This window comes from Lampetra planeri, chromosome 57 (assembly GCF_965212315.1).
Source record: "Lampetra planeri chromosome 57, kcLamPlan1.2.h2, whole genome shotgun sequence".
NCBI lineage: Eukaryota > Metazoa > Chordata > Hyperoartia > Petromyzontiformes > Petromyzontidae > Lampetra > Lampetra planeri.
In genome coordinates, this window is record NC_136163.1 from 881,997 (window position 1) to 1,026,175 (window position 144,179).

At 54.5% G+C, this 144,179-nt stretch overlaps 3 protein-coding genes across 3 annotated transcripts; 1 reads left to right on the forward strand and 2 right to left on the reverse strand.

The window, feature by feature from the left end:
- Positions 1-5,359: 5,359 nt before the first annotated feature.
- FDX1 (ferredoxin 1) lies at positions 5,360-24,121 on the reverse strand. The gene is made up of 4 exons (XM_078618458.1): positions 23,820-24,121; positions 13,381-13,496; positions 8,513-8,642; positions 5,360-5,639 (listed from the first exon to the last, which is right to left on the reverse strand). The coding sequence occupies exons 1-4, from the start codon at positions 23,915-23,917 to the stop codon at positions 5,531-5,533; spliced, it is 453 nt and encodes a 150-aa protein (XP_078474584.1). The 5' UTR covers positions 23,918-24,121; the 3' UTR covers positions 5,360-5,530.
- A 7,693-nt stretch (positions 24,122-31,814) lies between these two features.
- Positions 31,815-53,511, forward strand: LOC144735793 (uncharacterized). The gene is made up of 9 exons (XM_078618314.1): positions 31,815-31,943; positions 33,066-33,255; positions 37,275-37,440; positions 45,754-45,950; positions 49,136-49,326; positions 49,780-49,972; positions 50,202-50,317; positions 52,686-52,849; positions 53,073-53,511. Exons 2-9 carry the CDS (start codon positions 33,174-33,176, stop codon positions 53,509-53,511), a joined length of 1,548 nt encoding a protein of 515 aa, XP_078474440.1. The 5' UTR covers positions 31,815-31,943; positions 33,066-33,173.
- A 3,156-nt stretch (positions 53,512-56,667) lies between these two features.
- Positions 56,668-67,704, reverse strand: ATP5IF1 (ATP synthase inhibitory factor subunit 1). The gene is made up of 3 exons (XM_078618306.1): positions 67,486-67,704; positions 61,147-61,241; positions 56,668-57,320 (listed from the first exon to the last, which is right to left on the reverse strand). The coding sequence occupies exons 1-3, from the start codon at positions 67,585-67,587 to the stop codon at positions 57,170-57,172; spliced, it is 348 nt and encodes a 115-aa protein (XP_078474432.1). The 5' UTR covers positions 67,588-67,704; the 3' UTR covers positions 56,668-57,169.
- Between the last annotated feature and the right edge of the window lie 76,475 nt (positions 67,705-144,179).

The following is a 144,179-nucleotide window of genomic DNA, read 5'->3' on the forward strand; positions in this document are numbered from 1 at the left end:
AGAAGCGACGGCTCACCCAGAGGACCTCCAAACGGCGTCAGCGGAAGGCATCGCAACCAATCGAAGGACACCAAAGTGACGGGGCACGTGGTCACATCTCGAGAGACACGAGGCACCACAGCGCCCGCAGCTCGTTGCAGCAGTAGTCACGTGTGCGTCGGGTGGTGGTGAGCGGTGGGCTCACGACACATTTATATTGACGCCATCTCACCCAACGTGACCTCTATTGTGAATGATATTGGTCGCGAAAGCCGACCGCGTGTTTAACTTGTAGAATTCGTCCAACACAGAGGAAGGGGGGTGATCATTTCGGACCCAGGAACGCAACCCTATTCTCCCCATGAGGTGTATTATTTGTCGAACGCGGTTTTGCTCAACATACGGTATTTTCCAGGAACGTAACCCCCCCCCCCGCATTGGGCGAGGTCTGCCTGTATATATAGAGAGATTGTTCTTTGTCAAATCCCATGTGTCAACAGTGTGTGTGTACAGTGTGTGTGTTGTGCGTCAATAGCTGTGTGTGTGTTTGTGTGTGTACATGGCGTGTGTGTGTGTACAGAGTGAGTGTTGTGAGTCAATAGCTGTGTGTGTGTGTACATAGCGTGTGTGTGTGTACAGAGTGTGTGTTGTGCGTCAATAGCTGTGTGTGTGTGTACATAGCGTGTGTGTGTGTACAGAGTGTGTGTTGTGCGTCAATAGCTGTGTGTGTGTGTATACATGGCGTGTGTGTGTGTACATGGCGTGTGTGTATAGAGTGTGTGTGTACAGAGTGTGTGTTTGTGTGTACATAGCGTGTGTGTGTGTACAGAGTGTGTGTTGTGCGTCAATAGCTGTGTGTGTGTGTACATAGCGTGTGTGTGTGTACAGAGTGTGTGTTGTGAGTCAATAGCTGGGTGTGTGTTTGTGTGTACATAGCGTGTGTGTGTGTACAGAGTGTGTGTTGTGAGTCAATATCTGTGTGTGTGTGTACAGAGTGTGTGTTGTGAGTCAATATCTGTGTGTGTGTGTACATGGCGTGTGTGTGTGTGTACATGGCGTGTGTGTGTGTACAGAGTGAATGTTGTGAGTCAATATCTGTGTGTGTGTGTGCATGGCGTGTGTGTGTGTGCATGGCGTGTGTGTGTACAGAGTGAGTCAGTGGCCCTGCGTGTGCACGGGGCATGCGAGGAGGTGGGGAGGGGGGGTCAGCGCCCCAGCCTCCCGTACAGCGGCAGGGGCTGCTGCTGCTGCTGCTGCGGGCTGACCCCTGCGGAATGCGGGAATGTGGTCCCTCGGGGGGGCCCGGGCTCGGAGAGAGAGAGCGAGAGAGCTGCCCGCCAAACTGCAGCACGCATCAAGGACAAAGATAAAGACACAGATGCCCCGAATAGCCTTAACAGACTGTTGGGGCAAGTGCTGTTAGCGGGCACCTATTAAGGCCGGAACGGCGCACGAGGGGGTGGGTGGCCTGCACCACGCCCGACCGCCTTTGTCTCCCCAGTGGCGATGTTTACACACAACACCAGTTATGTATGTTGAACTTCTTTCGCACCGTTCGTGCTAATAGGAGGTGCTCGCTTGAGACCGAGTCGACGTACGGGAAGTCCCAGGGTCGCTGTCGACAATCGCCACCGCTCTCGGTGGCCGCGGGCGACGGATCGAACTCGGGTCGCCGGGTTCGCAGGCGCGTTGCCAGAGATAGCGACGGACGCAAAGACGAAAGTGGGGGTGGAGGAAGTTGCCGAGGGCTCCTCTGTTAGGTCTGTGCCCAGGGGGGGGGGGGGGGCTCTCTGGCGAGAGCGATCGGCGTCAATCTCCCCACTCGCCGTGCTGAGCCGCGGTGTTGGCGCACCGGGCGCGCGTGGCACTCGTCCCGACTCACGGCGGAAAAGGCGAAGATCGCCTCGTGTCCATGAGAGACGTTTCCTGGGCTGGATCGCGTCAACGGAAATGCGTCGTCAAGCCCGACACCACCCGACGCAGCCAATGAGCGAGGTCGTGTCACGTCAACAGAACGTGCCAATTCGTTACGAGTTCGGCACACCGCGTGTGTGTTGGAGAGTAAAACGCACGTAATTTACAATTCGAGTGCGACGTTTCGCCGGTAACTACAACCAGCCTCATCAGGCGGACGGCCAGAGTTGTGTCGGGTGGTGGCGGGTTTAACGACACATTTAGATATTTATGCGATCTTGCCCAAAAACCTCGATCATGGATATTGGTCGCGACAGCCTACCACGTGTCACATGACTGCAGGCAGGGGTCATTGCTGCTGCCAGCGAGCACTCGAGGTCGGCACACGGGGGGGGGGGGGGGGGGTTAGCCAGCAACACGCACGGGAGGCCTTTGGGGTGCCACGGTGGCTAGGAGATGTTAACTACCTCGCCTGGTATACAGGAGGTCGTGGGTTCGATATCCACCCTGACGCCTGCTGCTGTACACTTGGAGTCTGCGTGTCTCTCTCCCTGTGGTCGCGTGGATATTTCTCCGGATCCTACGTTTTTTCCCTCCGCATTTAGAATGAACAGCACGTGTTTAGAGTATTTCACTGATATAAATTACCACGTGATAAGCCACTTTGTTGAGCTATCATTTGTGGCCAAGTCACTTCGGAAAAGAGCTACACGGCTCAGTGGGCCTTTCCTTGCAAAATTAAAACAATATAGTTTAGTTTGCCTCCCCAGTGGCGATGTTTACACATCTCACCGGGTACCCATTTTTAGGCTAAGTCAACTGAGCGGAAGCCCAGGACCGGTTCAAATAATAGTCCCTGGTGTTGACCGTGAGCGGGACTTGAACCCGGCTCACCGGTTCGTAGAGAGAGCACGCTCAGCGCTGCACTACCGCTCCCCACCCAACTAGCGACGCGCGCTAATTCACGGGCAACTCGCAGAACGTGTTAACACGCAGGAGGCTTTCGCGAACAATACCACCCATCATAGAGGTGTTTTGGGTTAGATCGCGTAAATATATAAATGTGTCGTTAAACCCGCCACCAGCCAACTAGTAAGGGTTGTCACGTAAACAGAACGTGCCAATTCGTCACTAGTACAGCACTAGTGTATAGTGTAGTGTATAGTGTAGTGTATAGTGTAGTGTACTAGTACAGCACTAACCGGTGTGTTGGAGAGCCAAGCCACAACATTTACAATCTGAATACTTAGCGGCGATATGCGCAACTACGGTCCAGCCGGGTAAACCCAGGACGGACCCCATTGGATGAGCCAGCCTGAATGTTTCAAACCGGCAGGGATGTTCCACGTGTCGCAAGCATAGAGAAGGGAAGTCATAACTGTTGCCGAGAAGACCCGGAGTTTCGTGTGGAGTGACAGACCGGGTAACTTAATCACGGCGTTACATAGCTGACGACAATATTTGTGTTTCGATGATTTACCTTCTAAAAAAATCTGACGATGTCTCGCACCTCCAGAGAGGGCGATGCAAAGAAAATGCCGCTCGACTGAATCGGAGTGAGACCTCTGCTGCCGAATCTGAGCTGGTTATAAACACGCTGCCCAGGTACGGACACGTCTCCACTCTCTCCACAACTGCCCCAATGCTGACACATTAACGTACTCACACACACGTACTGCATTCAGAAACGCAGAGGCAAAACAAACCCACCAACGCGAAGGAAAATGTATAGAGAAACATATGAGCACAAATGTTGATTGCAGTCATCGGTTCTTTAATGTCGAACAGATCTAGAGATTCACGGGTGTTTAATAGCACGCCATGTGACTGCAGAGTTAACATGTTTATTTAATGAGGGCTCCCTGACAAACCCCTTCCACCAGCGTCATCCGGTGATTGGCCCCAGTGGTCTCTGGTTGGGTCTGATGGTCTCTGGTTGGGTCTGGTGGTCTCTGGTTGGGTCTGGTGGTCTCTGGTTGAGTCTGATGGTCTCTGGTTGGGTCTGGTGGTCTCTGGTTGAGTCTGGTGGTCTCTGGTTGAGTCTGGTGGTCTCTGGTTGGGTCTGGTGGTCTCTGGTTGGGTCTGGTGGTCTCTGGTTGAGTCTGATGGTCTCTGGTTGGGTCTGGTGGTCTCTGGTTGAGTCTGATGGTCTCTGGTTGAGTCTGATGGTCTCTGGTTGGGTTTGATGGTCTCTGGTTGAGTCTGATGGTCTCTGGTTGGGTCTGGTGGTCTCTGGTTGGGTCTGATGGTCTCTGGTTGGGTCTGATGGTCTCTGGTTGGGTCTGGTGGTCTCTGGTTGGGTCTGATAGTCTCTGGTTGGGTCTGATGGTCTCTGGTTGGGTCTGATGGTCTCTGGTTGGGTCTGGTGGTCTCTGGTTGGGTCTGATGGTCTCTGGTTGGGTCTGATGGTCTTTGGTTGGGTCTGGTGGTCTCTGGTTGAGTCTGATGGTCTCTGGTTGGGTCTGATGGTCTCTGGTTGGGTCTGGTGGTCTCTGGTTGGGTCTGGTGGTCTCTGGTTGGGTCTGATGGTCTCTGGTTGGGTCTGATGGTCTCTGGTTGAGTCTGGTGGTCTCTGGTTGGGTCTGATGGTCTCTGGTTGGGTCTGATGGTCTCTGGTTGAGTCTGATGGTCTCTGGTTGGGTCTGATGGTCTCTGGTTGGGTCTGATGGTCTCTGGTTGGGTCTGATGGTCTCTGGTTGAGTCTGATGGTCTCTGGTTGGGTCTGATGGTCTCTGGTTGGGTCTGGTGGTCTCTGGTTGGGTCTGGTGGTCTTTGGTTGGGTCTGGTGGTCTCTGGTTGGGTCTGGTGGTCTCTGGTTGGGTCTGATGGTCTCTGGTTGGGTCTGATGGTTTCTGGTTGGGTCTGGTGGTCTCTGGTTGGGTCTGATGGTCTCTGGTTGGGTCTGATGGTCTCTGGTTGAGTCTGGTGGTCTCTGGTTGGGTCTGATGGTCTCTGGTTGAGTCTGGTGGTCTCTGGTTGGGTCTGGTGGTCTCTGGTTGGGTCTGATGGTCTCTGGTTGAGTCTGGTGGTCTCTGGTTGGGTCTGGTGGTCTCTGGTTGGGTCTGATGGTCTCTGGTTGAGTCTGGTGGTCTCTGGTTGGGTTTGGTGGTCTCTGGTTGGGTTGGTGGTCTCTGGTTGGGTCTGATGGTCTCTGGTTGAGTCTGGTGGTCTCTGGTTGGGTCTGGTGGTCTCTGGTTGGGTCTGATGGTCTCTGGTTGGGTCTGGTGGTCTCTGGTTGAGTCTGATGGTCTCTGGTTGGGTCTGGTGGTCTCTGGTTGGGTCTGATGGTCTCTGGTTGGGTCTGATGGTCTCTGGTTGGGTCTGATGGTCTCTGGTTGGGTCTGATGGTCTCTGGTTGAGTCTGGTGGTCTCTGGTTGGGTCTGGTGGTCTCTGGTTGGGTCTGGTGGTCTCTGGTTGGGTCTGATGGTCTCTGGTTGAGTCTGGTGGTCTCTGGTTGGGTCTGGTGGTCTCTGGTTGGGTCTGGTGGTCTCTGGTTGGGTCTGGTGGTCTCTGGTTGGGTCTGGTGGTCTCTGGTTGGGTCTGATGGTCTCTGGTTGAGTCTGATGGTCTCTGGTTGAGTCTGGTGGTCTCTGGTTGTGTCTGATGGACCCCTGGACTGGTTGAGTTACGAGCCCCTCAGTCCTGCTTGGGGCCCTGGTTTCGTGCGTCCACGCTCCCATTGGCGATTGTGAAGGTCGCGTCCTGGAGGTCGCGCGTCAGCGTCACCTGACAGCCGAGACGAGATCTGGGAGGCGGGGGGTGGGGGAGAGGCACCATCACTGCACGTGTCGGAGGTCACGTGTCAACATTGGCGTGTTTGGAGAGTGGGGGCAAGGGGTCTCTAGTCGTCCATAAGGGGTCATGTTCAGGAGCTAAATGTCGGCGTGGATATCTGCTGGTAACCCACAGCGGTCTCCAGGCGAGAGAGCGAGAGACAGAGAGAGAGAGAGTGTCGTGTTTCTGTTACTCCTCCATTGAAGGAGCGCAGACCACACCGCGGCGCTTCACTCTGCGCTCCACCGCTTGGGTTGCTTGGCCACCAGCGCGCGACTCTGGCTCGTGCGTGTTTCACGTTCCACTCACGAAGCAGATGTACACACGAATGTTGGACTTCTTTCGCACCGTACGTAGCCAGCCGTGCTAATCGGAGGTGCAAGATGTCGCGCATTGGCTTGCTGGTGATGCTTTGGTGCGGTTCACGGTTCCAGCAGCAGCAGTAGCAGCGGTGTCTTCAAGGAGGAGGAGGGGGAGGAAGAGGGGGGAGGGGGGGAGGAGGGGGAGAGGGGGGTGGAGGAGGAGGGGAGGTGGAGGGGCTCAGGGGCTACGGGCTATGTGTGCGTCTGGAGCGAGGAGTATGCTCTGGGTTTGCTCCCCTCGGCTCCGCCAGCGTTCTCCGGGATCTGTGTGGGAGTGGAGGCGGTGGCAGCGGCGAGCGCACGGGGTGGAGCGGGTTCGGTGGCTGTGGGAGTCAGGGCGACGTTTCGGCTCCTCGCGTTGCTTGGCGACCCTCTGCCCAGTCGGCCACTGGGCCCGTGGGACCAACACGACGTGGAGACTTCAGTTGTCTCGCCCTGCCACCCACTCGGGACACCAGGTCCGGGTGCAGATTGATGACGGGTCAACAGTGAGGCCTTGGGTGGGTGAGTGGTGAGGGGGTGAGTGGTGAGGGGGTGAGGGGGTGAGTGGTGAGTGGTGCTACCCACGTGCTCTGGACCCCGGTGGCGTGGTCCATCAGGTCGAGTTCGTCCTCGCTGGGGGTGAGTGGTGAGTGGTAAGTGGGTGAGTGGTGAGTAATGAGTGGTGAGGGTGAGAGAGTGAGTGGTGAGTGGTGGGTGGGTGAGGGGGTGAGTGGTGAGTGGTGAGTGAGTGGTAAGTGGGTAAGTGGGTGAGTGGTGAGTGGTGAGTGAGTGGTGAGTGGTGAGTGGTGCTACCAACGTGTTCTGGACGCCGGTGGCGTGGTCCATCAGGTCGAGTTCGTCGTCGCCGGGGGTGAGTGGGTGAGTGGTGAGTGGTGAGTGGGTGAGTGGTGAGTGGGTGAGTGGGTGAGTGGTGAGTGGGTGAGTGGTGAATGGTAAGTGGGTGAGTGGTGAGTGGTAAGTGGGTGAGTGGTGAGTGGTGAGTGGGTGAGTGGTGAGTGGGTGAGTGGTGAATGGTGAGTGGGTGAGTGGTGAGTGGTGACTGGTGAGTGGTGAGTGAGTGAGGGTGAGTGGTGAGTGGTGAGAGGGTGAGTGGGTGAGGGGGTGAGTGGATGAATGGTGAGTGGTGGGTGAGTGGGTGAGTGGTGGGTGAGTGGGTGAGTTGTGAGTGGGTGAGAGAGTGAGTGGTGAGTGGTGAGGGGGTGAGTGGTGAGTGGTGAGGGGGTGAGGGGGTGAGTGGTGAGTGGTGAGTGGGTGAGTGGTGAGTGAGTGGTGAGTGGTGAGTGGGTGAGTGGTGAGTGAGTGGTGAGTGGTGAGTGGGTGAGTGGTGAGTGAGTGGTGAGTGAGTGGTGAGTGGTGAGTGGTGAGTGGTGAGTGAGTGGTGAGTGAGTGGTGAGTGGTGAGTGGTGAGTGAGTGGTGAGTGAGTGAGTGGTGAGTGGGTGAGTGGTGAGTGAGTGGTGAGTGAGTGGTGAGTGGTGAGTGAGTGGTGAGTGAGTGGTGAGTGGTGAGTGAGTGGTGAGTGGTGAGTGGGTGAGTGGTGAGTGGGTGAGTGGTGAGTGGGTGAGTGGTTAGTGAGTGGGTGAGTGGTGAGGGATTAGTGGTGAGTGGGTGAGTGGGTGAGTGGTTAGTGAGTGAGTGAGTGAGTGGTGAGTGGGTGAGTGGTGAGTGGGTGAGTGGTTAGTGAGTGGGCGAGTGGTGAGGGGGTGAGTGGTGAGTGAGTGGTGAGTGGTGAGTGAGTGGTGAGTGGTGAGTGGGTGAGTGGTGAGTGGGTGAGTGGTGAGGGGGTGAGTGGTGAGTGGGTGAGTGGTTAGTGAGTGGGTGAGTGGTGAGGGATTAGTGGTGAGTGGGTGAGTGGGTGAGTGGTTAGTGAGTGAGTGAGTGAGTGGTGAGTGGGTGAGTGGTGAGTGGGTGAGTGGTTAGTGAGTGGGCGAGTGGTGAGGGGGTGAGTGGTGAGTGAGTGGTGAGTGGTGAGTGAGTGGTAAGTGGGTGAGTGGTGAGTGGTGAGTGGTAAGTGGTGAGGGGGTGAGTGGTGAGTGGTGAGTGGTGAGTGAGTGGTAAGTGGGTGAGTGGTGAGTGGTGAGTGGTAAGTGGTGAGGGGGTGAGTGGTGAGTGGTGAGTGAGTGGTAAGTGGGTGAGTGGTGAGTGGTGAGTGGTAAGTGGTGAGGGGGTGAGTGGTGAGTGGTGAGTGGTGAGGGGGTGAGTGGTGAGTGGTGAGTGAGTGGTAAGTGGGTGAGTGGTGAGTGGTAAGTGGTGAGGGGGTGAGTGGTGAGTGGTAAGTGGTGAGGGGGTGAGTGGTGAGTGGGTGAGGGTGAGTGTTGAGTGAGTGGTGAGTGGGTGAGTGGTGAGTGGGTGAGTGGTGAGTGGGTGAGTGAGTGGTGAGTGGTGAGTGGGTGAGTGGTGAGTGAGTGGTGAGTGGTGAGTGGATGAGTGGTGAGTAGTGAGTGGGTGAGTGGTGAGTGAGTGGTGAGTGGCGCTACCCACGTGCTCTGGACCCCCGTGGCGAGGTCGAGCAGGTCGAGTTCGTCGTCGCCGGGCGGCTCCAACTTGTGGAAGGTGTCGCGGGGCAGCAGCACGTGGCACGTGGAGCACGCCAGCGTGCCCTCGCACGCGCCTACAGCAACAACAACAACAACACCACCATCAACAACAACACCACCAACATCAACAACATCAACAACACCACCACCAACACCACCACCACCATCAACAACAACAACAACACCAACAGGACCAACAACATCAACACCACCACCAACATCACCAACAACATACCACCAACAACACCACCACCAACACCACCACCATCAACACCGCCAACACCATCAACACGACCAACACCAGCAGCACCAACAGCACCACCACCAACAGCAGCATCAACACCAGCACCACCACCAACAGCACCACCACCAACACCACCACCACCAACAGCACCACCACCAGCAGCACCACCACCAGCAGCACCACCACCAACAGCAGCACCACCAACAGCACCACCACCAGCAGCAGCATCAACACCAGCACCACCACCAACAGCACCACCACCAACACCACCACCACCAACAGCACCACCACCAGCAGCACCACCACCAGCAGCACCACCACCAGCAGCACCAACACCAACACCACCACCACCAACAGCACCACCACCAGCAGCACCACCAACACCACCACCACCAGCAGCAGCACCACCAGCAGCACCACCACCAACAGCACCAACACCACCACCACCAACAGCACCACCACCAGCAGCACCACCAACACCACCACCACCAGCAGCAGCACCACCAGCAGCACCACCACCAACACCACCACCAACAGCACCACCACCAACAGCACCACCACCAGCAGCACCACCACCAACAGCAGCAACACCAACACCACCATCAACAGCACCACCAACAGCAGCAGCGTGAACAATGGCAGCAGCACCGAGCACGCGCGCGTGGCTGATGCTGCCCTCTGGTGGCTATCACGAGAATCGGCCGCCTTTGTCTCCCAAGTGATGATGTCAATGCATCGCACCATAAATACACACACATACACACACACATACACACACACATACACACACACATACACACACACATACACACACACATACACACACACATACACACAACAACAACAACAACAACCGCCATTCGCCACTAAGTGGCGGTGACGTCACCACGACGCTTGTGCCAGGCCATGTGCACCCTGAGGCCACGTGAAGTGTCGAACGCCCGCTGGCAGGAAGTCACGGGGCAGACCCAGGTGCCACGGGTCGACTGACCGAGATGACCGAGATGACTGGCTGATCCACCACCTGTGCCCCCTACTGTGCCAACTTGCTGTGCTTTAGCCACCCGGCGCTCCGCTCGTTGTTGTGAGCGTCGCTCCTCCGCCCTCCGTTGTTGTTGGAGGGCGACTGCCTCCAACTGCCCAGTAGCGTCCTTCACGAGCCTCCTCCACTGAGGCCGATCTTGACACCGCTGGTACCAGTCATCGGCAAGTCCACTCAGCTCCACGTCCTCCTGTACCACATCACTCCATCTCTTCTCTAGCCCGTGCCGCGCCCGTTTAGCCCCCTCGATCCGGCCGAACAAAAGCTGTTTAGGCATGCGGTGGCTGGGCATGCGGGCTACATGACCCAGCCAACGCAGCCTTGCCTGCCGGAGGAGCTCACTGATGGGACTTTGCCCAGATCTTTCAAGGACTTGTGAGCTCCTCACACAATCCAGCCTGGTTAAACCCAGGATGGATCGTAGGCAGGCCAGCCTAAATGTTTCCAACCGGCGAAGATGCTCCACTAGGGGGGTCCACGTTTCGCAAGCGTAGAGAAGGGAGGGAATGACCGTGGCCGAGAAGACCTGAAGCTTCGTGCGGAGCGACAGACCAGGTAGCTTCCACACAGCGTTACGCAACCGATGAAAAGATATTGCCGCTCGACTGATTCGGAGTGAGACCTCTGCTGATAAACTGGAGCCGGTCATAAGCACACTGCCCAGGTATGGGAAACTCTCCACTCTCTCCACATACACACACACATACCGACACACGCATACACACACGCATACACACATATACACACATACACACACACATACACACACACATACACACTCATACACACACACATACCGACACACGCATACACACACGCATACACACATATACACACATACACACACACATACACACACACATACACACTCATACACACACACATACCGACACACGCATACACACACGCATACACACATATACACACATACACACACACATACACACACACATACACACTCATACACACACACATACCGACACACGCATACACACACGCATACACACATATACACACATACACACACACATACACACACACATACACACTCATACACACACACATACCGACACACGCATACACACACGCATACACACATACACACACATACACACACACACATACACACACACATACACACATACACACACACTCATACACACACACATACAGACACACGCATACACACACGCATACACACATATACACACACACATACACACATACATACACACATACACATACACACAAAGACAAAGATCCCTCGTATAGCCTTAACAGACTGTAGGGGCAAGTGCTGTTAGCGAGCACCTATGAAGGCCGGCACGGCACACGAGGAGGTGGGTGGCCAAAACCACGCCCGGCCGCCTTTGTCTCCCGAGTGACGGTGTTTACACATCGCACCAGGTACTCATTTGAGGCTGAGTCGACCAAGGGAAAGGCCCGGGACCGGTTCAGATAATCGTCACTGGTGTTCGCCGTGAGCGGGTTCATAGCGCAGCAGGCTAACCGCTACACTACGGCTCCCCACCACAGCACTTGTGCCAGGCTAGGTGCACTTGGAAGGCCACGTGAAGTGTCGAAGGCTCACTGAGCGACGGTCACTGGGCAAACCCAGGTGCCGTGAGTTGGACTGCACGAGATGACCGGCAGATGCACCACCAAGAACATCCATTACCACCACCACCACCACCACGAACATCCATTACCACCACCACCACCACGAACATCCATTACCACCACCACCACCACGAACATCCATTACCACCACCACAACCACGAACATCCATTACCACCACCACCACCACCACCACGAACATCCATTACCACCACCACCACCACCACGAACATCCATTACCACCACCACCACCACCACCACGAACATCCATTACCACCACCACCACCACCACGAACATCCATTACCACCACCACCACCACGAACATCCATTACCACCACCACCACCACCACCACGAACATCCATTACCACCACCACCACGAACATCCATTACCACCACCACCACCACCACGAACATCCATTACCACCACCACCACCACCACCACCACGAACATCCATTACCACCACCACCACCACCACCAAGAACATCCATTACCACCACCACCACCACGAACATCCATTACCACCACCACCACCACGAACATCCATTACCACCACCACCACCACCACCACCACGAACATCCATTACCACCACCACCACCACCACGAACATCCATTACCACCACCACCACCACCACGAACATCCATTACCACCACCACCACCACGAACATCCATTACCACCACCACCACCACCAAGAACATCCATTACCACCACCACCACCACCACCACGAACATCCATTACCACCACCACCACCACGAACATCCATTACCACCACCACCACGAACATCCATTACCACCACCACCACCACCACCAACATCCATTACCACCACCACCACCACCACCAAGAACATCCATTACCACCACCACCACCAACATCCATTACCACCACCACCACCACCACCAAGAACATCCATTACCACCACCACCACCACGAACATCCATTACCACCATCACCACCACCAACATCCATTACCACCACCATCACCACGAACATCCATTACCACCACCACCACCACGAACATCCATTACCACCATCACCACCACCAACATCCATTACCACCATCACCACCACGAACATCCATTACCACCACCACCACGAACATCCATTACCACCATCACCACCACCAACATCCATTACCACCACCACCACCACCACCAAGAACATCCATTACCACCACCACCACCACGAACATCCATTACCACCACCACCACGAACATCCATTACCACCACCACCACCAACATCCATTACCACCATCACCACCACCACGAACATCCATTACCACCACCACCACGAACATCCATTACCACCATCACCACCACCAACATCCATTACCACCATCACCACCACCAACATCCATTACCACCATCACCACCACGAACATCCATTACCACCACCACCACGAACATCCATTACCACCATCACCTCCACCAACATCCATTACCACCACCACCACCACCAAGAACATCCATTACCACCACCACCACCACCAACATCCATTACCACCACCACCACCACCAACATCCATTACCACCACCACCACCACCAACATCCATTACCACCATCACCACCACCACGAACATCCATTACCACCACCACCACCACCAACATCCATTACCACCATCACCACCACGAACATCCATGACCACCATCACCACCACCACGAACATCCATTACCACCACCACCACCACGAACATCCATTACCACCATCACCACCACTAACATCCATTACCACCACCACCACCACGAACATCCATTACCACCACCACCACCACGAACATCTACCACCACCACCACGAACATCCATTACCACCACCACCACCACCACCACCACGAACATCCATTACCACCACCACCACCACCACCACGAACATCTACCACCACCCACGCTGCCCACCCGGCTCACCGTAGCCGTCGACGTGGATCTGGTTCTGGGTGACCACCTCCAGCAGGGAGTCGCCCTCGCGACCACGCGCGGGCAGCACGCGCCCATCGCGATCCACGAAGCGCACAGAGATTACCCTACACCACCACCATCATAACACCATCACCATACAACCACCATCATCATAACACCATCACCATACAACCACCGCCATCATCATCATACGACCACCACCATCATACAAACACCATCGTCATACCAGTATCATACAACCACCACCATCATACCATCACCTTACAACTACCATCATACCACCACCATCATGCCAACACCATCACAATACCACTATTATCATCACACCAGCACCATCATACAGCCACCATCACCGCCATACTACCACCATCATCAGAGACCGGCAGGCTCACACAGAAACCCATAGACTCACAGACTCACACAGAGACCCATAGACTCACACAGAGACCCATAGACTCACAGACTCACACAGAAACCCATAGACTCACACAGAGACCCATAGACTCACAGACTCACACAGAGACCCATAGACTCACACAGAGACCCATAGACTCACAGACTCACACAGAGACCCATAGACTCACACAGAGACCCATAGACTCACACAGAGACCCATAGACTCACAGACTCACACAGAGACCCACAGACTCACCCAGAGACCCATATACTCACACAGAGACCCATAGACTCACAGACTCACACAGAAACACATAGACTCATACAGAGACCCATAGACTCACAGACTCACACAGAGACCCATAGACTCACACAGAGACCCATAGACTCACAGACTCACACAGAAACCCATAGACTCACACAGAGACCCATAGACTCACAGACTCACACAGAGACCCATAGACTCACACAGAGACCCATAGACTCACAGACTCACACAGAGACCCATAGACTCACACAGAGACCCATAGACTCACAGACTCACACAGAGACCCATAGACTCACAGACTCACACAGAGACCCATAGACTCACAGACTCACACAGAGACCCATAGACTCACAGACTCAGACAAAGACCCTTAGACCCACAGACTCACACAGAGACTCACAGGCTCACACAGAGACCCACAGACTCACACAGAGACCCACAGACTCACACAGAGACCCACAGACTCACACAGAGATCCACAAACTCACACAGAGTCCCATAGACTCACACAGAGACCCATAGACCCACAGACTTAAACAGAGACCCATAGATTCACACATAGACCCACAGACTCACACAGAGACCCATAGACTCACAGACTCACACAGAAACCCATAGACTCACACAGAGACCCATAGACCCACAGACTTAAACAGAGCCCCATAGATTCACACAGAGACTCACATACTTACACAGAGACCCATAGACTCACAGACTCACACAGAGACCCATAGACTCACAGACTCACACAGAGACCCACAGACTCACACAGAGACCCATAGACTCACACAGAGACCCATAGACCCACAGACTAACCGAGACATTACCACCACATCACCATCACGATCGTCATAACATCACCAATAATTTATTTATGTTCACGTGGCGTTTTCAATTTCTCACGTGACGCAGTTGTTTATTTGCGCTGACTTCTATTTTCGTAATAGCTGTTTTTTTTTTACGTAATCGTATTAGTTTATTAGTTTAGATTTTGCTATTCTGGTGAGGCGGGCCACTCTTGCGAACGCGACCCGCGCTCGTCTCTTCAGTTCGAACTCAACTTGGCCCTCCTGAGGCCTCTCACATCACCACCGGAGCACCGGCACTGTGGGCCACGTGACACCGGCTGGGGGGTCGCACGAATGTTGCGGTTCTAGCGACAGAGGCTGCTTCCCAGCGCATCCTGCAACGTGACGACAGCCGGGGGGGGATTGTGCTCTATCTGTCACGCAGTGTTATCCTCTCGCACGCGCAGGACTTGAGGACTCCCTCCCACGCGTGTGTGTCCACTCCACGTTACTTGGCCGGTGACGCCTTATTATTATTATTATTATACACTCGTTCACGAAGCCCGTGTTCGCCGGGCAAATGGTTGCAATGAATATAATAATTTATAATAATTAAAAATTATTAATAATTATTAATAATAATTAGCCTGATGTGGTTTTGTAGAATTTGTATCTACGATCAGACACGCGAACAACTACTCCAAACAATTGTATTATTCCACAAAAAAACCCCCACGAAAATTGTTGACGACTTGATTCAACTTGTTATGTTTGAAGACGCACCCGTCGGAAACCGCGCGATTGAAAGATTCCGTTCTGTTTTTGTATTATTAGAAATAACAAAAACCTATTAACTTAATACTCTATGAGGGGCAGTTCTCCTATCTTTTACCGTTTTCGAATTATTCAGATTTGAACATCATGAAATGCGATTTTATTTCGTTCAAAACCGCTTTAATCCGAAATATCAAAAATAAATAAAAGACAGAACAATTGTTCTCGATTTAGTTGTAGTTGCTGTTCAACGCTCTATCAAATGAAAAAACCACAATCTTATATTTTGAACGATCTCTGAATGACTCACACAAACATGTTATTGGCACTTAAAATCGAGATTTGTGGGCCTTAAAATAAAAAAAAGATCTCGGATTTTCTGATTTCCCCTGCTGTTTGCCTCCTAAAAGCTACCTAATGTAGCAAATGTCAGCTTCCTGCCTTGTCGAAAAGTACTCTCGAGGTGTTTGACACGCACAGATTAAGGTCTTTCTTTATATAGATCGAGGAGCGCAGAGCTTGGGCAGTTTGCTGCTGCCGCCGGCTCATCAACGCGTGGCTCCTCCTCCTCCTCCTCGGGAGACGCCTCTCCCCCTCGCCACGCTCCGAGTCGTCGTTGTCGTCGTTGTTGTTGTTGAGTCCCCCCCCCGCCTCTACCCCACAGTTCCCCGTAGCCCTGAGGCCGAGAGGCCGCGTCCTTCACTCGTGGCCGTGAGAGGGGGGGTCGTGGTGGTGGTGGTGGTGATGGTGGTCGTGGTGGTCGTGGTGGTGGTGGTCGTGGTGGTGGTGGTGGTGGTCGTGGTGGTGGTGGTCGTGGTGGTGGTGGTGGTCGTGGTGGTGGTCGTGGTGGTGGTCGTGGTGGTGGTCGTGGTGGTGGTCGTGGTGGCGGTGGTGGTGGTCGTGATCGTGGTGGTGGTGGTCGTGGTCGTGGTGGTGGTGGTGGTCGTGGTGGTGGTGGTCGTGGTGGTGGTGGTCGTGGTGGTGGTCGTGGTGGTGGTGATCGTGGTGGTGGTGGTCGTGGTGGTGGTGGTGGTGGTGGTGGTCGTGGTGGTCGTGGTGGTGGTCGTGGTGGTGGTCGTGGTGGTGGTCGTGGTGGTGGTGGTCGTGGTGGTGGTGGTCGTGGTCGTGGTCGTGGTCGTGGTCGTGGTGGTGGTCGTGGTGGTCGTGGTGGTGGTGGTCGTGGTGGTGGTGGTCGTGGTGGTGGTGGAGGTGGTGGTGGAGGAGGGGGGGGGGGTCACAGGGAGGACACCAAGGTCTGTTCTCGCGTCACAACGAGAAGTGTTCCCAACTTTGCGAGCCGGCGTCCATTCCCGCTCACGGCCAACACCCAGTGACGATTATCTAAACCGGTGCTGAGCCTCCCCTAGGTCGACTCAGCCTCAAATGCGTACCTGGTGCGGTGAGTAAACATCGCCACTGGAGAGACAAAGGCGACCGGGCGTGGTGCTGGCCACCCACCCCTTCGTGTGCCGTGCCGGCCTTCATAAGTGCTCGCTAACAGCACTTGCCCCGACAGTCTGTCACAGGCTGTACGGGTGATCTTTGCCTTTGTTTCCGACAACATCGTTGGCCTCGTGGGGACCTTCGGTGTTGGATGCGTATCGCGTCCGGGGCCATCCAGTGCCGGATTATCCTCGTAGCAACAGTAGCTACATGTGCAGCTACTGTTGCTACTACACATATGTAGTAGCTACATATGTATTAGCTACATACGTGTAGCTCCTAGTGAAGGTTTAGAACCACTGCTCTAATGGAACATACACGCCGGTTTCAGACATTCAGGCTGGCCTGCCTACGATCCATCCTGAGTTTAATCAAACCGCGGTTCAGTACTTCACATATGTAGCTACTACACAAAGGTAGCTACTACATATGTAGCAGCCACTACACATGTAGCAGCTACTACACATGTAGCAGCTACTACACATGTAGCTGCTACATGCGTGTAGTAGCTACTACATATGTAGCAGCCACTACACATGTAGCAGCTACTACACATGTATCAGTTACTACACATGTAGCAGCTACTACACATGTAGCAGCTACTACACATGTAGCAGCTACTACACATGTAGCAGCTACTACACATGTAGCAGTTACTACACATGTATCAGTTACTACATATGCAGCAGCTACATATGTAGCAGCTACGGGCCCCACACTTTCAAGGGCCCCGCGCTAAATGCTTTCAAGCTATCAACTCCGGTTCAGTGATTCTGCACTTGCTCTATTACTATAGTACTATACAGCCTTCAACTTTACGAACGACTGGGTGTTTAAGGTTAGCGATTTGTCATTATCTGGCTGTGTAGCAAATAAAAACCTACAATTACTTCACTATGCAAGTTAAACGTGTGTTTTAATATTTACGTGAGTTTTTTTCTATTTAGGGCCCCTTTATAACATATTCTACAGCCCCGCACTCGCTTCATGCGGCACTGGGGCCATCGAATCAGAGCCATCGCGGGCAGTGACACACAGACACACAACGACAACGATCCCCCGTACAGAACCACACAGGCTGCCGGCGCTGTAGCGAGCAGCGATGAAGACCAAAGCATGGAGTGTTACCAGAACCACGCTTGCTCCGAGGACGTATTTAAGGCCGAGTTGATCTAGAGGAGGAGCTCGCGACCAGAGGAGCTGCAGTAACAATGGGGACTGTGTCCGGATCTTGCAGACATCTTGTGAGCTCCTTGCACTTTTACGCGGTCTGATTAAACCCAGGATGGATCGTAGGCAGGCCAGGCGGAATGTCTCAAAGCGGCGGAGATGTCCCATGAGAGCAGTGGTTCTAAACCTTCACTGCTGCTGCCTCACTCACCTCTGGTTCCCAATCGTAAACAAGACGTACAATGTTGCTGATGCGTAGGGTTTGATGTTGTGACTTACCTGCCCTTGCTAAATTTGTGTTTCCATGATTTACCTTCTAAACACAAATCTGTCCGTGTCTCGCTACCCCCAGAGAGGGCACCAGGCACGTGCAGGGGGTGCGTGGTGCACTCCGAGCTAAGAAACCGCTGCCTTCGATGGCTCCATGTGTCGCAAGCAGAGAGAAGGGCGGCAATGAGTGTGGCCGAGACGACCCGAAGCGTTGCGTGGAGCGACAGGCCCCAGGTCGCTTCCACGCAGCAGCGGTTCGCGGCCGATGCAAAGATAATGCCGCTCGACTGAGTCGGAGTGAGACCTCTGCTGCCGAATCTGAGCTGGTCATACGCACACTGTCCAGGTAATCTCTACACAGCTGCCACATAACTCATGGGGAGTTGAGGTGGTGGAGTGTTTGATGACATAGAATACCCAGGCAGGTGCTTTGTGTTTTGTGTGTGAGGCTGATGGTAAGGCCCCATCTCTTAGTAGCACGCTCCGGGTTCAGCGGTAGCGTCTACAACTAATTCTCAGAGTGAGCAGCAATCATCGGCAGACTCAGCATGGTTGACCAATAGGGAGCCGTCACTTGACCGCACCCGGGCATCCCATTGTCTCTACCAGATGTAAATGTCCCCGGCACGGCTGTGGACAACTTCTCGGGCTAGGTGGCCACAGAGGATGTGAAGGTCGTGCAGGGGCCGGGCGACATCGCCGCCGCGCCCCGACGTGGACAGGGAATGGCTCCGACTCTTGGCCACGCAACTTTCACCCGGGGCCTGCCCGCCATCACGACTGTGAGCGGAGGGCCGGTGAATCTCCATCGACCCTGGCCAGGCCAATAACGCAGAGGCGTAGTCGGCAGGTCCTGTTGAGATGCCCCACAGCCTCTGCTGTAGCACACGGGCCGAGACTGTGGTGTCCGTGAAACACCGCTCCGATCTGACACCAAATTTGAACTCCGGCAGCCTCTCCTCGGTGCGCTATGGGCCACAGTGATGTTGGATGATCCTCGCCAGAGCCTTCCTCAGCACGTGGTTTGGCCAGAAGACGTCACAGACGCCTGCTCGCCTCGAGGCCTCCGGCACACGTCAAGATATTTTTCACATACACACAAAGGCAAAGACAAAAATCCCCTGTATAACCTTAACAGGCTGTTGGGGCAAGTGCTGTTAGCGAGCACCTATGAAGGCCGGCACGACAAACGAGGGGGTGGGTGGCCAGCACCACGCCGGATCGCCTTTGTCTCCCTAGTGGCGATGTTTACACATCGCACCAGGTACTCATTTGAGGCTGAGTCGACCTAGGGGAATCCCAGGGACCGGTTCAGATAATCGTCACTGGGGTTGGCCGTGAGCGGTAATCGAACCCGGGTCGCCGGGTTCGTAGCGCAGCGTAGCGCTAACCACTACACCACCGCTCCCCACACGCACGCGCTCACACACGTACACACACGTACACACACACACGTACACACACGTACACACACACGTACAACAACAACAACCGCCATTCGCCACTAAGTGGCGGTGACGTCACCACGACGCTTGTGCCAGGCCATGTGCACCTTGAGGCCACGTGAAGTGTCGAACGCCCGCTGGCAGGAGGTCACGGGGCAGACCCAGGTGCCACGGGTCGACTGACCGAGATGACCGAGATGACTGGCTGATGCACCACCTGTGCCCCCTACTGTACCAACTTGCTGTGCTTTAGCCACCCGGCGCTCCGCTCGTTGTTGTGAGCGTCGCTCCTCCGCCCTCCGTTGTTGTTGGAGGGCGACTGCCTCCAACTGCCCAGTAGCGTCCTTCACGAGCCTCCTCCACTGAGGCCGATCTTGACACCGCTGGTACCAGTCATCGGCAAGTCCACTCAGCTCCACGTCCTCCTGTACCACATCACTCCATCTCTTCTCTAGCCCGTGCCGCACCCGTTTAGCCCCCTCGATCCGGCCGAACAAAAGCTGTCTAGGCATGCGGTGGCTGGGCATGCGGGCTACATGACCCAGCCAACGCAGCCTTGCCTGCCGGAGGAGCTCACTGATGGGACTTTGCCCAGATCTTTCAAGGACTTGTGAGCTCCTCACACAATCCAGCCTGGTTAAACCCAGGATGGATCGTAGGCAGGCCAGCCTAAATGTTTCCAACCGGCGAAGATGCTCCACTAGGGGGGTCCACGTTTCGCAAGCGTAGAGAAGGGAGGGAATGACCGTGGCCGAAAAGACCTGAAGCTTCGTGCGGAGCGACAGACCAGGTAGCTTCCACACAGCGTTACGCAACCGATGAAAAGATATTGCCGCTCGACTGATTCGGAGTGAGACCTCTGCTGATAAACTGGAGCCGGTCATAAGCACACTGCCCAGGTATGGGAAACTCTCCACTCTCTCCACAACTGCCCCATCACCAATTGGGAGTTGTGGGGGTGGAGTGTCCGATGGTACAAAATACCCAGGCAGGTGCTTAGTTTTGGTGGGGCTGATGGTAAGGCCCCACCTCTTAGTGGCACGCTCCAGTCTCAGCAGCAGCGTCTCCAACTCCTGTTCTGAATGAGCAGCTATTACCAAATCATCGGCATACATAACGTGGTTGACCAATAGGGAGCCATCCCTTGATCGCACCCGGGCGTCGATCAGCCTCCCATTATATCTGTACCAAATGGAAATTCCCCCGGTACAGCTATTGAAGGCTTCACGAACTACGCAGTCGAAAAAGATGTTAAATAATGTGGGAGCCAGAGGACATCCCTGTCGCACCCCAAGGTGTACAGGGAAAGGCTCCGACTCCCGGCCACGTAGTTTTACCCGGGCCCGCTCACCATCATGAAGGTCCTTAATGATCGTGAGCAGATGGTCAGGGACTCCGAAAGCACGAAGAACAACCCAGAGCCCAGTCCTACTGATGGTATCATAGGCCTTGACCAGGTCAATAAAGCAGAGATGTAGGTCTTTTTGGAATTCCCTACACCTCTGCTGTAGCAGACGGACAGAAAATATGGCATCTGTGCAGGACCGCCCTTTCCTGAAACCGCATTGGGGCTCCGCAAGCCTCTCCTCAGCGTGCCTAGCAAGGCGATGTTGAATAATCCTTGCCAGAACCTTACCCGGCACACTGAGGAGTGAGATGCCCCTGTAGTTGTTACAGTCGGTACGGTCCCCCTTCTTAAAGAGGGGGACCACCAGGGCATCCTTCCAGTCCTGCGGAACCCGTCCAGTGGTCCAGACTGTTGTTATGATGTCATATAGGGCAGTCTGTGCACAAACGCCACCCTCCCTCAGCATTTCGCTTGGGAGATCATCTCTGCCCGGTGCCTTCCCTGGTCTCAGACTCCGGATCGCCCTCAGTACTTCCTCAACAGCTGGTACCTCAGCCAGCCACTCACAGGGGGTGACCTCTTCCAATATTTGAGGCACCGCAGCCTCAGCAGGGTTATCCCCACTTTGTGCCATGATGTTTTCCTGGCTGAGAGATTTTCCCTCCCCCAGGACCTCACAGAAATGCTCAGCAAATCTGCAAACCTGTTCCTGGGGGTCGGAGATTGGATCAACGTTTTTTCCTCTTATGATGGTAATAGGTGTGGCGCTGCAGGTTACTTTTTTGATGGAGTTAAATAGTGATTTGTGATCGCGGGCCACTGAGGCAGACTCCATCTCCTCAGCAACCCGCGACCACCACCCATCCTTACAGCGCCTTACGGCTCTCCGAACCTCCGAGCGAAGGCTGCTGTAAACCTCCTCATTCTCTGACGTGGGATGCTGTAGGCGATGAGAGTGGGCCTGTCGCTTTTTCTCAATTAACCTGAACACCTCCTCCGTCAGCCAGGGTTTCTGGGGAGGTCTGAACCGCGTACCCAAAGCAGCCATTGCAGCTGCATGAGTCACAGTCTTAAACCTCGCCCATTTACCCTCGACATCAGGTGGAGTGGGGGACGATGCCAACCCCAGCTGCAAGCAATGATGAAATTCTCGCTTGCAACTTTCATCAGCTAACTGAGACCAGGCCACTTTTGGTTGGAATGGGATCCTGGGTGTACACCCACCACCGGAGTGGAAGAATGGCAGGCGCATCTTACAGATGACTAGTCGATGGTCAGAGGGCAGATCAGCTCCACGGTAGGTCCTGGTGTCAAGGACATGGGCTCGCATCCGCTGGTCCGTCACTATGTAGTCCAGCAGATGTTCTTGCTTGGACCCGGCATGTATACATGATGTTGTGTGGATGCGCCGATGCCGGAAGAGCGTGTTGGTAATTACAAGCCCATGGGCTGCACAAAAATCTAGCAGCCTCCTACCGTTATTATTGAGCTGATCTGGCCCATGCCTTCCAATCACTCCAGACCAGGTGCCAGCATCATGACCAACTCGGGCATTGAAGTCACCCAACAAGATGACTCTGTCCCGAGTGGCCACTTTAGCCAGCACCTGTGACAGGAGGTCATAGAAAGCGTCTGAGTCATCGGCTTTGCCTGCATCCCTCCACGGATGTTCGTCTTCGGTGGGGGCATAAGTAACCACGACCACCACTCCTCGCCTCTGGTTGATGGGAAGGCGAGCCCAAAGTATCCTGGGGCTTACAGCTTCCCACACCTCACCGCCACGCTCCCACGCCCCCTTCATTCTTTTGTTCAGAAGAAGAGCCACACCCTGTTGTTTGGCAGTCTCCTGCCCCGAGTAGAGGACTGTCCACCCCTCATGGTGGCAGGAGCCAGAACCGGTCCACCGGACCTCCTGAATGCCACAGAGATCCAGGCGGTACCGGTCCAGCTCCCGACAGAGGAGTGGCAGCCTCTCCTCCGCAGTGAGCGTTCGAACATTCCACGTGGCCATCCGTAATGGTTTTTCGTTGTTTTCACACACGTACACACACACGTACACACGCACGTACACACACACGTACACACACACACGCACACACACGTACACACACGTACACACACACACGTACACACACACACGTACACACACACACACGTACACACACACGTACACACGTACACACACACGTACACACACGTACACACACACGTACACACACACGTACACACACACGCACACACACACGCACGTACACACACACACATTCGCACGCTCAGGCCGTGTGGGAGATCAAAGTGCACGCTCAGTTCACCGCTCATCTCCACTCAAGAGCGTTCCATTTGCATTGACAAAGGTCCCCAGGTAGCCTACACGGGCTGCCGGGCCAAGTGCACAAACCAGCAAACTGATCATCACCATTCGTCTCGAACACTGTGTGGCCTTTAAAATGAAGAAACAAACATAACCGGCGACGTTTCATTGATGCGCCACGAAGCAGTGCATTGACCGAAACGTCGTTACTCACCCGGGCGCATCGCTCTCGCTCGGCGCGGTGGAGCTGAAGAGACGCGGGGAGAGCGCGGGGAGACGCCGGGAGAGCGTCACCCTCAGCAGCACGGCCATGGAGAGGGTGCAGTGGCCCGGGGTAGCGGGAACACGGAGAGACGGGAGGCGAGAGAGAGAGAAGAGAGTTTGGGGAGTCTGGAGAGAGCCAGCCGAGAGCGAGAGACGGGAGAATCAATCGCTGGGACTCTCTGTGAAAGTCGCGTCTCTCTTATCAGCTCCCACGTGACGGGAGGGGCGCAGGGAGGATGGAACATCAGACTTTGGAGCATCAAAAGGGACGTTGACATGGCGAGGCCAAGGTCATCCAGTGAGCCCCCCTCCCTCACTCCTCAAGGACGACCCCCCCCCCGCACTCACCACCTCTCACTTCTGCGGAACTCACCACACTGCAGGTTACAACAACACACCCACTCACTCATCCACCCACTCACCCACCCACTCACCCACCCACTCATTCACTCACGCATTCACTCACCCACCCACTCACACACCCACTCATTCACTCACTCACCCACCCACTCACTCACCCACTCACTCACACAGTCACCCACTCACTTACCCACTCACTCACTCACCCACCCACTCACACACCCACTCATTCACTCACCCACTCACTCACCCACCCACTCACTCACCCACCCACTCACTCACTCACACACTCACTCACACACTCACTCACACACTCACTCACTCACTCACCCACCCACTCATTCACTCACTCACTCACTCACCCACCCACTCACACACCCACCCACTCACCCACCCACCCACCCACCTACTCAACCACCCACCCACTAATTCACACACCCACTCACTTACCCACTCACTCACACACTCATCCACTCACTCACCCACTCACCCACTCACTCACCCACCCACTCACCCACCCACCTACTCATTCACTCACTCACTCACTCACCCACTCATTCACTCACCCACTCACTCACCCATCCACTCACTCACCCACCCACTCACACACCCACTCATTCACTCACCCACTCATTCACTCACCCACTCACTCACCCATCCACTCACTCACCCACCCACTCACACACCCACTCATTCACTCACCCACTCACTCACTCACCCACCCACTCACTCACCCACTCACTCACCCACCCACTCATTCACTCACCCTCTCACTCACCCACTCACTCATCCACTCACTCACTCATTACTCACTCACCCACCCACTTAGCTACTCACCCACTCACTCACTACACTGCGGGTCACAACAACACACCCACTCACTCTCTCATTCATGCACTCACTTACCCACTCACTTACCCATCCACTCATCCTCTCACTCACCCACTCACTCACTCACCCACCAACCTACTCACCCACCCACTCACCCACTCGCTCACTCACTCACCTACCCACTCACTCACCCACTCACTCACCCACTCACCCACCAACCCACTCGCCCACCAACCCACTGGCCCACCAACCCACTCGCTCACTCACTCACTAACCCACCCACTCACTCACCCACCCACCCACCCACTCACTCACCCAGTAGCTGAGTAGCTGAGTGGCTGAGTGGCTGAGTGGTTGAGTGGTTGAGTGGTTGGCTGAGTGGCTGAGTAGCTGAGTGGCTGAATAGCTGAGTAGCTGAGTGGCTGAGTCGCTGAGTAGCTGAGTGGATGAGTAGCTGAGTGGCTGAGTGGCTGAGTGGCTGAGTAGCTGAGTGGTTGTGTGGTTGACTGTCTGTGTGGTTGAGTGGCTGAGTGGTTGAGTGGCTGAGTGGTTGAGGGGTTGAGTAGCTGAGTAGCTGATTAGCTGAGTGGCTGAGTAGCTGAGTAGCTGAGTGGGTGAGTAGCTGAGTGGCTGAGTAGCTGAGTGGCTGAGTGGTTGGCTGAGTGGCTGAGTAGCTGAGTGGCTGAATAGCTGAGTGGCTGAGTAGCTGAGTAGCTGAGTGGGTGAGTAGCTGAGTGGCTGAGTAGCTGAGTGGATGAGTGGTTGTGTGGTTGTGTGGTTGAGTAGCTGAGTGGCTGAGTAGCTGAGTGGCTGAGTAGCTGAGTAGCTGAGTAGCTGAGTGGTTTAGTAGCTGAGTGGCTGAATGGTTGGCTGAGTGGCTGAGTGGCTGAGTGGTTGGCTGAATAGCTGAGTCGCTGAGTAGCTGAGTAGCTGAGTGGCTGAGTAGCTGAGGGGCTTAGTAGCTGAGTGGCTGAGTGGCTGAGTCGCTGAGTAGCTGAGTGGATGAGTAGCTGAGTGGTTGAGGGGTTGAGTAGCTGAGTAGCTGATTAGCTGAGTGGCTGAGTAGCTGAGTAGCTGAGTGGGTGAGTAGCTGAGTGGCTGAGTAGCTGAGTTAACTGAGTGACTGAGTGACTGAGTGGCTGAGTAGCTGAGTGGCTGAGTAGCTGAGTGGCTGAGTGACCGAGTGGCTTACTAGCTGAGTAGCTGAGTGGCTGAGTAGCTGAGTGGCTGAGTGGATGAGTAGCTGAGTAGCTGAGTGACTGAGTGGCTGAGTAGCTGAGTAGCTGAGTGGCTGAGTGGATGAGTAGCTGAGTGGCTGGGTAACTAAGTAGCTGAGTGACTGAGTGGCTGAGTAGCTGAGTAGCTGAGTAGCTGAGTGGCTGAGTAGCTGAGTTAGCTGAGTGACTGAGTGACTGAGTGGCTGAGTGGCTGAGTAGCTGAGTGGCTGAGTAGCTGAGTGGCTGAGTGACCGAGTGGCTGAGTAGCTGAGTGACCGAGTGGCCGAGTAGCTGAGTAGCTGAGTGGCTGAGTGGCTGAGTAGCTGAGTGGCTGAGTGGATGAGTGGCTGAGTAGCTGAGTGGCTGAGTGGCTGAGTAGCTGAGTAGCTGAGTGGCTGAGTAGCTGAGTAGCTGAGTAGCTGAGTGGCTGAGTGGCTGAGTAGCTGAGTAGCTGAGTGGCTGAGTGGCTGAGTAGCTGAGTGGCTGAGTGGATGAGTGGATGAGTGGCTGAGTAGCTGAGTAGCTGAGTGGCTGAGTGGATGAGTGGCTGAGTAGCTGAGTGGCTGAGTGGCTGAGTGGCTGAGTAGCTGAGTGGCTGAGTGGATGAGTGGCTGAGTAGCTGAGTGGCTGAGTGGCTGAGTAGCTGAGTAGCTGAGTAGCTGAGTGGCTGAGTGGCTGAGTAGCTGAGTAGCTGAGTGGCTGAGTGGCTGAGTAGCTGAGTGGCTGAGTGGATGAGTAGCTGAGTAGCTGAGTAGCTGAGTGGCTGAGTAGCTGAGTAGCTGAGTGGCTGAGTAGCTGAGTAGCTGAGTGGATGAGTGGATGAGTAGCTGAGTAGCTGAGTGGCTGAGTAGCTGAGTAGCTGAGTGGCTGAGTAGCTGAGTAGCTGAGTAGCTGAGTGGCTGAGTGGCTGAGTAGCTGAGTAGCTGAGTGGCTGAGTGGCTGAGTAGCTGAGTGGCTGAGTGGATGAGTAGCTGAGTAGCTGAGTAGCTGAGTGGCTGAGTAACTGAGTAGCTGAGTGGCTGAGTAGCTGAGTGGCTGAGTGGATGAGTGGATGAGTAGCTGAGTAGCTGAGTGGCTGAGTAGCTGAGTAGCTGAGTGGCTGAGTGGATGAGTGGCTGAGTAGCTGAGTAGCTGAGTAGCTGAGTGGATGAGTGGCTGAGTAGCTGAGTAGCTGAGTAGCTGAGTAGCTGAGTGGCTGAGTAGCTGAGTAGCTGAGTGGCTGAGTAGCTGAGTGGCTGAGTGGATGAGTGGATGAGTAGCTGAGTAGCTGAGTGGCTGAGTAGCTGAGTAGCTGAGTGGCTGAGTGGATGAGTGGCTGAGTAGCTGAGTAGCTGAGTAGCTGAGTGGATGAGTGGCTGAGTAGCTGAGTAGCTGAGTAGCTGAGTAGCTGAGTGGCTGAGTAGCTGAGTAGCTGAGTGGCTGAGTAGCTGAGTAGCTGAGTAGCTGAGTGGATGAGTGGCTGAGTAGCTGAGTAGCTGAGTAGCTGAGTGGATGAGTGGCTGAGTAGCTGAGTAGCTGAGTAGCTGAGTAGCTGAGTGGCTGAGTAGCTGAGTAGCTGAGTAGCTGAGTAGCTGAGTTAGCTGAGTCGCCGTGTTGACTGCGCTTGTCCACTACCGCTGCCAACGCAGCAGCAGCAGTGGCTGCTGCTGCAGGAGCAGCATCAGCAACTAGAATTTGTTTAATTTGTATAAATGTTTAAATGTTTTTTTATGAACTTTACATTTGGGGGGGGGGGTGGGTACGGGACTTACCCCCCTTCTCCCTCCCCCCGTAAAAATTCCCGGAAAGCGGGGGGGAGGGGGGGGGGTCGCTGCGGTCTGTGGGCGTGACGTCACCGCGATCCCGCATCACTCCGGGCCCGCGACGCGCCCTCGTTAAACCCATTACGCAGCAACATTACGCGACCAATCATACCACAACCACAACAACCACAACAACAACCACAACCACAACAACTATTACTATTATTATTATTATCTTAATGTCAACTCGTAAAACCGCCGCCGCCGCTCTCGTAGAGAGAGCGAGAGGGGGGGGGGGGGCTCAAGAGGAGCCAGGAGGAGCCAGGAGGAGCCACAGGCGGTGAGCACGAAGGGGACAGCAGCAGAGGAGACGGCGGCGCTTACCAACTGTTGCCCAAGCTCTGCGATCCTCTATATATTCAGGCAGTGGTTCTTCTTAATCTGGGGTGCCTTCGTAGGTGCTCGCTAACAGCACTTGCCCCAACAGTATGTTAAGGTTATAAGGGGGATCTTTGTCTTTGCCTTTGTGTGCGTGTGAGAAATATCTTGACGTGTGCCGGAGGCCTCGAGGCGAGCAGGCGTCTGTGACGTCTCCTGGCCAAACCACGTGCTGAGGAAGGCTCTGGCGAGGATCATCCAACATCACTGTGGCCCATAGCGCACCGAGGAGAGGCTGCCGGAGTTCAAATTTGGTGTCAGATCGGAGCGGTGTTTCACGGACACCACAGTCTCGGCCCGTGAGCTACAGCAGAGGCTGTGGGGCATCTCAAGAGGACCTGCCGACTACGCCTCTGCCTGGCCAGGGTCGATGGAGATTCACCGGCCCTCCGCTCACAGTCGTGATGGCGGGCAGGCCCCGGGTGAAAGTTGCGTGGCCAAGAGTCGGAGCCATTCCCTGTCCACGTCGGGGCGCGGCGGCGATGTCGCCCGGCCCCTGCACGACCTTCACATCCTCTGTGGCCACCTTTCCCGAGAAGTTGTCCACAGCCGTGCCGGGGACATTTACATCTGGTAGAGACAATGGGATGCCCGGGTGCGGTCAAGTGACGGCTCCCTATTGGTCAACCATGCTGAGTCTGCCGATGATTGCTGCTCACTCTGAGAATTAGTTGTAGACGCTACCGCTGAACCCGGAGCGTGCTACTAAGAGATGGGGCCTTACCATCAGCCTCACACACAAAACACAAAGCACCTGCCTGGGTATTCTATGTCATCAAACACTCCACCACCTCAACTCCCCATGAGTGATGTGGCAGCTGTGTAGAGATTACCTGGACAGTGTGCGTATGACCAGCTCAGATTCGGCAGCAGAGGTCTCACTCCGACTCAGTCGAGCGGCATTATCTTTGCATCGGCCGCGAACCGCTGCTGCGTGGAAGCGACCTGGGGCCTGTCGCTCCACGCAACGCTTCGGGTCATCTCGGCCACACTCATTGCCGCCCTTCTCTCTGCTTGCGACACATGGAGCCATCGAAGGCAGCGGTTTCTTAACTCGGAGTGCACCTCGCACCGCCTGGGCGTGCCTGGTACCCTCTCTGAGGGTAGCGAGACACGGACAGATTTGTGTTTAGAGGGTAAATCATCGATACACGAATTAAGCACGGGCACGTAGGTTACAACTTACTTTGTTTCATCAATTTCTTTCTCGGTTCTTTAACATTATACATCTTTTTTAACGACTGAAAACCAAGGCTGCAGTAAGAATCAAGAACCGCTGCTTCCAGGCGCTCCTGGGCGTGTTTATTATACACGTGCGTGTGAAGAACCCGGAGCACGCAGAGAAGATCCACGCGCGCGAGGGGACAACACTCGATCCCACGCAGCCGGAACCGGCGGATCTCACGCTTTGCTTTAGCGGCGTCTCGTGGCGAGCCAGAGGACGACGGCTCCTCCGCAAAGCCCACGGGAGGGGAGTTCGTTTCGCGCCGTCTGCGTTCAGGGCCCTCCGTGGAGCAGGGGGCCTCAGCGCCTTCGAACTGAACCTGAAGCATTACACCTGACACCCCGCCCCCCTCCCTCCCAAGGCGCGGGGCCCGGGGCGATCGTCTCGATTCGCCGTAGCCAAAGGGACGCTTCTGGGCACAGCGGACTCCGCGGGGCAGCGTTACTTACGCAGCTGATGCAGAGAGAATGGGCACCCGACGGAAGCGGAGTTGAGGCCTCTGCTGCTCACACAGTGTAGACGACGCACGTGCACCCCTACACGGACACACAGGTAAACGCACACGTACCACCTACACGTTCATATACACAGAGAGACACACGCACACACTTGCACACCAAAGACAGCGGTCCTCCATAGAGTCTTAATGGACCTTTGAGGCAAGTGCTGCAAGCTACACGAGGAGGTGGGTGGCCAGCACCACGCCCGGCCGCCTTTGTCTCCCCAGTGGGGATGTTAACAAACGACATAGCCACATGGACGACAACTACAGTCGCCCTTCGCCGCAGGAGTTGCGCTTGCGCCAGGCTCGTGAGGGCAGTCGGAGCGTCGTGGGAGGCTCGCTGCTGGCAGGGGTCACGGGACAGACCCAGGTGCCATGGCTTGACTGACCGAGACGACCGGCAGATCCACCACCCGTGCCCCCTAGGGCTGACGATTTGGGGAAAATGTCTAATTGCGATTTTTCTGACAGATATTGTGATTGATTTGCGATTCTTATTTTTAAAAGTCAAGCTTCAGTTCAATAGTCACTGTGTAATAGCATTACCACATGATGCCATCAAAATATGAACTGCTCTATATATTCTAATGCAAGGATGAGAACTTAAAATGTATTAATTGCTTCCAACATGTATTTATTAATTGAAATAAAACAATAAAACATAAAAAAACATACAGTTATAATAAAAAATATTAAACAATTCCAATAATAAAGTAATTGGACTTTTAAAATCGCAGCCTTTGCGATTTGCTAATCGCATTTATTTCAAATTGCGATTTCGATTTGAAATCGATTAATCGTTCAGCCCTAGTGCCCCCCACTGCGCCAATGTGTGGCGTTTCAGCCGCTCGTTGTTGTGAGCGTCGCTCCTTTGTCTCCCGTTGTGGTTGGAGGGCGACTGCCTCCAACTGCCCAAGGAGCGGCGTCCTTCACGAGCCTCCCTCATCCGCAGAGGACGACCACCACCCCTCTGCGTTCCAGCCGCCCAGCGGCGCTGTCCGCAGGACGTTGACGCTGCGGCCAGCTGACTTCAACTCCTAACCACACGCCTCTCACACCAGTGGCGAGCGATGTCTGATTCTGGGCACCCCCTCGGTTGAGTGCACAAAGACAAAGATCCCCCGTATAGCCTTTGACATACTGTTGGGGCAAGTGCTGTTAGCGAGTAGCACCGATGAAGGCCGGTACGGCACACACTAGGAGGTGGTTGGCGAGCACCACGCCCGGCCGCCTTTGTCTCCAAAGGGGAATGTTTACACACCAGGTACTCATTTGAGGCTGAGTCGACCTAGAGAAGATCCAGGACCGGTTCAGATAATCGTCACTGGTGCTGGCTGTGAGCGGGAATCGTAGTCGGGTCGCCGGGTTCGCACCGCAGCGCGCTAACCACAACACTACCGCTCCCCATACACATACAAAAGTCCCCCGTGTAGCCTCCACAGACTGTCGGGGCAAGCGCTGATTGTACACACACAGAGACACGCACGCAACTCGTTCAGTCTGTCGACTCACGCCCTCACATTCTCACTCCTCCTGCCGGGAGCTGCTCCGGGTGGCGCTGGGAATTTTCTTACTCAAATGTCGCGTGGCCGAGCCCTCGAGGGCAGCGGGGGTTAAGTGGGGGGGGGGCTTAGTCATCAGCCTCAAGAGTCGATGACTATTGGGGCTCCGTCGAGCTCGCTTGCTCAGTCGGGTGAGGCGAGCGGAGCGAGGCGTCCACTCGAGACGACGCGCGTGCACGCGGTACACGCACACGCAGGTAAACGCGCACGCGCCACCTACACGCCCATGCACACAGAGGCACGCGCACACACAGAGGCACGCGCACACACAGAGGCACGCGCACACACAGAGGCACGCGCACACACAGAGGCACGCGCACACACAGAGGCACGCGCACACACAGAGGCACGCGCACACACAGAGGCACGCGCACACACTGGCACACGAAACACACAGAGGCACGCGCACACACAGAGGCACGCGCACACACAGAGGCACGCGCACACACTGGCACACGAAACACACAGAGGCACGCGCACACACAGAGGCACGCGCACACACAGAGGCACGCGCACACACAGAGGCACGCGCACACACAGAGGTCACCCATAGAGTCTTAATGGACCGTTAAGGCAAGTGCTAAGAAGCTACACGTGGGGTGGGTGGCCAGCACCACGCCCGGCCGCCTTTGTCTCCAAAGGGGGGATGTTTACACACCGCACCAGGTACTCATTTGAGGCTGAGTCGACCTAGGGGGGGGTGTAAGGACTGGTTCAGAAAAGCGTCACTGGCGTTGGCCGAGAGCGAGAATCGAAGTCGGTTCGCCGGGTGAGTCGCGCAGCGCGCTAACCACTGCGCCACCGCTCCCCACTCGCATGTATACACCAAGACACACATACACGTGAATACACACACCACACACACACACCTACACACACACACCTACACACACACCTACACACACACACACCTACACACACACCTACACACACACCTACACGCACACACATACATACACACACACCTACACACACACACACCTACACACACACACCTACACACACACCACACACCTACACACACACACACACCTACACACACCTACACACACCTACACACACCTACACACACCTACACACACACACCTACACACACCTACACACACACCTACACGCACACACACACACACCTACACACACACCTACACACCTACACACACCTACATACCTACACACCACACACACACACACCTACACACACACACACCTACACACACACCTACACATACCTACACACACACACCGACACACACACCTACACGCACACACAACTACACACACACCCACACACACACCTACACGCGCTATTTTACGGGAAGGGAAGGAACTGCGCTGGAGACGAGGAGAGGAAGACGCTCCCCCGCCGAGTTGGGACGAGCCTGGAGACATCGCGGGAGGGGCAGGAGGAGGAACACGCCCGCAGATCCATGGCTCGCCTCGCGATCTCCCTCCACGCCATCATCGTCGTCGCCATGAGCCGCTCCGTCGCCACGGCAGCTGTGCACCCAGGTGAGACGGCCCACGACTCGCGCACACAAAGACGCCCGTGCAGCCTGCGACAGGCTGCTGGGGCAAGTGCTCTTAGCGAGCAGCACCTGTGAAGGCCGGCACGGCACACGGGGGGGAGGGTGGCCAGCACCACGCCCGGCCGCCTTTGTCTCCCCACACCCCGCACCAGGTACAGCTGTACTCATTTTAGGCTGGGTCGACCTAGGGGGGAGACAAGACCACGCAGCGGTTAGCGCGCTGCGCTCCGAACCTGGCGGCCCGGGTTCGATTCCCGCTCACGGCCCTCAACGGTGACGATTATCTGAACCGGTCCTGGGCCTCCCCTAGGTCGACTCAGCCTCAAATGAGTACCCGGTAAGTGTGTAAACATCGCCACTGGGGAGACAAAGGCGGCCGGGGAATGGTGTTGGCCACCCACCCCCTCGTGTGCCGTGCCAGCCTTCATAGGTGCTCGCTAACAGCACTTGCCCCTGCAGTCTGTTAAGGCTATACGGGGGATATTTGTCTTTGTGTACGCGCGTGTGTGTATGTGTGTACACGCGTGTGTATGTGTGTACACGCGTGTGTGTGTGTGTGTACACGTGTGTGTGTGTACACGCGTGTGTGTGTGTACGTGTACACGTGTGTTTGTGCCGCCCCTGCGAGTTGCTGACGGGGAATGCGTCATTCGCGCCGTGACATCACCAGCACGGGCCCCGCCTCCTGCTGCTGCTGCTGCTGCTGTTCCGAGAAACACAGCGAGCACCCCCTCCCCCGCAGCCCCGCCCCTCCCCCACAGCTCCCCCGCAGCCCCGCCCCTCCCCCACAGCCCCTCCCCTCCCCCTCAGCCCCTCACCTCAGCCCCTCCCCTCGCCCACCCCTCGCCCACCCCTCCCTCATTGCCCCCCTCCGCAACTGCCCCTCTCCTTCCCGACCCCCCCCTCTCCACCCCCCCCCTTTCCACCCCCCCCCCCACAAACTTCTCGGCAAAGCGCGGCCTCCCACGTGGAACGCTGATGCCACATCTGCGGTGACGTGAAGCAGGGTCATTGCCCGAAACGTCGCGGCGTTCATTGATGAACGCGTTGAGTCACTGTCGGCTGTGCCGTGCACCACCACTGCCAACCCAGCAGCAGCAGCCAGCGGCATTTAAATCGTGAGCTCCGTGGTGCGTTCATATCCCATCCCTACAACGATTCTCGTTATTTGACTGTCATTGTTATTTGACCAGCAGGGTAAGGCCCACACCGGGGCTACGTGAACTCGCTTTCAGGAGCGGCCTGGCGCTCACTCATGATAGCCCAAAGAAGTGGCTCGTCATCATTAAACCTCCTTTGCCAGTACCAAAATATAATGAGGTTTTTCCCCCTTTTTTCTGGCAACAAAACTGAAACCTTTTTACGAGGATTCATGTCTGCATTAACCACAATACTTGCAGTCAAAATGCAAACAAAAAACACACTCTGATAATCTATGCATTGTCTTCTTGATTCTTTCTGTAAAGTCACGTAGACGGGAAATAATAAAAAATAAAACAATATAAAATACAATTCTCACGACGTTTCGGCCACAACACAAGCAGCCGTCCTCAGGTGAAAAAAAAATATGCATTGTCCTTGAAACTGATTGGTCCACACCAGAGACGGCTTTCTTTTGAGCCTCCTCTCAATTGGTGCTCGACCAGAGGACGCTAAAAGGCGCACAGCTCACAGACAATGCTGCACTATCAAAGTAATGAGGGCTCGGGGTGAGCATATCTTGGTACTGGCAAAGGAGGTCTAATGATGTAGATGCTCAGTGCATTGTCTTTGAGCTGTGGACGCCTTTTGGAGTCCTCTGGCCGAGCACCAATTGGGTCAAGGCTCAAAAGAAAGCTGTCTCTGGTGTGGACCAATCAGTTTCAAGGACAATGCATATATTATCAGAGTGTTTTTTGTTAACATTTGACCGCAAGTATTGTGGTGAATGCAGACGTGAATCCTTGTAAAATGTTTCAGTTTTGTTTCCCGAAAAAAAGGGAAAAACCCATTTTATTATTATAAGTGGCTCGTCGTCGTTATCGTCGTCGTCGCGTGGAAATGTATTGTCGCAGCTAAATAAGGGAGTGCGCTTCAAAAGAATGTTCACACTTCTGAGAATTGGCAACAATTACCGCAGGAAATGTGCCGCCTCCGGGCTCTGGAGACCACCTGGAGACGATTCCAGGCCACGCGTTGACAATGATGGCGAACGAGTGGAGACTTTTTGAAGCTACTAACATTACATTTGTTATCACATTATCAGTGTATTATCCGTTCTTTTTCCATAAAAAAGCGATAGTCCCATGTTTAAAAAAAATTGAAGCACCCTGTGCTCTAAACACGTGGTGTTGATTCTAAATGTTGGAGGGGGAAAAACCGGAGGACCCGGAGAAAAATCCACGCACGCGACCACGGGGAGAGAGACACTCAAACTCCAAATTCACAGCAGCAGGCGTCAAAGTCGGGATCCAACCCACGACCTCCTGTAGACCAGGCGAGGTAGTTAACATCTCCTAGCCACCGTGATGATGATGAGAGAGACACGCAAACTCCAAATATACAGCAGCAGGCGTCAGGGTTGTGATCGAACCCACGACCTCCTGTAGACCAGGCGAGGTAGTTAACATATCCTAGCCACCGTGATGATGATGAGAGAGACATGCAAACTCCAAATATACAGCAGCAGGAGTCAGGGTTGGGATCGAACCCACGACCTCCTGTATACCAGGCGAGGTAGTTAACATCTCCTCGCCACCGTGGCGGCAGTAGGAGTTGATGGCCGATCCGGCACTCACCGAGTCACCAGCTCACTCGCTCGCTCACCGGCGGTCAGACGCCTCCCTGTCGCCCTTCTCTCGCTACTACCACTGCGACTACCACTACTACCACTACTACTACCACTGCTACCACTACTACCACTACTACTACCACTACTACTACCACTACTACCACTACTACTACCACTGCTACCACTACTACCACTACTACTACCACTGCTACTACCACTGCTACTACCACTACTACTACCACTGCTACTACCACTACTACTACCACTACTACTACCACTACTACTACTACAACTACCACTACTACTACCACTACTACTACCGCTACTACCACTACTACTACCACTATTACTACCACTGCTACTACCACTACTACTACAACTACTACCACTACTACCACTACTACCACTACTACTACCGCTGCTACTACCACCACTACTACTACCACTACTACTACCACTATTACTACCACTACTACTACCACTACTACTACCACTACTACCACTACCACTGCTACTCCCACTGCTACTACCACTACTACTACCACTACCCCTGCTACTACCACTACTACTACCACTACCACTGCTACTACCACAACTACTACCACTACCACTGCTACTACCACTACTACTACCACTGCTACTACCACTACTACTACCACTACCACTGCTACTACCACTACTACTACCACTACCACTGCTACTACCACTGCTACTACCACTACTACTACCACTGCTACTACCACTACTACTACCACTACTACTACCACTGCTACTACCACTACTACTACCACTACCACTGCTACTACCACTGCCACTGCTACTACCACTGCTACTACCACTGCTACTACCACTACCACTGCTACTGCTACTACCACTGTGGATACAGGCTGCGGCATGGACGCCGTGCAGGAGAAACGTCGAATGCGCGAAGGGGCGTGGGGGGCGGTGAGAGGGGGATGTCAGCTTTTAACACAACACGTGCCTCACTATCACACTACACACTGACACCACGCAACACGCTGTGCCGCAATAAGGCTGCTGATGAGACACCCGAATGCCGAAACCGGTCAAGAGGTTGCATTCAAACGAAAGAAAACGCCGCCCCTTCTAATTGTGGTCAAAGCACAGACGGTTCGGGCTGTGCCCTCCTCGTGCTATGCAGGTCAACTGTCCCCTCTCTAACCCACCTGTCCCCCTCTCTCCCATGCGTACCCCACCCCCCCCCCCAAAAGTGTCCCCCACTCCGGGACCCCTGACCCCCAGCCAGGGGGGCTCCGTGACTAAGTGCGCTCCCCCGCGTCACGTGACCATCAGCTCGCGGGACTTCAACCACGTGCTCAGCTGGGAGCCCCCCGAAGGGGGCGGGGCCGACACCACGTACAGGGTGCAGCTCCTCAGGTGAGGTGACCCACCCCCACCCACACCCACACCCCCACCCACACCCCCACCCCCACCCACACCCACACCCCCACCCACACCACCACCCACACCACCACCCACACCATCACCCACACCCCCACCATCACCCACACCCCCACCCACACCACCACCCACACCCCCACCCCAACCCACACCCCCACCACCACCCACACCACCACCCACACCACCACCCACACCACCACCCACACCCACACCACTACCCACACCCCCACCCACCACCCACACCCCCACCCACACCCCCACCCCCACCCACCACCCACACCCCCACCCACACCCCCACCCACACCCCCACCCACACCCCCACCCCCACCCACACCCCCACCCACACCACCACCCACACCCACACCACTACCCACACCCCCACCCACCACCCACACCCCCACCCACATCCAAACCCCCACCCACACCACCACCCACACCCCCACCAACACCACCACCCCCACCCACACCCCCATCCACACCCCCACCCACACCCCCACCCACACCCCCACCCACACCCCCACCCACACCCCCATCCACACCCCCACCCACACCCCCACCCACACCGCCATCCCCACCCCCACCCACACCCCCACCCACACCACCACCCACCCACACCCCCACTCACACCGCCACCACCACCCACCCACACCCCCACCCACACCACCACCCACCCACACCCCCACCCACACCACCACCCACCCACACCCCCACTCACACCCCCACCCACACCCCCACCCACACCCCCACTCACACCCCCACCCCCACCCACACCCCCACCACCACCCACCCCCACTCACACCCCCACCCACGCCCCCACTCACACCCCCACCCACACCCCCACCTACACCCCCACCCACACCGTGCAGATTCCAGATCAACAAAGACGACAGAAACGCCGGATGGGCGCGTCTCTGGGCAGTCTGTCCAAGCTCTGTGGTCCTATGTTGGAAGGGTGGGCCAACTCCACGAACGAGCCGGTTGTATACACGGGGCGAGGCGACCGGAGCGCGTGGGGAGCACCCACGGCGCAATGCGAGCGGCAGGCAACACTCAAACCCCCGTACAGAAGATGCAGGGCAACCCGCTTGCTCACTCACACGGAGATCAAATCAAGGCTGAACCCGCTTCCTCACTCACATGGAGATCAAGTGAAGACTGAACACCGCTTCCTCACTCACACGGAGATCAAGTGAAGACTGAACACCGCTTCCTCACTCACATGGAGATCAAGTGAAGACTGAACACCGCTTGCTCACTCACATGGAGATCAAGTGAAGACTGAACACCGCTTCCTCACTCACACGGAGATCAAGTGAAGACTGAACACTGCTTCCTCACTCACATGGAGATCAAGTGAAGACTGAACACCGCTTCCTCACTCACACGGAGATCAAGTGAAGACTGAACACTGCTTCCTCACTCACATGGAGATCAAGTGAAGACTGAACACCGCTTCCTCACTCACACGGAGATCAAGTGAAGACTGAACACTGCTTCCTCACTCACATGGAGATCAAGTGAAGACTGAACACCGCTTCCTCACTCACACGGAGATCAAGTGAAGACTGAACACCGCTTCCTCACTCACATGGAGATCAAGTGAAGACTGAACACTGCTTGCTCACTCACACGGAGATCAAGTGAAGACTGAACACTGCTTCCTCACTCACACGGAGATCAAGTGAAGACTGAACACCGCTTCCTCACTCACACGGAGATCAAGTGAAGACTGAACACTGCTTCCTCACTCACATGGAGATCAAGTGAAGACTGAACACCGCTTCCTCACTCACACGGAGATCAAGTGAAGACTGAACACTGCTTCCTCACTCACATGGAGATCAAGTGAAGACTGAACACCGCTTCCTCACTCACACGGAGATCAAGTGAAGACTGAACACCGCTTCCTCACTCACACGGAGATCAAGTGAAGACTGAACACTGCTTCCTCACTCACACGGAGATCAAGTGAAGACTAAACACTGCTTCCTCACTCACATGGAGATCAAGTGAAGACTGAACACCGCTTCCTCACTCACATGGAGATCAAGTGAAGACTGAACACCGCTTGCTCACTCACATGGAGATCAAGTGAAGACTGAACACCGCTTCCTCACTCACACGGAGATCAAGTGAAGACTGAACACCGCTTGCTCACTCACATGGAGATCAAGTGAAGACTGAACACCGCTTCCTCACTCACATGGAGATCAAGTGAAGACTGAACACCGCTTGCTCACTCACACGGAGATCAAGTGAAGACTGAACACCGCTTCCTCACTCACATGGAGATCAAGTGAAGACTGAACACCGCTTGCTCACTCACATAGAGATCAAGTGAAGACTGAACACCGCTTCCTCACTCACACGGAGATCAAGTGAAGACTGAACACTGCTTCCTCACTCACATGGAGATCAAGTGAAGACTGAACACCGCTTCCTCACTCACACGGAGATCAAGTGAAGACTGAACACTGCTTCCTCACTCACACGGAGATCAAGTGAAGACTGAACACTGCTTCCTCACTCACACGGAGATCAAGTGAAGACTGAACACCGCTTGCTCACTCACATGGAGATCAAGTGAAGACTGAACACCGCTTCCTCACTCACACGGAGATCAAGTGAAGACTGAACACCGCTTCCTCACTCACATGGAGATCAAGTGAAGACTGAACACCGCTTGCTCACTCACATGGAGATCAAGTGAAGACTGAACACCGCTTCCTGACTCACACGGAGATCAAGTGAAGACTGAACACCGCTTCCTCACTCACATGGAGATCAAGTGAAGACTGAACACCGCTTCCTCACTCACACGGAGATCAAGTGAAGACTGAACACCGCTTCCTCACTCACATGGAGATCAAGTGAAGACTGAACACCGCTTGCTCACTCACACGGAGATCAAGTGAAGACTGAACACCGCTTCCTCACTCACATGGAGATCAAGTGAAGACTGAACACCGCTTCCTCACTCACATGGAGATCAAGTGAAGACTGAACACCGCTTCCTCACTCACATGGAGATCAAGTGAAGACTGAACACCGCTTCCTCACTCACATGGAGATCAAGTGAAGACTGAACACTGCTTGCTCACTCACACGGAGATCAAGTGAAGACTGAACACCGCTTCCTCACTCACATGGAGATCAAGTGAAGACTGAACACCGCTTGCTCACTCACACGGAGATCAAGTGAAGACTGAACACCGCTTGCTCACTCACATGGAGATCAAGTGAAGACTGAACACCGCTTGCTCACTCACACGGAGATCAAGTGAAGACTGAACACTGCTTCCTCACTCACACGGAGATCAAGTGAAGACTGAACACTGCTTCCTCACTCACATGGAGATCAAGTGAAGACTGAACACCGCTTCCTCACTCACATGGAGATCAAGTGAAGACTGAACACCGCTTGCTCACTCACACGGAGATCAAGTGAAGACTGAACACCGCTTCCTCACTCACATGGAGATCAAGTGAAGACTGAACACCGCTTGCTCACTCACACGGAGATCAAGTGAAGACTGAACACCGCTTGCTCACTCACATGGAGATCAAGTGAAGACTGAACACCGCTTCCTCACTCACACGGAGATCAAGTGAAGACTGAACACTGCTTCCTCACTCACACGGAGATCAAGTGAAGACTGAACACTGCTTCCTCACTCACATGGAGATCAAGTGAAGACTGAACACCGCTTCCTCACTCACATGGAGATCAAGTGAAGACTGAACACCGCTTGCTCACTCACATGGAGATCAAGTGAAGACTGAACACCGCTTCCTCACTCACATGGAGATCAAGTGAAGACTGAACACCGCTTCCTCACTCACACGGAGATCAAGTGAAGACTGAACACCGCTTGCTCACTCACATGGAGATCAAGTGAAGACTGAACACCGCTTCCTCACTCACATGGAGATCAAGTGAAGACTGAACACCGCTTGCTCACTCACATGGAGATCAAGTGAAGACTGAACACCGCTTCCTCACTCACATGGAGATCAAGTGAAGACTGAACACCGCTTGCTCACTCACATAGAGATCAAGTGAAGACTGAACACCGCTTCCTCACTCACACGGAGATCAAGTGAAGACTGAACACTGCTTCCTCACTCACATGGAGATCAAGTGAAGACTGAACACCGCTTCCTCACTCACACGGAGATCAAGTGAAGACTGAACACTGCTTCCTCACTCACACGGAGATCAAGTGAAGACTGAACACTGCTTCCTCACTCACACGGAGATCAAGTGAAGACTGAACACCGCTTGCTCACTCACATGGAGATCAAGTGAAGACTGAACACCGCTTCCTCACTCACACGGAGATCAAGTGAAGACTGAACACCGCTTCCTCACTCACATGGAGATCAAGTGAAGACTGAACACCGCTTGCTCACTCACATGGAGATCAAGTGAAGACTGAACACCGCTTCCTGACTCACACGGAGATCAAGTGAAGACTGAACACCGCTTCCTCACTCACATGGAGATCAAGTGAAGACTGAACACCGCTTCCTCACTCACACGGAGATCAAGTGAAGACTGAACACCGCTTCCTCACTCACATGGAGATCAAGTGAAGACTGAACACCGCTTGCTCACTCACACGGAGATCAAGTGAAGACTGAACACCGCTTCCTCACTCACATGGAGATCAAGTGAAGACTGAACACCGCTTCCTCACTCACATGGAGATCAAGTGAAGACTGAACACCGCTTCCTCACTCACATGGAGATCAAGTGAAGACTGAACACCGCTTCCTCACTCACATGGAGATCAAGTGAAGACTGAACACTGCTTGCTCACTCACACGGAGATCAAGTGAAGACTGAACACCGCTTCCTCACTCACATGGAGATCAAGTGAAGACTGAACACCGCTTGCTCACTCACACGGAGATCAAGTGAAGACTGAACACCGCTTGCTCACTCACATGGAGATCAAGTGAAGACTGAACACCGCTTGCTCACTCACACGGAGATCAAGTGAAGACTGAACACCGCTTCCTCACTCACACGGAGATCAAGTGAAGACTGAACACCGCTTGCTCACTCACATGGAGATCAAGTGAAGACTGAACACCGCTTCCTCACTCACATGGAGATCAAGTGAAGACTGAACACCGCTTCCTCACTCACACGGAGATCAAGTGAAGACTGAACACCGCTTCCTCACTCACATGGAGATCAAGTGAAGACTGAACACCGCTTGCTCACTCACATGGAGATCAAGTGAAGACTGAACACCGCTTGCTCACTCACACGGAGATCAAGTGAAGACTGAACACCGCTTCCTCACTCACATGGAGATCAAGTGAAGACTGAACACTGCTTGCTCACTCACACGGAGATCAAGTGAAGACTGAACACCGCTTCCTCACTCACATGGAGATCAAGTGAAGACTGAACACCGCTTGCTCAATCACATGGAGATCAAGTGAAGACTGAACACCACTTGCTCACTCACACGGAGATCAAGTGAAGACTGAACACCGCTTCCTCACTCACATGGAGATCAAGTGAAGACTGAACACCGCTTGCTCACTCACATGGAGATCAAGTGAAGACTGAACACCGCTTCCTCACTCACATGGAGATCAAGTGAAGACTGAACACCGCTTCCTCACTCACACGGAGATCAAGTGAAGACTGAACACCGCTTCCTCACTCACATGGAGATCAAGTGAAGACTGAACACCGCTTGCTCACTCACATGGAGATCAAGTGAAGACTGAACACCGCTTGCTCACTCACACGGAGATCAAGTGAAGACTGAACACCGCTTGCTCACTCACATGGAGATCAAGTGAAGACTGAACACCGCTTCCTCACTCACACGGAGATCAAGTGAAGACTGAACACCGCTTCCTCACTCACATGGAGATCAAGTGAAGACTGAACACCGCTTGCTCACTCACATGGAGATCAAGTGAAGACTGAACACCGCTTCCTCACTCACACGGAGATCAAGTGAAGACTGAACACTGCTTCCTCACTCACGTGGAGATCAAGTGAAGACTGAACACCGCTTCCTCACTCACATGGAGATCAAGTGAAGACTGAACACCGCTTGCTCACTCACATGGAGATCAAGTGAAGACTGAACACCGCTTTCTCATTCACATGGAGATCAAGTGAAGACTGAACACCGCTTGCTCACTCACATGGAGATCAAGTGAAGACTGAACACCGCTTCCTCACTCACACGGAGATCAAGTGAAGACTGAACACCGCTTCCTCACTCACACGGAGATCAAGTGAAGACTGAACACCGCTTCCTCACTCACATGGAGATCAAGTGAAGACTGAACACCGCTTCCTCACTCACACGGAGATCAAGTGAAGACTGAACACCGCTTCCTCACTCACACGGAGATCAAGTGAAGACTGAACACCGCTTCCTCACTCACACGGAGATCAAGTGAAGACTGAACACCACTTCCTCACTCACACGGAGATCAAGTGAAGACTGAACATCGTGGCCCCGGCCACAGATCAGGAGATGGCGATGTGGACGCTAACACCGGTGATGATCATTTGAGCCGGTCCTGGGCCTCCCCTAGGTGGACTCAACCTCAAATGAGTACCTGGTGCGGTGTGTAAACATCGCCACTGGGTAGACAAAGGCGGCCGAGCGTGGTGTTGGCCACCCACCTCAATAGGTGCGCCGTGCCGGCCTTTGTAGGTTCCACTCGCTTATCAGCACGACCACGAACACGAGTGACGACTATTTGTCTGTGTGCGTGTTGTGTGTGTTGTGTGCGTGTTGTGTGTGTTGTGTGTGTGTTGTGTGTGTTGTGTGCGTATTGTGTGTGTGTTGTGTGTGTTGTGTGCGTGTTGTGTGTGTTGTGTGTGTGTTGTGTGTGTTGTGTGCGTGTTGTGTGTGTTGTGTGTGCGTGTTGTCTGTGTGCATGTTGTGTGCGTGTTGTGTGTGTTGTGTGTGTGTTGTGTGCGTGTTGTGTGTGTGTTGTGTGTGTTGTGTGCGTGTTGTGTGTGCGTGTTGTATGTGTGTTGTGTGCATGTTGTGTGTGTTGTGTGTGTGTTGTGTGTGTGTTGTGTGTGTTGTGTGCGTGTTGTGTGTGTTGTGTGTGCGTGTTGTATGTGTGTTGTGTGCGTGTTGTGTGTGTTGTGTGCGTGTTGTGTGTGTTGTGTGTGTGTTGTGTGTGTTGTGTGCGTGTTGTGTGTGTGTTGTGTGTGTTGTGTGCGTGTTGTGTGTGTTGTGTGTGCGTGTTGTATGTGTGCGTGTTGTGTGTGTTGTGTGCGTGTTGTGTGTGTTGTGTGTGTGTTGTGTGTGTTGTGTGCGTGTTGTGTGTGTTGTGTGTGCGTGTTGTCTGTGTGCATGTTGTGTGTGTTGTGTGCGTGTTGTGTGTGTTGTGTGTGTGTTGTGTGTGTTGTGTGCGTGTTGTGTGTGTGTTGTGTGTGTTGTGTGCGTGTTGTGTGTGTTGTGTGTGTGTTGTGTGTGTTGTGTGCGTGTTGTGTGTGTGTTGTGTGTGTTGTGTGCGTGTTGTGTGTGCGTGTTGTATGTGTGTTGTGTGCATGTTGTGTGTGTTGTGTGCGTGTTGTGTGTGTTGTGTGTGTGTTGTGTGTGTTGTGTGCGTGTTGTGTGTGTTGTGTGTGCGTGTTGTATGTGTGTTGTGTGCGTGTTGTGTGCGTGTTGTGTGTGTTGTGTGCGTGTTGTGTGTGTTGTGTGTGTGTTGTGTGCGTGTTGTGTGTGTTGTGTGTGCGTGTTGTATGTGTGTTGTGTGCGTGTTGTGTGTGTTGTGTGCGTGTTGTGTGTGTTGTGTGTGTGTTGTTGTGTGCATGTTGTGTGTGTTGTGTGTGTGCGTGTTGTGTGTGTGTTGTGTGCGTGTTGTGTGTGTTGTGTGTGCGTGTTGTGTGTGTGGTGTGTGCGTGTTGTGTGTGTTGTGTGTGTGCGTGTTGTGTGTGTTATGTGTGTGCGTGTTGTGTGTGTGTTGTGTATGCGTGTTGTGTGTGTGTTGTGTGCTTGTTGTGTGTGTTGTGTGCGTGTCGTATGTGTTGTGTGTGTGCGTGTTGTGTGTTGTGTGTGTTGTGTGCGTGTTGTGTGTGTTGTGTGTGTGCATGTTGTGCGTTGTGTGCGTGTTGTGTGTGTGTTGTGTGCGTGTTATGTGTGTGTTGTGTGTGTGCGTGTTGTGTGTGTTATGTGTGTGTTGTGTGTGTGCGTGTTGTGTGTTGTGCGTGTTGTGTGTGTGTTGTGTGTGTGTGTGCGTGATGTGTGTGTGCGTGTTGTGTGCATGTTGTGTGCGTGTTGTCAGGAACGGGCAATCGTGGACGGAGGTGGCGCGCTGCGGGGGCCAGGGGGTGCTGCGCTGCCCCCTGGAACTGCACCACCCCGCCGAGCGCTACCGCGCCCGCGTGCAGGGGGGGGCCCCCACTGGGGGCGGGGGGCCCCCCACTGGGGGCGGGGCGCATTGCTGGGGGCTTTCCAAGTTCTTCAGACCGCTCGATGACAGTACGAGACACACGCACACCGCGTCACACACCGCGTCACACAACAACAACAACCGCCATTCGCCACTAAGTGGCGGTGATGTCACCACGACGCTTGTGCCAGGCTATGTGCACCTTGAGGCCACGTGAAGTGTCGAACGCCCGCTAGCAGGAGGTCACGGGGCAGACCCAGGTGCCACGGGTCGACTGATGTTCCATTAGGGGGGTCCACGTTTCGCAAGCGTAGAAGAGGGAATGACCGTGGCCGAGAAGACCTGAAGCTTCGTACGAAGTGATAGACCAGGTAGCTTCACACAGCGTTACGCAACCGATGAAAAGATAATGCCACTCGACTGATTCGGAGTGAGACCTCTGCTGTTAAACAGGAGCCGGTCATGAGCAGACTGCCAAGGTATGGGAAACTCTCCACTCTCTCCGCAACTGTCCTATCATCAATTGGGAGTTGTGGGAGAGGAGTGTCCGATGGTACAAAATATCCAGGTGGATGCTTAGTTTTGGTGGGGCTGATGGTAAGGCCCCACCTCTTGGTGGCAAGCTCCAGGTTCAGCAGCAGCGCCTCCAACTCCTCCTCTGAGTGAGCAGCAATTACCAGATCATCGGCATACATAACGTGGTTGAGCAATAGGGAGCCATCCCTTGACCGCACCCGGGCATCGATCAGCCTCCCATTGTATCTGTACCAAATGGAAATTCCTCCGGTACAGCTATTTAAGGCTTCACGAACAACGCGGTCAAAATAGATGTTAAATAATGTGGGAGCCAGAGGACATCCCTGTCACACCCCAAAGTGAACAGGGACTGGCTCTGACTCCCGGCCACGTAGTTTTACCCGGGCCCGCTCACCATCATGAAGGTCCTTAATGAGCGTGAGCAGAGGGTCAGGGACTCAGAAAGCACAAAGAACAACCCAGAGCCCAGGCCTACTGATGGTATCATAGGCCTTGACCAGGTCTATAAAGCAGAGATGTAGGTCTTGTTGGAATTCCCTATACCTCTGCTGTAGCAGACGGACAGAAAATATGGCATCTGCGCAGGACCGCCCTTTCTTGAACCCGCATTGGGGCTCCGCAAGCCTCTCCTCAGCGTGCCTAGGAAGGCGATGTTGAATAATCCTTGCCAGGACCTTTCCTGGCACACTGAGGAGTGAGATGCCCCTGTAGTTGTTACAGTCTGTGCGGTCCCCCTTCTTAAAGAGGGAGACCACCAGGGCATCCTTCCAATCCTGCTTAACCCGTCCAGTGGTCCAGACTGTTCCTTCCAATCCTGCTTAACCCGTCCAGTGGTCCAGACTGTTGTTATGATGTCATGTAGGGCAGTCTGCGCACAAACGCCACCCTCCCTCAGCATTTCACTTGGGAGATCATCTCTGCCCGGTGCCTTTCCTGGTCTCAGACTCTGGATCGCCTTCATTACTTCCTCAACAGATGGCTATTTGAGGCACCGCAGCCTCAGCAGGGTCATCCCCACTTTGTCCCATGATGTTTCCAGGCTGAGGGATTTTCCCTCCCCCAGGACCTCATAGAAATGCTCAGCAAATCTGCAAACCTTGGATCACCGTTCTTTCCCCTATTGATGGTAATAGGTGTGGCGCTGCAGGTTACTTTTTTGATGGAATTAAAGAGCGATTTGTGATCGTGGGCCACTGAGGCAGACTCCATCTCCTCATAATTGATAATAAAGTGTTTGGGTTAGATCGCGATATTTATTAATGTGTCTTAACCCTCCACCACCCGACACGGCCAATCAGCAAAAAAGTGTCACGTTGACTAAAGACAAATAGTTCACTACTTTAGCCCACTGGTGTGTTGAAGCGTGAAACCACAACATTTACAATTTTTGAGTACGACGTTTCGCTGGGAATTGCATCCAGCATCATCTAACCCAAAAACGTTATTATGAATAATATTGGTCGCGAAAGTCCATCTCCTCAGCAACCCGCGACCACCACCCATCCTTGCAGCGCCTCACGGCTCTCCGAACCTCCAAGCGAAGGCTGTGGTAAGCCTCCTCATTCTTCCAACGTGGGATGCTGTAGCCGATGGGAGTGGGCCTGTCGCTTTTTCTCAGCCAGGCTGAATACCTTCTCTGTCAGCCAGGGTCTCTGAGGAAGTCTGGACCGTGGACCCAAAGCAGCCATTGCAGCTGTATGAGCCAGTTCTAAACCTCGCCCATTTCCCCTCGACATCAGGAGTGGGGGACAATGCCAACCCCAGCTGCAAGTGATGATGAAATTCTCGCTTGCAACTTTCATCAGCTAGCTGAGACCATGCCACTAAGGGTTTGAATGGGGTCCTGGGTGTACACCCACCACCGGAGTGGAAGAATGGCAGGCGCATCTTACAGATGACAAGTCGATGGTCAGTGGGCAGATCAGCTCCACGGTAGGTCCTGGTATCAAGGACATGGGCCCGCATCCGCTGTTCCATCACTATGTAGTCCAGCAGATGTTCTTGCTTGGAACCGGGATGCATCCATGATGTGGTGTGGATGCCGGAACAGCGTGTCGGTAATCAAGGCCGTGGGCTGCACACAAATCTAGCAGCCTCCTGCCATTGTTATTGAGCTGATCTGGCCCATGCCTTCCAATTACTCCAGACCAGGTGCCAGCATCATGACCAACTCGGGCATTGAAGTCACCCAACAAGATGACTCTATCCCGAGGGGCCACTTAAGCCAGAACCTGTGACAGGAGGTCATAGAAGGCATCTGACTCATCGGCCTTGCCCGCATCCCTCCACGGATGTTCGTCTTCAGTGGGGGCATAAGTAACCACGACCACCACTCCCGCACACCTTGTCACACGCACCTCGTCACACACCTCGTCACAAACCTCAACACACACACCTCGTCACACACACACCTCGTCACACACACACATCTCAACACACACACCTCAACACACACATCGTCACACACACACATCGTCACACACCACGTCACACACACACCTCAACACACACACACATCGTCACACGCCTCGTCACACACACACCTCAACACACACACACATCGTCACACGCCTCGTCACACACACACCTCGTCACACACACACCTCGTCACACACACACCTCAACACACACACACATCGTCACACGCCTCGTCACACACACGCCTCTTCACACATCTCGTCACACGCACCGCGTCACACGCACGCATCTCACCAGACACGCCTCTTCGCTGCCCCAGCCCAGTGGAGTGCCCCCGAGGTGAGGGTTCGCGTGGAGGTAGACGAGGAGGTGGACGACGACGAGGTGGAGGCGAGGGTGCCGCGGGTGGTGGTGGCCCTGCGGGCCCCGGGGGCCCGGCCCGAGCTGTACCGCGGCGCCCGCTGGGACCTGCACGTGTGCCAGCTGCTGCCGCCCGCGGGTGGCACGTGGGTAACCCTCGCACACCCTCACCCCCTCGCACACCCTCACCATCACCAGCCTCACCAGCCTCACCATAAACCCCTCACCAGCCTCACCAGCCTCACCATCACACCCTCACCATCACCAGCCTCACCAGCCTCACCAGCCTCACCATCACACCCCGATACCCTCACCATCACACCCTCACCATCACCAGCCTCACCACCCTCACCAGCCTCACCATCACACCCCGACACCCTCACACCAACACTCTCACCATCACACCCCGACACCCTCACCATCACACCCTCACCCCCTCACACCGCTAGGGCAAGTCCCATTAGCGAGTAGCACCTACGAAGGCCGACACGGCGCTCACACATCTCCTGTGACCCCCACACCTTACCACCTGGGTCATCGTTCGTGACCCTTGCCTGGGTCATCACTCGTGACCTCCCGTGACCCCGCCCCTCCCCACGACAGAAGTGCCACCAGCAGCCGGACCAGCCGCTGGTGGAGGAGCTGGCGCTGCGGAAGGTGCTGGCCGGAGCGGAGCTGTGCGTGGAGGCCCGGCTCAAGTTGCAGTTCCCCCGCAAGTGGAGCGACCACTCGCGCCGCGCGTGCCTACAGATCCCGCCGCGGGCCACGGCGCGCTGGACGGGCCGCCACGCCGCCAGTAGGGACCCAGCCCCGCCCTCCCCGGCCACACCACACGACACGCACTGCACCACGTCGCACGCCACACCACTCCACTCCAGATGCCACGCCACGCGCCACCAGCACCTCCGATTAGCGCAGTTGGCTACGTGCGGGTGCGATGGTTCAACACCCACATGTGCACGACACGCCACCACAACACAGCACTCGCCACACCGCACGCCACTCCGTGTGTGTGTTGCGTGTAGACGCGTGGCTGGTGGTGGGGATGGTGGTGCTCTCGGTGCTGCTGCTGGCGCTGCTGCTGGGGGCGTGGGCCCTGCACTACGTGACAGAGGCTCCCGGCACCCTGCCACGCGTGCTGGTGAGCACACACACACACAAAGATCCCCCGTATAGCCTTAACAGACTGTTGGGGTAAGTGGTAATAGTGAGCACCTACAAAGGCCGGTACAGCACTCGGAGTGGGTGGTCAATACCATGCCTGGCTGCCTTTGTCTCCCCAGTGGCGATGTTTGCACATTGCCCCAGGTACTCCTAGAGGAGGCCCAGCACCGGTTCAGATCATTCTCATCACTGTTGTTGGCCGTGAGCGGGAATCAAACTCGGGTCGCCGGGTTCATAGAGCTAACCGCTACATCACCGCTCCCCCCCACACCACGCACGTACACACACACATACACACACCACACGTACACACACGTGCAAATAAACCACACGTACACATACCACGCACGTACACACACCACACACGTACACCACACACACGTACACACCACACACGTACACCACACACACATACATCACACACGTACACACCACACACCACACAACAACAACAACCGCCATTCGCCACTAAGTGGCGGTGACGTCACCACGACGCTTGTGCCAGGCCATGTGCACCCTGAGGCCACGTGAAGTGTAGAACGCCCGCTGGCAGGAGGTCACGGGGCAGACCCAGGTGCCACGGGTCGACTGACCGAGATGACCGAGACGACTGGCTGATGCACCACCTGTGCCCCCTACTGTGCCAACTTGCTGTGCTTTAGCCACCCGGCGCTCCGCTCGTTGTTGTGAGCGTCGCTCCTCCGCCCTCCGTTGTTGTTGGAGGGCGACTGCCTCCAACTGCCCAGTAGCGTCCTTCACGAGCCTCCTCCACTGAGGCCGATCTTGACACCGCTGGTACCAGTCATCGGCAAGTCCACTCAGCTCCACGTCCTCCTGTACCACATCACTCCATCTCTTCTCTAGCCCGTGCCGCGCCCGTTTAGCCCCCTCGATCCGGCCGAACAAAAGCTGTTTAGGCATGCGGTGGCCGGGCATGCGGGCTACATGACCCAGCCAACGCAGCCTTGCCTGCCGGAGGAGCTCACTGATGGGACTTTGCCCAGATCTTTCAAGGACTTGTGAGCTCCTCACACAATCCAGCCTGGTTAAACCCAGGATGGATCGTAGGCAGGCCAGCCTAAATGTTTCCAACCGGCGAAGATGCTCCACTAGGGGGGTCCACGTTTCGCAAGCGTAGAGAAGGGAGGGAATGACCGTGGCCGAGAAGACCTGAAGCTTCGTGCGGAGCGACAGACCAGGTAGCTTCCACACAGCGTTACGCAACCGATGAAAAGATATTGCCGCTCGACTGATTCGGAGTGAGACCTCTGCTGATAAACTGGAGCCGGTCATAAGCACACTGCCCAGGTATGGGAAACTCTCCACTCTCTCCACAACTGCCCCATCACCGATTGGGAGTTGTGGGAGTGGAGTGCCCGATGGTACAAAATACCCAGGCAGGTGCTTAGTTTTGGTGGGGCTGATGGTAAGGGTGCTTAGTTTTGGTGGGGCTGATGGTAAGGCCCCACCTCTTAGTGGCACGCTCCAGTCTCAGCAGCAGCGTCTCCAACTCCTCTTCTGAATGAGCAGCTATTACCAAATCATCGGCATACATAACGTGGTTGACCAATAGGGAGCCATCCCTTGATCGCACCCGGGCGTCGATCAGCCTCCCATTATATCTGTACCAAATGGTAATTCCCCCGGTACAGCTATTGAAGGCTTCACGAACTACGCAGTCGAAATAGATGTTAAATAATGTGGGAGCCAGAGGACATCCCTGTCGCACCCCAAGGTGTACAGGGAAAGGCTCCGACTCCCGGCCACGTAGTTTTACCCGGGCCCGCTCACCATCATGAAGGTCCTTAATGATCGTGAGCAGAGGGTCAGGGACTCCGAAAGCACGAAGAACAACCCAGAGCCCAGTCCTACTGATGGTATCATAGGCCTTGACCAGGTCAATAAAGCAGAGATGTAGGTCTTTTTGGAATTCCCTACACCTCTGCTGTAGCAGACGGACAGAAAATATGGCATCTGTGCAGGACCGCCCTTTCCTGAAACCGCATTGGGGCTCCGCAAGCCTCTCCTCAGCGTGCCTAGCAAGGCGATGTTGAATAATCCTTGCCAGGACCTTACCCGGCACACTGAGGAGTGAGATGCCCCTGTAGTTGTTACAGTCGGTACGGTCCCCCTTCCCACATACACCACACACGTACACCACACACGTACACCACACACACATACATCACACACGTACACACCACACACACACCACACACGTACACATCACACACACACCACACACACACCACACACACATCACACACGTACACACGTACACACACACTAACACGCCGTCCCCCACGTGTGACCCGTGCCGGTTCCCGCTGCTGGCGACGCTGCAGGCGACGCTGCTGGAGGCCGAGGTGAGACCCGGCAAGAGGCGGCCGCTTCACAGCGACAGCCGCCCTCTTCACCCGCAGCACGGCGGCGGCGACGAGAGGGAGGACGAGCGGGGGGGCGACGAGGGGGGCGACGGCGACGAGGGGGGCGATGACGAGGGGGGAGGGCGACGAGGGGGAGGGCGACGAGGGCGGCGATGACGAGGGGGAGGGCGACGAGGGGGAGGGCGACGAGGGGGAGGGCGACGAGGGGGAGGGTTACGTGGGGGGCGATGCCGAGGGCGTGGACGACGACGAGGGGGACGATGGGTACGCAAGCGTCGTGTGCGGGTTCCCCGCCCCCCCGGTCTCATGGCAGGCGCACGGCGCGCGCTGCCCCTCATCCGACAGCGGCTACACCTCTCAGCTCCCGTACTCCTCCTCGTCCTCCTCTTCGTCCTCCTCGTCCTCCTCCTCGCGCTACGTCAACGTGGCCGCCATCCTGGGCCTCCGCGGCGGCCGCGAGGCCGACGGCGCGACCCCGGGCTACGTCGCCGTGGGGCTGGCGAGCGGCGTGCCCGGCCGGCCGCCGTGCGGAGACGCGGGGCCGCCGGGCACCGAGGCATTGTGGGAAGACTGCGGCCGCCCCCCTGGACTTGCGGAACGAGGCACGGAGGGATTGTGGGAAAATTACGGCGGCCCCCCGAGAGTCGGAACAGAGGAATTCTGGGAGAATTATGGGGCCGTCGAAGATTATCGGCCCGGTCTCCCCTCCAGCACGACGGCCGGCGAGGACGAGGCAGCCAATCACAGCCAGGACGAGGATGGAGTGGCCCGGAAAATGGGCTGAAACACAGTAGGTGACGTCGTTCTGGGCAACAGCCTCCTGCAGGGACTCGCAGAATCAATAAGCAGACAACACACGCCTGCGTCCCATATCTCTCGCCCTGCCAACTAAAAATATAAAAGTACGTTTCACACATTCCGTCAGCCACACGGCCTGCCTTCATTTCAGAGTCGTTGGCAACGCAGAAGCAAAACTCTAGATGAGTGTCGACATCCAGTGTCTCATCAGTCATGCCAGGCTCGCTTGAATCGATGCAGGTGAACTACCACATGTTATAGGCAAGGCCCTGTGTTTCAGATAAGGGGGTCCTCGATCAACGCAAAAACAACACACAAGCGGAAAACTCGCCTCCTCTATTTATCCCTCCCCCAAGCGAGCCCGATGCCAAGTCTGGAAAACTGGCCCAGAATGTGATCTTGTGTTGAACAAATGTTGCCGAAATCCCAGAAAGCCAGCAGGGCTGATGGGATGTGGCAAAAAAAAAAACTTCATTTGTTATTTTACAGATGTGTTAATGAGACAGAGTGTCTGCTTATGTCTTCTTGGTTCTTTCGGCAAAGTCACGTAGAAGGGAAATAATACAATAATAAAACTAAAACATAATAAAATACAATTCTCACGACGTTTCGGCCACAACGCAAGCAGCCGTCCTCAGGTGAAGAACAGGGCTGTCGGAAAGACAGCGTCTTATTTAATTATGTTTTATTTTTTATTATTTTATTATTTCCCTTCTACGTGACTTTACCGAGAGAACCAAGAAGATGAATCCCAACAGTCACGAAAGCTTTAAATCGAAATTTGTCTGCGTATGCTCGAGTGAGACCCGGCCAGTCTCCTGTGCGAGGGTTAAAATATAAACCCGCGGTTCGCGCACCACGACACTAACCCGGCGCGCCCGAGTTTCATTCCCGCTCACGGCCAACGTCAGTGGCGAGCGACATTCGAAGCCGTGCAATACCCCGGGGTCACCCCCTCTTCAACGACCCCCGCGGCGGTCAGCGCGGGGCCTGGCTAAACGACACCGGATGACCGACATTGGGGAGGGCCTTCATCCAGCAGTGGATGAATTTAGGCCGTTAGTGCTCAACAATCACAAGGCGGCGAGTTCAAATCCTGGCAGGGTTGGGTGTTGACTCAGCCCATCCATCCCTCTGGGGTCGATACAATTACTACTTCATGGGGAAGGTTGTTATTATTATTATTATAAAGTCGTCTGATGCGGAACCTCTACCTCACCATAGGAATGTGGAATTTCCACCACTGGCTCTGCAGGGGCTGCAAACGGGAGATGAGCACCGAAGCAATACATCACTCTTGAGGTGCGAATCGATTTTTTTCTGAAATCGATTCTTATTCACGATTACACTCGTTCACCCAGGAGAGCCCTGCGAGTCTCAAGACTCGTTTGGGGGAGGGTCCTGCCACTTGCTGCGAGTGATCCCAAGTGACCTTTCACTACAGGGATGTTAATGGCCAACATTGGTGATACTTTCCGTGGGTTTAGCGGACCCAGGTCTCTTACCATCCAGGAACGTCCAGATAACGTCGGCCTGCTCTGCTGTTGCTACACGTTGCGGTTTGTGTGCGGAACCAGTACGACGACGCGTGTGCGCGCGTGTAGCGGGGGAGTGGTGGCGCAGCGGTAAGCACACCTGCACTACAAATCTAACGGACCTGGGTTCAATTGCCGGTCACGGTTAACATCAGTGGTGCGCGACGCATCTCAAGTGGTGTAGGGCCTCCTGCGAGGTCGGTTCAGGTTGTTTAAACGAGTACCCGGCGTGGTGTGCACACGTCAACACGCTTGGGAAGACAACGGTGGCCGGCAGTGGTTCTGGCAACATCACCCTCCTGTGTGCCATGCCGGCCTTCATCGGTGCTCGCGAGTAGCACTTTAACCAACAGCCTCTGGGACTCTATGGAGTTTGTCATTTGATATAATTGTGTGGTATAGGCCAGTTAACTTAGTAAACCCATCGCACCTGGGTCTGTCCCGTGACCTCCTGCCGGCGGGCGTTCGACACTTCACGTGGCCTTAACATGCACACAGACTGGCACAAGCGCCGTAGTGACGTCACCCCCACTTATTAGTGAATGGCGGTTGTTCTGTTTGCGTGTGGCGAGACAGTTGGTGAGAGTGGAGCTCCCTGGGCGGTATGTTTATAACCAGCTCCAGTTTGGCAGCTGGGGTCTGAATTAGTCGGGCGGCATTATCTTGTCATCATCTGCGTTAAGCTGTATGGAAGCTACCTGGTCTGTCATTTCATACGAAGCTCCTGGTCTTCTCGGCCAGTTGTCCTCTCTTCTCTATTCTTGTGAAATGTGGAGTCCTTTAAAGGGAACATGTTCCAGTTTGACACATTCAGGCTGGCCTGAATTACAATCCATCCTGGGTTTAACCACATGCCCAAGCAGTTTATATTTGGGGATAAATAGGCACGGGCTGGAGAAGAGATGGGCTGATGCGGTTCAGCAAGATGTGGTGCCAATTGGACTTGCCGATGACTGGAGCCAGTGGTATCAAGATCGGCCTTGATGGAGGAGGCTCGTGAAGGACGCTACTGGGCAGTTGGAGGCAGTCACTCTCCAACAACGGAGGACAGATCGATGCTCACAATAACGAGCGGAGCACTGGGTGGATAAAACGCAACAAATTGGTACAGTGGTGAGCACGTGACACATCTGCCAGCCATCTCAGTCAACCCATGGCACCTGGGTGTCTCGTGCACCCGACCTGGAACGAGCGCCGTGGTGACGTCACCGGCACTTAGTGGCGAATGTCGCGTAGTGGTATTGGTGGTGTGTGGTTGCTCTTAAGCGTTTGGTATACGTGCGAGTGGTATGTGCGCACAGCCCGTATCCCTTATGTCTGGCAGGGATAAGTGGGATAGTTAAAATTTTAACCCGGACATATCATAGCAACTTTTTAGTCAACATGTAACCGAATAACCATGATAATAATTATTAAAACTATCCTGTATCCAACATTCCTGCCTCGGAACGCGTTCTCTTGCAGCGGCAGAATAAAACCCGTCCTGAAAAAAAACCAATTATTACACATGCCGCATGGTGGTGCTGGTGGTGGCGGTGGTTGTGGTGGTGGAATTCAAGCAACGGAAACACCTGCACACGCACCTCACTCACTCGATGACGCGGCTCCACGTTTGAATTCCATTTATTTGAAATCTGAAAGCCTCCCCAGAGTTTCCATGGCGGTTATCCCCGCGCGCGCTCTGCTCCTTAGCGGAAAGAAATGTAACCACGATCGCCGAGGGAGGGAGCGATGACGGAGGGAGAGAGGCGATGGGAAACAGGTTAGTGGTGGGAAACGAGAGCTGGGTGGAGGAGGAGGGAGGATGAGGAGAGGGGAAGAACGGCCATCGCAAATGTGACTCGAGGACTAACTCGTGGCACGACAGTCCCGCTCACAGCCAGACGAGCCAGGGCTGGTCGGGGCTGCCCGTGAGTGGGTGCCGTGGAGCTCGGGGTGCGTTACACGGCCAGAGCACAACGAGCAACGGGGAGCTGGAAGTAAAAGGACCCAAGATCAGGGAATCTCGCGATCGGGCAGACCTGCTCTCCAAGGGGTATCTGGGAACTCAGCTGGTAACCATAGCGATGGCGGTGCCCCCCTCCCGCCCCCTGCCACCGAACGTCTCCCTTAGTCGTCTTCCTGGATCTTGCGCAGACCCTTCACCTTCTCCTTGTGTCTCTCGATCTCCTTCTTCAGACGCTGGATCTCGGCCTCCGAGTGCTTGATCTCCTCCTCGTGGTGGTTGGACAGAGACTTCAGCTGATCCGTGTTCATCTTCCTACGCAAGACAAAGATCTCGCTTATAGCCTGAAGATATTTTGGGGCCAGTGCTGTTAGCGAGCAGCACCTATGAAAGCCGGTACAGCACACGAGGGGGTAGGTGGCCAGCACCACGCCCAGCCACCTTTGTCTCCTGAGTGGCGATGTTTACAAACCGCAACAGGTACTCATTTAAGGCCGAGTCGACCTGGTGTTGGCTGGAATCAAATCCACACACTACACAAGACAAAAACCCCCCATTTAGCCTACACACTCACGGGGTCACACGCACGGAGCCAGCAACTTCATATGCAGCTTCCTCCACTCATGCCGAGGCCTCGGTTGATACCATCCACACTCTGTTCAACCACCCCAACATTGCAGGTCACAACACAAAGATCCCCCATATAGCCTTTAGCAGACTGTTGGGGCAAGTGGAACTATGAAGGCCGGCATGGTACACGAGGGGGTGGATCGCCAACACCATGCAAGTCTCCCTAGTGGCGATGTTAACGCATCGCAAACTACATTTAAGGCTGAGTCGACCTAGGGGAAAGCCCCAGGACTGGTTCAGATCATTGTTCCTGCTATTGGTCACGAGCGGGAATCGGGTCGCCAGAACTCGGGTCGCCAGGTTCGAAGCACAATGAGCTAACCGCTGCACCACTGCTCCCCACAACAACACACACGTGGATGCTCTCCCACCCACTCAACTTATCCACCCCATTTCCTTACACTCAAAGACCCTCTTGTAAAGCCTACACATGCTGCTGGGGCAAGTGCAACTATGAAGGCCAGCGTGGTACATGACGGGGTGAGTCGCCAAACACCATGCGTTTGTCTCCCTAGTGGCGATATTGACGCATTGCATCAGGTATTTATGTTAGCGAGCAGTACTTACGAAGGCCAAACATTGCAAACGAGGCGGGGGGGGGGGGTAGCAGCATGCCAGGCCGCCTTTGTCTCCCCACAGCTGATGTTTACAGACTGCACTAGCTGCTCACACATGGACAGGTTTTGCTGCAGCAATCACCCAGTTTCCTTCACGCTGCTGGTGACGCAGCTGCTCCCTGGCAAGTTTGGCTGTGAGAATTGTTCTCCAAGTCACCCGGGGAACTGAAGCTGAGACAATCAGGTTGCCCGTCGCTAAACGCTCATACCCAGCGTGAGAATTTAATTCGTTTGGCCGTGTCGGGTGGTGGGAGGGCCTCAACGACACAAATTTGGGTGGGATCATCACTTAGGCCAAAGCCAAAAACATCTGCTGCGCTGGCAGTGGTGCACGATCAACAAAAACTAAACACACGCGTCAATAACACCACCGTGTGGCCGCAAAAGGAATAAACTTCATAAAGTTGGTGACGTTTGTGGCAAAGGCCCTTCTTCATGCCACATGAAACAATCATCTTCACGAACCTGCTTCCATTCCTCCCTTAAAATAACCCCCGTCTGTTCTCCCCTCGCCCAATCCTGCTACTCCTACGCTCTGCCCACCGCCCTTCAGCTACGACCAGGCCGACCCCAAACCCCATCACTACCCCTTTCACTACCCCTACCCTAAACCCAATCACTACCCCTTTCACTACCCCTACCACTATCACTCCCCTAAACCCGATCACTACCCCAACCACTATCACTAGCTTAAACACTTTCTTAACCACTCCCGCCTGTTCTCCTGTCACCATAACTACACCACCACGTTTAATAACAACCCCCACTCTTCATCTCCACCATCAAGTGTACAATTGTATAATTGTTGTAAAGCGCCTCAGAATCGGGCGCTATTTATAAACTCTACAAGATAAGTATCTAGTAAAGAAGTGAGGAAGGGTAATTGCCCAAAACGTCGCCAATTATATAATTGTCCTTTTAATAATAAATAATAATTTACACTTAAAGCGCATTTCACCCAGAGGTCACTAGGCGCTACACAGAGCTAAAAGCAAGTCAGTACCTCACGCAATTCTCAAACCTAATAGAAGCACGCAGGCTTACGATTTAACCACGGATACGAATACCCCCGCCCCACACTCCCAAAACACACAGCAAAATTAACAAGGAGAAAAAGCCTGTGAGAAAAAAATGTTTTAAGGCGGGGATTTAAATAAACCGAGGGACTCGGCAGATCTAATATCGGACAGGGAGTGGAGAATTCCACAGCTTGGGGGCCACACGGGAGAAAGCCCCGGGGGGGGTCACCCATCGAGTGGAGGTGCGCCCTCGGCACGCACAATAGCCCACACTCAAGGCGAGCGCGAGAGGCCTGCACCAGGAGGGTGGTGGGAGTCTGCGCGGTGGTGAATGCTGCCCCCAACGGGTGGCTCAGCGACAAGAGGGAGTCGTTCCGGCCAGGTGAGTCTGGGGGGCGAGCGAGGACACGGCCATTGTGGCCTGGGGGCTTTGGTGGGAGGGCGTTTGAGGTGCAGCGAGCGAGCGAGGAGGTTCAGGTTCACGCCAAGTTGCCGTTGTGTGACCAAAAGGGAACTCAGGAGAGACCAGGGCAGAGTCTCGTTTGCAGGAGAGACCTTGGGTCACGGAAATGACCATGGAACAACAATGTCAAATAAAGTACAGCAAAGAAGCAAATTGTCAATCACACCAAAAACAAGCGTGGGATGAGCGGGGTGGCGTGCGAGTGGGGTGGTGAGTGGGGTGGTGAGTGGGGTGGCGAACGAGCGGGGTGGTGAGTGGGGTGGTGAGTGGGGTGGTGAGAGGGGTGGTGAGTGGGGTGGTGAGAGGGGTGGTGAGAGGGGTGGCGAGAGGGGTGGCGAGAGGGGTGGCGAGTGGGGTGGCGAGATGGGTGGTGAGTGGGGTGGCGAGAGGGGTGGCGAGAGGGGTGGCGAGTGGGGTGGCGAGTGGGGTGGTGAGTGGGGTGGTGAGTGGGGTAGAGAACGTGGTGGTGAGTGGGGTGGTGAGAGGGGTGGTGCGTGGGGTGGTGAGTGGGGTGGTGAGAGGGGTGGTGAGTGGGGTGGTGAGTGGGGTGGTGAGAGGGGTGGTGAGTGGGGAGGTGAGTGGAGTGGTGAGAGGGGTGGTGAGAGGGGTGGTGAGCGGGGTGGTGAGTGGGGTAGAGAACGTGGTGGTGAGAGGGGTGGTGAGTGGGGTGGTGAGAGGGGTGGTGAGTGGGGTGGTGAGAGGGGTGGTGAGAGGGGTGGTGAGTGGGGTAGAGAACGTGGTGGTGAGAGGGGTGGTGAGTGGGGTGGTGAGAGGGGTGGTGAGTGGGGTGGTGAGAGGGGTGGTGAGATGGGTGGTGAGAGGGGTGGCGAGAGGGGTGGCGAGAGGGGTGGCGAGTGGGGTGGCGAGATGGGTGGTGAGTGGGGTGGCGAGAGGGGTGGCGAGAGGGGTGGCGAGTGGGGTGGCGAGTGGGGTGGTGAGTGGGGTGGTGAGTGGGGTAGAGAACGTGGTGGTGAGTGGGGTGGTGAGAGGGGTGGTGCGTGGGGTGGTGAGTGGGGTGGTGAGAGGGGTGGTGAGTGGGGTGGTGAGTGGGGTGGTGAGAGGGGTGGTGAGTGGGGAGGTGAGTGGAGTGGTGAGAGGGGTGGTGAGAGGGGTGGTGAGCAGGGTGGTGAGTGGGGTAGAGAACGTGGTGGTGAGAGGGGTGGTGAGTGGGGTGGTGAGAGGGGTGGTGAGTGGGGTGGTGAGAGGGGTGGTGAGAGGGGTGGTGAGTGGGGTAGAGAACGTGGTGGTGAGAGGGGTGGTGAGTGGGGTGGTGAGTGGGGTGGTGAGTGGGGTGGTGAGAGGGGTGGTGAGCGGGGTGGTGAGTGGGGTAGAGAACGTGGTGGTGAGAGGGGTGGTGAGTGGGGTGGTGAGAGGGGTGGTGAGTGGGGTGGTGAGTGGGGTGGTGAGCTCACTTAAAGTAGCGCTCCTCCTCAGCCTTCTCGCGTTTGGCGAAGGCCCCACCGGCCTCGCGCACCGAGCCGGCACGGTCACCGGACTTGCCTCCCGACTGCGGGACAACCCACCACCATCACAACAATAAATATCACCACAACCACCATCGCCGCAACAACAATTACCAATTCCACAACCAACATCACCACCACAACAACCACCACTTTTACCACCATCACCAATTCAAACACCAAAACTACAAAGACTATCACCATAACCACCAACAACCACATCACCACCATCATTACCAATACAACTACCATCAGCAACACCAAGAACACAACCAACACCACAATGGCCACCACCATCATCACTAATACCACAACCACCAACAAGCATTAACAGAAGCAGCTTGTGATTACGATAACACAATTGTTGAGGAATCTGAAGCCATCACATTAATCACAGTAAGCGATCAGCATTGAATATAAAAGGAGTTTCCCGCCCGTTAGTATCTGTGGAATTTGGAATCCGCATAAACACGTGGAGACACAACAATTCTAACCAGGACACACCACGCGACACGCTGCGACACAACTGGGCACAGTTGCTGAGCCTCGGGGCTGGGATGGGCTGGGCTGGGTTGCAGTGACACCACCACCACCAGCAGCAGCAACGCCCCAAGAGTCTCCTGCCCCCACTTTGGCCTTGACATTTCCAAGCGGTGGCAGTTCGCGGTTCGAATCTGGTAGGCCACCCCAGTTATTACTGCAGTGAATATTAAAGTGTGAAAGTACTCCAATGTGCCACTCGCTTCAATCACAGGGAACATTCAAGATCCTGCGACGTCATTGTGTGCTGGCATCACGGTCCAAATTTGTAACATTACTACCGTAAATACCACGATTGGGATCACACACAGCAACTACTGCAGGCTGTGTCTGCGAGACACGGCAGTGCGGTCCGTCGCGATGATCGCTATGCGCACCACAGCGCGAACATCAAACCTAATCAATTATTAATTATTATCTGCAGGCCAGTGCTGCGTCACCTTGCTCCGCACATTGACAGCTGCCACCAGGTGGGGAAATCCCCTAGGCTAAAAGAAGATCAACTACAGCTGGGCAGTAGAATGGCTCAAATGAGACTCATGGCGAATTGAGATCCTGGGGCATGTAAACAGGCGCCTAACTCCACACACAAACCCTTCGCGTATCATCATTACCATCACAATTACTAACTAGCAAGTGATAGTAGCAGTGGTGATGGAGGGATGATGGTGGTAAAGATTTAGATGTGTTTGGCGCTTGCTTCAATTCCACAGCATCTCAAAGCGCCTTACGCCTAGACACCCATGTCACTGGCTCAGCTGGAGTTGATCTTTTTTTAGCTTCGGGGGAGACTCACCCTTGATGGCAACTGTCCCCCTGTAATGGCAACACTGGTCCTGCGAGTACATTTAGTGCATCTCCATGTGGTATCCGCGCTATTATACTTATACCATAGGGCAAGGAGACCATCACTAAAGGAAGGTGCTGCGGTCTTCCACAGACAGAGTGCAGCAGTTTCACATCAGGGCGCACGCGATGCTGCTGCGGCTCAATCCTAACCGGATCGTTAGTGGTGCAATCATATTTTGGCACATTTGGATCATGACGCCGTCACACGTGACGCCTAACTCGTTTCTGAAGACGTCACTGCATCTTTTACGTCCACTGTGTGGCAGACGGCGAGTATTCTACCGTTAATGTGCAGCAGCGCAGCGGCATTAACCAGGGCGGCAATCCGAATTTGAGCCGCCAAACTCTGCAACATCAAGCAGCGATGGCGCACCAGGTACTCATTTGAGACTGAGTCGACCGAGGGGAGGCCCAGGACCGATTCAGATAATCGTCACTAGTGGTGGCCGTGAGCCGGAATCGAACTCGGGTCGCCGGGTTCGTAGCGCAGCGTAGCGCTAACCGCTGCACCACCGCTCCCCATCACACATCACTCACGAAATAAGGCAAAGACCTCCCCGTGTAGCCTTAACAGACTGTTGGGGCAAGTGCTGTTAGCGAGCACCTATGAAGGCCGGCACGGCACACGAGGGGGTGGGTGGCCAACACCACGGCAGGCCGCCTGTCCCCCTAGTGGCGATGTTCACACACTGGCACCAGGTACTCATTTGAGCCCGAGTCGACGTAGGGGAGGCCCAGATCGGGTTCAGTAAATCGTCACTGTTGTTGGCCGTGAGTGGAAATCGAAATCGAGTCGCCAGGTTCGTATCGCAGCGCGCTAACCTCTACACTCCCACTCCCCTACGCACAAACACCCCTCTCTAACACACTCTCTCTGGCACACCACACACATACATCACTCACACACTCCACACACATACATCACTCACACACCACACACACATCACTAACACGCTCACACACACATCACTCACACTACTCACACCACTCCACACACACCACACTCACACACCACACATCACTCACACACACCACTCACACATATCACTAACACGCTCACACACACACACCACACATCACTCACACACACTACACATCTTATTCATATTCTTAGGTTTATTCCGGTAAAGTCACGTAGGTAAAACATCAAAATTAATAAAAATAAAATAAAGATCACGACGTTTCGGAGGCAACACAAGTCTCCGTCATCAGGTGGGACCGTCACAGCCAGATTAGCTGCATCAAGTGAGGCAATGATTCAAGATGTAATCCCTTATAAGCAAGTTGAAGGGGGGAGGAGAGGGGGGGGGGAGCTCATCAGAATGTGGTAGCCAATGAATGGAACGTATCGGGAGGGAGGGGGGCGGGGCCAAAAAAGTGGGCGACGGCGTGGAAGCGATTGTGCGCAAGCGACAAACTGCTGCACACGCCAACGCATTGGACAGAGAGGGGGGGAGGGGGAGGCCTGATACACATGATAGAAAAGAACGGAAATGCCCATGTTTATACCAATGCTGGCTGAACAATGAAGAGATTACTGTTAAACACTGGGGATGTTAACACTTGGTAAAGTAAAGTAAGATAGTGCCTGTCAGATAAGATGGTCCAAAAAAGTGTAATTAAGTCTTTTTTGCGTGGTTGATAACATCTTTCCAATGATTACTAAGTTTGTACCCATCATCACGGTTGAAATTATGTCTGTGTTTGTATATTTGTATGGCTTCGTGTACAAACCTTTGATGGTAGCCAGGAGGTTTGCAGAGAACCTTGGTCTCGGAAAAGTTAATTTCATGAGAGCCCACCGAGTTGTAGCAATGATCGGCAACGGCCGAAGAATCAGTTCTGCCGTGTTTCAGATCTGACTTGTGCCCGCGGACACGATCAGCAACATGACGTTTCGTTTCTCCAATGTAGCAATCACCACAAATGCAACTCAATTTGTAGACTCCAGGATACTGTAAGTCAGGAACGACATCCTTCACAGATGGAATCAGATCACGGATTTTATGCACTGTACTGAATCGGACTTGGATCTTATGTTTGTTTAGAATTTTGGAGATCTTTTTGGTCACGCCTGCTATGTATGGTAACATGATAGTTTTGGTCGGAGTTTCATGTGGCTGTTTCTGTGTGGTGGGAGAGACAGCTTGGCGGATAGTACGGTCAGAGTATCCGTTCATCCTGAGGGCCCGATGTACATGTCTCAATTCACTGGTCAGGTGGTGTTGGTCAGAAATGCCATGGGCTCTGTGGTATAGCGTTTTGATGAGAGAATTCTTTTGAGATGGGTGGTGGTGGGAATCCGGTTTCAAGTAGGAATCTGTGTGGGTGGCTTTCCTGTAGACAGAATGTCCCAAGGATCCGTCAGGCCTCCTCTCAAACAGAATATCCAAGAATGGTAGTTTACCGTCTTTCTCCACTTCCATGGTGAATCTGATGGATGGGTGTCTAGAATTGATGTGGTCCAAGAAGTGGTTCAGTGCTGGGAGGCCATGTGGCCAGATGACGAAAGTGTCATCCACATACCTCTTCCACAAGGAAGGACGTAGGGTGGATGTCTGGATGGCGTCTGATTCAAACTTTTCCATGAACATGTTGGCTATAACTGGTGACAAGGGGGAGCCCATAGGGGTACCCTCATTCTGTTTGTAGAAGGTGCCATTCCAGGTAAAATAGGTGTTGGTGAGGCAATGCCTAACCAGCGCAGGTACATCAGAATTCAATCCATGTTGGACTAAGTCCTCAATTATTGTTAGGGTGTCCGGTACTGGGACTTTGGTAAACAAAGATACTACATCAAAGCTGACGAGGATGTCATCAGGAGATAGTACCATGTCCTTAACCATAGAGACTAATTGGGTTGAGTTGAGTACTGCCGAAGAGGTCTTGCCTGTGAAGGGGAGCAGAGTATCTACACATCACTCACACATATCACTAACACGCTCACACACACATGCTCACACACACACCACTAACACGCTCACACAATGCTCACACACACCACACACACATTACTCACACCACACACACATCATTCACAAACCACACATCACTCACACATCACTAACACGCTCACACACACCACGCACACACATCACTCACACATCACTAACACGCTCACACCACACTCACACCACGCACACACATCACTCACACATCACTAACACGCTCACACACACCACACTCTCATCACGCACACACATTACTCACACATCACTAACACGCTCACACACACCACTCACACCACGCACACACATCACTAACACGCTCACACACACCACACTCACACCACGCACACACATCACTAACACGCTCACACACACCACACTCACACCACGCACACACATCACTCACACGCTCACACACACCACACTCACACCACGCACACACATCACTCACACGCTCACACACACCACACTCACACCACGCACACACATCACTCACACGCTCACACACACCACACTCACACCACGCACACACATCACTCACACGCTCACACACACCACACTCACACCACGCACACACATCACTCACACGCTCACACACACCACACTCACACCACGCACACACATCACTCACACGCTCACACACACCACACTCACACCACGCACACACATCACTCACACGCTCACACACACCACACTCACACCACGCACACACATCACTCACACCACGCACACACGCTCACACACACCACACTCACACCACGCACACACACACCACACTCACACCACGCACACACATCACTCACACACACCACACTCACACCACGCACACACATCACTCACACCTACCGCTGGCCGTCAGCAGGGGGCGAATCTGCGGATTGGTTGTTGGTGAAATCCCCGCGACCCAGCCTGACCCAGCCCATGCCTTGTGCCCAAAGGCTTAATAATTCCACCTAATAGTGTAGTGGACGTGTGGTGCGTGATGTGATGATCGTGGTGGTGGTCACGGGTAATAATGATACTATTTATAGTATAACCATCCCCACCCTCCCATCACAATGACCATGCTCAGCTGTTGCTGTGGCGACACGCACTGTCCTGGTCAATGACTGCGAGTGAATAGATCACGCGTCGTCATGCATCGGGGCCTTCGGCCCATTGTGGCGGTCCAACGTTGAAAAAAAACAAAAATTAACACCGCAAAATGTTTTACTCGATTTGAATCAATACGGCAGTCACCCACCCCCTTACTGCTAAAGCTTGGCACAGGACCCTGCTGAGTTTCGACAGTCGGCGTAAACAATCGGAATAACAATAACGATAAGCAACCCTTACCGTCGTGATCGTATAAATACCACCGCCAAAACCTCCAGCACCAGCACCCATAAAGTGGCTACCGTGAATGTTTGTGATGGCGTCGATGATGATGGCAATGATAATCATTGATGAAAGTGATGTTCATGTTGAACCCGAGGTTATCGGACGCTCAATAAAAAGTTAATATTGTTTGCCGATGATGTTAATAATCGTGATGTTACCGCTGAGGTGAAGGCATAAATGCCACACCGATAACATCGTTAGCAATGGCGATGTAGCCGATATGAACGTTGCTCATTCAGTCCCGATGATCGTCAATGATGTTCCAAGTTTTACCCCGGTCACCCACGGCGAATGGGGCGAATGGCGCCTCCGACTTCACGACGCCTCTGACGACGTTTACAACGCGGCCGCTATTGCCGACGGCATCGCAGCCCACGGTTGTAACGAGGAGCCCACGACGATGACAACGACGAGCAAGTGAATGGCGAGCTCCACAGCCTCGCTTGGCGAGCCACCGCCGAGGTGAATGACCACGCTGCCGTCAAGGACGTTGCCAATGACGCAGCTGCTACTGCCGCTGCTGCAGCTGCCGAACGCTGCCCGCGACGAGACACCGCCGCCTGTCGCCTACCTCGCCGCTCATGGCTCTGCTGCTGCTGCTGCAGAGCACCGCACGGACTCCCCGCGTCGCGCTCCGCCACACGGCTCCGCTCATCACAACCGCAGCCGCCATGCTCGATAGCTCCTCTGTCTCTCTCGCTCTTCCGCGGCCCCCACCCCAACGCGGGCACGCGGCGCAGCGCGCAGCCCCATTGGCTAAAGCCGCGCGCGTGGGGTCTGGCGGCGCCTCGCGATTGGTCACACACCGCTCCCCCCCCCCCCATCACCACCCCCTCCCCAACGACAACCTCGTCTCGACCTATCGTGGACGCGCGCCGTCTCGTGCGCGGCAAGGTCGCGCGCGGCCTCGCCGGACGTGACGTCATACCCGCCCGCCATCTTTGTGAAGGTTGAAGAGGTACCAAAGCAGCGCCGCCATCTTAGTAAGGTATTGATCTGAGAGGGGTTTTTTGTTTGTTGGGGTGAGACCTCGTCAATATAAATGAGTCGTTAAAACCGCCATCACCTGACACAGCCAATTAGTGAGCTTTGTTTAACATCGGTCGCGAAAGCCTACTTGGGATGTCCAGATGATGTCCCAAAAACAACCAATCGTCGCCGTTCGCCACTCACCGGCGTTGACGTCACAACGGCACCTGTGCCGGGCCACGTGCAACTTTGAGGCCACGTGCTAAGTGTCGAAGGCTCGCTGCTGGCAAGAGCCCACGGCACAGACCCAGGGTGCCATAGGTCGACTGACCGAGACGACTGGCAGATGCACCAACTGTGCTCCCCACTGTGCGTTCCGCTCGTTGTTGTGAGCGTCGCTCTGACCCCCCGTTGTTGTTGGAGGGCGGCTGCCTCCAAAAGACCAGCAAGGTCCTTCACGAGCCTCCTTCATAAAGGCCGATCTTGGAAGCAGTCTTCGGAAAGCAGGGGCGGTTTCTTCATTATGGCGATTGGGCGACGCACCACCAATGTCATTCAACCACAGAGTCACGCTAGCCGTCACTGTGCCTCTGGATATAGTCCAATCAGCGTCATGCTACGTTCTGTGGAGTACCGCCTCTTTTTGGGCGATTTCCCTCCGGCTGAGAATCGCCCCGAGTGGTCCCATAGACTTACATTCAAAGATGTTTTTTTTCGAACGGGGGCGCTGCAATGCATTCTCTATGGCTTCCGGGAGGGCTCGCCCTAACGTGCTTACGTCATCATACGTGCTTACGTCATCATACGTAAGCACGTTTCATACAACAATATAATTTGTCGCCACCTAGTGGAATCTTTAATAAAAGAAACTTGAGTGGTTTGTTTTAATAGAGAGTATAGAAACAAACAAGATGTATTGTAAGAGTCACTTTATTTTTCATTAATATTAAAGAAGTGAAGTTGCCTTTACATGCTTAAGCTGTTAATTTATCCATTGCATGGGTGGACCTTATCCTTATCAATCATCCAGACATTTTCCCCCCCTGAGAGATTTTGCAGGAGCCGCCACTGTCGGAAAGTCCACTCCGCTCCACATCCTCCAGTACCACATCAGCCCATCTCTTCCCTAGCCCATGCCATTCACGAACTCACTCATCCAGCAGTCCAACTCTTCTCCAGCCCATGCCGCGCCCGTTTAGCCCCCTTCTATCCGGCCAAACAGAAACTGATTGGGTATACGGTGGTTAGGCATGCGGGCTACATGACCCAGCTGACACATAAAGGCAAAAATTCCCTCGTATAGCCTTAACAGACTGTTGGGGCAAGTGTTGTTAGCGAGCACCTATTAAGGCAGGTACAATACGCATGGGGGTGGGTGGCCAGCACCACGTCTGACCGCCTTTGTCTCCCCAGTGGCGATGTTTACACCGCACCAGATACTCTTTTCAGGCTGAGTCGACCTCGGGGAGACCCAGGACCGGTTCAGATAATCGTCACTGGTGTTGGCCGTGAGCGAGAATCGAACTCGTGTCGCCGGGCTCGTAGCGTGGTACGCTACCCGCTACACTACTGCTCCCCACTGCACACATACGAGCAACGGGGAGGCAGGAGCAGCCACACGCTGGTGAGAAGCCAGAGCCAACCCCCCCCCCCCACCCCAAGCTCTGCAGTCCTCTATAGATGAAGTTGTTATCGGCCAATCAATGAGAGTGTATACGTGGGAGGAAATCGGGGCACTCAGAGAAAACCCACGCGTGCGAAGGGGCAACACTCGATCCCGCACAGATGGTAGAACAGGTCGTGTCCAAATTTGTGCTGTCCCAACTTCTGGCGATCCCAGGGTACAAGTTCTTTCTCGACGCCCACCCACGGGAAGAACAAATGAAGTTTAGTTTAACACGTAAGCTTTCGCGACCAATATTATTCATAATACATTATTTTTTGGGTTAGATAAATGTGTTGTAACCCTCCATCACCCGACACGGCCAGTAAGGTTTGTCACGTAAATAAAACGTGCCGATTAGTTACGACTTCAGCCCACCGGTGTGTTGGAGAGCACATCCACAACATTTGCAATTTGAGTACGACGTTTCAAGTTTCAAGTTTATGTATTAGGCATAGCCCTGTAAGCCATTCGGCTCTTGAATCGGGTGCAACTGCAACAAAAAAAGAACATGAACAAGAAAACATCTTAAAGTGACTATGTGCAAACAGAAAATCCAAGAAAAGACAGCTAAATATTGCAGAAAAAGCACCGTACACCAACACTGTGTGCAAAAATCCCAGTGGGATGCAAGTCAAACAACAACAACCACAAGATAACTTAGATTAAGGCTATCGGTCTAGCTCTGTACTACAACAAACAAACATGGCCAAACCAAAAAACTTTTTGAAAATCACCAAAATAAAGCCATAAAAGCAATGAAACAGTGATCATAGGAACTGTCGCTGGTAATTACGTTCAGATGGGGTTTAGTCCACATGCCGCTGTAGCGCCTTCTCCGCGCGAGCCAGGGTACGGCTCCCCCCAGCCCCTCGACGCCCACGCACGGGAATGGAGTTGCACGCCATCCGCGCGTGGTCCACCAACCCTTCGCGGCAGCGTCCACAGCGCCGGGTGCCAGGCCGGCCCCAGCGCATCGCAGCCACCAGCGCCTCCCGGCTCCAGCAGAGGGCAGCCCGTCCCTTCCGTTCACTGGACTCTAGCGTTGTTGTTGTTCAACAAGAACCGGTAACCGGCTTCCATAAGAGTTTTTTTTCGGGGGGGGGGGGAGTTAGATCGCGTAAATAGAAATGTTTCTAGATTTGAAGCTTTCGTGACTGCAAGGATTCATACTCTTAGGTGTTTTCGGTAAAGTCACGTAGGTAGAAAATAAAATAAAAAAATAATAAAAATAATAGTAGAAATAAAATAATAAATCACGACGTTTCGGAGGCAACACAAGTCTCAGTCATCAGGTGGGACCGTCACAGCCAGATTTACTGTGTCAGTCATCAGGTGGGACCGTCACAGCCAGATTTACTGTGTCAAGGTAAATTTAGCTGTGACGGTCCCACCTGATGACGGAGACTTGTGTTGCCTCCGAAACGTCGTGATTTATTATTTTATTTCTATTATTACTTTTATAAAAAATTTCTTTTATTTTTTACCTACGTGACTTTACCGAAAAAACCTAAGAGTAGAAATGTTTCGTTAAACCTGCCACCACCACCACTCGACACAGCCAATTAGTAAGGGTTGTCACGGAAACAAAACGTGTCAATTAGTGACTGGAGAGTAAAAACATTTTGACAATTCGACGTTTCACCGGTAATTACGACCAGCCTCATCAGGCGGCAGCCAGAATTGTGGAGAAATGCTCCTGTTTCCGTCTTAATCAGAGGCGGTAAATGCGATGTCACCACCTGTGAGCCAATCAGGTGGTCGCGAAAGATTTGCGAACCGGTTACCAGTTTCGACGAGTCCAGAACCGGTAACCGTTTGCAGTGGAATGTTTTCTAAATGAGGGGCGGCCCGTCCATAGAGGCGAAGGAGGCGGTCGCCTCGGGCGCCAAGTTAAGTGGGGCGCCAAACTCGAGGGGAAAATTACAAATGAAAATACAAATAAAATAACGAAGTCGTCATTATTTCAATTCAATCTTGATTTGAAGCTTTCGTGACTGCAGGAATCCATTCTTTTTGGTTCTTTCGGTAAAGTCACGTGGGTAGAAAAAATAATAGCTCACGACGTTTCGATCGCCACACAAGCAAGCGTCTTCAGTTGTGAGAAGACGATTGCTTGTGTGGCGATCGAAACGTCGTGAGCTATAGGTTTTTTCTACCCACGTGACTTTACCGAAAGAACCAAAGAGTATTATTTCAATTCCCGTGCGCGGACAGAGGGAATGTAAATTATAGTTAAGTTCTCGACATTGCTGAGAATGTATTGGTTGGACAGACGGACAAACCGAATAATTACGACTCCGTTTAAAAAAAAAACCGCTTACAAAAACATTAAAACGGAAAATTGGGGAAAACATGTTTTCCAGTTTACCAAAAGTCTCATCCCAGATCTCCCCTTGGGGGTTGAGGGCGCCGATTGCACTGCTCGCCTAGGGGGCGCCTGTTGCTGGCAGCTCGTCTAGGGCCGCCCCTGGTCGTAACGAACGCGTCCATTGCCGCCGTGCGGACAAACCGCACGGCGGCACGAGTCACCGCTCAAGCTGCGAGCGTTGCAACAATCGCGTCCTTTGAACGCGCGCCACCGCTGGCCGCCACGAGAGCGAATGATGTCCGTGGGATACGATTTGACCTTTTGTTAGAGGCGGCGGCAGTGGCCACACTTGACCCCACCACACGTGAACTGCCAGTCGTAGACTTCACTGCGGTGAACCCACGTCCACTGCTGCTGGCGGGCAGAGGCAGTTGGGGGGAGGAAGGGGGATTTGGGAAACTCGCCCCCGCCCCCACCCCATTGTTTCAAATTAAACTCAAACTAAGAATGTGTGTTTGACCTGGGTAAGGCCCACCGAGCGATGCCGCTCTTTGTCAGAAGCGAGCTGGCTATCACAAATGAGAGCTCATCTTTATATTCTAAGGTTTTCGTTAAAGTCACGTAGGTAAAAAACTACAATAAATAAAAGTATTTTATTTTTATTTTACTTTTATTAATTTTATTTTTTTACCTACGTGACTTTACCGAAAACCTTAGAATATGAATCCTTGCAGTCACGAAAGCTTCAAATCTAGAATGCGAGCTCATCGTCGTGTGGACATGCACAGCAGCAGCCAGCTGCACTTGGCACGCACGTTCGTTCTACACGTGGAGGCAGAAACCAAACGGATGCCACGCCGCCAGACGGAATCGCAACCGCGTCCGCTGGTCCGTTGCGACACCGCCCGGAGCTCCGCCAGTTTGGTGACGGCTGCTGCTGCGGCGACTCTCATCCAGACAGCCCAACGCTCTCGTGTCTTAAAGCACCCAGATATTTCTAACTGTGCGGTAAAAAAAAACGGTTCTAACCGGTTTCTACCGCTTTTTTCCCACGTGGTTACCGGTAACGTAAGAGATCCGACTTTCAGAACCCGATCACACACCCCCCCCTGCCGCCCGCCTTCTATTTTTCACGGCTCATCATCAGCCACGATCTCTCCACTGCTGGACGAAGGCCTACCACGAGGCCTGCCACTGCCACCTCCCACGACCCCGAGAACGATGAACCCGCCCAGGTGCTGCTCTCCACGCGAGCTGACTTCATCTGCGGCGTCTCCATCGGTGGGGCTGGGCTAGGCTGGGCTAGGACGCGCTCCCTCCGTTGGCTGCCACTCGCACAAGTCTCGACCCACCGGGGAGCACCGGGCAGCCGCAGCCGTCACGTGACACGCCTCTCTACGGGCGTCGTGTCCGTCTCAAGGCCTCTTAATGCCTCATCGACATCGCTATCATTATCACCATCGCTATCATCATATTCGCCATCGCTAAAATCATCATCGCCATCACTGCCATCATCGCCATCATCATCTCCATCATCACCGCTGTCATCGTTGCTATCATCATCGTCGCCATCGTCGCTATCATCATCGCCATCATCATCATCGCCATCATCATCATCGCCACCATCGTCGCCATCATCATCGCCATCAGTATCATCATCGCTATCGTCATCATCGTCATCTTCATCAGTCAATGGAAACGAGGTAATACAAACTAGACAGGCCATTGGCATTGCGAGTTGTGTGGTGAGTGTGATGATGGTGAGTTGTGTGGTGAGTGTAATGATGGTGAGTTGTGTGGTGAGTGTGATGATGGTGAGTTGTGTGGTGAGTGTGATGATGGTGAGTTGTGTGGTGAGTGTGATGATGGTGAGTTGTGTGGTGAGTGTGATTATGGTGAGTTGTGTGGTGAGTGTAATGATGGTGAGTTGTGTGGTGAGTGTGATGATGATGAGTTGTGTGGTGAGTGTGATGATGGTGAGTTGTGTGGTGAGTGTGATGGTGAGTTGTGTGGTGAGTGTGATGATGGTGAGTTGTGTGGTGAGTGTGGTGATGGTGAGTTGTGTGGTGAGTGTGATGATGGTGAGTTGTGTGGTGAGTGTGGTGATGGTGAGTTGTGTGGTGAGTGTGATGATGGTGAGTTGTGTGGTGAGTGTAATGATGGTGAGTTGTGTAGTGAGTGTGATGATGGTGAGTTGTGTGGTGAGTGTGATGGTGAGTTGTGTGGTGAGTGTGATGATGGTGAGTTGTGTGGTGAGTGTGATGATGGTGAGTTGTGTGGTGAGTGTGATGATGGTGAGTTGTGTGGTGAGTGTGATGATGGTGAGTTGTGTGGTGAGTGTGATGATGGTGAGATGTGTGGTGAGTGTGGTGATGGTGAGTTGTGTGGTGATGGTGAGTTGTGTGGTGAGTGTAATGATGGTGAGTTGTGTGGTGAGTGTGGTGATGGTGAGTTATGTGGTGAGTGTGATGATGGTGAGTTGTGTGGTGAGTGTAATGATGGTGAGTTGTGTGGTGAGTGTAATGATGGTGAGTTGTGTGGTGAGTGTGATGATGGTGAGTTGTGTGGTGAGTGTAATGATGGTGAGTTGTGTGGTGAGTGTAATGATGGTGAGTTGTGGTGAGTGTGATGATGGTGAGTTGTGTGGTGAGTGTGGTGAGTTGTGTGGTGAGTGTGATGGTGGTGAGTTGTGTGGTGAGTGTGATGATGGTGAGTTGTGTGGTGAGTTGTGTGATGAGTGTGATGGTGGTGAGTTGTGTGGTGAGTGTGATGATGGTGAGTTGTGTGGTGAGTTGTGTGGTGAGTGTAATGATTGTGAGTTGTGTGGTGAGTGTAATGATGGTGAGTTGCGTGGTGAGTGTGATGGTGAGTTGTGTGGTGAGTTGTGTGGTGAGTGTAATGATGGTGAGTTGTGTGGTGAGTGTGATGGTGAGTTGTGTGGTGAGTTGTGTGGTGAGTGTAATGATTGTGAGTTGTGTGGTGAGTGTGATGATGGTGAGTTGCGTGGTGAGTGTGATGATGGTGAGTTGTGTGGTGAGTGTGATGGTGAGTTGTGTGGTGAGTGTGATGGTGAGTTGTGTGGTGAGTGTGATGGTGAGTTGTGTGGTGAGTGTGATGATGGTGAGTTGTGTTGTGAGTGTAATTATGGTGAGTTGTGTGGTGAGTGTGGTGAGTGTGGTGATGGTGAGTTGTGTTGTGAGTGTGGTGAGTTGTGTGGTGAGTGTAATGATGGTGAGTTGGGTGGTGAGCGTGATGATGGTGAGTTGTGTGGTGAGTGTAATGATGGGGAGTTGTGTAGTGAGTGTGATGGTGGTGAGTTGTGTGATGAGTGTAATGATGGGGAGTTGTGTAGTGAGTGTGATGGTGAGTTGTGTGATGAGTGTGATGATGGTGAGTTGTGTGGTGAGTGTGATGGTGAGTTGTGTGATGAGTGTGATGATGGTGAGTTGTGTGGTGAGTGTGGTGATGGTGAGTTATGTGGTGAGTGTGATGATGGTGAGTTGTGTGGTGAGTGTAATGATGGTGAGTTGTGTGGTGAGTGTAATGATGGTGAGTTGTGTGGTGAGTGTGATGATGGTGAGTTGTGTGGTGAGTGTAATGATGGTGAGTTGTGTGGTGAGTGTAATGATGGTGAGTTGTGGTGAGTGTGATGATGGTGAGTTGTGTGGTGAGTTGTGTGATGAGTGTGATGGTGGTGAGTTGTGTGGTGAGTGTGATGATGGTGAGTTGTGTGGTGAGTTGTGTGATGAGTGTGATGGTGGTGAGTTGTGTGGTGAGTTGTGTGGTGAGTGTGATGATGGTGAGTTGTGTGGTGAGTGTAATGATGGTGAGTTGTGTGGTGAGTGTAATGATGGTGAGTTGTGGTGAGTGTGATGATGGTGAGTTGTGTGGTGAGTGTGGTGAGTTGTGTGGTGAGTGTGATGGTGGTGAGTTGTGTGGTGAGTGTGATGATGGTGAGTTGTGTGGTGAGTTGTGTGATGAGTGTGATGGTGGTGAGTTGTGTGGTGAGTGTGATGATGGTGAGTTGTGTGGTGAGTTGTGTGGTGAGTGTAATGATTGTGAGTTGTGTGGTGAGTGTAATGATGGTGAGTTGCGTGGTGAGTGTGATGGTGAGTTGTGTGGTGAGTTGTGTGGTGAGTGTAATGATGGTGAGTTGTGTGGTGAGTGTGATGGTGAGTTGTGTGGTGAGTGTAATGATTGTGAGTTGTGTGGTGAGTGTGATGATGGTGAGTTGCGTGGTGAGTGTGATGATGGTGAGTTGTGTGGTGAGTTGTGTGGTGAGTGTGATGGTGAGTTGTGTGGTGAGTGTGATGGTGAGTTGTGTGGTGAGTGTGATGATGGTGAGTTGTGTTGTGAGTGTAATTATGGTGAGTTGTGTGGTGAGTGTGGTGAGTGTGGTGATGGTGAGTTGTGTTGTGAGTGTGGTGAGTTGTGTGGTGAGTGTAATGATGGTGAGTTGGGTGGTGAGCGTGATGATGGTGAGTTGTGTGGTGAGTGTAATGATGGGGAGTTGTGTGGTGAGTGTGATGGTGGTGAGTTGTGTGGTGAGTGTAATGATGGGGAGTTGTGTAGTGAGTGTGATGGTGAGTTGTGTGGTGAGTGTGATGATGGTGAGTTGTGTGGTGAGTGTAATGCTGGTGCGTTGTGTGGTGAGTTGTGTGGTGAGTGTAATGATGGTGAGTTGTGTGGTGAGTGTGATGATGGTGAGTTGTGTGGTGAGTGTAATGCTGGTGCGTTGTGTGGTGAGTGTAATAACATCGTAATTGGGAGATGCAGAGAGAGGCAGAGATAGGGAGGGAGAGACAGGAAGAGAGGGAGAGACAGGGGAGTTACATGGAGAGGGAGGGGAGAGACGTGGAGAGAGAGGGAGACACCGAGAGAGGGAGAGACCGATGTTTGAAGGTGAACAGACAGAGCTCTTGGCACACTCCCCATGTGTTCACATTCTCCCATCATCCATGGCGATCTCTGCGAGTACACCAGCGATGTTCTGGGAGAGTGGAACTCGTTGCTCGGCAGGTTTCTGTGCGACCTGTCACCTTATCTGTCGTGATGTCGGGACGGTTCATCCCCTCCGTTCGTTGAAGCCTCCACCGCGGGCAGGCGAGCGCTCTGCTGCGACCACCCTCTCGTCCTGGCCTTTTAACTCGCATCATGTCTGTTCATACTTCATACCTCGGTCGCATTTCGTGCTTTTTGTCGTTGCATTCTGTAGGGTCCCGGCTCTGGGTTGCGCTGCCCTCTCTGAGCTTCAGGCGTCGTGAGCTCAAGAGCGGCACGCGCAAGTTCTCCTCTCGTTCAGTGGGCGAGTGGCTCGCTCGTCTTGGCTTACCTGGTGGAGGAGGGTCTGGGGATGCCCCCCCCCCGCCAGGTGAGCCTCATCTATGTTGTGTCTATGCGAACATTTTTTGTTTGCCAGCGTGAAGAAGATGATGATGATGACAAACCTTGACACGATGAGATTATACTCTTAGGTTTTTTCCGTAAAGTCACGTAGGTAAAAAAAAAACTTAAGAACTTGTATCTTGGAATCTCTGCCTCACTTGGTACAGCAAATCTAGCTGTGACGGTCCCACCTGATGACGGAGACTTGTGTTGCCTCCGAAACGTCGTGATTTATTATTTTATTTTATTTCTATTATTACTTTTAGTAATTAAAAAAAAATTACCTCCGTGACTTTACCGATAAAACCTAAGTATGAATCCTTGCAGTCACGAAAGCTTCAAATCTACGATGAGATTATTCTGTTTCACAGAGCCCCCAGGTGACACAGAGCTTTCTGCAGCAGGTATTTTGCAAGTTGATATCATCATGATTATTGCTATTGCACCGGTTTACCCAGGAAAGCGTCACCGAGACTCTTATTCAGAAGGGTTCGACCGAGTTTCCGCAGAGGTTTCAGTTTCATTTATTTGGTATAGCCCCGTGAGCCATTCGGCTCTTGAATGGGATGCAACCGCAACAAACAAAAAACAAAAACATGAACAAGAAAACATCTTAAAGTGACTATGCGCAAACAGAAAAATCCAGGAAAAACAGCAAAAAAAAGAAGTTGGGGAGGTTGGCGATATTGCCGCACATCCGATGAGCATGGTTGGCTACGGACGGTTCATCGAACAAGTTCATCAAACAAGTTCATCGAACATACAAACAGAAAGTAACAGGCGTCACCCTTTCCGGCAAGAAGACGAAGAGACACCTATGACAAGGCGTCTGCTTAATCACACGTGTGTGCGTGTGCAAACAAACATGCTTCGGTCATGTTGCATGCATTGGTCCTTGAAACGGATTTGCCTAGACCAGAGAGGGCCTCCTTTATGGCGGGTAAAGTCTGTATCTGTAGTCATCACCTGCGTTGTGCTGGTGTAAGCACATGGATACATGCGGGTTATTGCTTTGAAGGTTGATCCACTGATGTAATTATCAGTAAGCGGGCCCTCCCTTCGCTGCAGGCTCTCGGTGCAGTGCCGCGTGGTGGCTCACGCATCCCGCCAGTCTTTTTTCAGGGGTTACTCTCCTTCGATCACCTTTTCACGTGGGTCATTTATTTATATCATATTTAATTATTTGTTAAGTCACCAAAGTTTTGTAATTCACCAAATAGTTGCTTGACTAATTTAACACGTAGGCTTTCGCGACCAATATTATTCATAATCAAGGTTTTTGGGTCAGATCGCGTTATTTATAAATGTGTCGTAACCCTCCACCACCCGACACGGCCAAACAGTAAAAAAATGTGTCACGTTTTTTCAAAGGACAAAATAATTCACTTCTTTAGCCTACCGGTGTGCTGTAGAGAGAATCAACAGCATTTTAAAATTTGAGTAGTCCGACGTTTCGCTGATAATTACAATCAGCTTCATCGGGCAAGAATGGTGAAGCTCTCCTGTTGCTTCCGGTCTTAAATAGAGCAGCAGCAGGGTGACGTCATCATTTTGCTTGTCTCACCGCCCCATGCAATAGTCCCACAAGCTGGGTAGGTGTTACGTGAGGAGGGAGTCACATGGAATCTTTCTTGCCAGTATCAAAGTAGGTTTTAGCCTTTCTGAAATAAAAAAAACCAGTTGTGTTAATATATTCAAACACCAAACAGAAACATTTTGCAAGGACGCATGGCACTGCATTAGCCACACGCACTTGTGGTGAACATGGACACAACAACACGCTCTGGTAGTATATGATGATGCATTGTCTTTGAAACTGATTGGTCCACACCAGAGACAGCTTTCTTTAGGGCCTAGTCTCAACCATTGTTAGACAACAGAGGACGCCAAAAGGCGACCAGCACAAAGACAATTCCACCATCAGAACATTGAGAGCTCGGGGTGAGCAGCTACATTATGGGACCTTCCTATAGTAAGGAGACGTAGTATGGGTTCATCCTTCCTATAGTGAGAAGAAGTAGTATGGGTTTATCCTTCCTATAGTGAGGAGACGTAGTATGGGTTTATCCTTCCTATAGTGAGGAGACGTAGTATGGGTTCATACGCCAACTTAGTCCCCGGCTGAGGAGGTGGAGGAAGTAGCTGGTACGGAGGCAAGTTGGAGGGAGACGGGGTAGGAGAGGAAAGGAGTGACAGGGAGAGAACACAGAGACAGTGGGCATGGGAGGGTGAGAGATAATGAGAGATAGAGGGACAGGTCGAGAGCAGCGGCAAAGGAGGAGAGAGAGCGACTAGGATACGCAGAGACAGAGAGAAGCAAAGAACGATGGAGCGAGAACACATTAGAGGGGACATAGACATGGAGTAGGGAGAGAGGGGATAGAGAGAGAGGGGGGGTAGAGAGAGAGGGGGGTAGAGAGAGAGGGGGGTAGAGAGAGGGGTAAAGAGAGGGGGTAGAGAGAGAGCGGGGTAGAGAGAGAGCGGGGTAGAAAGAGAGGGGGGTAGAGAGAGGGGGTAGAGAGGGGGGGGGTAGAGAGAGACTTTTGACTTTTAAACAACTTTTATTGCCACCAGCAGCAAAAAGCACCGGAGGCGACTCCAATACGAAAACCAGTCACCAGCAACCGAAAAGAAAACAAACGTTACATAATGGTTACAAATCTACGTGCTGTGGTGCTGAAAGCACCGCACACAACACAAAAGAAAAAGTCACGTGGTTGTGGTGTCATCGCGCACGTCACGGTGACGAGCGAGCATTTCAGAAAGTGAACACGAGGGTGCCGTCCACGCTGGTGCAAAGGGCCTTTCCGGCTCCCCAGCGTTCGAAAAATACGTGCACATCACCGACATGTGTGTGGTACGCGTGCTCCAGCCGGAGCCGCGCCTTAAGCAGGCCTCTGAACACCGGAAGCACAGAGCAGCCGTCAGTATCACCCTCCAGCATCTTTTTCCTCGTTCTGTACACCGCCATCTTCGCTTGCGCGCAGGCGAAGTTGGCGAGGTCATGGCGCTTGTTTGCCAGGTAAGGCACTCCGTATACGAAGCTGCTGTTGTAGAAAGGCACCCTCAGTTTCCTGAAGATGTCCCCCAAAAGGCGGAACATTGGCTTGAGCCGCTGGCAGTGTAAGTATTGGTGGGGCAGATCCTCCCTGGCACCGCAGGAAATGCACAAGTCTGTTACCCCTGGCGAGATTCGGCTGAGTCACACGGCCGATGGCAACGTGCAGTGTGCCAACCTCCACTGGAGGTCACCGCAGCGTTTGGCTACGGGAGACTTGTACATTAATTTCCACTGAGGGGCGGCTGCAATGAGGGGAGAGAAATGATCTCTCCATTTTGTGTCCGGTAGGTCGGCTAGGTCCCGGGAATGCATCGCCTTTACGCAGCACGTGTAGAGCGCTGTGTTTGGGGCACTCTTGAGGGGCACGTTGCTGCAGCTTCGGAGCTTCAGGAGCTTGCCGGAGTCGCTGTGGCCAGGGGGGTTGGCGCAGGAGAAACACAACTCTGGGAAAGAGGAGGGTAGAGAGAGAGAGGGAGTAGAGAGAGAGGGGGTAGAGAGAGGGATAGAGAGAGGGGGTAGAGAGAGAGGGGGTAGAGAGAGAGGAGGTAGAGAGAGGGGTAGAGAGAGAGGGGGTAGAGAGAGGGGTAGAGAGAGAGGGGGTAGAGAGAGAGGGGGTAGAGAGAGAGGGGGTAGAGAGAGAGGGGGTAGAGAGAGAGGGGGTAGAGAGAGAGGAGGTAGAGAGAGGGGTAGAGAGAAGGGGTAGAGAGAGAGGGGGTAGAGAGAGGGGTAGAGAGAGAGGGGGTAGAGAGAGAGGGGGTAGAGAGAGAGGGAGTAGAGAGAGAGGGGGTAGAGAGAGGGGTAGAGAGAGGGGGTAGAGAGAGAGGGGGTAGAGAGAGAGGGGGTAGAGAGAGAGGGGGTAGAGAGAGAGGGAGTAGAGAGAGAGGGGGTAGAGAGAGAGGGGGTAGAGAGAGAGGGGGTAGAGAGAGAGGGAGTAGAGAGAGAGGGGGTGAGAGAGGGGGTAGAGAGAGAGGGGGTAGAGAGAGAGGGGGTAGAGAGAGGGGGGGTAGAGAGAGAGGGAGTAGAGAGAGAGGGGGTAGAGAGAGAGGGGGTAGAGAGAGAGGGGGTAGAGAGAGAGGGGGTAGAGAGAGAGGGGGTAGAGAGAGGGGTAGAGAGAGAGGAGGTAGAGAGAGGGGTAGAGAGAAGGGGTAGAGAGAGAGGGGGTAGAGAGAGAGGGGGTAGAGAGAGAGGGGGTAGAGAGAGAGGAGGTAGAGAGAGGGGTAGAGAGAAGGGGTAGAGAGAGAGGGGGTAGAGAGAGAGGGGGTAGAAAGAGAGGGGGTAGAGAGAGAGGAGGTAGAGAGAGGGGTAGAGAGAGAGGGGGTAGAGAGAGAGGGGGGTAGAGAGAGAGGGGTAGATAGAGAGGGGTAAAGAGAGAGGGGGTAGAGAGAGAGGGGGTAGAGAGAGGGGTAGAGAGAGAGGGGGTAGAGAGAGAGGGGGTAGAGAGAGGGGTAGAGAGAGAGGGGGTAGAGAGAGAGGGGGTAGAGAGAGAGGGGGTAGAGAGAGAGGGGGTAGAGAGAGAGGGGGTAGAGAGAGAGGGGGTAGAGAGAGGGGTAGAGAGAGAGGGGGTAGAGAGAGAGGGGGTAGAGAGAGAGGGGGTAGAGAGAGAGGGGGTAGAGAGAGAGGGGGTAGAGAGAGAGGGGTAGAGAGAAGGGGTAGAGAGAGAGGGGGTAGAGAGAGAGGGGGTAGAGAGAGGGGTAGAGAGAGAGGGGGTAGAGAGAGGGGTAGAGAGAAGGGGTAGAGAGAGAGGGGGTAGAGAGAGAGGGGGTGAAGAGAGAGGGGTAGAGAGAGAGGGGGGTAGAGAGAGAGGGGGTAGAGAGAGAGGGAGTAGAGAGAGAGGGGGTAGAGAGAGGGGTAGAGAGAGGGGGTAGAGAGAGAGGGGGTAGAGAGAGAGGGGGTAGAGAGAGAGGGGGTAGAGAGAGAGGGAGTAGAGAGAGAGGGGGTAGAGAGAGAGGGGGTAGAGAGAGAGGGGGTAGAGAGAGAGGGGGTAGAGAGAGAGGGGGTAGAGAGAGGGGTAGAGAGAGGGGGTAGAGAGAGAGGGGGTAGAGAGAGAGGGGGGTAGAGAGAGAGGGGGTAAAGAGAGGGGTAAAGAGAGAGGAGGTAGAGAGAGGGGTAGAGAGAGAGGGGGTAGAGAGAGAGGGGGTAGAGAGAGAGGGGGTAGAGAGAGAGGGGGTAGAGAGAGGGGGTAGAGAGAGGGGGGTAGAGAGAAGGGGTAGAGAGAGAGGGGTAGAGAGAGAGGAGGTAGTAGAGAGAGGGGTAGAGAGAGAGGGGGTAGAGAGAGGAGGTAGAGAGAGAGGGGGTAGAGAGAGAGGGGGTAGAGAGGAGGGAGTAGAGAGAGGGGGTAGAGAGAGAGGGGGTAGAGAGGAGGGGGTAGAGAGAGGGGGTAGAGAGAGGGGGTAGAGAGAGAGAGGGGTAGAGGAGAGGGGGGGTAGAGAGAGGGGTAGAGAGAAGGGGTAGAGAGGAGGGGTAGAGAGAGAGGGGTAGAGAGAGAGGGGGTAGAGAGAGGGGGTAGAGAGAGAGGGGTAGAGAGAGGGGAAGAGAGGGGGTAGAGAGAGAGGGAGTAGAGCGAGAGGGGGTAGAGAGAGAGGGGGTAGAGAGAGAGGGGGGTAGAGAGAGAGGGGGTAGAGAGAGAGGGGGGTAGAGAGAGAGGGGGTAGAGAGAGAGGAGGTAGAGAGAGGGGGTAGAGAGAAGGGGTAGAGAGAGAGGGGGTAGAGAGAGAGGGGGTAGAGAGAGAGGGGGTAGAGAGAGGGGTAGAGAGAGGGGGTAGAGAGAGAGGGGGTAGAGAGAGGGAGTAGAGAGAGAGGGGGTAGAGAGAGGGGTAGAGAGAGGGGGTAGAGAGAGAGGGGGTAGAGAGAGAGGGGGTAGAGAGAGAGGGGGTAGAGAGAGAGGGGGTAGAGAGAGAGGGTAGAGGAGAGGGGTAGAGAGAGAGGGGGTAGAGAGAGAGGGGGTAGAGAGAGAGGGAGTAGAGAGAGAGGGGGTAGAGAGAGAGGGGGTAGAGAGAGAGGGGGGTAGAGAGAGAGGGAGTAGAGAGAGAGGGGGTAGAGAGAGAGGGGGTAGAGAGAGAGAGGGGGTAGAGAGAGAGGGGGGTAGAGAGAGAGGGGGTAGAGAGAGAGGGGGGTAGAGAGAGAGGAGGTAGAGAGAGGGGTAGAGAGAAGGGGTAGAGAGAGAGGGGGGTAGAGAGAGAGGGGGTAGAGAGAGAGGGGGTAGAGAGAGAGGGGGTAGAGAGAGAGGGGGTAGAGAGAGAGGGGGTAGAGAGAGAGGGTAGAGAGAGGGGTAGAGAGAGAGGGGGGTAGAGAGAGAGGGGGTAGAGAGAGAGGGGGTAGAGAGAGAGGGAGTAGAGAGAGAGGGGGTAGAGAGAGAGGGGGTAGAGAGAGAGGGGGTAGAGAGAGAGGGAGTAGAGAGAGAGGGGGTAGAGAGAGAGGGGGGTAGAGAGAGAGAGGGGGGTAGAGAGAGAGGGGGGTAGAGAGAGAGGGGGTAGAGAGAGAGGGGGTAGAGAGAGAGGAGGTAGAGAGAGGGGTAGAGAGAAGGGGTAGAGAGAGAGGGGGTAGAGAGAGAGGGGGTAGAGAGAGAGGGGGTAGAGAGAGAGGGGTAGAGAGAGGGGGTAGAGAGAGAGGAGGTAGAGAGAGAGGGGGTAGAGAGAGGGGTAGAGAGAGGGTGTAGAGAGAGAGGGGGTAGAGAGAGGGGGTAGAGAGAGAGGGGGTAGAGAGAGAGGGGGTAGAGAGAGAGGGGGTAGAGAGAGAGGGAAGGGGTAAGGAGAGCAGAGCGTGAAATCTTTTGTGAAATCGTTCACTTAAAAAGGGGGGGTTACATAAAGCAAAGCATTAAACAAAACGAAATGACGAACGAAGCAAAGTGCCGACTACACCGAGCATCTTCTTGTTTCCTGTGATCGTGAACAAAAACCAGAGAGACGGGGAGAGAGGGGGAGCTGGTAGACTAGAGAGAGAGAGGAGAGGCAGGAAGGAGTGGAGGGAGATGGAGGGAGCGGAAGTGAGATGGAGAGATATCGGCGCAAGGCAGAGTGGAGAGCGATGGAGGGGCATGGAGAGAGAGGCAGCGGAGGAGGGAGAAGGTGGAGTGGTGGAGAGATGGGGAGAGATGTGGAGGAGATGGGTGAGGAGATGGAGGGAGATTGAGACATGTGTATCTGTACAGGCACGGAGAGAAGGAGAGAGAGGGAGAGACGGGGACATCGACACAGAGAGGGAGAGTTGAGAGAGAGAGGAGGAGGGAGAAGTGGACAGAGATGGATGGGGAGACGGGGGGAGAGGAGCGGGGTGGGGGGGGGCTCTGGGGGGGGGGGGGGGGCTCTGTGGAGTGCCTACAGGTGTTTGTGGGCGAGTCGAGTAGGACCAGCGGCTCATTACTCCCCATGGCAACTCCCCCGCGCCTATTGAGGCGATGACAGCGACCAGAGGCTACGGGTGCAATCACCACCCCTGCGGCTCATTGTGCAGCCTCCTGAGGGGCACGGGAGGCGTGCGGGGGGAGTGGGGGGGGGGGAGTGTGGGGGGAGTGGGGGGGGGGAGTGGGGGGGGGGCTCTCTGCTGGGGAGTGGAGAGCTCTCCTGCTGCACGCGGAGAGTTGCACACGCAGAGGCAAAGGCACAGACCGCCCGTGTAGCCTCAACCAGACCGTTGGGGCAAGTGCTGTTGGTGAGCGACTCCGAAGGCCGGCGCGGCGCACGAGGGCGATGTGAAGTGAGAGAACACCACGGCCGGCCGCCTTTGTCTCCCCGGTCTGAAAGAAGCAGCGGAGGAGGAGACACCCCGCACCGACTGCTGGCAAGGAAACAAAGCAGACAACAGGGTTCCCTTCATGCATCCGTCTCTTCACGTGAGCAAGTGTCCTTTACTGCACCCCGTCAGCCACACGATCTTCCTTTTCTGGAAGTGCTTTGTTTCAGGAGCATTGGTTTGGTTCAGTCCAAGTGTAATGATGGCCAACACACGTTCTTCAAGTAGTAAGAGCCTTTCATTCAGTGCCGGATTAAGCTAGTGCGAGGCCTGTAGCGTATGTTCTAAAGGGGCCCTGAATAAAGATAAAAACACAAATGTTTAACTTGCATCGTAAAGTAATTGTATTTTTCATTTGCTATACAGCCGGATAATACGACAAAGCGCTAACCTTAAACAGCCAGTCGTTCATAAAAGTTGAAGGCGATATAGTACTATAGTAATAGAGCAAGTGCAGAATCGCTGAACCGGATTTCATAGCTTGAAAACATTTAGCGCGGGGCCCTTGAAAGTGCGGGGCCCGTAGCATTTGATACTTTTGCTACTAGGATAATCAGGCCCTGCCTTTATTGTCGACAGGAACACTGCCTTCAAGCACGAACTCAGTCTTCTCTCCAAACGTTCCCTCCCCTCATGCTTCCCATTTGTATATCCCTCAGGCCCCCTTTCTCGAAGGTTCTCTGACCTACTTTCCTCAGCCACTCCTCGTCCCCCTTCTCTAAGGGTTCTCAACCGCGCTCCTGTCAGTCAATCTGTTTCCCGCCCTTTGCGTTTGTATCTGTCCTCCAATCCCTTCAATTCTGTCCCTCACCGCCAATGCCCTTCCAGGCCTCTCTGTACCTCCCCTTTCTATGTCATCCACCCCACGTGGTCTCTCCCAGATTTGGGGCACCAATCAGAGGCCTTGTTTCACTTCCTGACTGGCCGTTTTTGCACACACACCATACGCAGTGGCAGCAGGTAAGTTGTCTGTTTTGTTTTGGTCTTTACCCCCTTTCCCCTTAAAGAAAAAAGCCATCCCGCCTAGCACCAGGGAAGGGAATAACGAAGCACAACAGACCACAGGAAGCCCGAGGAGAAACCCACCAACATGAAAGTGATGACATCACAATGGCATCACGTGTTTGAGACTCAAGTGAGCCCCTTGTGGTATGGCCGCGCAACAATGTCATGTGTCCGACTTGGGCAATAAACAATTACATGAACAACCTCGACCTATTGTCTGTGTATCTGAGAATAAGCGATCGTGCGGCGCGAACTACACACATCCCCACAGTTAACCAACCCAACAACACAACAAGACTGCGGGAACGACGAGGTGCAACTATCGCATGCTCTGTCCAGGAACAGCGCGAGCGAACCCGTGTACATCTTGCACGGCTCCTCTTTGCCGGACCGGCCAGCGCTAAGCCGTCCTATGTCAGGCTCCGTCCTGGGGGCGACATAGGAACATGCACAGGTGACGTAGGCGCTGCAGGTGGCTGCTGCGGTGTGTCAGACACCCCAGAATCCGGCGGAACAAGGTATTAAGATGAGTTCCATGGGTGATGATGAAGGTAAGGTTTGAGGCACGATGGGTGAACATACCAACTGTACGCGCACACATTGCAGCCGATTCACCTCGATGATTTCGACCAGGCCCTGCCATGGCCGGTGCAATTTAGGAGAGGTTCATAATGGGAACTGCCGGCAATGCAACCAAGTTTTGTCACCCACTGCCCAGGGAATTGTATGATCCCGTCGCAATGTATGTCGCTAGTTAGCGGCCTGTGCTTTCGCGGTGTTCGCCATTGACGCGGTCCGTGCTTCGAGCAATCGGTCGAGCATCAACTGCAAGGACGCAGGCCGATCGGACACATCTGTCGGGGGCTTACTCAGCTGAGTCTCTATGGGAGGTTCAGGCTCACGGCCGTATTTGATATAGACGGGAGAAAATCCCGTGGAGGCATGTGGGGTCAGGCTATATGCTGCCAAGACCCCCGGAACATGGAGATCCCAATTGGTTTGCATCGTATCCACGGCTTGGCAGAGCATAGTTGTTGTGGTTCTATTCAGCCGTTCCACCATACCATCTGTTTGAGGGTAGTGCGGGGAAGTGCGAACCTTCTTTGTGCCCAGCTTCTCGCACACCTCCCGTAGGAGTTTGATGAAAATGTAACGGGTTCCGGAGACACTTGTAGAGGTAACTTCTTTATTACAATACAACAGTCCAACAGTCATGATACTCTGTTAAAGCCTAGGTACACAGCCTAGATACACTACTCTGGCTACGCTCTGGGGTCCTCCGGCTACAATTACCCTAGGAGAGACTACCTGACCCGACCCAGCCAAGGTGCGGGTCTGTACTCTGGCTTCCTCGGAACTCGCCCTTACAAGGACGTAGAGCCGGGAGTCCCAGAGTCCCACCACTGGCCCGCACAGCGTCCCGGCCCTTACAAGGACAAGCGGGACGAGGGGGTCCAGGGTCCTAAGCTGGCTGGCTGGCGGGTCTTGAGCTGCGACTGGCCCCGATCGGCCAGGGAGCTGCCCTTTTATGCCTCGTCCCCAACGAGGGGTGGGGTTGTGTGCGCCCCCAGATATCCCACAGAGCACACAAAGCCCCCCCGTTGGTGGCGCCAAGGGGCTTAACTGTCTGGGGTGCCTGGGATCCCAGCGCCTGGCGCCAAGGGCTTATCTGTCTAGGGTCCCAGAGCTCCCAGCAGCCCCTCCCCTCTTATGGCACTACAAAAAAATGTGATCCCTGGTCGGTGAGGAGTTGCTCGGGAAGGCCTTTGTCCATCATATATCCGTGAAGGAACGCATCAGCAATTGATGTGGCCATTTGGTCAGGCAGCGGCCAGGCCATTTGCCACCTCAAAATACTCGACTCCCAAGAGGAGAAAAAGATTTTCTCTTGGTGAGCATAGGAAGGGCCTGAGAATATTGAAGGTGACCAATTAGTTTATCCTAGACACGATAATGGACTGCAAGGGAGGCTGTGACGTGTACACTGTGCAATCTGCAAACCAAATCATACACATCAGCAGATATACGCGGCCAGTAATAATCACGTTTCAAAGTCAACAGCATCTTGCGGCACCCTAGATGCAATAGTTTGTTTGCATAAACCTCCCGCGTCAATCTGCTGCGCAGGGATGTGGGCACCACCACACATTGCCGGCGAGCGATCCCATCCCACCACATCAGCAACTCCTCGTACTGCACAAGACCCTACTGGGGAGGTTAAAGCAGATTGGTCTGCATTTACCCAGCGGCGCAAGCCTAGCAGGTTGGCGTCATCGACTTGCAGATGTCCGCACTCGATGTAAGTCAGACTTAACGCATCGTCCCTGCATGGTTCGTCTGCTGGCGGCACCGCAGGCTGTACCGATGCTACCGTCGCCGGCGCCTCCATAACGGTAGGTTTGTATCGGCCAGGACCTGATTCACACATACACGGGTCCTCGCTAGGTAACCGTGGTAACATGTCAACATTCCCATTCTTTAGGCTCTTCCGATGTATGACTTGGTAGTGCGCCAACTGGTCCGACGGCTGATCTATGTGCAAGGAGTCCTGCAGGGCGGCGTGATCGGTGTGAGCTGAGTGTTCTGCCACACAGGTAAGGCCTACATTGCTGCACAAGTGCAGGGTTGCAAGAAATTCCCGGCGAGTTCCACAATAACGCTGCTCCGCTGGCGAAAGAACGCGACTACCATAAGCAATGACAACTTCAACCCCTATCCACAGATCACTGGCATCTGCGTCTATGATGAAAGCCAGGGAGAAGTCCGGGTATGCCAGAAGCGGAGCTTGTGTGAGAAGATTGCACAGCTTGACAAAAGCAATTTCCTCCTTAGCCCCCCATTGAAACTTTTGGTTCTTCGCCATTAACGTGTTGAAGGGCTTTGTGATTTTGTCAAATTGCAGGACAAACCATCGGTAATACGACGAGAAGCCAACGAAGCTACGTACATCACCCACCAATTTCAGGGTCGGCCAATTTCGCGCACATGCCCTCTTGTTGGGGTCCGTGGCAACACCTGACGCGCTCGCAACGTGGCCCAAATATCGCACGGACGATTGCATTAGGTGACATTTAGACGGTTTCAGTTTCAGGTGTACCATGCGCACCCTGGACAATATCCAGATAAATAAAGCAAGAGTCCCACTGCAATCCCACTAGGACTCACTCCATCAACTTCTGGAACATGGTAGGCACCGTCTGAAGTCACATCGGGAGACAGTTAAAACGCTAAAATCCTTGAGGTGTATGGAATGCCGTCTTAGCCTTTGAGGACTCATCCAAGGGCAGTTACCAAAATCCCGATAACAAGTCCAGCGTGGAATTTGTTTTGCTCCGGATAAGGCGTCTCAGGAGTCATCAATGCGCAGATAGGCGACGAAAATCTACGCAAGAATGCAGACTGCCATCCGGCTTTGTAGCCAACATGAAAGGAGCCCCCGAGGGCTAGTGGATGGGGAAATGATCTCCGGAGTGAGCGTGTCGTCCACTGCCTGCTGCACGTATTGCTTTGCTACCGGGCTCATGCGACACGCATTTAATCGAATAGGGGGCGCATCTCCTGTATCAATGTGATGCGACATGAGCAAAGTACGGCCTATGTCATAGAGCTACTCAACACATCCAAGTATTGCAGTTGCATTGATCTCAACTGGCCCTGCTGCGAATCTGACAGTTCCGGATTTTCCCCAGGGAGTTTTTTTTTTATTCCAGCCGAGCATCATCGGCCGATGGCGGCTCCTTTCCGACCCTTGCAACTACCATTTCCGGCGAGTCATCCGATTCAATGGACACAGGCACCACATGCACCAATACCGCCCCCGTCTGAACAGTGGTCAGTCCCTCCCCGACGTTGAGCATTTGCAGGAACGGTCTTTGGTTCACGCTCAAAACTCTCTGTGCACCTGCCCAATGGTAACCTGCAGAAAAATGGGTTCCAGCATTTGAGTATCGCCCTCCCCCTGTATACAGCCGTGGTGGATTCTCTCGTTTCCCGAGAAACTCGTCCATTTCACATGGAGACCAAGACACTTAAATAGAACCCCGTGTGTTTAGCATAGAGATCAACAGACTCCTTATAGAGTGACCCATATAAGACTCACACGACCTGCCCCCCACCCCTCCATCATGGTCTAACCGAGGTGGAACCCCCGTTTACCTGGCAGCATTTCAGAATCTTTCCCACATTGTTTCAGCCGCAGCGCGCCGGGAGATGGAATCGAACCGCGGCTCTCCCTGTGGCTCGCGAGTCCAAATGCGATTCCAACCACGAAACCGGAGCAGCAGCAGCAGCGGCAGCGGCATCCTCCAAACTTGCGAATCATCCACGATCATTCGGCACCTACCTTCCTCGCCAGGTGCTCCACCCAATTACTTCGTCATTGTCAGAGGACACCTGCGCCGGGGGGGGGGGGGGATGATTGGGCAGTCATTACCCAGGAGCCTGTCGCCACTTCAAAGTGGATGCTAAAGATCGCGTGACGTCATTCGCAAGAGGCGGCTATTATCGTGCCCGTGCGCTTGTGGAGGGGAGGAGGTTGTTAGCACTCACGCTCTCACCCTTCACGTCACCTCTCCCCCCCCCGTCTCCCTCTCCTCTTCCTCGTGCATCTCCTTTATCTGTCTCTCCTAACTCACTCTGCCTCTCCCCTCTCCTCTCCTTCCTCGTGGTCTCGTCTCTCTCTCTCCACTCATGCTCTCTTCCCTCTCGTCTCGGGTGACCTCTGGATTCGTCGCATCATCCATGTACACACACACTCATGTACACACGGACACAAACATCTCCCGTATTGCCTGTAACAGACTATAGGGGCAAGTTATGTTAGCGAGTTGCACCTATGAAGGCCACTCGAGCGTAGGTGGCCAGTACCACACCCGGCCGCCTTTGTCTCCCTAGTGGCGATGTTTACACACCGCACCAGGTAATTATTAGAGGCTGAGTCGATCTAGGAGAGACCCAGGACCGATTCCGATAGTCGTCACTGATGTTGGCAGTGAGCGGGACTCAAACTCGCATCACCACCGGGTTTGTAGTGCTTCACCACAAGGCCACGCACGCGAGTGTAACGAGCGACACGTCGTGTGGAGGGTGCTCTCTTCTTTATTCACATTCGGGCACACCGCAGGCCAACCGTATCCTCTTCCTTCTCCGAGTACACACGTAGATACTAGCAGCCCTACAGGCTCCACGTGGTCGATCCCACAGCGTGGTTCTGTCCGCCCACTCCCGGCCTCGCCGCTGGTTGACGGCGTGCCCGTGAGGGTGGTGGGACTTGGCGGGAGATCTGCCACGTGGCCGAACGACGGAGAGAGATGGCGGCGAGTAGCGACGCAGTCCGGACCCAAGGCTCCCCACACCGACCACGAGTCCTCCTCCGCTGATATAGCCGCAGGCGCGGTTAGGCTCCGCCTCCGGCCACGCCCTCTCGTGGAACCTTCCAGCGGGTTTCCGGAGTGTCTCTGCCAGCCCCGCCCTTTACCTTTGGCCCAGATGCCTCTCCCTTTGTGATTGGATGATGTCTCGAGTGGTGCCTGTAGCCGTGCTTCCCTTTTCCAACCGGTAGACGTCACCATGTCATTACACATGCATAGACATGCATATGGTCTATCCACTGCTGGATGCTACGGCCCTCCAATCCATATCGCTCATTGCTCCGTCTCCCTCGGTGGAGGTCCCACGTTGGCGCCTCCTGCCCCCCTCCCCTCGCCAAGCCCCACAAATATCAACGACGGCTCAAGCGAGGATGGAACAGCCGGGGGGTGCGGGGGGGGTGCGAGATGTTTCCGGCTAGGTTGGGTGGGGGGCAGTGCCGTTCCCTCAGCCCTGGTGGAAAGGGGGTGCGTGTGGGGGTACGTGGGAGGGGAAGTAGAGAGGAGGAGGGGGGGGATCAGAGAGCGCTTTGCGAGGTACAGGAGGGGCGAACTCCGTTCATGGAGCTCTCACCCCCCCTCCCCACGAGGCATGCATTCAACACGCGGGAGGAGCGGGGGGAGAGGCGACGAGGCGCCGCTAATGAGTTCTGTGTTTGTTCGCTAGCGCCGAGTCGAGGGTCAGGGCCGCGCTCGGGACGGGCACGTGGTCGGCTCCGACGGAATAAACAGGGCCTTTTCAAGCGCAGCACAAAACCCCCCGGGCTGCTCGCTGATTTGTTTTTCCAACACCCCCGCCCCTCTATTACCCCCCAACCCCCCCCCCCGGCCTCTATTCTGTGTTTCCACCGGTAGAGATTGGCCGACAAAGGGAGCGGAGAAAGCATCCGTGCCGCAATTAGTGCCACAAAGATCCCCCGTATAGCCTCGATGGGCTGTAGGGGCAAGTGCTGTCTTCACGAGTATCACCATGTGAAGACGGGGAACGGCGCGCGTGGGTGGCGAGCACAACTACGCCCGGCCGCCTTGTCTCCCCCGGTGGCGATGTTTACACACCAGGGACTCATTTGAGGCTGAGTCGACCTAGGGGAGGCTCAGGATCGGTTAGGGTATAATCGACACTGGCGTTTGCCGTGAGCGGGAATCGAACTTCGCTCGCCGGGTTCGTAGCGCTCAACAACAGCAGCAGCAGCCATTCGCCAACTAAGTGGCGGTGATGTCACCACGGCGCTTGTGCCAGGCTAGGTGCACGTTAAGGCCACGTGAAGTGTCGAAGGCTCGCTGCTGGCAGGAGGTCACGGGACAGACCCAGGTGCCGTGGGTTGACTGAGACAACTGGCAGATGGCACCACCTGTGCTACTCACTGCGCCACCTCGCTGCGTTTTAGCCGCCTGGCGTTCCGTTTGTTGTTGTGAGCGTTGCTCCTCTGCCCTCCGTTGATGTTGTTGGAGTACGATTGCCTCCAGCTGCTCAGCATCGTTCTTCACGAGCCTCCTCCACAGAGGCCGATCTTCATACCGCTGGTACCGGTCATGGGCAAGTCCACTGAGCTCCACATCCTCCTGTACCACATCACTCCATCTCCACTCCAGCCCGTACCGCACCCGTTTAGCCCCCTCTATCCGGCAAAAATAAAACTGCTCGGGCATGCGATGGCTGGGCATGCGAGCTATGTGACCCAGCCAACACGGCCTTGTCAGCCGGAGGAGCTCACTGATGGGACTTTGCTCAGGTCTTTCAAGGATCTGTGAGCTGCTCACACAATCCAGCCTGGTTAAACCAAGGATTGATCGTAGGCAGGCCAGCCTAAATATTGAAAACCGGCACAGATGTGCTATCAGAAGGATCAACGTTTCGCAAGCAAAGAGAAGAGAGGGCATGACTTTGGCCGAGAGGACCCGGAGTTTCGTGTGGACCAACGGACTTCCACAGCGTTACGCAGCTGACAAAAATAATCATTTGCTGCCAAACCGGAGTTAGTCATTAGCACACTTCCCAGGTATGGACACTCCATATTCAGGTAGGGAATATTGGATGATGCAAAATACCCAGGCAGGTACTTCGTTTTGGTGGGGCTAATGGTAAGGCTGCACCTCTTAGTGGCACGCTCCAGGTTCAGCAGCAGCATAACCTCAGAGTGAGCAGCAACCACCAGATCATCAGCGTTTATCACATGGTTGAGCGATAGGGAGCAATTCCTTGACTGCAGCGATCAGCCTCCCATTGTATCTTGTACCAGATATAAATTCCACTGCTACAGCGATAAAAAAAAATGTTTAAATCACGTGGTCGAAAATGATAATAAAGAGTGTCGGGGCCAGAGCATATCCCTGTCGCTCCCCAAGATGAACAGGGAATGGCTTTGACTCCCTGGTCGCGCCACTTAACCTGGTCCTCCTGCCCACCACCATGGCATCCTTAATGGTTGTGAGCAGAGAGTCAGGGTCACTGAAAGCACGAAGAACCCAAAGCCCTGGCCTACTGATGGTATCACGAGACTTGAGCAGGTGCATCGAGCAGAGATCTTCGGCCCCTTTGATGATCCCCACACTTCTGCTGTAACAGACAGACAGAGAATGCGACATGCGTGCAGGACCGCCCCAACCTGAAACCACATTGGCGGCTCCGCGAGCCGCTCAGCGTGCTGCCTGGTAAGGGCGATGTCCAATAAGCCTCGCCAGGACCACTCCCGGCACACTGAGGAGGGAGATGCCCTGGTAGTTGTTACAATCAGTGCGGTCCCCCTTATTCAAGAGGGCGACCACCCCTCGCAAACAAAGACAATGCTCCCCCGTACAACCTGAACAGAATGTTGGAGAGAGTGCTGTTAGCGTCTTCCTATGAAAGCCGGCACGGTACACGATCGGTGGATGACCAGGACCACGCCCGGCCGCCTTTGTCCCCCGAGTGGCCATGTTTACACACCGCACCAGTTACTCATTTTAGGCTGAGTCGACCTAGGGGAGGCCCGGGGCCAGCACACGAAATCATCAAAGGTGTTGGCCCTGAGCGGGAATCGAACTCGAATCGCAAGGTTCGTAGCGCACATGTTAACCGCGTGTACACACGCATAGCCATACACATATACACACAAGTGTACACACACATGCACACACATAGCCCTACACACATGCACACACGTGTACACACACACATAGCCCTACACACATGCACACACGTGTACACACACTCATAGCCCTACACACATGCACACACGTGTACACACACACATAGCCCTACACACACATACCCCTACACATAAACACACACGTGTACACACACACACCCCTACACACACATAGCCCTACACACGCATACCCCTACACATATACACACAAGTGTACACACACATACCCCTACACATAAACACACAAGTGTACACACAAATAGCCCTACACACACATACCCCTACACATATACACACAACTGTACACACACATAGCCCTACACACACATAGCCCTACACGTAAACACATAAGTGTACACACACATACCCCTACACATAAACACACAAGTGTACACAGGCATAGCCCGACACACACATAGCCCGACACACACAAAGCCCTACACATATATACACACACAAGTGTACACACACATGCACACACGTGTACACACACACATACACACACGTGCACACACACACACACTGGTTGGGATGGCAAGAGAGACTGGCGATGCAGGGGGGGGGGGTGAGGCGGGTTTGCAGGGGGAGGAGGAGGGGGGGGGGGCCGGTCCCTGCTGGCCTGACATTTCGTGGGCCCCCGTCTGGCCGACCGGGGTCCCGTGCTGTGGCCCCCCGGGACCCGGGCCCTGCATCTGTCGCGCCAACTGGCGGGGGGGCGGCACAGCGCGCGCTCTGCCCGCAGATGCCACGCGACGGCGGTGGCGGTGGAGGAGGAGGGGGGGGCGGTGGGGGGTGGGGGGCAGCGTGTGTGGGAATTCACTCGCAGACTCACAACACTCAACACCCCCCCCCCCTCTCTCTTCATCTCCCCCCTCCCCCGTCTCTCCGTGTCCCTCTAACCCTCCGTGCACAGACACCGCCCACGCTGCGCTCTGCAGCGCCTCCCGTGCGCTCGAGGCGACTTCTCGGTCCGCTTGGGCGGAGGTTCGAGCCCAGCCCCCCCCCCACCGTGGCCGTGAATCCCCGTGACGTCACGGCGTTAAAGACCCCGTGACGTCACGACGTTAAAGACCCCGTGACGTCACGGCGAGCGCGATCGGCGTGGGACAGCACGGGGCGGGGAGCGGAGTGGAGGTCCCAACTCGACAGCGCGCGGGAGAGCGACGACTCCCCGACTCGGCGGCTCTTTAGGGGACATCCATTCTGGGCGTACGCATGGAGGGGGGAGGGGGGTTGGGGGGTGAAGCTTCGATAATAATTTATCGACATTGGCCTTGAAGTGAGCCACAGTTCAGCGTCTTCAGCTGTCACACAACGAGTCCTGCCGGGAGAGGTGGGACTGTGGGAGAGGTGTCACTCGCGTGCCACCACCGTGCCCCCCTGACTGCAGCCATCACGCAGCTCGCCGGCGAGTGTGACGCGGTCTGGCCGCCTGCCCCGCCATGGAGGATGATGACCACACACCCTGCACCTCGCCTCACTGCACACTGCCGCCGGCTCTCAAGGTGTTAGCTGTTCCTGCTGCTGCCCGGACATGAGCACCAGCACTGCTATGTGCATCGGGCTACTACTATTACAGCAGATGTTCAGTAGACGCGCTTTATATATAGAGACGAGTTCACCGAGTTTTCATTGTGTTTCAAGAGCACCACAATAGACGTGTTTTTGAATAACCAGTCAGGATGGAGAACACGGTCAAGTGTAACTGTCTGTACAAAGCTGTGTGTAGTCAACAAGAACACGTGGATATTGTTCACCCTTGGTCGTTTCGGGGTGGATTCAATATTGGCCGTTCTACAGGATTCGGGGGGAGGGTGCGTCAGATGGGGGTGGGGGGGGGGTCAGGTTTTGACAGAGTTTTGCGTACCTACTCAATGGATGGCCCCTTAACAACAACAACAACAGCAGCATCAGCAGCATGAGCAGCAGCAGCAGCAGCAGCATGAGCAGCAGCAGGGCCCCGCGTGGGGGTGCCTTGCACGGGGAGTACCGGAGTAGGCGACGTTTCGGGCGATGGCCCTTTCTTCATTGGAACCATTTCTCTGGCTGTGACGGTGGGCCGGGACTGTATCCAGCCTCCTATCAAGGCCCCACCACGCCCCCCCCTCCCCCGCGTTATTGGGAAGCGTGGGGTGACGTTTCTGTTATTCGTCTGGACTCGTAACCGAATTGGAAGAAAACACCGGTTAAAACCGGTTAGAACCGGTTCGCCGCCGCACACCCAGAGCGAGAGAGCAATGACCACGACGCGGTGACCTCGTGACCTGAGGCTGCGCGTGGCGCTGGCGGCGCGGGGTCGGCCCCGTCGCCAGCTGGACTCATCAAACGATGGGAGATGTCAATAATAGAGGGGGGGGGGGCGGGTGTGTCGTTACTCCCGCCACCACCCGACACGGCCAATTAGTGAGGTTTGGCACGTGATCTAAACGTGCCAACTCGTTACTACGTCAGCACACCAGAATTGGCAGTCGCCTGATGATGCTCGTTGCAATTAGCGGCGAAACGCCGCAACTCGAATTGTAAATGTCGTGGGTTTTACTCTCCAACGCACACGCGGAGTGCTGAGCTGGTGACGAATTGGCACGTTCTGTTGACGAGACGCAACGTTGGGGTCGTCCTCAAATGACGTCACGCGATTTTGGACGATTTTTGACCCCCCGCCCCCTCGTCACACGGCGTCACAAAAAGTCAGACCCCCCCCTCAAATATGACGTCACAAAGCTCTGCCCCCCCCCCCCCCAAAACACCATATGTCCATTTTGAAAATAAAACATGCTTCAAATCGCTTTAAACTATTGTCATTGTCGTGCGTATTTAATGTGGCGCTGCACTCTGATGTCGTAGGAGTGTTGTTATAACAATTAGTGTTGTTATAACAATTCTATATTCATTTAAAGTTGCGCATTTTGATGTGACGTCGCATTTCTCAAACCCCCCCCCCCCTCGTCACACATCGTCACAAATGTCTGACCCCCCCAGGTTCGTGACGTCATTTAGGGACGGCCTCTTGCTTATTGGCTGCGTCGGGTGGTGGCGGGTTGAACGACGCATTTCTATTTCGGCGATCTAATCCCAAAAAACAACCCTCTTATTTACGACTACGATGAGCCAATAATGTCTGTGTGTCCCGCGCGTGACGTCACTCCACGTCGGCCAGCCCCCCTCATTAATAATCATGAACAGGTGACGTCCTCCACATGGATCCTCCCCCCTCATTAATAATAATTAGCGGGTGACGTCACTCCACATGGGGGGGGGCGAGGCGCCTCCTCCCCCCTCCTCGGCGTCAACTCACAACCCTCACTACAAAGGCAGAACCCTCACGTCACGTGATCTCCGTGACGCTGCTGAGACATCGAAGTAAAAAGGACGTCAAGATGATGAACAAGGGATTATAACCTTAAAATTAAATCAGTCTGTGTCACCGCCCTCTTACAAACTGCACACGAATCGATGCAATGAATATATCACGTCGCGCTCGGCTTGTCGCTTGCAAGTCTCAGATTGACTGCAATGCACCCGTCCTCGTGGGTAATATTGGTCGCGAAAGCCTGCTACGTGTTCATGGGGCATGTATTTGTTGAATACAGCCGGTTTATCAAAGACAAATATCCCCGTGTAACTTGTAACAGGCGTTTGGGGGCAAGTGCTGTTGGCGAGCAGCACCACCTATGAAGGCCGGCACTGTGGCACACGAGGGGGTGGGTGGCCAGCACCACGCCCGGCCGCCTTTGTCTCCCCAGTGGCGATGTTTACACACCGCACCAGCTACTCATTTGGTGCTGGCCACCCACCCCCTCGTGTGCCGTGTCGGCCTTCATAGGTGTTCGCTAACAACACTTGCCCCAACAGTCTGTTAAGGCTATACGCGGGATCTTTGTCTTTGTAAGTGTGTACGTGTGTGTGTGTGCTAATGTGTGTGTGCTAGTGTGTGTGTAAGTGTACGTGTGTGTTTTAGTGTGTGTAAGTGTGTGTACGTGTGTGCGAGTGTGGGAGTGTGTGTGTGTGTGTATGAGTGTGTGTGAGTGTGTGTATAAGACTGAGTGTGTGTGTGCACGTGTGTGTGCGAGTGTATGTGTGTGTGAGTGTGTGTGAGTGTGTGTGTATATAAGACTGTGAGTGTGTGTGTATGAGTGTGTGTGTATGTGTGTGTGTACGTGTGTGTGCGATTGTATGTGTGTGTATAAGACTGAGTGTGTGCACGTGTGTGTGAGTGTGTGTGAATGTGTGCACGTGTGTGTGCGAGTGCATGTATGTGTGTTTATGTGTGTGAGTGTATGTGTGTATGTATAAGACTGTGAGTGTGTGTGCACGTGTGTGTGAGTGTGTGTGTGAGTGTGTGTATGTGTAATAAAAGACTCGGACGCTTCTCTCTGTCCTGTGTCCTTTATTTGGGTTCGATCTCTTTCCCTCACGGTACTCCCCTATCTACTCTCCACCCTGCAGCCCCAGGCTACTGTCGCTCCCGTAGCCCACACTCTGCAGCCCCAGGCCGCTGTCGCGCCGTGCAGACCCCTGCTGCCGACTCCTCCCTTGCAGACCCGCTGCTCTCTGCAGCCTCCTCGCTGCTCCTCCTGCCCCCGGGCCGGTCACCGTTGGCCGACGGTGCCGATCCTCGTGGCTTGGGTGTGTGGCGACCTCGCCCCTCTCTCTCACCCTTCGCCCTGCGTGGCCTCTCTCTTCTCCTAGTCCCCGATCACTCCCGACTGCTTCCGGTTACCCCCCTTATATACCCTTACCCTCTCCCCCACGTGACGTAACTCCTCCCCCCATGACGTCACTTCCGGAAGGTCGTTTTCGCCCGCATTACACCACCCTCCCCCGTAGAGAAAATCCAGCCGACCTCGGCTGAACACAACTCCAATATGCAATGCGAGCGAACACGACCGAATACGTAAAGAACACAGAACACACGATAATATACGGAAGAACAAGAACACAACACAATAATTAACGAAATGTGAGGGATTTCGAGCGGGTGCGGGTCGCCGGGCCGTCCCGGACGGTCGGTGGCCCTCCCGCCGAGCGGGAACGTGGCAGGGTTTTAAGAGCGACAGGCTGAAGTTCGCCTGTCGCTATTGGAGGCCTGGCAACGTCCCGGTCCCCTGTTTTTGAAGGCGCAGCACCAGAGGCGTCCCGCAATCGTGTCCGCGGCAGGGTAGGAAGGGCTGTGGGCCTCAAAGGTTCCGCAGCCGTGGCAGGCGCACCCTGAGCTGGGTCCGCTTTCCCCTGTCGCGTCACGGCCGGCTCGTCTGTGAAAGGCACGACAGGCGCTCTAGCAAAGTCAGCAGGCACAGGCAAGGGCGAGTCGGCAGCAACAGACCCCGGCAAGGCAACCTCAGGAGATGACGCATCCGGTCGAGGGGCCACGTATGGTTTCAACCGAGATGTATGGACGAACCAACGCCGAGAACCAAACCGAACACGCGCCGACTGTGGGTTGGGAACCTCGATGAGGCGAACCGGCCCTTGCAATGGCTTATGTAATTTAGGAGAGGTACCTGGCCGCACCTGTGGACAATGGAGCCAGGCCAGGTCCCCCGTTTTCAAGGGCATTCCCCTTTTGAACGTCGCGCACACCGCTCGTTCCGAGCCTGGGCTTTGGCCGTAGCCATGCGAGCCTCCACCCGCGCTTCAGTGACTCGGCGAACGGTGTCCTGAATGTAATCAGGAAGAGGCTTGACAGGTCCCCTCGCCTCCGTTCCCAACTGTTCATTAATCGGCGGTACGTTTTCACGACCGTACATTAGAAAAAACGGCGAATATCCTGTAGCCGCATGCGGCGTCATCCGGTACGCTGAAAGCACCCAAGGGATATGCAAATCCCAATCCGATTGTTTTTCACTAACCGTATGGCACAACATGGCGGACAGGGTCCGATTAAGCCGTTCCACCATACCATCCGTTTGTGGGTGGTAGGGAGATGTCCGTATTTTTTTTGTACCCAGCGCTGCACACACTTCCCCCAACAATTTGGAGGAAAAATTTCGGCCTTGGTCTGTAAGGAGCCTCTCCGGCGCCCCTTTGTCCATAACATACCCAAAAAGAAAGGCGTCCGTGATAGACGCCGCTGACTGGTCAGGCAAAGGCCAGGCCACCGGCCAGCGGGAGAGGTACTCCACCCCTACCAGCAAATATGTATTTCCCCTAGCGGATGGCGGAAAGGGTCCCAAAATATCTAACGCCACCAACTCATTAACTCGAGATACCTGGATGGATTGTATCGGCGGTACATATGGATGTTTAGGCGGCTTACGGCGGGCACAATCGGGACACGCGCGAACGTGCCCGACGACATCCGTCGTCATGCCGTGCCAATAGTAGTCTCGCTGCAGCGTCAATAGCGTCTTCTGCACCCCCAGATGTAAAAGCGTGTCACAATGCAGAGTCCTAATCAATTCGTACCGCAATGATGCCGGTACAACCAGACGCCAGCGTTCCTGCATCCCTTCCCTCCACATCAGCAAGCCATCACGGAGAGCGGTTTCCGGCACGCCGCCCGCACCGAGTCGCCCACTCCCCGTGACAGGCCGCTTACGTAACGTTACCAAGGAATCATCCAACATCTGTTCCCGAATCCACACAGACCTCGGGAGATGTAGAATGCCATCAGCCGGTCCCCCATCAGCCGGCCCCGGCTCAAGTGGAGCTTCCGGCACCTCGACTGCCAGCGCGACAGGCGGAGGGGGGTGCTGAATCGGGCCACACCTGTGCGTCCCCGACGCACATGCGCAAGGGGATCGCTGCGGCAGCCTGGAAAGTGCGTCCGCATTAGCGTGACGCACTCCCTTCCGATGGTGAATTTGGAAGGAAAATTCTTGCAGCGTGTCCAACCATCGCGCCAGCTGGCCGGATGGTTGGTCCATTTTAAGAGCATACTGCAAGGCCGCATGATCCGTGCGAACAATAAACGAACGACTGTACAGATACGGTCGAAATTGGCGGAGAAAAAAAACAATAGCCAAAAGTTCCCTGCGAGTGACACAGTAGCGGGTTTCAGCGGGAGACAAAACCCGGCTACCATACGCGACCACGCGTTCTACACCATCTTTGGACTGAGATAACACCGCCCAAATACCCGTGTCACTCGCGTCCGTGTCCAGAATGAAGGGATGCGCAAAATCCGGATAATCCAACGTCGGTGCCGTAGCCAATAGATCGCGTAGGCCTCGAAACGCCGCCTCCTCCGGGGGTCCCCAAGCGAACTTGTGTCCTTTACCCGTCAGGAGATGCAAAGGCCTCGCGATCGCAGCAAAATTTGGAACAAACCTCCGATAGTATGAGGCGAACCCCAAAAACCGACGCACATCCCCCACCGTGGCAGGGGTTGGCCAGTCACGGACGCACGCAGTTTTGTCCGGATCCGTGGCCACCCCGTCCGCACTGACGATGTGGCCCAAATAACGCACGGAGTGTTGCAGCAGGTGACATTTCTTGGGCTTAAATTTCAAATTAGCAGAACGCATCCTGGTGAACACGGCCTCCAACCGCGATAAATGCTCGTCAAATGTGCGGCTGAAAACGATAATATCGTCCAAATATATAAGACATATCTCCCACTGCAACCCCGTTAACACCAACTCCATCAACCTCTGAAAAGTGGCAGGGGCCGCATTCAGCCCCATCGGAAGACAGTTAAATTGAAATAACCCCTGCGGCGTACGGAAAGCAGTCTTTTCCCGCGAGGACTCGTCGAGGGGAAGCTGCCAGAAGCCCGAAGAGAGATCTAGCGTTGAAAAGAACTTCGCCCCCGACAAGGCATCGAGAGAGTCGTCCATACGCGGCAGGGGATACGCATCCGCCACCGACACCTTATTTAATTTACGAAAGTCTACACAAAATCGCAATTTGCCATCTTTCTTCTTGACCAAAACAACAGGTGCGCCCCATGGGCTGTTAGACGGAGATATTATGTCCGCAGCCAACATGTCATCCACTGCCCCTCGAACATGCTCTCGCTCAGCCGGACTCATCCGATGCGAGTTCAACCGAATAGGGGCAGCGTCCCCTGTGTCAATATGATGGTAAAGCAAGGAGGTGCGTCCTAAGTCCAAATCATCGGAACTAAACACATCAGAATAGCTCGATAACAATTTACGAATTGCACAACGCTGTTCCCCAGAAAGAGCTGAATTCTCCCCACACAATTCAGCAATCCAGCGGTCATCCACAGCTCCGGGCCCCGAAACACCTCCAACAACCCCCCGGCCGGACAGATCATCATGACCTGTAAACGCAGTAGTGGCATGTGCCACCACGGTACCCGCCGGCACACACACGCTTTCGGCACTCGCGTTAAGCACCTGCAAGAACGGCTGCTGGTCTGGCCTAACAATAGTTTGTGCCCCAACGAGCACCGATCCACCCGTGATGGTGGCGGACGGTGACAACAAAACCCCAATCGCTCCTTGACGACCAGGTACAAGCTTCCGATAACGCAAAGGAATGAGAATCTGTGAGCCAGGTGGAATATCCACAGACACTTCGGACAACGCCTGCACCTGGGCGACAGGAGCAGGTCGCCCCCAGGGCGACGGCAAAAAGGCAATTTTACGGCCTTCCAGTAATTGAATGCAGTTCTCATTAATTCTAATTAAAATGGGCATTTTGGCCAGAAAATCGGTCCCTAATAAACAAGGAACCGCAAGAGACCTCGAAATTAACACAATACCCGAGGCCGACACTCCCCCGATAGCAATTGTAGCATACACCTGGCCCACAATGCCCATGCTACCCCCGTTCGCGGCGACGCAGGAAGCGTAAGCCGGACTCACGGCCCCTGGTGGGATGTTCAAGAGATGGAATATTACATCCGAAATAATGGTCGCGGACGCCCCGGAATCTACCAAAATCCGTACGTCTACCCCTTGTATCGACCCAGGTACGGTGGACGAACCGGTAGCGGCCGCGACGACCCGCCGAGCCAACTTACGCCACTGCGTTACCGAACGACAAGGCACAGTCAATGGTCTCCCGTTATTAAAAACACCCGGATCGCATGACAACGGTGATGAGTGAGGTGTCAAGCCTTGCCGGGTGTCTGGTGCGCACCGACTTGCCTGTGCTGGCGAATCCTTCCTTGGAGCGGCCGCTGTCGAGGCCTCCTGCTGGGGCGGACCCAGGAGGCGGGCCCAGCAGTCCCTGGCATAATGGCCCTTACGCCCGCAGCGAAAGCAGTCGATGTTATTGCGCCTTGCTGCGGGCGCCCCGTCCCGACGCGGCCGTGTCAGCGGCGCAGCCCGCGGCTCCGGCCACGGAGCAGTGGCAGCTGACAGCTCCTGCGGGCTCCTGTCGTCCGGCACATAAACCGCATTCTTGGGGTCCCAACCCACGGCTCCCCCTTCGACGATGGGCCCACCCGTCCACGCCGTGACCTGCTTCCACTGGCGCAGGTTGAACTGGGCGTCCAGACACTTAGCCGCAGCGTGGGATGTGAGCTTCTCGTGACCGCACACCGGCATGGGAATGCCGAGATCCCGGGACAACTCCAACATCTTCCCCAGGATGAGAGGTTCCAACAGGTCAGGCTCCATCTCCGGGTATGCGGCCATTACCAGCTCCAGTACCGCGCCCCTATACGCCACCGGAGACTCCTCGGGTGCGCGTTGTCGTTGCGCAAACCGGCGATGAGCGTCATCCGGCGGCTCATAAGCGTCAGCCATTTCGTCGAACACACCACGCAATGTTTTCTTCTTTGCGGCTTTTATAGAGCGAAAGAATCTAACGGACTCATCATCAAGGAGAGTCGGAAGAACCTCTAATGCCTCGGCGTCAGTCCACCCCGCCGAGCGCACCGCTGCCAAAAATCTGCAGGCGAACGCACTCCAATCACCCCCGATGGAGAATTCCTTGACAGTCGTTAGGTGACGACTGCGACGCCTTGGCGCGTTCCCTCCAGCCGCTGACTCTTCCGGTGGCATGTTCAACATGGCGTCGCAGCGTGGTGTCGACAAGATGGCGGCCTTCCGTCGCGGAGGGCCCAAAATGGCGGCTTCCCGCCTTTCGTCGTGCGCCATGCCCAAGATGGCGTCTTCATGCCGCGTGGCTGATGGCGTCGACATTGAAGACAACCGGGGCTCATGCGGACCACCAACATCGCCTTCCGACGCCGTCCTCAGCGTAACAAGCGCACACAACTGTGCAAGCACGTTCTTGAGAGTCTCAAGTTGCTCCGCCATCTGACTCCATCTCAAATCCGCGTCCTTTGGTGCAGACTGGTCCGCCGACGCGGCGACATCTTGGACCCCTGGACCCGCACTCGTCCCAGCACGGATCTCCTCCTCTGCCAGAGTCGGATCCACCGCAGGAGGAAGGTCATCGTCGTCGGAAGATGAAGCCGATGCCGGAGACGGAATATTTTTTTTTCTCAATTGTTTAGCCATACCGTTACACTTCTGACACCAGTGTAATAAAGGACTCGGACGCTTCTCTCTGTCCTGTGTCCTTTATTTGGGTTCGATCTCTTTCCCTCACGGTACTCCCCTATATACTCTCCACCCTGCAGCCCCAGGCTGCTGTCGCTCCCATAGCCCACACTCTGCAGCCCCAGGCCGCTGTCGCGCCGTGCAGACCCCTGCTGCCGACTCCCCCCTTGCAGACCCGCTGCTCTCTGCAGCCTCCTCGCTGCTCCTCCTGCCCCCGGGCCGGTCACCGTTGGCCGACGGTGCCGATCCTCCTGGCTTGGGTGTGTGGCGACCTCGCCCCTCTCTCTCACCCTTCGCCCTGCGTGGCCTCTCTCTTCTCCTAGTCCCCGATCACTCCCGACTGCTTCCGGTTACCCCCCTTATAGACCCTTACCCTCTCCCCCACGTGACGTAACTCCTCCCCCCATGACGTCACTTCCGGAAGGTCGTTTTCGCCCGCATTACATATGTGTGCGAGTGTATGTGTGTGTGTGTATCTGTGTGAGTGTATGTGTGTGTATAAGACTGTGATTGTGTGTGCACGTGTTTGTGAGTGTGTGTATGTGTGCGAGTGTATGTGGGTGTGTGTGTATGTGTGTGAGTGTATGTGTGTGAGTGTATGTGTGTGAGTGTATGTGTGTGTGTATAAGACTGTGAGTGTGTGTGAACGCTGTGTGTGAGTGTATGTATGTGTATAAGACTATGAGTGTGTGTGTGTGTGTGCACGAGTGTATGTGTGTGTGTGAGTGTATGTGTGTGTGTGTATAAGACTGTGAGTGTGTGTGCACGTGTGTGTGAGTGTATGCACGTGTGTGTATGTGTGTGAGTGTATGTGTGTGTGTGTATAAGACTGTGAGTGTATGTGTGTGTATGTGTGTGAGTGTATGTGTGTGTGTATAAGACTGTGCGTGTATGTGTGTGTGTGTATGTGTGTGAGTGTATGTGTTTGTATAAGACTGTGAGTGTATGTGTGTGTATAAGACTGTGAGTGTCTGTGTGTTTGTGTATGTGTGTGAGTATATGTGTGTGTGTATAAGACTGTGAGTGTGTGTGCACGTGTGTGCGAGTGTATGTGTGTGTGTGTATGTGTATGTGTGTATATGTGTGTGTGTATAAGACTGTGAGTGTGTGTGCACGTGTGTATGAGTGTGTGTGAGTGTGTGCACATGTGTGTATGTGTGTGAGTGTATGTGTGTGTGTGTATAAGACTGTGAGTGAGCTTAAGCGCCCGCGGGCTCTTGTTGCATCTGTGACCTCTCACAACTACGAGGAAGGATGCGTGTGTGAATGTGTGTGTGAATGTGTGTGTGTGAGAAAGAGTGTGTGTGTATGAGTGTGTGTGTGTGAGTGTGAATGGGGAGCGGTAGTGTAGCGGTTAGCGCTACGCTGCGCTATGAACCCGGCGACACGAGTTCGATTCCCGCTCACGGCCAACACCGGTGATAATGATTTGAACCAGTCATGGGCCTCCCTTAGGTCGACTCAGCCTCAAATGAGTACCTGGTGAGGTGTGTAAACATTGCCACTAAGGAGACAAAGGCGGTCGGGTGTGGTTCTGGCCACCCACCCCCTCGTGTACCGTTCCTACCTTCATAGGTGCTCGCTAACAGCACTTGCTGCTACAGTCTGTTAAGGCTATATGGGAGATCTTTTTATCTTTGTGTGAGTGTGGCCGGGAGTCAGAGCCATTCCCTGTACACCTTGGGGTGCGACAGGGATGTTCTCTGGCTCACACATTATTTAACATATATTTTGACCACGTAGTTCGTGAAGCCTTCAATAGCTGTACCGGGGGAATTTCCATTTGGTACAGATATAATGGGAGGCTGATCGATGCCCGGGTGCGATCAAGGGATGGCTCCCTATTGGTCAACCACGTTATGTATGCCGATGATTTGGTAATAGCTGCTCATTCAGAGGACGAGTTGGAGACGCTGCTGCTGAACCTGGAGCGTGCCACGAAGAGCCTTACCATCAGCCCCACCAAAACTAAGCACCTGCCTAGGTATTTTGTACCATCGGACACTCCACCCCCACAACTCCCAATCAGTGATGGGGTAGTTGTGGAGAGAGTGGAGAGTTTCCCATACCAGGGCAGTGTGTTTATGACCGGCTCCAGTTTAACAGCAGATGTCTCACTCCGAATCAGTCGAGCAGCAATATCTTCTCATCGGTTGCGTAACGCTGTGTGGAAGCTACCTGGTCTGTCGCTCCGCACGAAGCTTCAGGTCTTCTCGGCCACAGTCATTCCCTCCCTTCTTTACGCTTGCAAAACGTGGACCCCCCTAATGGAGCATCTTCGCCGGTTGGAAACATTTAGGCTGGCCTGCCTACGATCCATTCTGGGTTTAACCAGGCTGGATTGTGTGAGGAGCTCACAAATCCTTGAAAGATCTGGGCAAAGTCCCATCGGTGAGCTCCTCCGGCAGGCAAGGCTGCGTTGCCTGGGTCATGTAGCCCGCATGCCCAGCCACCGCAGGCCTAAACAGCTTTTGTTCGGCCGGATCGAGGGGGCTAAACGGGCGCGGCACGGGCTAGAGAAGAGATGGAGTGATGTGGTACAGGAGGACGTGGAGCTGAGTGGACTTGCCGATGACTGGTACCAGCGGTGTCAAGATCGGCCTCAGTGGAGGAGGCTCGTGAAGGACGCTACTGGGCAGTTGGAGGCAGTCGCCCTCCAACAACAACGGAGGGCGAATGAGCGACGCTCACAACAACGAGCGGAGCGCCGGGTAGCTAAAGCACAGCAAGTTGGCACAGTATGGGGCACAGATGGTGCATCAGCCAGTCATCTCGGTCATCTCAGTCAGTCGACCCGTGGCACCTGGGTCTGCCCCGTGACCTCCTGCCAGCGGACGTTCGACACTTCACGTGGCCTCAAGGTGCACATGGCCTGGCACAAGCGTCGTGGTGACGTCACCGCCACTTAGTTGCGGTTGTTGTGTGTACGATTGTGTGTGTGTGAGAGTGTGTGTTGTGGGGAGCGGTGGTGTAGTGGTTAGCGCTACGCTGAGCACGAACCCGGCGACGCGAGTTCGATTCCCGCTTGTGGCCAACACCCAGTGACGATTATCTGAACCAGTCCTGAACCTCCCCTAGGTCAACTCAACCTCAAATGAGTACCTGGTGCGGTGTGTAAACATCACCACTGGGGAGACAAAGGCGGCCGGGCGTGGTGCTGGCCACCCACCCCCTCCTGTGTCTTGCCGGCCTTCACAGGTGCTCGCTAACAACACTTGCCCCAACGGTCTATGGAGGTTATATGGGGGATCTTTGTCTTTGGTGTCAATGGTGGTGATCATATTGTTGAAGGGAGAGTAATGGGATGATGATCATGTCAGTGATGGTGTCAGTGATGGTGATGGTGACAGTGATGGTGGTGGTGATGGTGATAGTGACGGTGATGGTGACAGTGATGGTGATAGTGATGGTGGTGGTGATGGTGACGGTGACAGTGATGGTGATGATGATGCCACTGAGTAACGCCGCACCCCAAACCCCGCCCCCACCACCCCATACCACTCGCCCCCCCCACTCGCCCTTCCCCCCCACTCGCCCCCCCCCCCACGCGACCCCTCCCCCACGCGACCCCTCCCCTCATATCCCTTGGGGGGGCGGGGCTCGCTTCTCCCCGTGCGCTTCCAGCTGCTGCCCGGGAATGCTGGGGGGCTGGGGGGAGGGGCTGGGGGGCTGGGGTAGGGGCTAAGGGGGCCTTGGGGGGCTGAGGTAGGGGCTGGGGGTAGGGGCGGAGGGGCTGGGGGTAGGGGCGGGGGGTAGGGGCTGGGGGGCTGGGGGGAGGGGCTGGGGGTAGGGGCGGGGGGGGAGGGGCTGGGGGTAAGGGCGGGGGGTAGGGGCTGGGGGGCTGGGGGGAGGGGCTGGGGGTAGGGGCGGGAGGGGCTGGGGGTAGGGGCGGGGGGGAGGGGCTGGGGGGAGGGGCTGGGGGGAAGGGCTGGGGGGCTGGGGGGAGGGGCTGGGGGGAGGGGCTGGGGGGAGGAGCTGGGGGGAGGGGCTGGGGGAGGGGCTAGGGGGAGGGGCTGGGGCTGGGGGGAGGGGCTGGGGGTAGGGACTGAGGGGAGGGGCTGGGGGGAGGGACTGGGGGTAGGAGCTGGGGGGGCATAGTGCAGGCAGGGAGCGGTGTTGGTGGTGAAGGTAGTAGCAATGGTGGTGATGAGACTGGTAGTGATGGTGGTATTGATGGTGGTAGCGATGATGGTGGTGAAGGTAGTAGCGATGGTGGTGATGAGACTGGTAGTGATGGTGGAATTGATGGTGGTAGTGATGATGGTGGTGAAGGTAGTAGCAATGGTGGTGATGAGACTGGTAGTGATGGTGGTATTGATGGTGGTAGCGATGATGGTGGTGAAGGTAGTAGCGATGGTGGTGATGAGACTGGTAGTGATGGTGGTATTGATGGTGGTAGTGATGATGGTGGTGAAGGTAGTAGCGATGGTGGTGATGAGACTGGTAGTGATGGTGGTATTGATGGTGGTAGTGATGATGGTGGTGAAGGTAGTAGCGATGGTGGTGATGAGACTGGTAGTGATGGTGGTATTGATGGTGGTAGTGATGATGGTGGTGAAGGTAGTAGCGATGGTGGTGATGAGACTGGTAGTGATGGTGGAATTGATGGTGGTAGTGATGATGGTGGTGAAGGTAGTAGCAATGGTGGTGATGAGACTGGTAGTGATGGTGGTATTGATGGTGGTAGCGATGATGGTGGTGAAGGTAGTAGCGATGGTGGTGATGAGACTGGTAGTGATGGTGGAATTGATGGTGGTAGTGATGATGGTGGTGAAGGTAGTAGCAATGGTGGTGATGAGACTGGTAGTGATGGTGGTATTGATGGTGGTAGCGATGATGGTGGTGAAGGTAGTAGCGATGGTGGTGATGAGACTGGTAGTGATGGTGGTATTGATGGTGGTAGTGATGATGGTGGTGAAGGTAGTAGCGATGGTGGTGATGAGACTGGTAGTGATGGTGGTATTGATGGTGGTAGTGATGATGGTGGTGAAGGTAGTAGCGATGGTGGTGATGAGACTGGTAGTGATGGTGGTATTGATGGTGGTAGTGATGATGGTGGTGAAGGTAGTAGCGATGGTGGTGATGAGACTGGTAGTGATGGCGCTGATTGTGGTAGTGATGGTGGTCGCAATAGTGGTAGTGCTGGTGGTAGTGATGGTGGTCATGGTGATAGTGATGATGGTGTTGTTGGTGTTTGTGATAGTGGTAGTGATGGTAATGATGATGGTGGTGTTTGTGATAGTGATGGTGATGGTGGTAGTGATGATGAGAGTGGTCATGGTGATAGTGATAATGGTGATGATGATGATGATGTTTGTGATAGTAGTGGTGATGGTGGTAGTGGTCATGGTGATGATGGTGATGGTGATGTTGGTGTTTGTGATAGTGGTGGTGATGATGATGGTGGTCATGGTGATAGTGATGATGGTGATGATGATGGTGGTGTTTGTGATAGTGGTGGTGATGATGATGGTGGTCATGGTGATAGTGATGATGGTGATGCTGATGGTGATGTTTGTGATAGTGGTGGTGATGATGATGGTGGTCATGGTGATAGTAATGATGGTGATGATGATAGTGGTGGTGATGATGATGGTGGTCATGGTGATAGTAATGAATGTGATGATGATGGTGGTGTTTGTGATAGTGCTGGTGATGATGATGGTGGTCATGGTGATAGTGATGATGGTGATGATGATGGTGGTGTTTGTGATAGTGGTGGTGATGATAATGGTGGTCATGGTGATAGTGATGATGGTGATGATGATGGTGATGATGATGATGTTTGTCTTCTCTTCCCCCCTCTCTCTCTGCTCTCTCCACTTCTCCTCTCTTTCATTCCCTCCTCTCTCGGCCTCCCCTTCTCTATTCAATGTGCAAGGGGCAACATGAATACAACCATCATCATTATCAGTGCTGTTGAGTATTAATGTAAGGCTTGTTTACCCAGGACATCCGCACTCAATCCCCAGCCTCTCTCCAGGAGGGTCCTGCCACGCGGCTCGCAGGAGGCGGGCTGGACGATTGCTGCCAGGTGATTGAAGGCCTGCCCCACCGTCGGTGCCCCACTGGGCCCAGCGGTCGTCTGGACTTGTGACAGGGGCCGCTCCAGCGAACGCCGACTCGCCGCTCGTCCTCCCCACCTCCCCCTCCTTCCCCACCTCCGACGGAACTTCTTGTTCCTCGTCATCGAAGGAGCGGAAGGAAGGAAGGTCACGAGGAGGACTGATCAAGGTGCGAGGGGCAGTTGATTCCAGTGGAGGTTCACCGTTACCCAGCCGTGCGTACTCCACCTCGACTCGGCGGCTGTGAAACTCGAACCACTTCACCGGCGTCAACATGAGACCGTGCTCCGGCGTGGAGATCGAAGGGCGAGTACTGAGGACTTCCCCACGAGGAAGTCCTCGCCCATTGTCGTTTGAGCCATCGGAGAGGCGACCGCCACCACCATCATGGGCATCTCACTCCGCTGGGCGGGCCACGCGGTCCGCATGTCCTGACCGTGAGCCTCGGGGACATGACGAGCGGTCGTACCCGTGGGAGGGTGGCGGGGGGGACAACAGCTGCGCTCCGAGAGGGGGACGAGGAAGAGGAGGAGGAGGACGAGGAGGAGGAGGAGGAGGGGGAGGAGGAGGAGGAAGAGGCACGCACCCTGTGCACATTGCCGCTCTTGGGGGAGAACCTTTGCGAAGGACAGCGTCACATGACGAGCTGAGGGCACTCAGCTGCCACGGCTGTCTGGGGCCACAAGCAGCAGCAGCAGCCCTGGCCCCACGTGATGCCACAAGCAGCAGCAGCAGCCCTGGCCCCACGTGATGCCACAAGCAGCAGCAGCAGCCCTGGCCCCACGTGGTACCACAAGCAGCAGCAGCAGCCCTGGCACCACGTGGTACCACAAGCAGCAGCAGCAGCAGCCCTGGCACCACGTGGTACCACAAGCAGCAGCAGCAGCAGCCCTGGCACCACGTGGTACCACAAGCAGCAGCAGCAGCCCTGGCACCACGTGGTGCCACAAGCAGCAGCAGCAGCAGCAACCCTGGCACCACGTGATGCCACAAGCAGCAGCAGCAGCAGCCCTGGCACCACGTGGTACCACAAGCAGCAGCAGCAGCCCTGGCCCCACGTGGTGCCACAAGCAGCAGCAGCAGCAGCAGCCCTGGCACCACGTGATGCCACAAGCAGCAGCAGCAGCAGCCCTGGCACCACGTGATGCCACAAGCAGCAGCAGCAGCAGCCCTGGCACCACGGTGACTGCTGTGGACTGTGGCTCCACCAGGCGCGCCACGTCGCTTCTGAAAAGGATCGGTAAAGCTCTGTGTGCCTTAGGAGCCGTCCATAAATGACGTCACGCACCTAGGGAGGGGGGGGGGGTCAGACATTTGTGACGATGTGTGACGAGGGGGGGGGGGTGATAAATGTGACGTCACATCAAAATGCGCAACTTTAAATAAATATAGACAACACGTTCTACTTAATTAAACTGACTTTGTAATAAATGTTTTCTCCTACAACAGCAGAGTGCAGCGCCATATTAAATACGCACTACAATGACAATAGTTTAAAGCGATTTGAAGCATGTTTTATTTTTGGGGGGAGGGGGGGGGCAGAGCTTTGTGACGTCATATTTGATGGGAGGGTCTGACTTTTTGTGACGCCGTGTGACGAGGGGGGGGGAGTCAAAAATCGTCCAAAATCTCGTGACGTCATTTATGGACGGCCCCTTACCTGGTAAAATAAAAAAAAGTTACAAATTCTCGCGGCACCACATCGGTGTCTCTCTCTCTCTCTGTCCAGGCGGCCCAAGCCACGCGATGTGCTTCCTCTCCTCATCGCCGTGAACGACAGTCGAGCCAGGAGACGCCATTCCCGACGAGCTCGAACGCAGACCGAGGACTCCTCCAAGGCGCGGCGCGATCCGCGAGGGTTGCGTGAAAGGCTCCGATTAATCCGCCGGTTCATTTTGAAAACAGCCAACAACAACAAGCCGCTCGAGCCTGGCGCTGAGCGAGAAGCCAGCGGCATCGCGACCCCCCCTCGCCCTGGGGGCCGCAAGCGACGCGCTCGACCCCGGGACAAGTCGCCTCCACAACGGCGCGTTTTAGAGTTGTAAACGAATGGGACAGCTTTTTGGGCAGTATACAAAATTTCGATTTAAAGCTTTCGTGCTTCCGACAGACCTGTTCTTCACCTGAGGACGACTGCTTGCGTTGTGGCCGAAACCCCCCCACCACCTACACATTCCACAAGTACTGACTAATCCCATATCTGCATTTTGCATAAATATGCTAAATTCCTCTGTTGATATGTAAACTCCTTTGTCAAGGCGCCCTTCCCCCTCTAACCCAGCTTAAAAATACGCTGCCAAGCTTCTTTGTGTTCATTAGGACGCTGTCTTTCCGACAGACCTGTTCTTCACCTGAGGACGGCTGCTTGCGTTGTGGCAGAAACGTCGTGAAAATTGTATAATGTTTTATGTTTATTATTTTATTATTTCCCTTCTACGTGACTTTACCGAAAGAACCAAGAAGAGTATACAAAATGATGAAAAAATTGCGTGGTCAATCCAGACTCGATGCCCTGCATGAAGGCATCTACTCGGCGTTGGAACGCCTTAACACCATCAGCCACGCGGCCTTCCGAGAAGTGCATCGTTTCAGCAGCCATTGGATGCTCACAACAAAGAACCTCTAAAGAGTTGTGCATTGAGGAACGGCTGTGTGCAGAAGGAGGCGAGTTGACGGCTCCACTACTTGTGCTGTTTGTGTTCTCCACGGCAACGCGAGTGATCGTTCCGCGAACTCGGACCCGTGTCTTAGAGAGATTGAGGGGGGCCCTTGCCTGTCAACACGTGGCACGTCGCCATCATTGGCTCTGATGATAATGATGATGACGACACTGAATGTCGAAACCGCTCCAGAGTGTTGCTTGCACTGACCCAATGCTGCTGACAGAGCGCACCCTGCGCCCTCCCCCAGACCGCTGCGGCTGACGAGGACCCTGCTGGCGACGATAGGCACGGGCACACGGGAGCCTACTCTTGACAATGATGCCACGGACTCTCTGGGAGGGGTGGGGGGTCCTCCTCAGCCACACAGCGGACCTCCGTGGCCGCTGGGATTGATTTCGAGGGGGTCGTGACCTCTGTCCGAAGCGGTAAACAAAGCAACGTGGAGAAAAAAGAGGGGGGGCAGAGACGGGGGGGGGGGCGAGAGGGGGGGGGGGGCGAGAGGGTGGGGGGCGAGAGGGGGGGGCAGAGAGGGGGGGGCGAGAGGGGGGGGGGGGCGAGAGGGTGGGGGGCGAGAGGGGGGGGGGCGAGAGGGTGGGGGGCGAGAGGGGGGGGGGCAGAGAGGGGGGGGGGCAGGGAGGGGAGCAGGGAGGCGCGCTGTGTTCATATCCTAAACTATGAATTGTTCAATCTTGATGTGAAGCTTTCGTGACTGCAGAAATCCATTCTCTTTGGCTCTTTCGGTGAAGTCACGTGGCTAGGAGATGTTAACTAACTCGCCTGGCATACAGGAGGTCGTGGGTTCGAAAGCTTTCTCACCTGATGACGGACGCTTGTGTTGCGACCGAAACGTCGTGATTTATTTTATTTTACACCTTCGTGGCTTTACCGAAAGAACCAAAGAGTATAATTTGTTATTTTACTGTTTTTTTTTATTTACCCACTGAGCTATGTAGCTCTTGCTTGTCAGAAGCGATCTGGCTATCACGAATGATAGCCAAATGAAGTGGCTCATCGTCGTGTGGACATTTCTAGCAGCAGCCAAACACTCCAAACGCGTGGCGATGTTGATTATAAATGTGGAGGGGAAACCGGAGGACCCGGGGGAAAATCCACGCGACCACGGGGAGAGAGAGAGACTCCAAATATACAGCAGGTGTCAGGGTTAGGATCGAACCCACGACCTCCTGTATACCAGGCGAGGTAGTTAACATCTCCTAGCCACCGTGATGATGATGGGAGTGAGAAACACGCAAACTCCAAATATACAGCAGCAGGCGTCAGGGTCGGGATCGAACCCACGACCTCCTGCAGACCAGGCGAGGTAGTTAACATCTCCTAGCCACCGTGATGATGATGATGGGAGAGAGACACGCAGACTCCAAATATACAGCAGCAGGCGTCAGGGTCGGGATCGAACCCACGACCTCCTGTATACCAGGCGAGGTAGTTAACATCTTGCCACCATCCCTCCGAGGTTGATCAAGTTACTACCATTTTGTGGGGACAGATCAACGTGTTTGTCCCAAATGAGAAACTCGCCCCTGCCATAGGAACGTGGAAGCCCCATCACAGAGTAGCAGTTGAGCAGAAAATCACGTTGATATGTGTAGAAGTGTCTGTAGGTCCGTGTGTGCGTGTGTAGGTGTGTGGGGAGCGGTGGCGCCGTGGTTAGCGCACTGTGCTTATTAACCCGGCGGTCATTCGCAAGACCAACATCAGTGACGATTATCAGATCAGGTCATGGGCCTCCCCAAAGGTCGACTCAGCCTCAAATGAGTACCTGCTGTATGTAGACATCGCCACTGGGGAGACAAAGGCGGTCGGAGGTGGTTATGGCTCCACCCCCTCGTGTGCCGTGCCGACCTGCATAGGCGCTACTCGCTAACAGCTCTTGCCCCAGCAGTCTTCTCGGCTCGACGGCGTGTCTTTGTGCCCATGTCAGCACACACACATCGAGACAAAGATCACCCACATAGCCCTACAACAAGTGCCATGCACGTAGACAACACCGGCGCACACTTAGGGATAGACGTACAGAACCAATTGTGGTAACGGTTACCGGTTCACCGCTTGTATCATAACCACAGAGCTCACACACACACACCGTGGGCGCGCCTCTGGTGGGGGTGGAGGCGGGTGCCCGTGGTGGTGAGACGAGGAGGGGTGGGGGGTGGACGCGACTGGTGGCTGCTGGTGGCGAGGGGAGGGGCGCGGGGAGATGGAGGGGAGAGGTACGAGCGAGAAGCCTGCACGGAGATGAGAACGAGGAGAGAGACGAGAGAGAGAGACGTAGGCCTGTATTGGTACTGTTGGGGAAAAGTGCCATATACACAGCCAGACACACAGCCACACAGAGATACAAACACACAGACACACACACACAGAGATACAAACACACAGACACACACACACAGACACACAGAGATACAAACACACAGACACAGACACACAGAGATACAAACACACAGACACACAGATACAGACACACAGAGATACAAACACACAGACACACACACACAGACACACAGAGATACAAACACACAGACACACACACACAGACACACAGAGATACAAACACACAGACACACAAAGATATACACACACAGACACACAGGCACACAGAGATACAAACATACAGACAGACACACACAGACACACAGACACACACACAGACACACAGACAGACACACAGACAGACACACACATCCACAAAGTTACGCAAACACACACAGCCACACAGACACACACACAGTCAGACCCATACACACAGCCAGACCAGACACACACATATAAAGGCACACAGACATACATACAAACAAAGACACACGGATACAACAGATACACCCACAGACACGCACACAGACACATAGGGGAGAGACAGGAGACAGGAGAGAGACAGGAGGGAGACAGGGGAGAAAGAGGAGAGAGAGAGACAAGGAGAGAGACAAGGAGAGAGACAGGAAGGAGAAGAGGGAGAGAGACAGGAGGGAGAGGCAGGAGAGAGTAGAAAGAGGAGGGAGACACAGGAGAGAGAGACAGGGGAGAGAGACAGGGGAGAGAGACAGGGGAGAGAGAGACAGGGGAGAGAGAGACAGGGGAGAGAGAGACGGGGGAGAGAGAGACAGAGGAGAGAGAGACAGGGGAGAGACAGGAGAGAGAGACAGGGGAGAGAGACAGGGGAGAGAGAGACAGGGGAGAGAGAGACAGGGGAGAGACAGGAGGGAGACAGGAGAGAGTAGAAAGAGGAGGGAGAGACACAGGAGAGAGAGACAGGGGAGAGACAGGAGAGAGAGACAGGGGAGAGAGACACAGGGGAGAGAGACACAGGGGAGAGAGAGACAGGGGAGAGAGACAGGGGAGAGACAGGAGGGAGAGACAGGAGTGAGAGGATGGAGAGGAGTCAGCCCGGCCCGTGGCCCCTCTGCCCTGGTGGCCCCAGAGCCACTGGAGGTCTCTGCCCCCCTCCCGCTCCCTCACTCTCCGGAGGGACCCCCCCGAGTCTGCTTCTCCCTTGACCTCAGCTCCCCGTTCCTCTGCTGAATGGGGGGCCTTGGCGCTTGAGGAGGGGGGGGGGCCTGCTGAGGGGGGGGGGGCCCTGCTGGGGGGGGGGGGCTACTGAGGGGGGGCTGCTGATCGTTCTGCTCTGCGCTCTGCACTGGGTCGCTACTGCGGGTGAGGACGTTGTTGGTGGTGGTGGTGGTTGTGGTGATTGTGATGGTGGTTGTAGTTGTGGTGGTAGGTGATTGTGGTGGTTGTGGTGATTGTGATGGTGGTTGTAGTTGTGGTGGTAGGTGATTGTGGTGGTTGTGGTGATTGTGATGGTGGTTGTAGTTGTGGTGGTAGTGATTGTAGTGGTTGTGGTGATTGTGATGGTGGTTGTAGTTGTGGTGGTAGTGATTGTGGTGGTTGTTGTAGTTGTGGTGGTAGTGGTAGTGATTGTGATGGTTGTAGTGATTGTGGTGGTTGTAGTGATTGTGATGGTGGTTGTAGTTGTGGTGGTAGTGATTGTGGTGGTTGTGGGGATTGTGATGGTGGTTGTAGTTGTGGTGGTAGTGATTGTGGTGGTTGTGGTGATTGTGATGGTGGTTGTAGTTGTGGTGGTAGTGATTGTGGTGGTTGTGGTGATTGTGATGGTGGTTGTAGTTGTGGTGGTAGTGATTGTGGTGATTGTGGTGATTGTAATGGTGGTTGTAGTTGTGGTGGTAGTGATTGTGGTGGTTGTGGTGATTGTGATGGTAGTTGTAGTTGTGGTGGTAGTGATTGTGGTGGTTGTTGTAGTTGTGGTGGTGGTTGTAGCTGTGGTGGTAGTGATTGTGATGGTTGTAGTGATTGTGGTGGTTGTAGTGATTGTGATGGTGGTTGTAGTTGTGGTGGTAGTGATTGTGGTGGTTGTAGTGATTGTGATGGTGGTTGTAGTTGTGGTGGTAGTGATTGTGGTGGTTGTGGTGATTGTGATGGTGGTTGTAGTTGTGGTGGTAGTGATTGTGGTGGTTGTGGTGATTGTGATGGTGGTTGTAGTTGTGGTGGTAGTGATTGTGGTGGTTGTGGTGATTGTGATGGTGGTTGTAGTTGTGGTGGTAGTGATTGTGGTGGTTGTTGTAGTTGTGGTAGTAGTGATTGTGATGGTTGTAGTGATTGTGGTGGTTGTAGTAATTGTGATGGTGGTTGTAGTTGTGGTGGTAGTGATTGTGTGTGGTTGTAGTGATTGTGATGGTGGTTGTAGTTGTGGTGGTGGTTGTAGTGATGGTAGTTGTAGTTGTGGTGGTAGTGATTGTGGTGGTTGTGGTGATTGTGATGGTGGTTGTAGTTGTGGTGGTGGTTGTAGTGATGATAGTTGTAGTTGTGGTGGTAGTGATTGTGATGGTTGTGGTGATTGTGATGGTGGTTGTAGTTGTGGTGGTGGTTGTGGTGGTAGTTGTAGTTGTGGTGGTGGTTGTGGTGATTGTGATGGTAGTTGTAGTTGTGGTGGTGGTTGTGGTGGTAGTTGTAGTTGTGGTGGTAGTGATTGTGGTGGTTGTAGTGATTGTGATGGTGGTTGTAGTTGTGGTGGTGGTTGTAGTGATGGTAGTTGTAGTTGTGTTGGTAGTGATTGTGATGGTTGTAGTGATTGTGATGGTTGTGGTGATTGTGATGGTGGTTGTAGTTGTGGTGGTGGTTGTGGTGGTAGTTGTAGTTGTGGTGGTAGTGATTGTGGTGGTTGTAGTGATTGTGATGGTGGTTGTAGTTGGGGTGGTGGTTGTGGTGGTAGTTGGTGATCGTGGTGGTGGTAGTTAAGGATGGTTCCCTAGTGGGGGAGCATGTTCAGTCTGCTGGTGATCTCGTGATTGCTGCTCACTCTGAGAAGGAGTTGGAGTGCTGCTAAGAGTGATGGGGCAGCTGTTGAGAGAGTGTAGAAGTGTCCGTACTTGGGCAGTGTGCTCATGACCAGCTTCAGTTTGGCAGCGGAGGTCTCACTCCCAATCAGTCGAGCGGTAGCTTATTTTCATCGGCAGCGTAACGCAGTGTGGAAGCTACTTGGCCCATCGCTCCACACTCAGCTCCGGGTCTTCTCGGCCACAGTTGCGCCCCTCCCTTTGCGCTTGCGACACGTGGAGCTCTCTAAAGGAACATCTGCGTCGGTTTGAAACAGTCAGGCCGGCCTGCTTGCGATCCATCCTGGCGTTGACCAGACTGAATTGTGTGAGGAGCTCTCAGATCCTTTAAAGATCTGGACGCAATCCCATCCGTGAGCTCCTCCGGCAGGCGAGGCTGCGTTGGCTGAGTCATGTAGCCCGCATGCCCGGCCACCGCGTGCCCAAGCAGCTTCTGTTTGGCCGGGTAGAGGGGGCTAAACGGGCGCGGCACGGGCTAGAGAAGACGTGGACAGATGCGGTATAGGAGGATTTGGAGATGAGTGGACTGGCCGATGATCGGTATAAGCGATGTCAAGATCGGCCTCTGTGGATGAGGCTCGTGAAGGACGCTACTGCTGCTGCTGGGGAATTGGAGGCAGTCGCCCTCCAGCAACAATGGAGGGCGGAGGAGCGACGTTCACAACAACGGGCGGAGCCCAGGGCGGCTAAAACAAAAGCAAGTTGCCACAGTGGGGAGCACAGGTGCTGCGTCTGGCAGTCATCTCAATCATTCAACCCACGGCACCTGGGTCTGCTCCGTGATCTCCTGCCAACGAGCCTTCGACACTTCACTTGGTCTCAAAGTGTACCTAGCCTGGCACAAGCGCCGTGGTGACGTCACCGCCACTTAGACGGTTGTTGTTGTGATTGTGGTGGTGGAGGTTGTGGTGGCTGTGATTGTAAGTGTTGAGCGTTTGGTGGTGGTGCTTGTAGTGGTTGTATTGATGTGGTTAATGAGTTGTTGGTGATGATGATGATGATGATCTTCCTGGTTCTTTCGGTAAAGTCTACGTGACTTTACCGAAAGAACCAAGAAGATGAATCCCTGCAGTCACGAAAGCTTTAAATCGATGATGATGATGTTTTGAGTGATGGTAATCGGTGTGGTGTTGATGTTGTTGATGGTGTCGGTGATGTTGTGGTTGTGTCTGTAAACTCGAGACGTGAGCGGGGAGACAGAAGTACAGAGGGAGACAGTCAGAGACACAGGGAGACACGGAGACAGAGTGAGAGACACAGAGAGACAGAGAGTCAGAGACACAGGGAGACACGGAGACAGAGAGTCAGAGACGCAGAGAGACACGGAGACAGAGAGTGAGAGACAGAGAGACAGAGAGTCAGAGACACAGAGAGACACGGAAACACAGGGAGACACGGAGACAGAGAGTGAGAGACAGGGAGACAGAGAGTCAGAGACAGGGAGACGTGGAGAGTGAGAGACACAGAGAGACACGGAGACACAGAGAGACACGGAGACACAGAGAGACACGGAGACACATGGAGACACGGAGACAGAGAGTGAGAGACAGGGAGACGTGGAGAGTGAGAGACACAGAGAGACACGGAGACACAGGGAGACACGGAGACAGAGAGTGAGAGACAGAGAGACAGAGAGTGAGAGACAGGGAGACGTGGAGAGTGAGAGACACAGAGAGACACGGAGACACAGAGAGACACGGAGACTCAGGGAGAGACAGAGAGTCAGAGGCACAGGGAGACACGCAGACAGAGCGTCAGACGCAGAGAGACAGTCAGAGGCACGGAGAGTCAGAGGGAGGGGAAACAGACGCACAGAGATAAGCGGGAGTGGGGGGGAGTGGCAACGTAGATAGGTGGGTGGGTAGGTTGGGTAGGTGGGTGGGTAGGTTGAGTGAGTGGTTGGGTGGGTGGTTGGGTGGGTAGGCAGGTGAGTGGGTAGGTGGGTGGGTAGGCAGGTGGGTGGGTAGGTGAGTGGGTAGGTGGTTGGGTGGGTCGGCATCCAGGTCGCGACCCGTGTCTCAGGGCTGACGCCAACCATCGCAAGGGAAGTGCGACTGATGGGAGCCGTGCTGCAGAGTGCAAATTAGTGTGGGTGGGGGTCTACGACAACAACGCTTGTGCCAGGCTAGGTGCACTTGAAGCCACGTTAAGTGAGGAAGACTCGTTGACAGCAGGTCACGCAACGGGCCCAGGTGCCATGGGTTGACTGTGTGAGATGATTGGCAGATGTGCCAATTCGCCACGTTCCACTTGTCATAGTGATGGTTCTACGCATACAAATAGAAAGGTGCCCCGTATAGCCTGTTTAGGCTGCTGGAGCAAGTGCTGTGAGAGTGCACAGATGCATGCTAGCACGGCCGCCTTCGTCTCCCTAGTGGTGATGTGTAAACACCACGCCAGGTACGTATTTGAGGCTGAGTTGACCTAGGGGAGAACCAGGACCGACACAGATAATGGTCACTGGGTGTTGGCCGTGAGCGGGAATCGAATTTGGGTCACCAGGCTCGTATCGCAGCCCGCTAACCGCTACCACTACACACCACCACGACACAACTACACACACCTAGACACAACAACAACAGCAACAACCGCCATTCGCCACTAAGTGGCGGTGACGTCACCACAACGCTTGTGCCAGGCCATTTGCACCTTGAGGCCACGTGAAGTGTTGAACGCCCTCTGGCAGGAGGTCACGGGGCAGACCCAGGTGCCACGAGTCGACTGACTGAGATGACCGAGATGACTGGCTGATGCACCACCTGTGCCCCCTACTGTGCCAACTTGCTGTGCTTTAGCCACCCGGCGCTCCGCTCGTTGTTGTGAGCGTCGCTCCTCCGCCCTCTTTTGTTGTTGGAGGGCGACTGCCTCCAACTGCCCAGTAGCGTCCTTGACGAGCCTCCTCTACAGAGGCCGATCTTGACACCGCTGGTACCAGTCATCGGCAAGTCCACTCAGCTCCACATCCTCCAGTACCACGTCACTCCATCTCATCTCTAGCCCCCTCGATCCGGCCGAACAAAATATGTTTGGGCATGCGGTAATTGGGCATGTGGGCTACATGGCCCAGCCAACGCAGCCTTGCCTGCCGGAAGAGCTAACCGATGGGACTTTTCTCAGATCTTTCTAGGATTTGTGAACTCCTCACACAATCCAGCCTGGTTAAACCCAGGATTGATCGGAGGCAGGCCAGCCTAAATGTTTCTAACCGGCGAAGATGTTCCATTAGGGGGGGTCCACGTTTCGCAAGTGTAGAGAAGGGAGGGAATGACTGTGGCCGAGAAGACCCGAAGCTTCGTGCGGAGCGACAGACCAGGTAGCTTCCACACAGCGTTACGCAACCGATGAAAAGATAATGCCGCTCGACTGATTCGGAGTGAGACATCTGCTGTTAAACCGGAGCCGGTCATGAGCACACTGCCCATGTATGGGAAACTCTCCACTCTCTCCACAACTGCCCCATCACCAATTGGGATTTGTCTGGGTGGAGTGTCCGATGGTACAAAATACCCAGGCAGGTGCTTAGTTTTGGTGGAGGTTGGTGGTAAGGCCCCACCTCTGAGTGGCAAACTCCAGGTACAGCAGCAGCGCCTCCAACTTCTACTCTGAGTGAGCAGCAATTACCAGATCATTGGCATACATAACGTGGTTGACCAATAGGGAGCCATCCCTTGACCGCACCCAGACATCGATCAGCCTCCCATTGTAGCTGTAACAGATGGAAATTCTTTCGGTACAGTTATTGAAGGCTTCACAAACTACGTGGTCGAAATATATGTTAAATGATGTGGGAGCCAGAGGACATCCCTGTCGCACCCCATGGTGTACAGGGAATGGCTCTGACTCCTGGCCACGTAGTTTTACCAGGGCCCGCTCACCATCATGAAGGTCCTTAATGTTCGTGAGGGTCAGGGACTCCGAAAGCACGAAGAACAATCCAGAGCCCAGGCCTACTGATGGTATCATAGGCCTTGACCAGGTCAATAAAGCAGAGATGTAGGTCTTGTTGGAATCCCCTACACATCTGCTGTAGCAGATGGACATAAAATATGGCATCTGTGCAGGACCGCCCTTTCCTGAACCCGCATTGGGGCTCTGCAAGCCTCTCCTCAACGTGCCTTGCAAAGCGATGTTGAATAATCCTTGCCCGGACCTTGCGCGGCACGCTGAGGAGTGAGATGCCCCTGTAGTTGTTACAATCTGTGCGGTCCCCCTTCTTAAAGAGGGGGACCACCAGGGCATCCTTCCAATCCTGCAGAACCCGTCCAGTGGTCCAGACTGTTGTTATGATCTTGACCTAAAGCTTTCGTGACTGCAGGAATTCATATTCTTTGGGTCTTTCGGTAAAGCCACGTAGATTAAAAAAATAAGAAAATGTATAAAATAATAACAATATCACGACGTTAGTTATTTTAGACTCTTTGAGTTAAATTCACTAACACAGCCACCATTGCTCGCTTTCCTCGATGTGGCAGTGGCTCTTTCCGAGCTCTCTCCGATCTTACATTTACAAGCACATCTCTTACATTGACACGCTAATCTCTTACATTTACAAGCAAATCTCTTACATTGACACGCTAATCTCTTACATTGACACGCTAATCTCTCACAAGACAATGGCCACCCCCACAGCTTCGTTCGTCAAGATTAACCCGATCTTACATTGACATGCAAATTTCATCTCTAGCCCCGCCCACTGACCCCTGGGCTACACCCATCACAACCCTTTATAACTCTCTGCCTTTATAGCAGCGCTCCCGCCATATATTTTTCCTGCCTCAGCAGCTCTCCCGCTATATTTTTCACCTGATGACGATTGCTTGTGTTGCGATCGAAATGTCGTGATATTGTTATTGTTTTATTAATTTTATTACTTTTTTTATCTACGTGGCTTTACCGAAAGACCCAAAGAATATGTTGTTATGATGTCATGTAGAGCAGTCTGTGCACAAACGCCACCCTCCCTCAGCATTTCGCTTGAGAGATTATCTCTGCCCGGTGTCTTTCCTGGTCTCAGACTCTGGATCGCCCTCAATACTTCCTCAACAGATGGCACCTCAGCCAGCCAATCACAGGGGGTGACTTCTTCCAATATTTGAGGCACCGCAGCCTCGGCAGGGTCATTTCCAATTTGTCCCACGTTGTTATTCAGGCTGAGGGATTTCCCCTCTCGCAGGACCTCACATAAATGCTCAGCAAATCTGCAAACCTGGTCCTGGGGGTCGGAGATTGGATCACCGTTCTTTCCCCGAATGATGGTCATAGGTGTGGTGCTGCAGTTTACTTTTTATGGAATTAAATAGCGATTTGTGATCGTGGGCCATTGAGGCAGACTCCATCTCCTCAGGAACCCACGACCACCACCCATCCTTGCAGCTCCTCATGGCTCTCCGAACCTCCGAGCGAAGGCTGCAAAAAGCCTCCTCATTCTCCGACGTGGGATGATGTAGCCGATGAGAGTGGGCCTGTCGCTTTTTCTCAGCCAGCTTGAACACCTCCTTTGTCAGCCAGGGTCTCTGGGGAGGTCTGGACCGTGTCCCCAAAGCAGGCATTACAGCTGCATGAGTCACAGTCCTAAATCTCGCCCTTTTCCCCTCGACATCAGGAAGAGTGGGGGACGATGCCAACCCCAGCCGCAAGCGATGATGAAATTTTCGCTCGCAACTTTCATCAGCTAGCTGAGACCATGCCACTAAGGGTTTGAATGGGGTCCTGGGTGTACACCCACCACTGGAGTGGAAGAATGGCAGGCGCATCTTACAGATGACAAGTCGATGGTCAGTGGGCAGATCAGTTCCACGGTAGGTCCTGGTGTCAAGGACATGGGCCCGCATCCGCTGTTCCATCACTATGTAGTCCAGCAGATGTTCTTGCTTGGACCTGGCATGCATCCATGATGTTGTGTGGATGCGCCGATGCCGGAACAGCTTGTTGATAATTACAAGCCCATGGGCTGCAAAAAAATCTAGCAGCCTCCTGCCATTGTTATTGAGCTGATCTGGCCCATCCCTTCCAATCACTTCAGACCAGGTGCCAGCATCATGACCAACTCGGGCACTGAAGTCACCCAACAAGATGATTCTATCCCGAGGGGCCACTTTAGCTAGCATCTGTGACAGGAGGTCATAGAAGGCATCGGACTCATCGGCCTTGCCTGCATCCCTCCACGGATGTTCGTCTTCGGTGGGGGCATAAGTAACCACGACCACCGCTCCTCGCCTCTGGTTAATGGGAAGGCGAGCCCAAAGTAGCCTGGGGCTTAGAGCTTCCTACACCTCACCGCCACGCTCCCACGCCCCCTTCATTATTTTGTTGAGAAGAAGAGCCACACCCTGTTGTTTGGCAGTCTTCTGCCCCAAGAAGAGGACTGTCCACCCCTCATGGTGGCAGGAGCCAGAGCCAGTCCACGGGACCTTCGGAATACCACAGAGATCCAGGCGGTACCGGTCCAGCTCCCGACAGAGGAGTGGCAGCCTTTCCTCCGTAGTGAGCGTTCAAACATTCCACGTGGCCACACGTAGTGGTTTTTTGTTGTTTATGGACGAGCCCCGAGGATAAAGATTCAGTCTCCTGGCTCCGCCAAATGGGGTTTGGCCAGGAGAAGTCATAGACACCTGTACCCCCGGGCCTCCGGCACAAGCTTATTAATTACAATTTTCCGTCGTGGTTTAGCGGTAATTAATTGAAGGTGGAGGGTTACCCCCCCCCCCCCCACGTCTCCCCGAGGAGTCCGTGAGAGGGAGCCGCTGCTGCTGCTGCTGAAAGGGGGGGGGGCAGCAGGAGGAGGAGGCGGGGGGGGGGGCCCTGCGGCTCCGAGGAGTTTAGCGCCGCGACCCCGGCCCGGGCCGCGAGTCCCGCCGGCTGCTGTGGAGAGGCGGCCACAGCAGGGCCCAGCAGCACCACCACTCTCACCGCCACCACCACGGCCACCACGGACACCACCGACACCACTCACACCGCCACCACCACCACCACCGACACCACTCACACCGCCACCACGGCCACCACTCTCACCGCCACCACCACCACTCTCACCGCCACCACCACTCTCACCGCCACCACTCTCACCGCCACCACCACTGCCACCATCACCACCACCGCCACCACCACCACTCTCACCGCCACCGCCACGGCCACCACCACCACCACTACCACTCTCACCACCACCACTATGGCCACCACCATGGCCACCACCACGGCCACCACCACCATTACCACTCTCACCACCACCACCACGGCCACCACCACCACCACCACTCTCACCGCCACCACCACCACCACCGCCACCACTACCACCACCGCCGCCACCACTCTCACCGCCACCGCCACGGCCACCACCACCACCACTACCACACTCACCACCACCACTCTCACCGCCCCCACCAGCACCACTCTCACCACCCCCACCACCACCACTCTCACCACCCCCACCACCACCACTCTCACCACCACCACCACTCTCACCACCCCCACCACCACCACTCTCACCACCCCCACCACCACCACTCTCACCACCACCACCACTCTCACCACCACGGCCACCACCACTCTCACCACCACCACCACCACTCTCACCGTCCCCACCACGGCCACCACCACCACCACTACCACACTCACCACCACTACCACTCTCACCACCACCACCACTCTCACCACCACGGCCACCACCACTCTCACCACCACCACCACTCTCACCACCACCACCACCGCCCCCACCACCACCACTCTCACCACCCCCACCACCACCACTCTCACCACCACCACCACTCTCACCACCACCACCACCACTCTCACCACCCCCACCACCACCACTCTCACCAACCCCACCACCACCACTCTCACCACCCCCACCACCACCACTCTCACCACCACCACCACTCTCACCACCACCACCACCACTCTCACCGCCACCACCACGGCCACCACCACTACCACACTCACCACCACTACCACTCACCACCACCACTCTCACCACCACGGCCACCACCACTCTCACCACCCCCACCACCACCACTCTCACCACCCCCACCACCACCACTCTCACCACCACCACCACCACTCTCACCACCACCACCACCACTCTCACCACCACGGCCACCATTCTCACCGCCCCCACCACCACCACTCTCACCACCACGGCCACCACTACCACTCTCACCACCACCACCACCACTCTCACCGCCCCCACCACCACTCTCACCACCACCACTCTCACCACCACCACTCTCACCGCCCCCACCACTCTCACCACCACCACCACCACTCTCACCACCACCACCACCACTCTCACCACCACCACCACTACCACCACTCTCATCACCCCCACCACCACCACTCTCACCACCACCACTCTCACCACCACGGCCACCACTCTCACCGCCCCCACCACCACCACTCTCACCACCACGGCCACCACCACCACTCTCACCAACCCCACCACCACCACTCTCACCACCCCCACCACCACCACTCTCACCACCACCACCACTCTCACCACCACCACCACCACTCTCACCGCCACCACCACGGCCACCACCACTACCACACTCACCACCACTACCACTCACCACCACCACTCTCACCACCACGGCCACCACCACTCTCACCACCCCCACCACCACCACTCTCACCACCCCCACCACCACCACTCTCACCACCACCACCACCACCACCACTCTCACCACCACCACCACCACTCTCACCACCACGGCCACCACTCTCACCGCCCCCACCACCACCACTCTCACCACCACGGCCACCACCACCACTCTCACCACCACCACCACCACTCTCACCACCACCACCACCACTCTCACCGCCCCCACCACCACTCTCACCACCACCACCACCACTCTCACCACCACCACTCTCACCGCCCCCACCACTCTCACCACCACCACCACCACCACTCTCACCACCACCACCACCACCACCACTCTCACCACCACCACCACTACCACCACTCTCATCACCCCCACCACCACCACTCTCACCACCACCACTCTCACCACCACGGCCACCACTCTCACCGCCCCCACCACCACCACTCTCACCACCACGGCCACCACTCTCACCACCACGGCCACCACCACCACCACTCTCACCACCACCACCATCACTCTCACCACCACGGCCACCACCACCACCACTCTCACCACCACCATCACTCTCACCGCCCCCACCACCACCACTCTCACCACCCCCACCACTCTCACCACCCCCACCACCACCACTCTCACCACCCCCACCACTCTCACCACCCCCACCACCACCACTCTCACCCCCACCACCACTCTCACCACCCCCACCACCACCACCACCACTCTCACCGCCGCCCCAGGCTGTTACTCCCCAGCATGGCCCCTGCGAGCCGTCGGGAGCCGTGACCCACACGGACTCGCCACCTCCTCGTCCTCCTGCTCCCCGAACCTCTCCCTCCACACACAACCTGCGAGTTGACGCATCACAGACAGCCACGCGGCCTTCCTTCTCTGGGCGTGAATGTATTTGCCAGCGTGAGGTTGAATACACGAGCTAATTCTGGACCGGTTTCCACATTCAGTGTCTCATCATCTTCATCATCAGTCGCTGAGCCAGGCTCGCTTCAACCAATGCTGGCGACTTGCCAGACGTTATTTGTCAAGAGCCCTCCTCTCTCTGTCTCTCCTCTCTGTTAGACACGGGTCCTAAGTTCGACACGAAACACACAACTCCGAAGGAACGATGCCCTCCTCCCAGAAGAGGCCGCCTGGCTGACGGGATGCGTCGAAATGTTCAGGCGCTGCTGCTGCTACTGCTGCTGTTACTGCTGCTGCTACTGCTTCTGCTACTGCTGCTGCTGCTGCACGTGGAGCAAGACACGTGGCACGGGGCAGGCGAGCTTGTCTGCCGAGTTGATTTGTATTCCAAATCCACTGCTCGAGATCGGCCTCTCCATCTCATCATCATCATCATCTGCAGACACGGCCGGTCCGCTTCCATTGGACAGCAGAGCAGCGAAGGCGTCGCTATCACCAGCATTGACAGCAGCATCATCATCATCAGCAGTAGCAACAGCATCATCAGCAGCAGCATTATCATCATCAGCATCAGCACCAGCATCAGCATCAGCACCAGCATCATCATTAGCATCATCAGAAGCATTAGCATCATCAGCAGCATTATCATCAGCAGCAGCATCATCATCAGCAGCACAGGCGCAGTATCGTCAGCTATTCACTATCCCCGGCTCGACGTCGGTCTTCCCACGTGACCATCGTCAGCAGCAGCCGTGCTCTCTCCACTGCTGCGCTGAGCGCCCCGCTGTGGCCCCGCCGCTCCGTCTCCTCGGCGGACGTAGCTTTCGTCGCTTCGTTTGGGCGAGGTGGGGGGGGGGTTGTGGTGGTGGTGGTGGGGGGGGGGAGGTGGTGGTGGAGGTGGTGGAGCCTGCCACGTGCAGGCCGTGGACTCTTCACGACGCGGATCTCTCTGGCAGGTGTATGTGTGTGCAGGTGTATGTGTGTGTGTGCAGGTGTATGTGTGTGTGCAGGTGTATGTGTGTGTGTGTGCAGGTGTATGTGTGTGCAGGTGTATGTGTGTGTGTGTGCAGGTGTATGTGTGTGTGTGTGCAGGTGTATGTGTGTGCAGGTGTATGTGTGTGTGTGCAGGTGTATGTGTGTGTGTGTGCAGGTGTATGTGTGTGTGTGTGCAGGTGTATGTGTGTGTGTGCAGGTGTATGTGTGTGTGTGTGCAGGTGTATGTGTGTGTGTGTGCAGGTGTATGTGTGTGTGTGCAGGTGTATGTGTGTGTGCAGGTGTATGTGTGTGTGTGTGCAGGTGTATGTGTGTGTGTGTGCAGGTGTATGTGTGTGCAAGTGTATGTGTGTGCAGGTGTATGTGTGTGTGTGTGCAGGTGTATGTGTGTGTGTGTGCAGGTGTATGTGTGTGTGTGTGCAGGTGTATGTGTGTGTGGTCAAGGCCTATGATACCATCAGTAGGCCTGGGCTCTGGATTGTTCTTCGTGCTTTCGGAGTCCCTGACCCTCTGCTCACGAACATTAAGGACCTTCATGATGGTGAGCGGCCCCGGGTAAAACTACGTGGCCGGGAGTCGGAGCCATTCCATGTTCACCTTGGGGTGCGACAGGGATGTCCTCTGGCTCCCACATTATTTAACATCTACTTTGACCACGTGGGTCGCCATCCACGGCTCTCATCAGAATCAGAATGTAGTATTCACACTGCAGGAGGAATCCGATGAGCTATGAAGCTCTTTTTCGCAGATGTCCATTAGGGGCACGGGGTAAGAACGTTGCAACAACAAACACAAGACACAAACATGATAGGGGTGCAAAGTCCAAGAAAGGTAAACAAATCACCCAACACACAAACAAATACAACACGAAACCATCCCCATCCTACCACGCAAAGCCCACTCTTCATTCAGAAGCGACCTGGCGACCACAAATGATAGCTCAACAAAGTGGCCGATCATTTGGACTTTTATAGCAGAAAAATAATATTAATAATCTCAATGTATGTTTATAAATGTGGAGGGAAAAATCGGTGGATCCGGAGAAAAAATCCACGCAGAGAGAGAAAGAGACACGCAAACTACAAATATACAGCAGCAGCAGGCGTCAGGGTCGGGATCGAACCCACGACCTCCTGTATACCGGGCGACGTAGTTAACATCTGAGCACTATGGCAGATATTTAAGTACGTAACTTCAAATTTCATCGTCAATTCCGAGCTTTTGGAAATGGTGGTGTCAGCACCACACGTTCGAAAGGGGAAAGCACCGTGCCGAATCAAAGTGCAACTTCTGATAGGGGGGGGGGGGGGGCTCCTGCAGCTCAGTCAAGGGGGGGGAGGAGTGGGCAAGCGACATCGTCCGGACTGTTTTACTCTGACCCCGCGGTGGTGCTGGTGTTGTGCTGCACCGATGCCCCCCAATGCTTACGAATCCTCGACGTAGGATCAATTCATTTAGCAACGCGACAACTTCTACCAATAGATGGCGCGAGCGCGTTTTGTCCGCAGGACACGCACTCCTCTACTTACGAACATTCGACTTACGGACTTTCAGAGATACGAACAAACCTGGTCCGTATGTGGCATCTACATCTGCAGAACGTGAAGAACCAGTGGCATCTACATCTGCAGAACGTGAAGAACCAGTGGCATCTACATCTGCAGAACGTGAAGAACCAGTGGCATCTACATCTGCAGAACGTGAAGAACCAGTGGCATCTACATCTGCAGAACGTGAAGAACCAGTGGCATCTACATCTGCAGAACGTGAAGAACCAGTGGCATCTACATCTGCAGAACGTGAAGAACCAGTGGCATCTACATCTGCAGAACGTGAAGAACCAGTGGCATCTACATCTGCAGAACGTGAAGAACCAGTGATATCTACATCTGCAGAACGTGAAGAACCAGTGGCATCTACATCTGCAGAACGTGAAGAACCAGTGGTATCTACATCTGCAGAACGTGAAGAACCAGTGGCATCTACATCTGCAGAACGTGAAGAACCAGTGGCATCTACATCTGCAGAACGTGAAGAACCAGTGGCATCTACATCTGCAGAACGTGAAGAACCAGTGGCATCTACATCTGCAGAACGTGAAGAACCAGTGATATCTACATCTGCAGAACATGAAGAACCAGTGGCATCTAAATCTGCAGAACGTGAAGAACCAGTGGCATCTACATCTGCAGAACGTGAAGAACCAGTGGCATCTACATCTGCAGAACGTGAAGAACCAGTGGCATCTACATCTGCAGAACGTGAAGAACCAGTGGCATCTACATCTGCAGAACGTGAAGAACCAGTGGCATCTACATCTGCAGAACGTGAAGAACCAGTGGCATCTACATCTGCAGAACGTGAAGAACCAGTGGCATCTACATCTGCAGAACGTGAAGAACCAGTGGCATCTACATCTGCAGAACGTGAAGAACCAGTGGCATCTACATCTGCAGAACGTGAAGAACCAGTGATATCTACATCTGCAGAACGTGAAGAACCAGTGGCATCTACATCTGCAGAACGTGAAGAACCAGTGGTATCTACATCTGCAGAACGTGAAGAACCAGTGGCATCTACATCTGCAGAACGTGAAGAACCAGTGGCATCTACATCTGCAGAACGTGAAGAACCAGTGGCATCTACATCTGCAGAACGTGAAGAACCAGTGATATCTACATCTGCAGAACGTGAAGAACCAGTGGCATCTACATCTGCAGAACGTGAAGAACCAGTGGCATCTACATCTGCAGAACGTGAAGAACCAGTGGCATCTACATCTGCAGAACGTGAAGAACCAGTGGCATCTACATCTGCAGAACGTGAAGAACCAGTGGCATCTACATCTGCAGAACGTGAAGAACCAGTGGCATCTACATCTGCAGAACGTGAAGAACCAGTGGCATCTACATCTGCAGAACGTGAAGAACCAGTGGCATCTACATCTGCAGAACGTGAAGAACCAGTGGCATCTACATCTGCAGAACGTGAAGAACCAGTGGCATCTACATCTGCAGAACGTGAAGAACCAGTGGCATCTACATCTGCAGAACGTGAAGAACCAGTGGCATCTACATCTGCAGAACGTGAAGAACCAGTGGCATCTACATCTGCAGAACGTGAAGAACCAGTGACATTTACATCTGCAGAACATGACCAACCAGTGGTATCTACATCTACAGAACGTGAAGAACCAGTGGCATCTACATCTGCAAAACATGAAGAACCAGTGGCATCTACATCTGCAGAACATGAAGAACCAGTGGCATCTACATCTGCAGAACATTAAGAACAGTGGCATATACATCTGCAGAACGTGAAGAACCAGTGGCATCTACATCTACAGAACGTCAATAACCAGTGGCATCTCCATCTGCAGAACATGAAGAACCAGTGGCATCTACATCTGCAGAACGTTCAGAACCAGTGGCATCTACATCTGCAAAACATGAAGAACCAGTGGCATCTACATCTGCAGAAGATGACGAACCAGTGGCATCTACATCTGCAGAACGTTAAGAACCAGTGGCATATACATCTGCAGAACATGAAGAACCAGTGGCATCTACATCTGCAAAACGTGAAGAACCAGTGGCACCTACATCTGCAGAATATGAAGAACCAGTGGCATCTACATCTGCAAAACATGACGAACCAGTGGCATCTACATCTGCAGAACGTTAAGAACCAGTGGCATCTACATCTGCAGAACGTTAAAAACCAGTGGCATCTACATCTGCAAAACATGAAAAACCAGTGGCATCTACATCTGCAGAACATGAAGAACCAGTGGCATCTACATCTGCAGAACATGAAGAACTAGTGGCATTTACATCTGCAGAACATGACCAACCAGTGGCATCTACATCTGCAGAACGTTAAGAACCAGTGGCATCTGCATCTGCAGAACGTGAAGAACCAGTGGCATCTACATCTGCAGAACATGAAGAACCAGTGGCATCTACATCTGCAGAACACGAAGAACCAGTGGCATCTACATCTGCAGAACATGAAGAACCAGTGGCATCTACATCTGCAGAACATTAAGAACCAGTGGCATATACATCTGCAGAACGTAAAGAACCAGTGGCATCTACATCTGCAAAACATGAAGAACCAGTGGCATCTACATCTGCAGAACATGAAGAACCAGTGGCATCTACATCTGCAGAACGTTAAGAACCAGTGGCATCTACATCTGCAGAACATGAAGAACCAGTGGCATTTACATCTGCAGAACGTGAAGAACCAGTGGCATCTACATCTACAGAACATGAAGAACCAGTGGCATCTACATCTGCAGAACGTTAAGAACCAGTGGCATCTACATCTGCAGAAAGTGACGAACCAGTGGCATCTACATCTACAGAACGTGAAGAACCAGTGGCATTTACATCTGCAGAACATGACCAACCAGTGGTATCTACATCTACAGAACGTGAAGAACCAGTGGCATCTGCATCTGCAGAACGTGAAGAACCAGTGGCATCTACATCTGCAGAACATGAAGAACCAGTGGCATCTACATCTGCAGAGCATGAAGAACCAGTGGCATCTACATCTGCAGAGCATGAAGAACCAGTGGCATCTACATCTGCAGAACGTGAAGAACCAGTGGCATCTACATCTGCAGAACATGAAGAACCAGTGGCATCTACATCTGCAGAGCATGAAGAACCAGTGGCATCTACATCTGCAGAACGTGAAGAACCAGTGGCATCTACATCTGCAGAGCATGAAGAACCAGTGGCATCTACATCTGCAGAACATGAAGAACCAGTGGCATCTACATCTGCAGAGCATGAAGAACCAGTGGCATCTACATCTGCAGAACGTGAAGAACCAGTGGCATCTACATCTGCAGAACATGAAGAACCAGTGGCATCTACATCTGCAGAACATGAAGAACCAGTGGCATCTACATCTGCAGAGCATGAAGAACCAGTGGCATCTACATCTGCAGAACGTGAAGAACCAGTGGCATCTACATCTGCAGAACATGAAGAACCAGTGGCATCTACATCTGCAGAGCATGAAGAACCAGTGGCATCTACATCTGCAGAACGTGAAGAACCAGTGGCATCTACATCTGCAGAGCATGAAGAACCAGTGGCATCTACATCTGCAGAACATGAAGAACCAGTGGCATATCTACATTCAGCAGGAGATTATAAAACTTTAAAGCCATTCCCCGTGTTTAGCGTACACGCCGTACAACACGTTTGGAATCGAGCAGGTGAGTCCCTTTACTCTCTAACCGGGTGGGGGAGGGGGATGGATGGGCATCACTACACTACGGCTCACCTCTCCCAGAGACACAAAGACAAAGATTCCCCGTGAAGCCTGAACAGATTGTTGGGGCAAGTGCTGTTAGCGAGCACCTATGAAGGCCGGCACGTCACACGATGGGGTGCGTGGCCAGAACCACGCCCGGCCGCCTTTGTCTCCCCAGTGGCGATGTTTTTACGCACCGGACCAGGCACTCATTTGAGGCTGAGTCGACCTAGGGGAGGCCCAGGACCGGTTGAGATAATCTCACTGGTGTTGGCCGTGAGCGGGAATCGATCTCTGGTCGCCAGGTTCGTAGCGCTAACCACTACACCACCGCTACCTGCACACTCACACACCTACAAACACACTCACACACCTCCAAACACACACACACCTCCAAACACACACGCCTCCAAACACCTACAAACACACGCACACCTACAATCACACACAACAGCCGCCATTCGCCACTAAGTGGCGGTGACGTCACCACGACGCTTGTGCCAGGCCATGTGCCCCTTGAGGCCACGTGAAGTGTCGAATGCCCGCTGGCAGGAGGTCACGGGGCAGGTCACCCCGTGGTGCTCTTATAAAACTCAACGTTTAACCTACACACTACACTACACACGACACGATACACGACACTTATACAGGTAGGAACAACAGCTTCCACACTGCCCACCAGGGATTATGTGTCTGTCTGTCGTGCACGAATGCGCTGTCCAACCAAGTTCCTAACTGCCCACTCCGAAGGAACGTGTTTCAGTCGTGGTTTATTGGTAATTTATTGAAGGTGGAGGGGTTACCAGCCCCTCGCACCCGTCCAGAGCCCCCATTTAGCCACTGTGGTGGTCACAGACGCCATGAGGGGGGAGGCCAATCGGAATTGGCCCTCCCCACACGGCACTGTCCACGACAGAGTTTCCCGTCCTGCACCGCGAGGAGGTAGGGGGTTGGTTTGCCGGACAAACACACACACCTACAAACACACACACACACACACACCTACACACACACCTACAAACACACACACCTACACACACACACACCTACAAACACACACCTACAAAAACACACACACACCTACAAACACACACACCTACACACACACACACCTACAAACACACACACCTACAAAAACACACACACACCTACAAACACACACACCTACACACACACACACACCTACAAACACACACACCTACAAAAACACACACACACCTACAAACACACATGGGTCGACTGACTGGGATGACTGGCCGATGCACCACCTGTGCCCCCTACTGTTCCAACACACACACGTGCACACACAGACACACGGTTGGCCAGAACTCGTGGCTCTCGACCTCACCAAGGCATCTGAGTGATGAGCCAGGGGACCATCTCCACTCCCCTTCTCATTGTCTCTCCATCCTCGTCCCTGTCTCTCACGTCTCCTCTGGCTTTTCCAGTCTCTCCCCCCCCCCCCCAACTCTCCTTCTCCGCTCTTCCTTCATCTCCCTCCCCTCACTCGCCCCCTCCTCCTTGATCATCTCATCTCTCTTATCGCTCTCCCCCTCCCCCGTATCTCTCGTCATCCTTGTCGGAGCGCGGTGACTCACGGGGTCGGCTGTGCGAGCCCGAATTGGCGCGCGGAGTGAGTGTCGTGGTTCATGACTCCGGGCGGCACCGCTCAGTAATCGGTGGGGGGGGTGGGGGTGGGGGGTGGGGGGGGGGTCCTCTCGAGTCCCGGGGGTCACGACTCTTCATGGACCCCAGGTCGCCTCCTGCGTCTCCACGCAACGACTGCCGCGCCGGCCGCGATGGAGTTCCCAGCCCGTGGCCTCCTCCTCCTCCTCGCCGCCGCCGCCGCCGCCGATGCGCCTCGCGGCTTCCGAGTGGAGCGGCAGGCCCGGGTGGATGGGGATAATCCGGCACTCGTCGACCCACTCTCCACTCGCTCGCCCGCCTCCTTGTCGCCCTCCTCTCGCTCCTACTGCTGCTGCTGCTACTGCTGATGCTACTGCTGCTGCTACTGCTGCTACTGCTGCTGCTACTGCTGCTGCTGCTACTGCTGATGCTACTGTTGCTGCTACTGCTGCTGCTGATGCTACTGCTGCTGATGCTGCTACTGCTGATGCTACTGTTGCTGCTACTGCTGCTACTACTGCTGCTGTTGATGCTGCTACTGCTGCTGCTGCTACTGCTGATGCTACTGCTGCTGCTACTGCTGCTACTACTGCTGCTGCTGATGCTGCTACTGCTGCTGCTGCTACTGCTGATGCTACTGCTGCTGCTACTGCTGCTACTGCTGCTACTACTGCTGCTGCTGCTACTGCTGATGCTACTGTTGCTGCTACTGCTGCTACTACTGCTGCTGCTGATGCTGCTACTGCTGCTGCTGCTACTGCTGATGCTACTGTTGCTGCTACTGCTGCTACTACTGCTGCTGCTGATGCTGCTACTGCTGCTGCTGCTACTGCTGATGCTACTGCTGCTGCTACTGCTGCTACTGCTGCTACTACTGCTGCTGCTGCTACTGCTGATGCTACTGTTGCTGCTACTGCTGCTACTACTGCTGCTGCTGATGCTACTGCTGCTGATGCTGCTGCTGCTACTACTACTACTGCTGCTGCTTTTGCTGCTGCTACTGCTGGCGTGGTTCACTGTTCCCGTCACGTTGTCGCTCGTTGATTCCTTCGCCCGTGCTGAGGAGTCGGGGCAACCCTACTCGGTGTTCAACCACCACCACCTCAACCACCACCTCCACCACCTCCACCACCACCACCTCAACCACCACCACCTCCACCACCGCCACCACCGCCACCACCACCACCGCCACCACCACCACCACCTCCACCACCGCCAACACCACCACCTCCACCACCACCACCTCCACCACCTCCACCACCACCACCTCCACCACCACCACCTCCACCACCGCCAACACCACCACCTCCACCACCACCACCACCCCTCCACCACCACCTCCGCTACCGCCACCACCACCACTTCCACCACCACAACCTCCACCACCACCACTTCCACCACCGCTACCGCCACCACCCGCCAGGTCACTCAATACACCCAAAAACAAAGACCCCCCAATATAGCCTGACAGACTATTGTGCTGTTAGCGAGCTCCTGTGAAGGCCGGCACGGCACATGAGGGGGGCGGGTGGCCAACACCACGTCCGGCCGCCTTTGTCTCCCCAGTGGCGATGTTTACACATCGCCCCAGGTGCTCATTCGAGGCTGAGTCGACCTAGGGGATGGCCCGGGACGGATCAGAAAATCGTCACCGGTGTTGGCCGTGAGCGGGAATCCAACCCGGGTCGCCGGGTTCGTAGCCGCTGCGCTCTCTGCTCATACAACAGCCGCTGTCCGCCACGAAGTGGGGGTGACGTCCCACTGCGCTTGTGCCAGGCTAGGTGTATCTTGAGGCCGTCACGGGAAGCGCCGAAGGCTCACTGCTGGTAAGAGGTCACAGGACAGATCCGGGTACCCATGGATTGACTGACTGAGATGACCGGGCAGATGTACACCTTGTGCCAATTTGCAGCGTTTTAGCCACCTGGCGCTCCTGCGCGTTGTTGTGAGCGTCGCTCCATCGCCCTCCAAAATTTTCGGAGCACGACTGCCTCCAACTGCCCAGTAGCAGCTGCAGCGTCCTTCACGAGCCTCCTCCAACGAGGCCGATCTTGACACCGCTGGTACCGGTCATCGGCAAGTCCACTCAGCTCCACATCCTCCCGTACCGCATCAGCTCCATCTCTTCTCCAGCCCGTGCCGCGTCCGTTTAGCCCCCTCGATCCGGCCTAACAGAAGGCTGCTTGGTCCATGCGGTGTCTGGGCATGCGAGTTACGTGGCCCCAGACAACGCAGCCTCGCCTGTCGGAAGGGCTCACTGATGATGGGGAAATGTGTCCCGATCTGTCACGGATCTGTGAGCTCATCTCGCACAATCCAGTCCGGTTAAATCTCGCTCACACTCTGCAGAACAGGAGACTCACACTCACTCGCCGCACACACACCACTCACTCCGCAGGACAACTGCACGCAACAAAAGGCGCCCGGGTCGGGAATCGAACCCAGGCCGCCGCGAGGCAGCAGGAGGAACGCCTCTCCTCCTCCTCCTCCTCGCGTTGATAAAATTGCGAACGAGTTCGGAGCGCGACCAGAACCATCGCGACGGGTTCCCTGCAGGCAGCCAGACGAAGATCGAGACTCGTGCTCAGGTAGGGGGGGGGGAGAGGGGCGGGGGTGCTGCCGCTACCCGGGGGGTGTCCGGCCGTGAGCGCCGTCGGCACGGGGAGGTTCTGGCTTCGCGTGTCGGAGGAATCCGAAGACTCCGGAGAAAGAGCCCGGGGGGGAGGGGGGGGGAGACAATCTCAGCTGTGCCCATTCCAGCCGCTGCTCGACCACAGCCCCGGCGCGGGTGTGTTTCTTCTTCTTGTTGTTGTTGTTCAGCGTTGCACGGAATCTGCGCGCGACCCACCAACCCCCCGCTTTGTGCCCCGTGGGTGAGCGTGAGGCACCTCTGGCTTGGGTTCTTTTGTCTGTGCGGGGAGGTGGGTGGGGGCGAGGGTGGTGGGGGGGACGGGGGGGGTGAGGGGGAGGGGGACCACGTGCGAGGGGGGTGAGGGGGGGCCACGTGCGAGGTGGGGGGGTTGTTCATTAAGAGCCAATCATCTCGGTGATGTAATCGCGCTGGAGCAATGTAGCCGATGTGTCTACTGGGGTGGCGGGGGGTGATGGGGGGGGGGGGCACGGGGATTGTGGGGGGGGGGGGGTCAGTGAGATGGCTCGTGGCTGCGAGGGGGTGGGCACGCGTACAGAGCCCTCGCATTAAATCCGAATAATGAGCGATGGACACTCGGAGGAGACTCGCGCACACAGACAAAGAGGCACCGCGTAGCGCTGCGTCGACTGTTGGGGCAAGTGCAGTTGCCGAGCACCCATGAAGGCCGGCATTGTGACGCGAGGGGGGTTGGATGGCCAGCAACACGGCCGGCCGCCTTTGTCTCCCCAGTGCTGATGTTTACACACCGCGCCTGATAATTACGTGTAAGACTGAGTCGACTTAGTGGAGGCTCGCAGCCTCCCCTCCGATCAAAAGGAAGTAACAACCGTGGTTGGCTTGTGGGGAGACTTCCCGCTGCCCTGTGAATGTGGAATGTCCACCACTCGCTCAGGGCTGCAAACAGAAGATGAGCGCATTAGAGCGTGACATCACACACACTCACATTCACACTCGCTCACACACTCACATTCACACTCTCATACTCGCTCACACTCTCACACTCGCTCACACACTCACTCTCACACTTGCTCACACACTCACATGAACACTCTCACACTCGCTCACACTCTCACACTCGCTCACACACTCACTCTCACACTCGCTCACACACTCACATGAACACTCTCATACTCGCTCACACTCTCACACTCGCTCACACACTCACTCTCACACTCGCTCACACACTCACATCCACACTCTCATACTCGCTCACACTCTCACACTCGCTCACACACTCACTCTCACACTTGCTCACACACTCACATGAACACTCTCACACTCGCTCACACTCTCACACTCGCTCACACACTCACTCTCACACTCGCTCACACACTCACATGAACACTCTCATACTCGCTCACACTCTCACACTCGCTCACACACTCACTCTCACACTCGCTCACACACTCACATGAACACTCTCACACTCGCTCACACTCGCTCACACACTCGCTCACACACTCACTCTCACACTCGCTCACACACTCACACTCTCAAACTTGCTCACATTCACACTCAACAGCAACAACAACCACCATTCGCCACTAAGTGGCGGTGACATCACGACGGCGCTTGTGCCAGGCTATGTGCACCTTGAGGCCACGTGAAGTGTCGAACGCCCGCTGGCAAAAGGTCACTGTGCAGACCCAGCAGGTGCCACGGGTCGACTGACTGAGATGACTGGTTGATGCACCACCTGTGCCCCCTACTGTGCCTACACGTGAAGCGTCGAAGGCTCGCTGCTGGTAAGAGGTCACAGGACAGACCCAGGAACCAAGGGTTGACTGACTGAGATGACTTGGCAGATGCACACTGTGTGCCAATTTGCAGCATTTTATCCGCCCGGCGCTCCACTCGTTGTGGTGAGTGTCGCTCCTCTACCCTCCGTTGTTGTTGGAGAGTGACTGCCTCCAACTGTCCAGTAGCGTCCTTCACGAGCCCCCTCCGACGAGGCCGATCTTGACACCGCTGATACCAGTCATCTGAAAGTCCACTCAGCTCCACATCCTCTTGTACCACAATCACTATTTAGCTCCCTCTATCTGGCTGAACTATCTGACCCAGGCAACGCACCGATGGGACTTTGTCCAGATCTTTCAAGCATTTGTGTGCTCCTCACAATCCAGCCTGGTTAGGGGCCGTCCATAAATGATGTCACGCACCTAGGGGGGGGGGGGGGTCAGACATTTGTGACGATGTGTGACGAGTGGAGGGGGGGGGGGTTTGAGAAATGTGACGTCACATCAAAATGCGCAACTTAAATAAATATGGAATTGTTATAACAACACTCCTACAATATCAGAGTGCAGCACCACATTAAATACGCACTACAATGACAATAGTTTAAAGCGATATGAAGCATGCTTTATTTTCAAAATGGAAATATGGTTTTGGGGGGGGGGCAGAGCTTTGTGACGTCATATTTGAGGGGGGGGGGGTCTGACTTTTTATGACGCCGTGTGACGAGGGGGGGGGGGGTCAAAAATCGTCAAAAACGCGTGACGTCATTTATGGACGACCCCTTAAACCCAGGATGGATCGTACACAGGCCAGCCTAAATGTTTCTAACCGGCGAAGATGTTCCATTAGGGGGGTCCACGTTTTGCAAGCGTAGAGAAGGGAGGGCAAACCTTTGGCCGAGCAGAGTGGAGCGACAGACCAGGTAGCTTCCACACAGCAGCGTTACACAACTGATGAAAAAATAATGCCACTCGACTGATTCGGAGTGGGACCTCGACTGTCAAACCGGAGCCGGTCATGAGCACACTGCCCAGGTATGGGAAACTCTCCACTCTCTCCACTACTGCCCCATCACCATTAGGAGTTGTGGGGGTGGAGTGTCTGATGGTACAAAATACCCAGGCAGGTGCTTAACTTTTGTGAGGCTGATGGTAAGGCCCCACCTCTTAGTGGCGCGCTCCAGGTTTAGTGTAGTGGGTTCTAAATAGGCACACACCGAGTCTTGGAGGCAACACGTTAATTTACTAACATAACTCGAACCGGCTAACATAACAGATAACTGCGCAACGCTCCGAGGTTAACTCTGTACACCACGGGTTAACTCTGTACACCACGGGTTAACGATGTACATTACGGGTTAACTACATAGGGTGGTGGCCACCGCTCCTAACCACCTAACCACTATATGGTTGGACCCGGAGAGCTAACACGCTGCCTGGCCCTCGTGAGCGAAGGCCAAAGAGCGAGGATCGAAGAAGACGGCTTCATTCCCGAGTCGAACAGCCCAGCTCCCTGTCGGGACTGGGCTTGTATCCACTGCGGCGTCACCGGGCTCCGCCCCTGGACACGCCCCCTTCTAAATCCTTCGTGGAGGCTCTCGGTCCATACCACGTGGCCCCCTCACCCCCTTCTGGGGGTCCCCGTACCCCCTCGTCTGGTCACGTGCTCTCCCGGGGTCACGCAGGCTGTCATGTCCTGACCTCCGTGACACCCGGACCCTGCGCTCTAACGAGCCCCTTAATGCAGTACACACACTGGTGCCATAGAATGGCACCCCGCGTACAGTACAACTCTTCCCTCGGTACTGTCGCTACACTGTAGTGATACCATTTATGTCGCTACATTAGCAGCAGCCCCTCCAACTCCTCCTCTGAGGGAGCAGCAATTCTCAGATCATCGGCATACATGACGTGGTTGACCAATAGGGAGCCATCCCTTGACAGCACCCGGGAATCGAACAGCCTCCCATTGTATCTGTACCAGTTGGAAATTCCTCCGGTACAGCAATTGAAGGCTTCACGAACTACGTGGTCGAAATAGATGTTAAATAATGTGGGAGCCAGAGGACATCCCTGTCGCACCCCAAGATGAACAGGGAATGGCTCCGACTCACAGCCACGTAGTTTTATCCAGGCCCGCTCACCATGATGAAGGTCCTTAATGAGCGTGAGCAGAGAGTCAGGGACTCTGAAAGCACGAAGAATAACCCAGAGCCCAGGCCTACTGATGGTATCATAGGCCTTGACCGGGTCAATAAAGCAGAAATGTACTCACAGGGGATGACTACTTCTTCCAATATTTGAGGCACGTCAGCCTCAGCAGGGTCATCCCCACTTTGCCCCATGATGTTTTGCAGGCTGAGGGATTTCCCCTCCCCTAAGACCTGACAGGAATGCTCAGCAAATCTGCAAACCTGTTCCTGGGGGTCGGAGATCGGATCTCCTTTCTTTCCCCTAATGATGGTAATAGGTGTGGCGCTGCAAGTAACTTTTGGATGGAGTTGAAGAGTGATTTCTGATCGTGGGCTACTGAGGCAGACTCCTTCTCTTCAGCAACCCACGACCACCACTCATCCTTGCAGCACCTCACGGCTCTCCGAACCTCAGAGCGAAGGCTGCATGCAGTAAGCCTCCTCATTCTCTGATGTGGGATGCTGTTGACGGTTAGAGTGGGCCTGTTGCTTTTTCTCAGCCAGCCTGAACAACTCCTCTGTCAGCCAGGGTCTCTGGGGAGGTCTGTACCGTGTACCCAACGCAGCCATTGCAGCTGCATGAGCCACAGCCCATTTCCCATCGACATCAAGAGGAGAGGGGGACGATGCCAACCCCAGCCGCAAGCGATGATGAATTTCTCGCAACTTTCATCAGCTCACTGAGACCAGGCCACTATGGGTTTGAATGGGGTCCTGGGTGTAGACCCACCACCGGAGTGTGAGAATGGCAGGCGCATCTTAGTGGTCGATGGTCAGTGGGAAGATCAGCTCCACGGTAGGTCCTGGTCTCAAGGCCATGGGCTCGCATCTGCTGTTCCATCACTATGTAGTCTAGCAAATGTTATTCCTTGGATCCGGCATGCATCCATGATGTTGTGTGGATGCGTGATGCCGGAACAGCGTGTTGGTAATTACAATCCCATCGGCTGCACTAAAATCTAGCAGCTTACTATTGTTGTCATTTAGCTGATCTGGCCCATGCCTTCTAATCACTCCAGACCAGGTGCCAGCATCATAACCAACTCTGGAATTTAAGTCACCACAACAAGATGACTCTGTCCCGAGTGGCCACTTTAGCTAGCACCTGTGACAGCAGGTCATAGAAGCCAT

What these genes read in the sequence shown, in the direction of transcription:
- FDX1 (XM_078618458.1), bottom strand. Translation starts at nt 23,917, where the DNA reads ATGGCCGTGCTGCTGAGGGTGACGCTCTCCCGGCGTCTCCCCGCGCTC. An exon ending in AGCGAGAGCGATGCGCCCGG is followed by an intron (nt 13,497 to 23,819) that starts GTGAGTAACGAC and finishes GTGGTGGTGTAG; the next exon opens with GGTAATCTCTGTGCGCTTCG. An exon ending in GCCACGGGGGTCCAGAGCAC is followed by an intron (nt 5,640 to 8,512) that starts GTGGGTAGCGCC and finishes CCCGCCTCCCAG; the next exon opens with ATCTCGTCTCGGCTGTCAGG.
- LOC144735793 (XM_078618314.1), top strand. Translation starts at nt 33,174, where the DNA reads ATGGCTCGCCTCGCGATCTCCCTCCACGCCATCATCGTCGTCGCCATG. An exon ending in CGCCCGCGGGTGGCACGTGG is followed by an intron (nt 49,327 to 49,779) that starts GTAACCCTCGCA and finishes TCCCCACGACAG; the next exon opens with AAGTGCCACCAGCAGCCGGA. An exon ending in GGCGATGACGAGGGGGGAGG is followed by an intron (nt 52,850 to 53,072) that starts GCGACGAGGGGG and finishes CTCATCCGACAG; the next exon opens with CGGCTACACCTCTCAGCTCC.
- ATP5IF1 (XM_078618306.1), bottom strand. Translation starts at nt 67,587, where the DNA reads ATGGCGGCTGCGGTTGTGATGAGCGGAGCCGTGTGGCGGAGCGCGACG. An exon ending in GCAGAGCCATGAGCGGCGAG is followed by an intron (nt 61,242 to 67,485) that starts GTAGGCGACAGG and finishes GTTGTCCCGCAG; the next exon opens with TCGGGAGGCAAGTCCGGTGA. An exon ending in GAGGAGGAGCGCTACTTTAA is followed by an intron (nt 57,321 to 61,146) that starts GTGAGCTCACCA and finishes TGTCTTGCGTAG; the next exon opens with GAAGATGAACACGGATCAGC.